Source organism: Eulemur rufifrons, chromosome 16 (genome assembly GCF_041146395.1).
Source record: "Eulemur rufifrons isolate Redbay chromosome 16, OSU_ERuf_1, whole genome shotgun sequence".
Taxonomy (NCBI): domain Eukaryota; kingdom Metazoa; phylum Chordata; class Mammalia; order Primates; family Lemuridae; genus Eulemur; species Eulemur rufifrons.
The window spans coordinates 4,213,195-4,355,272 of record NC_090998.1 but is presented as its reverse complement, the minus strand read 5'-3'; the positions used below and the strand labels follow the sequence as shown (position 1 = coordinate 4,355,272).

The window sequence follows — 142,078 nt, the reverse complement described above, 5'->3', positions numbered from 1 at the left end:
TGAGGTCAGAGACTGTTCCGCTGCTGCTGCCACCCCGGCTGGGGATGTGGGTCTCTTTCCTTCTGCAGCAGGATGACGTCCATGCCGGGCACTGCAGCTGCCTCTCCGCTCCCCATCCTGGTCGCACCTTGCTACCCCTATGCTCTCCCTCACTGTCCTGCATCAAGTTCTTGCCGCTCAGATTTGTCCCTCAGTGAACGCCCGCCACTCAATTTAATGACTGCATGCTGCCGGTCCCTCTTGAGAATCACATGAACTCCCCCATTGTTGCTTCTTCCTCCCCTTACTGGCCACATTCATTAGGCTAAATTTATTCTGATATATGTACTTTGAGGGTTGGAAGCTCTGCAAAGCATAATCACCAGCCAAGAAAAGCTGAAGTTATAAAAATGCAGGTTTTTAGTTGCTTTAGGGACATAGAAGGGGTCCATGTTCTGTTTGACCTGTTTTAGTTATTCTGTAAGAATTTCCATGGTTTCTGCCAACCCTAAAATGCTTCTCTAGATTAAAGGCATTGGACTTATTTAGCAGAGAGTATAAAAGGGAATAAATACCGGGAAGGATGCTTTCATGAAAAATGCCACTTAGCTGTTCCCCATCTCCATCAAGGACCAAGGGAAAAAACTGGCTTCAAGGGCAACAGGATAGATTTAGGTTAGGTCTCAAGACTATTCTGACGTGGAGATGGGAGACACAGATGGACTGTGGAATTTCCCTTGCTAGTGGTCTTGGTGAACGGGCAGCTCCCTCTGGACTGTTTAGTGTTCCTACGTGGAAACAGGGAGAGAGGAGATGTGCTCTGAAAGCCCCTCCCTGCCTGCAGAAGTGTGTAAGTGTGAATTAAGGAGCAGGAAAATGCTGATTTCGGCTTGAGGGCGGTAAGGGGTAGCAGTGACAGTTCCTGCCCTCTAGGCAGGGACAGCACGGTGCAGCCAGGAGCCAGCCTGGTGGTGGTGGCTGGTCCTCATTCCCCTCTGCTCCCCTTTCTTCTCAGCTGGAAGGCCAGTGCACAGCCCTGCACAGTGACAAGCATGAAACCAAGGCTGAGAACACCAAGCTGAAACTCACTAACCAGGAGCTCGCCCGCGAGCTGGAGCGGACGTCGCGGGAGCTGCGGGAGGCTCAGGAGCAGCTGGACAGCCTCCAGCAGGAGGCCTGCAGACTCCACCAGGAGAAGGAGACGTGAGTCCGGCCTCTGTCCTCTGCTGCTGTCCTCCAGCCCATCCCCACTGGAGGCATGTTCCCTCCCCTCTCAGGGACCCTGACCTTGCCTGTAAAATGGGATTTGGGTTCACTGCTCCCTGAGACCACTTCTAACCCTCTTCCGGGGGCCTGGTGCTATTAAGCAGACCAGTACTCTGCCAAGCATTGTCTGAGAGTAGCAGGAAATGTACAACCCTGTTCTTGGAAAATTTATTATGTGACTAGAAGGGCGTGTTATTCCACCAAGTGTGAGGCAGCCTGCAAGCAGATGCTGCGTGAGCAGACAGACTCTGAGTGACTGTCATGGGAGGCCAAGGTGGGCTAGAGGGAAGCAGGAGGGCTTCAGAGACCAGCATGTAATCTGATGGGGCGTGGGGCAGTGCCCTGGAATCTTTTCTGCAGCTGTGCCCATGTTTTTCACCAGTGTGCCTCAGATTAGACTGTGTGTGCCCAGTGGGGGGACCCCACATCCCACGGGACCTGCCTCCCCAGTGAACTGCCTTTGGTGTCCAGCCCCAAGCCCGGCGCACTGGGCAGAGGCTCGCCGGGGGAAGGATCCAGACTGGGTCTGGACCTTAAGCTGGAGGAGTCACTGAGGAATCAGTCGTTTATCTTGTCTTAGGCATCTTGGGTTTTGAGAACAAACACACCCTGAGGCTCGTGGCAGAATCTCACTTATTTATTTGTTTACTCATTTATCCGCATGTTCATTGACTTACTCATTTGGCAAACACTTATTGAAAATTTTTTTGTGCTACGTACTGTGTTGGGCATTCAAAGTATCTCACTTATGTCAGTAATTCAACATCATCTCATGTGACCTTTAAGGCATCCTGATACGGCACGTACTGTTACTATCAACGCTGAGTCACTCATGAGGAAACGGAGGTTCAGAGGTTTAAGTAACTGTCCCAAAAGGCCAGGTGCTGGGCACATCTTGCTGGCTCCATCCAGAGAATAACGAGCTAGTCAGAAGATGTTTTCCCAGCAGCAGGACTGGCCAGAACTCACTCACTCACTCATTCATTCTGCAAAAGGTAACTGTGTGTCCGGTCCCGAAAGGTGCCGGGCAGTGCTGCATGTCTGACTTCGGGGAAAGGGGCAGTGCTACTCACCAGCGCGATGTTGACAGATGTTAGCTCCCCTTGTTCAAAAGTGAAAGCCTAGCCGGCTCTGTCTGGTCACTGGACAGACTTTGGTCATGGGCCTAACTAACTAAACCTGTTCTGCCCGTCTGGCTCGCGTGCTGTTCAGGACTGATCGCCTGGTATGGAAGGGAGGGAATGTGTTTGGATTGGGAATTTTACCCTGGTAAGATATCTCCAGTTTAAAAAAAAAAAGTCTCCCAAGTAGCTGACTTAAAACAATTCCTGGACCACCAGTTGTGGAAGGAAGGACAGTGTATTTCATCGTAAACAAGCAAAATCAGTTCCTCTTCGCTGAGAACAGGTCAACAAGGTGTCAGCATTTAACTTTACAGACAGAATTAAAGATTCAGGCTCTTAAAATTCAATCAAGTTCTAAAAGCAATAAACATCTGAAGGCACTAGCATTAGAACAGCAAATGGAAATAAACACCCAGTGCTGGAGTGTCACATCACAGCGTGAGGATTCAAAGCGTTCTGAAGTCTTATCTTAATTAACCAAGCCAGAGACACAATCTCTGGAGGGTGGGAACTGAAAAACAGGGAAGGAAGGCGGGTTGGGAGGAAGAGAGAATATGACTGCAGAGCCTTCCTGGCTTGCTGTGGGACGCTTGCAGGAGCTTGCAGGATAGCGGCCGGCCAGAGAGCGCGTGCTGCCCAGCGAGGCCAGGAGGGAAATGCAACAGGAGCCTCAGCCTGTTCTCTGTAGAAGGGAATCGCTGACCAACACACTGAGAGGACCTTAATGCTCTGATCTACCTCCCTCATTTTGTACATGAACAAACTGAAGCTCAGAGAGGTGTGGCAAACAGCCCAAAGCCACACAGCTAGTTAGAGACAGAAAACAGGGATGAAGCCTAGTTCTGATTTTCCTGTGCTTCCCTGGCAATGCCTCACTCCACTGTGCTGCTCCAGAGCAGCTGGGAGGGGAAAGGGTGCATCTGGGAGATAAACAGACTGAGTCATTTATCAGCAAGAATTCTGAACGGGCAAAATTAATTTTTCTGTTCTTTGACGATGCACAAGGTAGGAGAACTAGATTTTAAAATGAGATGAAGAAAGAACTATCAATCAAGGAGATAACACAAAGATAAAAGTCAGTTGAGAAGCAGTACTTCTCTGTTTATTTTTAAATTAACTTTTATTTTGAGTAGGTAGAGATGACAAGGCACAAAATTCGAAAGGGACAAAAGGATAGATACTCAAAAAGTGGTCTGCCTCCCCAGCCTTTTCCCAGTCTCATCACCCAGAAGCCACCAGTCACGGTTTCTTGCAGATCCTTCCAGAATATGCCGTGTATATGCAAGCACATGCACACATGCACACACACACTCATACAAGCACACAGGCACGTAGACACACATGCACACACACTCACATACAAGCACACAGACACACACATGCACACACACTCACATACAACAAGCACACAGGCACATAGACACACACATACACACATACTCATACAAGCACACAGGCACATAGACACACGCATGCACACACACTATTTTCCTTGATAAAGCAGTAGCATACTAAGCATGCTGTTCTGCATTTCCTCGCATTTCTCACTTGACAATATATTAATGTCTTGCAGAGTGCTCCATAACTCATCCCTCTCCTAAAATCAAAGCCAACAGCAGTTCCCTAAAGGTAACCATAAACCCCTCACCAATTGCCACTCCAGGAAAACAGCAGGTTCTTTCCCTTTTGGTTTATATATTACTCATGTGTAGACTTGTAGAACCTCTAGGTTAGAAGGACTTTAGAGGACATTTAGTCAAATATCCAAGTGTTGTTTTTTCAGAAATGCCTTTCTCTTTGTTGACATAAAAATATATATCTCAATGTATATGCGTATGTGTGTATATATGTATATACAAATGTCCAAATAGATGTATGTTCACTGGACAAATAGACATAGTGCACATATTTGCATGTATCTGTGATACATACGGGGGGGTGTGTGTGTGTGTGTGTGTGTAGCTCCAACAGTCAGCTGTGTAGGCAAGGCCAGAGGGGACCTAGGATGTAGGGACTGGCTGCTCAGTGACACTGTGTGAGAACCTGGACCACAGGCCCCCAGCGAATGATTTTCCTTGGTAGAGGGAAATCTGTGCACTCTTGGCCCCCAGAGAGAAGTGAGATGCAGGGTGGGGTGGGCAGTCTGAGGCACGGCGCAGGGGACCTCCTGCTCCCAGGGCCGGAGCTGGGAGCGGCAGCCCTGCTCACGTAGCGCTCATCAGAGTAGAGTCTTAGACAGGGGCTTGGGGACCCAGTTTGGATAATGGGAAATACGTTGTTTTCCCTCAAGTTGAAATTAAATATAATTGGTAATAAAATGTTAAGAATTTGCAGCTCTGCAGGAGCCAGAGAAGTTTTGTTGCTTAATTAGGATTGTCTGAGGTGAACTTAGCATTTGATTCAGCCTGTTATTGCCATAAATTGACTTTACAATTATTCTATGAAGAGGGGAAAAAAGAAACACAGATACCATTTAAGGAATCAGGTTATTAGGAGCTTGGCAGGAGAGTCCCATGGACCCAGCATGCTGGTGCTGTTTTGGACAGCTCGGTGATGATGTCACTGGAGTGGCAGAGGGGTGGCTGCCCTTGCCCAGCCTGGGGTGTGCACAGCCAGGCAGCCCCGACAGCCTGTGGAAAATGATGCATTGATCAGGCTGCAAGATGCTCTCTGCACTAAAATCTACGCTGTGGTTTGGAAATGTGGAACTATGGACCCTTTACAGCAAGATCCAAGGGCGATTTTGAAATTTCTAAAGCATGGTGTGGCGCACAGAGGGAAAGACCAAGACAGAATTGTGAAGTTAAGCAAGTTTCCCAGTATCACTCAATTCTGCTTTATTTGTTTTCCTTGCATTTCTTTTCTGAGTGGTGCTGAAGACCTTCTCGACACATGCCTGCCTGCCTGCCTCCCCTCCTCCCTGCCTCCCCTCCTCCCTGCCTCCCTCCCTGCCTCCCTTTCTCCCTGCTTCCCTTCTCCTCACCTCTTTTACTCCCCCTCTCTTTTCTTTCTTCCTGCCACTGTTTGCTGACTGCACCTCTGTGCCAGGCACTATGTTGAGGACATAGCTGTAAAGAAACCAGGTACAACCCTGCGCCCCATCTGAGTTGCCCCCAGTCACCCTGTGCCACCACCTCTCTGCTTCTCTCTCCCCTTCCTCAAAACTCCTGATATGATTGACATGTTCACACCCTGATGTAAACGGCTGTTTCGAATCGATCCATCCTATCTCTGCATTACAGCCAGAGAGGAGGAGAAATACTAAGTCAAAGAAGTGAATGCCCAACAGTGGAAATTCCAGATGTCTGGAAATAGATTGGGGACTTCAGGGGGAAGGTGGGAAAGGGGAAATGATTCTTCCTGTGGGCGGGGGGGGGGGCGTAATGCAGGTTCTGTTCTCCCCCTCCAAGATCTGGCTGGAGAAAAATATCGATGCTAATTCCCTGAAGTCTGGGCAGGGCAGGATGGTTTGGAGGCTGGGAAAACAGTACAGCTCTCATCCAGCCGTATTCACAGGTGCCGCGGGAAGTGGCTGTAGCTTGAGCAGGGTTTGGGGGCAGGAGGTATAGATGAGGACCCTGGCTGGGTCACAGGTTGTCTGTGTGACCTGGGAAGACTTGTGGAACTTCTTTGGCTCCAGGGTCTACAACACGGGGATAATTTCACCTCTCGGGTAGGGTGTCTGCGATGACGGAAATAACGGCTGTAAGCACCTGCGCCCGGCAGGGGCTCTCTGGAGGAAGGCCACGTTCCTCCATTCCCTTCCGTCCCCTCGTGGGCCTCGCCTGCTGGCCTCCAGCGTGAGCGTCCCGGGCGTCCAGCCTCAGCACTGCGCCCATGCTGGGTGGCTGACCACACGCTTGCCTCCTCCCCAGGGAAGTGTACCGCGTGACGGAGAGCCTCCAGCGGGAGAAGGCCGGGCTCCTGAAGCAGCTGGACTTCCTAAGGTGCGTTGGACACTGGGGACACTGCCTCCCGGGAGCCTCGGGTTGGAAGGGCGAGTCCCAGAGCGTTGCCCACGCGCTGCTGCTGGGAAGCGTAGCTGCTGAGAGGGCCTTTATCCCCTGGTCCTCTCGGAGTGTGTGGGCCATGGAGTACCCACTCTGTTCTGGTCATTCACACACACGCCCACCTCCCTCTCCATTTCTCTTCACGGGGGCTGTGTGTCTCCAACGCAAGCAGGAGGAAAGTGCAGTTATTGGGCATCTAGTCTAGGCCGGACATGTCGTCTCTTTCATCTTCAACAAAACTGTTAGTAAGAAGGGCAGTTGTTCATACAGGGACGGACTGATCAGGAAGTTGACACTGGAGAAATGAGGTGATTTACCACACGTGACGCAGCCGCTCACTGGCGGAGCCGGAGTTGAAACTCGCATCTGGCTAACTCTTTCCACTTGGCCACATTCTGCTCATGTTTGTTGAGTGAGCAGAGGAATCACAGACAGAGTGCCAAGAATGGGGTTTGTTCAGCTTTCTAAAACTCACTGCAACAAATTCAAAGTGAGCTGGCCTGGAATGTGCCCAAGAAAACAAACCTGTGTGGGGAAAGGTGGCGTTTTCAATTTTGCCTGTGAAGCGTCTAAGAGCCTGTGCCTGCTGCCTGCTCAGCACCTCTCGGGGAACGGGGACGAAACAGAAGGCCTGTGGGTGCTGATTTCTAAAGGACAAGTGGTTTTGAATCACTTCCCAGGTGCCTTGTGAGGTTTTTTGTTTTTGTTTTTGTGAAAGCAGGGTAAGGGCACTGTGTCTGGCATCTCAGATGCTACCAGATTGAAAAGTACTCAACCCGAGTGCGTTTCCCACCAACCAAACTCCATCTACGGTGCGGTCAGGCCTCCGGAGGCAGGCGAGGTGCCGGGCTTCTTAGACAGCCCAGCTCTAATCCACTGGAGAGGAGGTCTTGATTCGTAGGAAGGCTTTAGTCAAAGGAAGAGAACAAGATGTACAAGGACAAGTTTTTCAGTCTTTTCCTTCTTTTGTTCTATTGTATTTAGAAAAAAATAAAAGGGCAGATTCAGGAGACTGAGCAGGGGAGAATGACCAGGCAGCTTTCTGCGAATACTCACTGGTCTCTTTAATGGAGACCAGCATCTGTGCAGAATCACGTGCCTACAGCCCTTCTGTGCCATCCATCGTGGGGTTACCAAGCTAAGCCCCTCCAGCTGACGAAAGCCGGGAGGTGGAGGGAGGCCCCAGGGCAGACCTTCCCTCCACGGCGAAACCACCAGCAATCAAGGGGGAGATGATGCGGGGTGGGCTGGGGAGGGTGGCAGGAATGTGGAGGGAGGAGTGGGGGAGGGTGGTGGGATCAGAACAGTGGCTGGGATGTGACCTGGGGACGAAGGCTGCCTTCCTAGTGCAAACAGAGGCAAACAGAAGCAATCTTAGGACACTCAGTTAGGAATGTGCGCTTTGAGCTGGACGTGGTTCGAGCCCCAGCACTGCCCCTCATTAGCTTATGCGACCTTGGGCAGTTGACCTAACCAGTTCAAGTCCTCATTTTCTCATGCCCAGCTCACAGGCTTCTGTTGAGAATTAGATGACATATGTGAATGGGAATGGCAGGGCAGTGGCATGAACCGAAGCAGATGCATTAAAGAGGATGACAGCATGTCTTTAAACACCGGAGCTGGCCACACAAAGCAGGACGCAGCACAGCGTGCCCTCCAATCAAGGTGGGACTTCCCAGGGCTCTCAAAGTCCTCACCCAGGTGCCAGGCTGTTAACTCACTGCCCACGCAAAGTGAGGGTGCGTCTGGCATGAGAAGCTCTCTTTGCCATTCTCAGGGCTTAGAAAACACCCTTCACATCCCTCCTGACTCGCCTGCAGGCCCTGGCTGTGTGCCGGCCTGCTTGCCACATGCAGGTGACTGAAAACAACCCTGCACGTTCCTGGTGTTTCTGCAAGACTGGGGGAGCTGGAGGCCAGGTGCCAGGTTGTTAGCCCTCAGGCCTGCAGTCTGTTCCTGTAGTGCACAACACGCTCAGCAGGGTGCCTGGCACTCAGTAAGTACCACGTCTGTGTCCCCCACTTCCCCTTCAAAAGTGTGGGTTCGTTCAGAGGCCCTGCCCAGAAGATTCATAGCGTCAACGCTGCAAAGCACTTGGAGGCCAGCGGGCCCGCCCTCTCCACCTCTTGTGTGAGCGGGTGACACTCCCAGCCCTTCACCTCAAGTGTGTTCTGCAGCCACACTGCGTCCCGGTCACTCACTTCTCCAGTCTGCTCCTTCTCTGGAAGCAAGAGGGGGTGGGAGCTCCTTCTAGAATACAAGCTGGGAATGGTGCAGAGGGGGTGGCCTCTGCCAGGAGCACAGGGAGGTCATCGCCACAGCAGAGAAGGCAGAGATGTGGGCACAGACGGGCACAGGAGGAAGCTCCCGTGAGTGGCCCCGGCTGTCTCTGAGACAGGCCAAGCACGAGGAAGGGAAAGGCGGGCTCTGCGCCCGCATCTCTGCCTGCTTCCTCGGGGGCTGTGCCAGCGTTGCTCTCTCTCCTCCTCTGTCAGTTTTGTCTCTTTTGGAGGGACCTACAGCTGTACCCTAACATTCCTTGTCTGACATCTCTGGTCCTCACCTCCTTTCCATCCACTTTGCAATTCTACAGTCCCTTTGCAGCAAAAACGCTTCAAAAGGGTTGTTCACACTCACTGTCTCCACTCCATTTCTTCACATGCTCAACCCTCCAGCCAGGCTTTTTTCTCCACTGTTCCCTGGAAACAGTTCTTGTCCAGGCTGCCGGTGACTTCCATGTTGGTAAAAATATTGGTGAAGTCTTGGGGCCCCGCCCTTGTCCCCAGCTGTGTATTCTGGGTACTTTGAAGACTGGACTCAGGTCTTGGCACCCCTCCACCATCCACCCCGAGCCCCTTGGATTCGTATTTCATTTGGAGTAAAAATCTAAGTTTGTACGGTGGCCCACAAGGGTGTGAAGGGTTAGGTCCTCACCCTCCCCCCAGTTTTTCTCTGACCTCATCCCTGCTCTCCCTTCGAGCACGAGCACTCTTCTGCCTCCTTTGCCTCTCATGCACGCCAGGTGAGTCCCAACTCAAGGATTTTCCCTTGCCGTCTCCTCTACCTGAAATGCTCCCCCAACACCTGGCCAGCTCCTCCCTCTCCAGGTCCGCTCAGATGCTGCCTGAGCAGCAGGGCCCTCTCAGCCACTCTGCTGGAAACAGCCCTGGGCCCTCTGGCTCTCCTCATTCCACTTTCCTGCTTTATTTTCTCAGCCATAATTATCCCCCCACTAACAGGCAAGTTCCCTGAGGCAAAGACTTTTTGTTCTGCTCATCGGTGTGACCTTGACAGCTAGAACACTAGAACAGTGCCTGGTCACAGTGGGAGGGAGGAAGAGGGAGCTCAACAGCAAGTTCACAGCAGAGCAGGAATTCCCAGCCGCCCCCTGGAGTAGGTGCCCCTAGTGAGAGGAGAGGCCATGCGTGATCCTGAAGGGCTGCGGGAGTCAGTGGGGGCTTCAGTCTGTCCCCAGCCTCTGAGCTGATTTACACACAAGCTACCCTCTGCCCTTAGTCACATCCCTAAGGAAAGAAATTCACACACTCCCTGGGCTTTCCACACCAGGCCTTTCCCTGCACCCATCGGACTAGCAAGTCGGGGGCTACTGGCTGTGTCCACTGCAAACCCGTGTTTGAATAGATTCCCCCTTGTCATCCACAGGGAAAGGAACAAGCACCTTCGGGACGAACGGGACATGTGTTTTCAGGTAATTGGCTGGTTCTCCCTTTCCTGGGGACGGGGAGGAGGGGGAAGACAAGGACTGTGGTCCAGGGGGCAGCCAGATGCATGCTGGGACTGGCCAAAGAATGTCCTAACACTTGGGATCAGTTTGGGCAGGACGATGGCATAAGGGTTTTTTTTTTTTTTTTTTTTTTGCAAATAATAAAAACCCAGGGTGGCCTCTGGGGTAACAGTGTGTTAATTTTCCATGAAGTAACATACTTTCCTCTTGGCACAACAAGACTTAAATATTTGGGAGGGTCACACGTTTCTTGGATGCGGAAATGATAGTTCTATCCATGAGATGGCGCAGTTGAAATGCCATTATCACGTTTAAACCCAAGTGCTCACAGTTTTCTTCTTCATTTAAATTGCTATCTCTTGACAATTTTGCATTTTTACACTGTCATAGAACAGATTAAAAATGTGTATTTCACTATTTACGTAGTTGATGTTATGAACAATTTTTTTCTACGCTGTAGGGAGCCCTAGTCTTCCAGACCTGAGCACCGTGTCTACGTACTTTCCAAATAGCATGAAATCCTGCAGTTAAAGGTCCTCACTGGGGGCCACATGAAACAAAACCTGGGATTCCACACTCCCCTACTCGCCTGCCCTTTTAGACAAGCCAGTGGTGCTCGGAAGGGAAGAGAAGTGGAGGCAGGATTACTGGATGCAACTTCCTAATTGTCAGGATTATCACGCCGTGAATTTCATGTGTGTCCCTGGGCAAGTCATTAGCCACCTGGACCAAGACCCCAGCTGTCACATGAGGAAAGGGAATTCCTAACTCTCTCTCTCTCTCTCTCTCACACACACACACACACACACACGTTATAGGGATTTTTGAGAAAAATTCCTGGAAAGCGGGTTATGTGCGCGGAACCCTTAGCTGAACAGTGATCTAAACATGGTCACAGAAGGGAGCTGGTTTGCCCTGAATTCGGTCCAACCTGGTTTATAACTGCAAAGCCCCGAGGGACCCTGTTACGCCAGCATCTCTTTCATATTCCCGCCTGGCAGCAAGCCTCTCTGCCACCCACCCATGTGTGCTATTAGAGCAAGACTTAAGCCTACACATGTTTGTTTGATGATGATAATGGTTATAATTATTTTAGAAGTAACACTGAATTTATTTTAAAACTCCCAACCAAATGTCACCCTAATCCCTTCACCTTGCCTCCCTTCACCTGCCAAACTCATGCTGCTTTGAAAGGAGGATGGAATTAAGAGCTCCAATGAGGAATCAAAGGAAGAGGAATAAGATCATAATTAAAGATTAATTTGAGTCTTTGCAGCCATACCTTCGGGGCTCTGGGAGCGCTGCAGCTCCTCCTCCTCTCGTCAGGGATCACTGGGAGTCAAGGGGTGGCTGATTAGTGAGAGATTCTTCCTGTGATCTGACTCCCTCTCATCTCCTAGAAAATACCTGTTAGGGAACACTGGCAAAGGGGGTGGTAAGTCCCCGAGCCCCAAGTTCTCTGATACAGATGTGTGAGCAATTTATCTATGCGCAGGCTACTTTGACAAGAGTTCCGAAATGCCTTGTGCTAGCTCAGCTCAGGAAAGGCACTGGGCGCTTGATCCTCTGGGGTGGCCCCTATCTCATTAGATCTGGGGCTTTGGCAATACAGAGGTATCACAGCCCCACAGAAGAGTGTGCATTAAAGATGCACAGACGTTTTATATGTCTGTAAATGTTTTTCCTATGTGGTAAGCATTTATCTCTTCTTCTTTATCCCCTTGCAAATTACCAGTGCTCCTATAGAGAAAAACATGGTGGAGCCCGGCACTGAACTGGGTGCTCATTTGATCACATTATTGGAAAGGAGAGGGGGCTTCTGGTGAGGGAAGATGGCAAAAGGGAAGTCGGTGAAGGCTGGCAGGTGAAGGCTGGCAGAATACTGTTGCCTACCTCAAAGTGTGGTTTACAGCCTGACCTATGAGGTGGGAACAACGAGCCCTCCTCTGCTCAAACGAGAGAGCGAATCAGCAGGCATGGATCTGAGGGCATTTTGTGTTTCCACAGAAAGATACGGCAGCCAAGGCAAACACAGCTGCTTCCAAGGCAAGCTGGAAAAGGAGATCTGGCTCTGTGATAGGCAAATATGTGGACGGCAGAGGGATTCTTAGAAGGTGAGTCCTCATCCACTTGTCCATGCATTCATGCGTCTCACGCGTGTTGGCTGGCTCAGTCAGTGTGTGCTGGTGGGGAAGCTGAGGTCAGTTGCACTCACTCCCCTTGAGTCTTGGAGGACTTGCCCCTCCTTGTTCTGATGTCCAAGCCAGAGGGGGACTGTGCAGAGCGAACCCAAGGATGGCCACTGTCTTCTGAGGCCACCTCCCCCTTGTGTGTGTCTGCAGAGAGGGACTACAGAGAGGTGCTGTGGGTCAGCAGAGGAGAGAGAGGAGGAGGAGCAGGGGTGGGGGGACAGAGAGGTGGAGGGCATGGCTGGGTGATGCTCTGTTGTCTGCAGAGCAGAATGGATGCACTTGGTTTCATAGGACCGTGACCGTATTGGCTACGAAGGCTAATTAAAGTGTCAAATGAAATCTCCAGTGATCGAACTCCTTTGACAGACAAGACTGGGGCCTGTGCTTGACAGATCGTTTCAATGATTCATATTTAATTAACTGAAAGATAACGTGTTTTGTTCCTGCTGGACAGCACATGATTGAGTTTGCATACCCAAAGGGTTGGCTCAGAGACAAGACCGTCCCCTGCCCCTCTTCATTTTGCTCCATTCACATAGACGGCCACCGAGAGAGACCCCTCAGTGCTAGGTTTGGGGAGAAAGTGTGTAAATTTGGTCACGAGGAGATTCTGAAGACTGTAAGCATGAAGTCGAAAGATATGTGGAGGGAAAGAGACTCCAGGGATGCAGATCAGCTCGTCAGTGAAATCTCTGGGCCTGATCATCACGAATTCCTTTTCCAAATAGCTGAGTAATGAGATACAATTTGAGAGCCAAATTTCTGCAATAGCACTTGGCCTGTTGTTTCCACAGAACTGAATGTATTCACTGATTGATCGATTCAACAGGCATTTACTGATTAGCTACTCTGTGCCCGACATTCTTCTGGGTTCTGTGAAGCCTCCAAAGATAAGTTAGACATGGATCCTACCATTAATATCCATTATTATCTGGGGGATGGACACGCTTGAAGCTCTGATTTGAGTGGGGCAAAGGCAATATACATAACCTAAACATTTGTACCCCCGTAATATGCTGAAATAAAAAAAAATTTAGAAAAAGGAAATTTTAAGGAAAATTTAAAAAAATCCATTATTAAATGCTCACTTAATAAGTATTCATTGCGTGTCCACTGCGTGTGATGACTGTGCTGTGTGCTGGATATACAGTGGTGAGCAGCACGGACCCATCTCTGTGTCCTGGGGCTTATGGCTGAGCAGAGGAAGCAGACACTAGCTGAGGAATCCACACATTGGGAACCCTGGATTCCAATACCGACTTTGGCAAAAGTAGCTGCTCTCTACCGCCGGTGGGGAGCACTGGGTGGTAAAACCAAAAGTGAACTTAGTCGTGCTAAGCCGAAGGTCTTACAGGATGTCAGTAGTGCTTGAGAATTTCCCAAATAAAAAGCTTTTTCCAGGAAATGCTTCTTTTTAAGGCCTATTTAAGTGACCATTTCTTTTCTGGTTGCAAAGCCTTTGAAAAAACATGCTGCACATGTGTGTGGGCAACAATATTCATCCTTGTGGATGTAAGTGGATGGGAATGCTAATTGTGTTTCAAAACAGATAAGCAGTTAATAGACTCCATATGATACATAGGAAGTTTGTTGGAAAGAAGACATTCAGCTTTTTTAAAAAACTGAATTTTATAAGTCAAGAGAAAGATGCTTGAATTATTACAAATCCTTCCTTTTATATCAAGGGATCCAAACTAATTCACCATTTTTGTGAGCAAGCATTGTATCTTAATTTGTCTTTCTTAATCTTTATTTACAGAATTGCAGTTAACTTCAGAATGGTGATACATGCATTTTCTTTTCTTTTTCCTTCCTACTATTGGTTTTTAGGAGTAATGAATATTAGAAGCCAGGAGGCAAGAGTGTTCTCTGGTCTGCGTAGCCCTTCCCTTACTTCTTGCCTCCTTTGGCCCCATCGCTCACTGCTTCATCCCTGGTCCGTTTTCTTTTCCAGTCTTTGTATGTGTGTGTGTGTGTGTGTGTGTGTGTGTGTTTCAATTTGGACTTAAGGTCCTCCCTGTCACACTCCACCCGTCTAAGACAATTCTCCTCCTTAATTGCTCACAAAGACCGAAGAGGAACGCCATGCTGGGAGGATCTGAGAGGCCTCTGCTCTCATCACCTTCTGACAGTGCAGCCTGTGCATTGGGCCTCCCTCCAGCTGCCCGGTTCCCTCAGCCTCCCACAGCTTCTCCTGGCCCTTGGTGCTCAAATGCTTCTAGAAGCAAATACGCACTTAGGCCTCTGAGGCCACTAATTCCTCCCCGCTTTGCAGGGATGTGGCAAGAGAAGGGGAGGGGGGAGTGGTGGTTGGAGATGCGCTGCCAGCGTCTCTGACCTGGAGCCGGAGCCGGTTCTCAGGGGGACGGCTGCCTGTGAGCCTGCGGGTCTGCTGTGGGGGGCTGGGGGTGGGTCCTCCCAGAGCGACAGAGCCCCGCACACCACCGAGGGGCGTTTCGCGAGCACGTCTGTTTTTGTGCATTGTCTTATTTGTGAACAGACAGGGCAGCTGGGCCTCATTTCATGGCGAGACTGAAATAGCTGAGGTGTCTGTCTTACCTAAGGACGCACAGTTGCTGGGGGCTGGTGCCGGGAGCAGAGCCGCGGCCGCCTGCTCGTTATTGCAGGTGCTTTAGTTCCGAGTCTGCGCTGCTTGCCTCACCTTGACCTCTTCACAGCACTCCCGCAATTTAGGGAAGTGCATTTATTCGTGCCATTAGTGCTTTTGTCCCCACTAAACCAGGCATTCCACGAGGCCAGGGACTGTGTCCATCTGTTCATGATGTCCCCAGTGAATGGCTGGGCCTCCTCCTCATCGTCACTGTCACCCGCAGCGGCGGGCACTTGGCGCAAGCGTGTCGGATGAATGCGGGTCTGGTCGCTCTCCCCTTTCCTGGGCTCTCCCCTCCAAAGGCACGATGCTGTCCAGTGATCTGTTTGTCGTGGATAACTGTGACAAAGCCATCGGACAGCCTCCAGCTGCCATGCTGATAGATTTTACAATATTCTCCACCCCTCTTCTTTCTTCCCCACCCCCGTAGCCAGTCAGAGGAGGAGGAGGACGTGTTTGGCATTCCGAGGAGGAGAAGCTCCCTGGGCCTGAGTGGATATCCTCTGACGGAAGAGGAGCCAGGGACTGCCGAGCCAGGGGCTGGGGGCCCGCACCCCCGGGCACTCCGCAGAATCATCTCCATTGAAGAAGACCCCCTGCCCCAGCTCCTGGATGGTGGCTTCAAGCAGCCACTGAGCAAATGCCCAGAAGAGGAGGTGGTCTCCGACCAGAGGGCAGAAAGACACTTCCAGGAGGTCCCGCCCTCGAAACTCACCCCCGTGTCCCCCCGAGGGCAGCCCGTCGGGAAAGAAGCCCTATCTAAGGTAAGGACACAGCCCACATTGTTTTGTCGATGTCACTCCTGTGATTTGTCCCTTGCCTTTGAGCCCAGGAGCCCCAAGACGCAGCTCAGGAGGTCAGATGCTGCAGGTCTTGTGAGTCACCAGGCTCATGTCTTCCAAATACCACCCGCCTTTGCTTAGCTGAGTGTCATGCGGGAGACTCAGGGGTCCTGACAAATTCTCCTTATGACCTCTGGTGTTTGCCCCGCTCACTCCCCTGTGCTTCTCTCCTGATTCAGATTCCAAAGCATTGATTGAGCACCTACTTAACACAGACTCTGTGCTGGGCTCTTAGCATAAAATATCAGGTACTTTTAAGGTTGCCCCTTTGTAACTGCCTTCGGCAGGGCCAGTCCTGCTCTAAAAGCTGGCATGCCATCGTTTTCTCTTGGTTCTTAACCAGCTAATCACCTTCATTCCCAAACTCCCCACCTCCTCCTCCCTTCAGCATGGCCCTGCACCCCCCACCAGGTCTTTCTGCCAAATTCTGCCCTTGGCTCATAGTAATGATGCTGCCACCTCATGTGTGACCCAGGCCTTGGCATAGTGTCCTCGAGCCCCCATCCTCTGCTTAGTGCTCTCAAAAAGCTTCAGAATGTCCACGGCAATGTGACAGAGGCTGCTCCCTGCACGCTGTGGCAGCCACCGAGAACTGAGCCATTGCCACCTTGAACTTTACCCAGTGGCTGTATTAGTGTGTGTGCCAGTACCCGGACTTCGCGGTGCAGGTTACCATTCTTGGGCCAGGATTAAGAGTCATGTCTACATACCATTCCTTGGAAGGTCCCTAGGACAAGGGAAAGTGGGGAACTGGGTGGCACCAGTGTGGTGGGCCCTCCCTCCTCTGTGCCCTCCCACATCCCCTGCAGTGCACAGACCTGCACCTGCTGGCAGTGGGCACAGATGGGGTCTCACATACTCCAGGATGCTCCTCTAAAACGTGAACGCATCCAGAGGTCAGGGTAAGAAAAAGGGCCGAGCATTCCCATCCACTAAGGCATTTTATCCTCACAGTTGTCGGATGGGGCACGCAGATATCTATTCTCCCACTGACAGGTGGGAAAGTCGTGGCCCAGAGGAGAGAGGCCTGGCCCAGGCCCCACAGTGACGCGGGCCCGGCCCTCTCACTGATCTCTCTCACTTCTGTGCTCCCTCCACGAGGTTGGCTGCCATTCTGCTGGGGACAGAAATTGCAGCAGAGAGCAAATACGATTTGCTAGCAGCCACACAACAGCCCCCAAAGAGGGTCTGCTCTCCCGCAGGCTACGTCGAGGCAGGCCCTCCCATGCAAGGCAGGCGAGGCATGAATTAGTGCAACCCTTCTGGAAAGTCACTGGATAACATGAATCCAGAATTTTAAAATACCATACTCTTTGAACCAGTACTTCCACTTCTAGCAACTTTTCCTGAGGAAATAACCAAAACGAGACAAAGATTTAACTCAAGAATGCAAGAGCTATTTATAACAGCAAACAGTTAAAAAAAGGTCCAACAGTAGGGCCATAAATCGTAGTATATTAATTCAATAGAACATTATACAGCTGTTAAAAATCACACTTTCAAAAAACTTTAGTGACTCATAAAAATATTTATAATTTAATAATACATATCCTACTTTAGTAGGATAAATCTCAAATCTCTATAAACAAAACATACACTCATATCTATGGAGAAAAAAAAGGCTGGAAGAAATACATCAAGATATGAAAAGTGACCATTTCAGGGTGATAGGGTAGATAGGTACTTTTCTGTATTTCCTAATTATAAAAATTAGCATATATTTTACTTTTTACAAGCTTATTTTTTAAACAGAAAAGTATGTGGGGAGGGAGAACAAGCAGAGATCTCCTTCTCCAGCCCCTGGCGGCAATCCAGCCGGGTCACTGCTCTGCAGCTGGTGGGCTGTGCTTCAGAGGGGACAGCAGGTCAAGTGCATGAACATAAGAGTTTGCTGCTCTCGGGAGCTGAGTCCCGCCAGAGCTGAGCCATCAATGTGTTTATGGGGTTTTGCCTGCAAAAAAAAAAAAATGCTCTGCTTTGGGGAGGGGGCAGTGGCCAAAGGGCCAAGGGTCAGGCAACACCTCTGCCACCAGGACCACGTCCTCCCATCCTGGGCTTCCTCTTCCCTGTGACTGAGGATGACAGATTGGTGCACTGAGTTTTAGTCTCAAACCAATGACAATTGAAGGTACAGAGACATGTGCGTTGCCCTGTGCATCGCCCAAATAAAGAAAATGGGGCAGGTGGCAGAGTTTTTTAGTGTGGGCTTGGGTTTTTTTTAATTTAGTTTAATTTCCTGTAGTTGACCTTGGATTCCCCGATAGGTACTGCATGGAATTGATTGCTCCCCAAAAGGCTGTTAATGGCTTTTCTCTGAAACTCAAGTACTGCTAATATGAGCTGCCACTCCATTATAGTATTTGCTCAATGAGAGGAGCTAATTCCCCCAAATCCACTTTTAAATAGATTCAAAAGAGCCTCCTCATTTGAGCAGGCAGCGCTGAGCCGGGCCTGCCGGCCAGATTCTGGGGAGCAGGCGGCCCGGGGAGGAACGGTCGCTCTGCGCAGAGGACCCCGTGCTGCACGGGTGCCTGCCTCGCCTGGGCTTGCATCGTGCCCTGAGGCGAGCTCACTCCCGCTGGGCGTTAGTGTCCCAGCCCAGTGGGCCCGGAGACAGATCAGCAGTGACTGGCCCACAGGGAAGCTCCGCCCCGTGGGCTGGCGTCACAGCGTGTCCCAACTTACTGAGTGGAGACCGTCTCGCCTCGGTGGCCCAAGGAAGATGGCGATGCCTGGGTGGAAGCTGATAGGCTGGGACAGAGAGCTCCTCTGTCCCGTCCAGGCTTCCAGTGATAGGGTAGAAATAAGAGGCTCCCTGTCCCAACCTGGGAGGTCTCTGGCCTGGGACACAGATAAGTCTTCTGTTTTCATTGTCTCCTGCTCACTGCCAAGCCCCAGCTTGTCCTTGCCCACGTGGGAGTGCCTGCCTCCTCCTGAGGCCCCACTTCAGAGTCCACTGTGGATCCTTGGCTCCTCCTCCGTGCCCTGTAGCACCTGGAACTCGGTACTGTCCCTGTTGTTCACATGCCTGCCTCCTCCCCCGCCAAACACCAGGCCCAACCTGGCCTCCTCAGCCCTGTGCTGCAGCAGGTGGGCAACAGATGCTGGCCGGGTGGCTGTTCCTCCCCGCTCCTGTGGGTGCCAGAAGGAGCCTCCACGCCTGGCCACGCTAACTGCATCCCGAGGCTGCCGCAGCCTCCCTGGTGCTGGTCGGGAGGCCCGTCCTCCGCCTCCCGTAGCCAGAGCAGGGCTAGCAACCGTGCCCAGCGGTTGCCAGACTGTCTGCCACCCACAGAAGGAGAGCTCTCCCTCCACCCCCGACCGGCTCTTCAAGATCGTGTTTGTTGGCAATTCTGCGGTGGGGAAGACGTCCTTCCTGAGGAGGTTCTGCGAGGACCGGTTCTCCCCTGGCATGGCAGCCACTGTGGGTAAGTCCTCGTCCCTGAGCTGGGAAGGGAAGGTGGAAAGAAGGAGGCCCAGGCTGGTAGGGACACTCGTGTCTGCTTTGTTCGCAGGGAGGCTGGGAGAGGCAGGAGAGCCCACTCCCCCGCACGCCGCTAGCTGCTGAGCTCACTCTGCGTGTGATGGCCCCTGACTGCTTTGTAAACCCAGCCCCGGGTGTGGAGCCAATGTTGGCAAAGGCAGATTTGAGGCCTTTCCCTCCAGGCCCTCCCCTCCCCTGCCCACTCGTCCCCACTGTCCACAGGGCCCTGGGTCTTCACGATCCCTGGGACCTCCTGAGGCCATGCCCGGCCACCACAGCCCCCTGCCTTCCCAATGGCTTGCTGGCCTCCCTCCCTGCACTGTGTGTGTGTGTGTGTGTGTGTGTGCACGCGTGTGTAGGCTGGAGGCTGAGAGGGACAGGGCCAGTGCTCTGGACGGCTTCTTGTACCCATCAAATCTTACCTGTCCCAGGCCTGCTGGGTGACAGCTGGATTTAGTCACGGAAGCTCGTCAGGATCAGCTATTAATGGATGATCATGGCTTAATGTGTTCCCGCTCTTGGAGAACATTTTATTTAAATGGAGGCCTTTGATCCCTTCACCCAAAGTCACACATTGCACTGGAATACGTGACAAGGCCCAAGGGCATATGGACCTTTCACTTCAAGCTGAATCACGTAACAAAAAATAATTATAGTGAGTGCCTATTTCCCCCAGCTGATAAATCAACTGTACTTGAAAATATGTGATCTGAGTATTTACCAAGAGCTTTTGTAGACATGGTTTCAGTCTATATTCATACCCCCGGGGAACGGGTATCATTATCTGCGCAATACACAGATCAGGAAGCTGAAGCCCAGAGAGGTTAAGGGGTTTGTCCACACTCTCATCAGCAGGTTGGTGCTGACACCTGCAGCCCCCTCACCTTCTAGTCCATTCCACGGTATCCCTGACAACACTGAGCTGTATGCACGTAGCACCCGATGGGTAGTGAGGACACTTTTCTGCCTCGGGAGGTGAGCAGAGGTGGGTGCAGGCGGGAGTGGCTGCCGAGGTGCAGTAAGTCGCCAGAGTCCTGGCCCCACCTCTGAGCAGCTGTGCGACCTCGAGAGGACATGACCTCTCTTTGGGCTTCAGTCTTCTCTCCTCTGAGAAATGAGAGGTTTGAACTGGGTACCCCAAGACTGCTTCCACACCCAGGTCATCTTCGACCTTTGGCTGTCTGCCAAGCTGGTCCTATAGGATAACTGTCTGTGCACAGAGCCCTGCCTGGGGAAACTCCATTTTCTTTCTTCTTTCTTTCTTTCTTTTTTTTTTCTGAGACAGAGTCTTGCTCTGTCGCCCAGGCTAGAGTGCTGTCGTGTCATCCTAGCTCATAGCAACCTCAAACTCCTGACCTCAAGTGATCCTCCCGCCTCGGCCTCCCAGAGTGCTCGGATTAGAGGCGTGAGCCACCACACCGGCCTCCATTTTCTTCCTCTGATCCTAAACTGGCCCTTCCAACCTTTCACCTATGGACGCATCTCTCCCCGCATGCTCGTGTCCCATCCTAACCGCCAGGCCTTTTCCTCTACTGTTACCACATCTGGAACATCCTCCCCACTCCACCCAGAGACTGAGAGCATCCCAAGATCCCAAGACAAGAAAATGGGCCCCTGATGGGAAGGACAGAGTCTACAAACCAAGCAGCAGCTGGGAGTGAGCTGGGCGAGGTGGCGCAGGAGGCAGCGCGGGCTGGAGGGACACTCGCTTCCCTGGAGGACATTCCCCGGGGTTGGGGGGGGGCGGTCATGGCTCTAGCACAGGCCTGTGGGAGGCAGTGGGAGGGACAGCCAGGCCTCGGGCCCGCAAAGGCATGTCCCCCGAGCAGTGTGCATGTGACGTGCCTCTCCTGACAATGAAATCAGGGTCCGTTTGCATTTCCAATTTGTGCCCCTGAGATGCAAGGCTCTGAAAGACAGAAAATCAGACTAATCTGCACTTCCCAGGAGACCAATTATGGAAACACCTACAATTTAGGAAGGAGGAAAAAAATTGAAGTTTCCAAATCAGGATGCCGTTCATCACACTGCTCAACACATGCTGGAGCAGCAGCTCAAATTGGTTTCCAGGCCACACAACTGGCCTTGCTCTGGGACACGTGTCGGCAAGCAGATGTGCACCAGCCACGTGCAGATCGCCCCTCTAAAGAGATGTAACAGCCTCAGAGTCACAGCGCCCTGAGGCCAAATCAGGCCAACCGCACAACAGGGCTCTGGCCAGTCCCCTGCAAGGGCAGCAGCCACTGCTCCAGCCAGTGACAGGGCTTTGACTGTCCTTTAAGGTCCACCTCCACCACCAGAGGGGTCCCACTGACTTCCTGGCTCCCACTGCCTCATGCAAGCATGGTCCGTGCCGGCCCCTTGGCCTGTGTGTGACGTGAGTTGCTGCACCGCAGCCGTGTGACTGGGGCATCCTGCCTCCGCTCCCTTGTGACCCGGCCTGCTCCTTCGGGAGCAGGTGTCTGGGTTCTGTGGGCATCCTGGAAACGGCAAATGATGGTTTTTGTAGAACACTAGAGCTGGGAGGAACCTCAGAAATAGTCTATTTCATTTTGTAAGTGTAATAGTCTCTCGTTTTGTAAGTGAGAAAATTGAGGTCTTTAATCAGACTGATTTTTAGAGTTAACTAAAGCTCTCTAGAACCCAGGACTCCAAGTCTGGCGTTCTTTTCACTGCTCCACGTTGGTTCACATCCCCTCCCCCCGCCCCCCGCCCCCTCTTTAAACCACAGGCAGAACCCAAGGTGTCTCTTCCAAAGGCTGTCCCCAACAGGATGGCCTCTGTCCTTTCTTGGCCACTAGTCTGATTTCTATACTACTGCTCATCTCTGCAGAGAGATCCCTACCCCAGAGCACTTTTCTCCGTGACAACTTGCTAGCACTCCCTACCCCCACATCCCTCCTGTCTTGTGACAGCTTGGGCCTGTCTTCTTGGGAAAGGTGAATGTCACCTTCCTGGGGGCCAGCAGCCCAGCTCTGAGCCATGCCATGGCCCCAGCACACTCCCCAGTGGCTCCTGGCTTCAGCCATCACTCAGGAACGTTTCCATGGCAAGCTGAGGGTCGCCTCCCTGTGATCTGTGGGTGCCACGGCGGAACTTAAAGAGAGAGTACCCAGCGTAGCCCCTGGAACCTCCGACTCACCTCAGTCTACAGATGAGGAGAGTGAACCCCCCAAAATAAGGCGAGGTAATGCCACCAAGGTCACACTGCTGATTGGTGGCAGAGCCGAGACAGGAACACAGAGCAGCAGCCTCCTGACCCCTGGGAGGTTAGAACTGGGCGTGGTCTTAAATCAGTCCCATCCAGGCCTCTGGTCCCACGTCACTCTGTGTTGCTGCGTCTGTGGGACCCTGGCATTCCTGACCTCACGTTTCCACGTGCTGCCTCCCCCTCGCCGCCTGCGTCCTCCTGGTGTCCTCACACCCAGCCCCCGGGGCCTGGCCGAGGCGCAGAGAGAAGTACCTCGCGTGTCCATCAGCAAGTCTCACCCCTCGCGTCCCAGCACGGGTGTGTGTTTCCAGCACTCCTCTGCCCGCTGCAGGCCGTGCAAGACGCAGCTCCCCGTCCTCCGGCAAAGCACCTCGCCAGCCAGCGAGGAAGAGCAAGAACGCTGAGGGCAGCGGAGACCCTGCCACCCCAGCAGCGCCACCTGCCCCTCTGTCTGCCTTGGCAGAAGCAGAGGGCTCTGTCCTCGGCGGGTCTGGCCCTGAGGGCATTGCCCATGCTGGGCTTCCTCCCGTGTTGCCAAGGAAGCAGGCAGTCCCTCCGCTCTTAGCAAGGAAGAAAACACCCTTAGATTCGGCTCCCAGCCTTTGTAACCTGTGTAGCTGGGAGCACTGAGCCCTGGCTTTCGGGTTAAATGAAGCCACGGTGTCCTGTGCCCGATGGGCTGCTGTGACGAGAGCGGGGAGCCCCAGAGCTGGTTTATAGAACCCCACAGCTGCTGACCACTTGGGCAAGGCACGGCCACCCTCAACTCCTGCCTCCTCGTCTCTCAGCGGTGTGTGTTTGTGCGTGTGCATGTGTGCACGCACGTGTGTGTGCAGATAACTCTCGTGTGGATGTCAGGGGGACACCACGGATGGAGCCACGGCACATGGAAACACTGGAAATGTAAAGCAGTCTACTAACGGGAGAGATCGCGCTGTCTCAGCCCAGACAGACCCATGCCTCTCTCTGTCCCTGTCTGTGAAGCAAAGGGCCCTAGACTCCCTGCTGGTCCTGACATTCTGGAAGGGGATGATCCTCCCACCTCCTCCACTCACAGGTCCTTAATGCACTAGCCTTTGCCTGGCGACAGTGGCTGGGATGACCTTTTCCGTTCTCTGCCTCTTTGTTATGTTTAGTCTCCTGTGTCTCTATCCGTCCAAGCTGCTGGTGCTGTTTTCTGTCCTGAGCCCTCCAGGGTAAGGACTCCAGAGGCCTTTCTGAAGGTTGGAGGAGATGCCCTAAAGCTCTAAGATCCAGTACCTTAAGGAGGGAGGATTTTTGATCATCTTTATGCATTTGTGAACATTCTTACAGGATGCCCGAGGAAGGAATGTCTGTATCAAAACACCTGTATTAAGGTCCCTCTCTCTGAGGACTGCTGTGGGGTACAGAGTGCATTTCACTGTTTCCTCTCTCTGGGGTTGAGGACTCCGGGTAGAGTCATGTCCCTGGAGAGATGACTGGGCAGCCCAGTGGAGGGATTAGGAGCTCTAAACCCATCTCAAGGGGGAACCAGGCCTTTGATTCCCTCGCTCCCCCTCCTCTTCTCTCCCTTCCTCTGCTGCCAGCCCCGCCCCTCCTCCTGCTCCACGTGCCTATGAATTGGCTGAGGTATTAAAGTATGACCCATCCCCCCCAGATATTTGAATTTAATTAGGGGCACTTTGAAAGGATTTTAGACAAAAAAAAAAAAAGAAAGAAAGAAAAAGAAAGACAGAGAAAGAAAGAGAAAGAAAGGAAGGAAGGAAGAAAAGAAGGAAAGAGTGAGGGAGAGAAGGAAGGAAGGAGGGAAATAAATTTGGGGACAGTCTTTCCTCCTCCTCCGTCTTCCCAGTGAGGAGTGAATTCCTGGGTAACGGCAGTCGCCTTTGCATCAGCATCCTGCTTGTGTGTGTGGTCTGACCCGATCCTTGCACAGTGCGCCTCGCATGGCACAGTGTAGGTATCGATGACGTCACAGTGAAGAGCCCGCTGCTCAGAGAGGCTAAATGGTTTGATCAAGGTCCCACAGCCCGTCAATGGCAGAGATGGGATCAGGACTCAGGCCAGATGCCTCCCTGTCCAGTGCTCTGTCCACGTCCCACGTTCCCTCCCAGGAGCCACACGGGGAGGGCTGTCACCCTGGGCCTGACGTGACTCCAGACACGTCGGAAGCACCATTTCCTGACTTGGAAGTGAGCTGCCTGTGGCCCAGGGCAGCCTGACAGGCCCGTTCCACCTCGCAGGCATCGATTACCACGTGAAGACGGTGAGCGTGGACGACTCTCAGGTGGCCCTGCAGCTGTGGGACACGGCCGGGCAGGAGAGGTGAGGCGCCGGCCCTGAAGCCTGGGCTCCAGAGGGAGGGCCGGGCGCCCCTGACCCAGGGCCCTTCCGCGGCAGGTATCGTTGCATCACCCAGCAGTTCTTCAGAAAGGTGGATGGCGTCATCGTCATGTACGACCTCACGGCCAAACAGTCGTTCCTGTCAGTGCGACAGTGGCTGAGCAGCGTGGAGGTGAGTTGGCGACCTTCCCAGGACACTTGTGCTCAACCGCCGCTTCCCCTTCTTCTCCGCCCGTCCCCACCCGCAGCCTCTGCACTCTGACTCAGAACTCTCCTTCTCCAAACCATCCCGTCCAGGCGTCTGTCTGTCCGTCCGCGTTCCCAGTACCTGGCCGGTTCCTGGGCATCCGGAAGTGAACAAGACAGACACTGTCCCTGCCCTCATGGAAAGAGGGGACACGAGAAATACAGACGACACTAGTAATTGTGTCACGACTGTGTGCTGTGAGTGGGATTGGATTGGGGGAGAAGGCGCGGAATGGAGTGTCAGGGAAGGTTCCCCTGAGAAATCAGCGTCTAAATTGAGTCACGACTGAATTCTTCCCTCATTCTCACCACCACCTCCCGGCGCGTGCGGCTGTCTGGCTCCCGTGGGCCAGCTGTGCCCTGCCTGGGAGCCACACAGGCGGTGTTCGGGGCTCCTGTCCCAGCCCTTCACACAGGGCGGGCTTGATCCGTAATGCGAGGGCTCCAGGCTCACCCAAAACCAAGGTCTCAGCAGGGCTGGAGAGCAGCTGTGTTCCCTTTGCCTTCAGAATTATCTGTCCAACCCTCCTTTGTTGACCCCTACTTGCAGCGTGTTGCTTTGTGCACGCTTTCTACTTCTGACCATCTGCCTGTTCTCCTGCCGCTCCAGTGTAGCTTCTCAAGGCCAAAGGCAGTGTGGACGAGCCACTTGCTGCTTTGACGGGGCCTCGGCTGATTCCTCCACAGAGCAGTGGAATAGGATGTCCCAACCCCCCTGCCAACAGGACTCATCATCTGTTCACATAAACACTGCCAGGCGCTATCCTAGGACCTGGGGGTTCTGGTGGTGAATGGAAGAGACAAAGTTCCTGCCTTTGTGGAGCTTGTGTTCAGCTCTCTGCTCCGGGGCCAGGAGACCTTGCGTCCCCTGTCCCTTCCTTACCACACTGTTGTAGATCACGTACTTGCCGGCCTGCATGCCCTGCTGGGCACTGTGCCCCCCGAGAACAGAAGCTGCGTCTTTGCCACAGTGACCCTGGTGCTGTGGATGGTACCATATTGCAGAACACTAGAGCTGTTAATTTCCTCGTCCCTTTTGCCCTAAGATCCGTGATCTCACCCCACGGAATCTGTTTCTCTCGTAGTTTCACCGCCGAGACCACTCGCTTTCTGCACTGTCAATCTCGTCCTTCTAGCCACCAAGAAAAACAAGGAACAGTACGGAAGCCAGATTCAAGGGTTTCTCAGAAATTTGTTTAATACAAATTAGTACACAAAATTGACTCGCCTGAAACACTTACAACTGAGAAAACACAAGTGTTGAAAGGTAGTGGATTGTCCGTACACCGAGCTGGTAATGGAAGCCAGTGGTGTGAGTAGAGCTGGCAGTAATTCCTGTTTAAACTTTGCAATTTATGACATGATTTTTTTCTTTATTTCCTTTCTGTTGTTGTTAGCAACAGGTTTCTTCCTCACAGAGGTCAAGGCCAGGAGAGACTGTAGGGATGACCTAATCCAGTGGTTTCCAGACTTCCTTCCTTGGAGCCTGGAACCAGACTGACAGGCCCCAGAGACTGGGGCAGGCCGGGGAGGTTTAGTGGTCACAGTCCTGGGCCCCTCACCCCTGTCTCAGCCAGAGCTGCCCTGCTCACTTCAGCTTGTAGATTGGAGGTCCAGCTACAATTTTGTTGGACAAAAGGGTTTGCCTTTGAAAATCACCCATCTAGTACAGCCATCTCACTCAGAAGTGGAGAAATTGAAGCCCTAACTTCTCGATGGTCACCTGTTTTTCCCCTGCCACAAACATTTAATTGCCCCCAAATATCCAAATTTTGGTATATCCCAGAGCTGGGCAGAGGCAGTCCGAGTGGTCTGGGATTAATGGGAATGGATGGAGACAAAGTTATGGAACCACACTCCCTGCCATCATTGGGGAGTGTAGTTTCTAAGGCTCCTGTTTTGCACAGACAGGCCGGGGTCTAGCAGGAGAGGGACAACGTGAGGTTGAATTTGGTGGCGGAGGTGAAGAAATCGCAGCAGGCCATGAGCACAGCGTGAAGTATGCGTTTAGTCACACTCCAGACATGTTCCTTGGTGGGACAGGGCTGAAAAGCATGTGGCTGCTAAGATGCCCATGGAAGCCCTGGTGCATCTGTGGGCTCGGAAAACCAGACTGAGGCGGCAAATCCATGCCTGGTTAACCCAGAATTGTCTATGTATAGATGGTGCTTTTCTATATAATTTGTAGTTTGAGTTTTTTTCTTTTTTACAACTTTAGCAGAAGATATAGTTAAACTCTAAATGATGACTTTAAACCTAGATAAATTTCAGGATCACCTGTCGAGCTTTTAAACAAAAACAGATGCCAGGGTCTTCTCTCCCAGATAGAATGATTCGAGGCCCAGAAAAAAAAAAAAAAATTTAACAGCTCCCCAGGGATTTTGATTCTCAGCCACTGGAGTCCCCAGACTAAATATTACTAAGCACTTCTTGAACTCTAACAGACGTGGCAGCCTCCTGGGGATCCTGCTAAATGCAGACTCTGACCCGCAGGTCTGGGCTGGGTGCTGATTCTGCGTTTCTAGCAAGTCCTCAGGGGAGGCTGATGCCGCGGGTCCAGGGACCACCCTTCAGTAACAAGGCTCCGAGTCAGTTTCAAGGATTCTCCCTCACGGAGGCTTTGCTGAGCACCGACAGCATGTCCAGCACTCACTAGGCAGGACTCGGTGCGCCAGCCCAGGAACCGCGTTCCGTTCAGTGGCACGGGGTTGCTGGAGCACGTGCCGAGGCTGTGTCGTGTGGCAGGTGTGGAACGGTGGCATCATAAATGCAATCATTCTCCGATTCTTGAAAAGCTAAGTCATTCTGCCTTGGCAACCAGCAATCAGGGGTGTCAGGTGATAGATTAAGACTTGACACCTAATTTGATCTGAGGGGAACTGAAAATAATAAGTGCTTTATATTTGTGGAGCGCCTTATTTTTCCAAAGAGCTCTGAGCACTTCACCAGCTCCCTCACCTGGAAGGGAGGGTGGAGGGCCTTTAATAATGGTCTTCAAGGTTCTGGAGCCTTTGTGTCAAGTGCACGGTGGCCAACGGCTGTCCGTGCCCTTCCTCCCCACACCTAAAAAGCAACACAAGACAAAAGGGCTTCCACTGCGTACATGCCGTACGTGGGAAAGGCGGACTCTTGGAAGAGCTTGTGTGGGACAGGAGCACGTGCTTGGGGGAGGTAGTGGAGCTCCCTGAAAAGGAGTTCCTGCCATGCCAGCCTGCCACTTCCTGGCAGCAAGCCTTTGGCCGATCGTTCAATGAGGGATGGGCCAATGCTCTGAAGGGCTCCTCCTGGCCCCCCAATTCAACAGTGTACGACATTTGACTCTCCCAGTGGGACCAGGCTGGAGCAGGAGTGTGTATGGAGGGAGGACCCTGGGGGATCCTTCTAGTCCAGAGGGAACCAAAACCCTTTGGTGTAAGAGAACACCCACCCTGCTTGATGTGGTGGGAAGGTCCTGCTGTCACCATTGCTCACCTACCCCTCCCCAGCTGCACAACTTGATGTCACCTGCAGGCCTTCTGCAGAAGAGGCCCACGCTGGGCCACACTCACTCTGTGCTGATTCTCCTGGGTACTGTATGAGAAGTCACCAAAGTTAGTCATTCCTGCCAACTCAGCATTCCCAACCCTCCCCCACCTCCTTGGCAGACCCTTTGGGTGGAACTGGCTTAACCATTCCAGCGTGGAGAAAAAACCAGTCAGGCTGTAAAGGCTCCGTGTTTGACCACGGGGCACACTGAACATCGGAAGACTTTGGGGCCTGTGTCAGGTAGAGAAAATAGATCTGGTACAAGCCTGTACGGGCTGGCATGTCCCCCAGATCCAGACTGTTGGTCCCCAGTGTCTGCGGTCCTGGGATGCTGTACTTCTTGTTTAGATCCTTTTGTCATCCTGATAGCACCATGTTGTTAGGCCTGTAAATCCAAAAAGTGAAGGAACTCTCTCTGCGCTGGAAAAAACTTGGAGATTAGTCTAATGCAACCTTTTGTTTTATAGGTAAGAAAAACTAAGACCTAAAAAGAGGAAATGACTTGTCTGAAGGAACCCACAGCTCGTCAGTAACCAGCCAGATCTAGAATCCAGGGCTTTGCCACCGCTCTGTGCTTGTCTCTTGTCCCGTGCTCCACGACTGGAACCTGCTACTGAAAAACAGGGGTTCATTTCTTTTCCAGTCCTTCTCGCTTCTGTCTCAAAGCAGAGCAGTCCTTCAGCTCAAGGGGGCCTGGCCCACTTCTCTCTCCCTCCCTGGGCTGCTAGCGAAATCTCTTTCTGTGATCTTTGTCATTGGTGACAAGGTACAGCATGGAGCAAAAAATAGCAGTTTGATTTTTTTCCCACGTTCCAAGTTGAGCTTGAAGTGCTGGCAGTTTAAAACGAACTACACAAATAAATCTTGTTTTGACTCATAGTCCAGGGGGTGGATAAATATGGAAACCCCCAAGATATAATTTTGCAGTCATTTTTTTCTTAGCATAACTGCATGCTTTAATGTGCTGAGAAATTTTTTGTTCTGGCTCCGGAGAAATAGCAGCACTATCTCAGCTAAGTGCTTTTTCATGCCTCCCAGCAAATAGATATTAAAACACACACACAACCAACCAAACCCAACAGCTGCACATTCTGAGCTGAATGCCAATCCTCTGCTCCAAGTTGACAGCTCTTGTTATTTAAAGTCAGAGATGGGTGATCTTTTGAATTTCAACAAGTCTGTCTTCCAACAAGCTCAAGTTCAGAGAAAGGCAGCTAAGATAATTGAAGGTGTAGGGAGGGTTCTCGGTTAGAGGGTCATAGAACAGAAACCGGCTTTAGAATAGAGACTCAGAAAGGAGACTTGTCCACGCTCAGACAAATGACGCGGAGAGATGGAGACAGAGCCAGGGCACAGCTCATAAAGAGAGACTGTGTGCCCAGCTAGGGAGCTGAGATGTCTTCACCCTGACCCGTCATGCCTGTGGGATTTGAACAATATCAAGGGAGGTTGGGCAGACCTGAGACTTGTTCTCCCCATCCCCAGTGGCTTGAAGGAGGCGCACTTTGGACTTTTAAAAGGAAGTGTTGCTTCATATAGTAGGTAATTATGAGCATCTTTGTGCCAAGCAGTACACAGGCTGAAAACCCAGTTAGGTATGATGAAGGGACAGGATTAGGCAGATGGTTGAAGACTTCTGGGGTCAAAGTCAGAAAGGACCATGAGACACCTATGCCAGCACGAGCTCCTCTCCACGCTCCGGCATCAGAGGCTGATCTCGGGCCAGGGTGGCGAGGACTGACTGCCCGTGATAGTTAGCACACTCTCTGGCCTCATGTGTGTTCTCTCTCTCTCTCTCTTTTTTTTTTTTTGGCCAAATCTTTGGAGATGGGCCTAATTCTCCTTTACCAGTGGCAGGCCAGGCCCATGCGAGGAAGTGGGCTGACCAGAGTGGCTGTGTGAGAGGAGCAATGCGAGAAACAGAAACCGCAGCTCCAGCTGGGTGCTTGGCTTTTTTTCTGCTCCTTCTAAGCTCCTTTATTTGTATATCCAGGAATTGCTTTGTTAAAAAAATAAGAAAGAAGAGGGCTGCCCTTTCTTCTCCCAGAGGCAGCACTGCAGCGCGGCGCGCAGGGCCCAGATGTTGGGCTTATGACTCATTTCCTAGCTCGTCCTGTCTGATCATCCAGTCTCCGTCACCCCCTTTGCAAGTGAGGAAACCAAAGCCATCACCCGTTCCAAATAACAACAAAATCCGGGTTAGGATTCTGCTCTGGGATCTCAAGTCTGATGCTCATATTTTCAGATTTTCCATGTCAAGAAATCCCACAAGCCTTAGTCATTCCTCACACATAAATCTACAAATATCTCTCTCTCCTGTGCTCTAAACAGCAAGCTGTTTGGCCCACTTCCCTGCTTCCTCCTCTTTTCCTCCTTTTCTGTGACAAACTCTCGCATAAGTATTCTGTGGCGGCGCAGAGAAGGGGGTGTTCCCATTAGCCCAGGCTGTGGCTGATGGGGCCGCGGACGCTGGCTGTGCCGTGCGTGCTCACGGTCGAGTAACTGGCACGCGACGCCGTCCACTCAGCGCCTCGCCTGCGGCGTCCCGAGTCTGGTCCACTTCTGATGGGTCGAGACACTGAGATCTTGTGGTGCCTCCAAGGCATTAGTGCAAACAGTAATGACCGTCTTGCCAGTGGGTTCCATCGTTAGAGAGTTCTAGTTAATAAGATACTGGGTAGCAGAGATTTCATTGGAAATAAGAATCGAGAGAAAAAGATTAGAAAACCGTGGACACAGACACTGAAGAGTCCTCATAATTCAGCGCCTTTGTTGTCGAATGTTCTTTTGGAGCCTCTAAGCCTTAACTTTCTCATTTAGTGAGAATTTTTCCCTCTATTGAACTGCAATAAAAGTGAATGTGCAGATTAAGGGAGCATGGAGGCTTAATTTCCAATGTCATTTCATCCGAACTTAAAGTAGGTGTTACTGCCAGAGGGACCCCGACATTCGAGAGGCTGAGGGAAAGCAGCTGAGTGTTGGCAAAACCAGAACTGCCTATTAGCCTCTGTTACCCCGCAGCCCCCTCTGCCTATAAAACATTTAGCTACAGTGAATAACTGTTTGTTACCAAATTATGGTTAAAAGGCCCTAATTAAATATTTGAAAAAGTGAAAATAAAAGCCGTCCTACATGTGAACATGTGCGTGTTTGCGGGCCGAATAGCTGCGCCGGCCCCTGTGCGCCCTGAGGGAGGCACTGTGCGGTGCCCCTTCCCGGGGAGCACGGGGACCCGGGGCGGGCCCGGGCTGGTGTGCCCCGGCCGTTGGAGGGAGAAATAGGGCGGCACCTTGAATGAGCCTTCGACTTGGCCCGAAACCACAGCCTCACAGAGGGCTTTGTCCGGAGCCGAAGCACCCGGTGACGGGTCTGTGGTGCCCGCCTCCGACGAGGCACACAGCAGTCACTGCGGAGCACTGTGGGCTCGGGATCGGGAAGGAGATTTGGCTCCAAGCCGCAGGGAGCCTCCAGCACAGCTCCAGAGCATGTGCGTTGACACCCTTGGTTCACCAGACTAAATGTGCTCACGTAGGGATGCCCTCAGCGTGCTGTGAGCCCTGGCGAAGGACACTGGTCCATCAGTGTCAACTGTGCCCTCCTCCTGCTGCCTGCTCCCCAGCACACCTGGGGACCTGCCGTTCCATCCCAGGACAGGGGTGAGGGGGGCAGTCATGGCTCAGAGGGGACTGGGAGACACCGGGGCAGGGGAAGGGGGGGCAGGCCTCCGGCACTTTGCGGAGCATGGGAACGGAGGCTCCTGGAGAAGGTGGCTGTCCCTTTCAGCTGTTGGGGTAACTCGGTTATGGCCTGGCCTGTTGTGGCAGCAGGGGATTCTCAGGCCCGGTGGCATCTGTCCAGCCATCACTGTACGCCTGCCCTTGGGGCTCCCCTGTGGGTGCGCTCAGTCGAGGACTGTCTGTTCTGCAGGAAGCCGTGGGAGACCAGGTTCCTGTTCTTCTGCTGGGCAATAAGCTTGACAATGAGAAGGAGCGGGAAGTCCCTCGGGGCCTTGGAGAGCAGCTGGCCAAGGTAAAGAGGGGCATCTCCGCCACTTGGGAGCAGAGAGCGGGGCAGGGAGGGCAGGGGGCGTGTGCCCCGAGCCGGGTGGGAACCTGCTCTGGAAGCTGCGTGGGGAGGAAGCAGCTGGGCAGGGTGGGTGTCTGGGCATCACGGGGGCGGCCCAGCGCCTGTGCAGGTGGGTCTTTCCACAGACTGCAAGGCGGAGTTGGTTAGGGACCAGTGGGGGGCAGGGATTATCCTAAACCCTCTTCTTTGGAACCCAGAATTACAAATTCTAAGATGGAGAGAGGTTATTTATTTCAATCCCCCTCTGACACTCGGATCCCACCAGCTATATTCACTTGGTCCCCTCTGAGGATGAAGAGCTCACTATCTGCAAGGCGGTGTGTCCTTCCTTGGACCACTCTGTTCGAGAATTATCCTTTCTGTCAAGAGTGAGCCTGCAAGCCTCGAACTCAGCACAAACACGGCAGAGGCTCTGTGAAACCGTTCACATAAGCATCAGCCTCTGGCCCAAGAATGGAGTCAGCGAGTCTTCTGGCAATCAGGCAACAGGACAGTGGCTCCTGGGCCTCCTTTATGGGCTCGGCACCTGGTTTTCAAGGAACCACGTGTCTCGGAGGACGGGGTGCCTACCAGCCCTGTTATTCTGTGATTCTTAATGTGCTGGCCCTAAACAGCCACTTACGAGCTCAGAGCCTGGGAAAATGAGCACAGATGGTAAGATTCAAGGAAAAAGGAGCAAGAAGGGCCCGTGTCTTTGTGGAAGGTCCCTGGACAATTCCATGTCCACAATTCCAAAATCCAACAAGCTCTGAAAACAGAAAGGTCTTTTGCATTATATCTGGCAGAAAAATCTGGCCAGAAATGACGTGAGGCTATTTATGGTCTTTACCTCACTTTGAGTGACTATTTAAATGTCTCACTGAAGAAATATGAATATGTTTGGTCATAAGATGCTGTCCTAAACCCACTGAGGGTATTATATAATCCATAGTAATACATGTATTGCCTTGCTAAAATGCAAAAATTCTGGATTCCGAAATACATCTGGATTCAGGAGTCAGATTCCAATGACCCCAGAGCTCATCGGTGGTGGGGCCAGAACTGGAAGCTGGAAGGCAGCCCTGTCTTCAGTTCTGGGTCCTGTGCCCTTCTCTCCATCCCCCCAGTGGGGCCTCTACTCTTTGACGGACTGACCTGGAGTCTGGTCCGACAGTGTGGACAGGGAGAGCTGGAGCCCGTGGGCCCGGTGGCGAGGGCAGAGGGTGGAGCCAGGCCTGTGGGGTGGGTGGGGACGCTCTGGCAGAGCCTCCTGAGCTGCGCCACCGAGGCCCCTCTCAGCTGGCCTGCGTCCCCACAGGGCATCGGCCTCCAGGAGAGGCCATCTAGAAGCGCGGGCTCCCTGCCGTCAGCACGTGGCAGGGAAGCAGTGGGCTGTGCACGGGAGTGATGAATGGAACACGGTGAGCCGAGCCGAGGGCACTCCCCCTGTGCACACAGCACGGCCGCATCCCATGGCGGGCTAGACAGTTGTCCCGCGCACTGGTGCTCACAGCCCCAGGTGCTGAAGCAGAACTCCTGCTGGAGTGCCTGCCGACATCTGCCCCAGGGCCCACGCAGTGCCAGTGTCTTGGGAAAAGCATACTGCTGGGAGCCCTGCCACTAACTAAACATATGATCCCAACGGGCCAGCCACGCACCTCAGTCTCCCTGCCTGTGAAGTGGGAATGATATTGCCTGCCCCAGCCTTTGTGTCTGCACCACAGGGCTGGCGTAAACGTGGAACGAGCACTCAGGAGTAATCTGGGGAAATACATAGCGGCACTCAGACAGCGTATGGTTTTGTTGTTTTACAGCTGTTACCGCTCACCTGGGAGGTGGTTACAGAACCTGCATTAGTAAGGGGGCCTGTGCAGACAGAAGCCAGCCGTGCACAGTGAGGAGGGCCACCAGCAGGACCAGGGGCCTGCAGGCAGATGCAGATAGGGTCTCCCACCACCCCCAACCCCCTTCGCTCCCCCTGTGCCCTTGTTGTATTCCCTCTGTTTTATGATTCTAGGAGAACAATCTGATCTTCTATGAATGCAGCGCCTTGTCGGGTCACAACACCAGAGAGTCCCTGCTCCATCTAGCCAGGTAAAGAGACACACTGACCAGGTAAAGTAACTGCCTGGGCCAGCTGGGCCAGCCTTGCAGGAGGCCCTGCATTTTCCTCCGCCCAGACCTCGCCTCTGGGCCCCCTTCCTCCCTGTCAGCCTGGCACTCTGAGTGCAGGCGAGGCGGGCCTAGGCCTTTGTACGGGATTTCAATGGTCAGGGGTGGCCTTCTGAAACACAGTGATGATGAAAAAGAAAGCCTCCCTGCCTGTCACCCCACTTCAGTCTTCTCCTAGTCGTAAAGGCAAGGCCGCCTTTTCCCAGGGATTCTCTTTGTAAATGCAAATCCTCCCGGGAAAGGTCAGATCACAGGGCCCTGACACTGGCTAATGTCCTAGCAGGGATTCGTTGGCAGCCAGCTGGGAGCAAGAAAGGTTATAATATGGATGGGGGTTGGAGGGGCAGGAAGCAGAGCAAGGAGGGGGAATCAATCAGAGGTAACCAAGGTAATGGTGTGAAAGGACCGGTCACAGGGACAGACTGACTCCTTAAGACTCTGCCCGCATCAGAAGCTAAGAATGCAGAACCACACTGGGAACCATTGTCAGTACTTAGGCATTCATTTCCTTCCATCCATCCGTCCATCAATCCAACAAATACTTAACAGTGCCCAGTTTGTGCTCAGCACTTGTTCTGGGGCATTTAAATATTTTTATTTGAGTAATGAAGAACCCAGAACAACTCCTCTATGCAGTAGAGAGGTTATGGGGTACCGTGAGGAAAAGTTCTAGGCTTTTCTCTGCCACTGACTCCCTGGGCAAGTCACCCTGCCTCTCTGCACTTTGTGGGTAACACAGGAACACCAGTCACACCTTCCTTCCCCGCCCACGCACAGGTGGCTGGAGAATGAAAGGGGACGCTTGAGGTGACAGCACTCTGCAAGTGTAAAGCCGAGGAGGGGCTTGCCATAATTTGTGTCCCTCACCTCCTACACTTAATCTGGGGCCGTGGCCACATGGCGCAGCCTTCTGTAGAGTTAACTGATACATTCTGGAGTCTCTCCTGTGTGCCAGTTACTGCACTAGGCTGCAGAGGCACAGAGACGAAAGACATAGTCTCTGTCTTCAAGCAGCTCGTTCTCTGATGAAGGTGACAGCCAAGGAAGCAATGTATTATGATGTTGGGTGATGGGGTTATGGCAGAGGAAGGGTCCGAGTATGTCAGGGGCACTTAGGCCAACCCAGAGTATCAGGGGAGGCTTCCTGGAGGAGGTGTCTGGAAGAATCCATGCTGACTAAGCTCTCTGGCTTTACAATCATAGTCATGCACCCGTCCTGCCCTGGGGGAGATGTTCAGTACTCTCTCGATGCCTTGGTGAGGTTGCTTTCTCTCCACATTGCCCAGATATTGCAAGCTGAGCGTGGCTGTTCCAGGCAGCCAGCTCCCGGTCTAGCAACTTCTCCACTACCGATACCATCCTTCCCACTCCCCCAGGTTTCTCAAGGAGCAAGAAGACACGGCGAGGAAGGACACCATTCAGGTCAGCCACGCTGCCAAGAAGAAGTCCTGCTGTGGCTGACAGGAGGCCTCCTGGGACTGTCCCCACCCAAGCCTGAGGTCACAGGGCGACAACCTGCACACAGGCTCCTGCGTGGATGCCACCCACCAAGGCCCACCGAGACCTTTGAACTTGTCAGTCACTCACCTCCCCGAAAGGAAGGAAAGCACATCCGGTCGGGAGAGCCGTGCTCGGAGCACCCTGGAGTCTTGTCTCCCCTCCTCTCTCTAGACCCCAGATGCCCAGCCCTTTGGTACTGTTTTTTCTCCAGCTTGGTTTCCTGGGGGAAAGAAACAGATGGATTTTTCTAGAAATGCCACCATGTGCCTTCTCCACCTCCCTTCTCCTCCCCTTGCCCTTAGGAGCCTCAGCACTGCCGTTGCCATGGCAACCGTGCAGGGCCCGACTTGCTGCTCCCTGCAGACCAAAGACACACCACTCAGGTGATGCCGGGGTAGTTTGTCCTGCTTTCCTCCGTTCTCCGAAGGCCGAAGGGATGCTCCTGATACACGTTTCATGGACCGGGACACCCCGGAGTTGTTGCGTGAAGCCACCCAGGCCATCCGCATCCCACTCCGCCCTCCCCAGTCCCAGCGTTGGCGCCCTCTCGGCAGCCCCCCACCGCGTCTGCCCCCTGGCTCTCTGCCACGTGCAGCCTTTCCTCCTCACCCCACCTCCAGCCCAGACTCCAGGGTGGACCGTGGGTGACAACTGTGCGCCTGGGGTGAGGGCGAGGCTCACTTCCTGCTTAACTTTGACTGAGAGATGAAAAGAAAACTGGTGGAAAAAACCATCTGCTGCTAAACAGAGCGACCATTTCTGGAGGGTATAAATAAGGTATATACAGCTCTATAAAAGCCATTTTCTAAATGTTTCTCAAAATAGCTCTTCGAAAAATCGTACATGATGATTAGCGGGGTAGATTGACACGCAGGCAGTGAGGCCCAACACGAGGTCCACAGTTACTGACTTCAGTTTATTTTATTTTACTTTATTCCAGAAGACAGTATTTAAAAAAAAAAAAAAGTGTGGCTGTGATGGTGCTGGTTTGAAAAGGGAGCAGAGAGTAGCCGCGGGCCTCAGCACCCCCGGGACTGCACCAGCACAGGCCACTTGGACCGAGGGAAGGATCTGGGCCCCGGGGATTCCTGCAGCCGGGGGTGGCGAGTGCCCGGCGAGCTCCGGCATGGCCGGCTGGCTGTCAGGGCATTCTTGCCCTGGGCGGGAAGGTGGATGCAAATACCACAAAGATCACTGCTAATTACAAATTCTAGGGCTGCAGACCCAGCCCCCCACAGGAAAGTGGGGTCCACACCCAAGTGGGGTACACAGAGAGGGAGGGGGGCAGAAAGTGTCCACTAGCCTCCAAGAAGATGGTTGAAGACAACCCACACATAGCCACATGGCCGGGGAGAAGCCACTGGCCGGAGTCCCCAGGAGTTTCCTCCTCCCAGACCTTAAAAAGAGTCGGAGCCCCCAGAGGCCACCAGACAAGTGCCCGCCTCCTGTTGCAGACTTCTCTCTCTCATCCAGCGCCTGCAGGGACCAGGGGGCCCATGGAGGCTGCTGAACAGAAACGAGGACTGGGCACCAGGAGGCGTGCAGTGCCCTTGGCGAGCCAGCTCCCGCCTGGGCTCCCACCTCAGTAAAGTGAACGGATGGGCTGCCCGATGCTTCGGGCTCTTCCCACTCATATGCGTAGGAGACATACTCACCTCCTAAAGGAGGCTGGCCCTGGACCCCAGTCCACAGTTAAGCAGAACTCACAGGAAACTCCTTTCCCCTAGGGAACCACAGTGGTGGCGGTCTCATTAGTAGGGTGTGGCAGGAAGAGGGGATGAGCAGGTCACCAGGGGTGGCCCTCCAATCTCCGTGTGTGTGTGAAGGGCAAGGAGGAAGGTAGGGATGGCCATGCAGAAAGTAAACCAGCTCTCCTGCTTCTGAGAAAAAAATAGAGATGGCAATTGGCCATCCCCGGGGCTCCCTAATCCCACAGGTGCCTTTAGCCCTAGTGCCTTGTCCCTGGCCTAGGGCTGCATTTTTCCACCTGGAAATAGGGCTTGCAGGGTTTAGGACGGGGCGGGGGGACCCTGATGCCTGGCTTCTGGCATGCGGGTATATGCCATTATTCTTCACAGGGCCCGACAGAGAGAGGGGATGGGGGGCCTTTGGGCCTCTGCTGCTCCCTTCTCCAACCCCACTTTAAAAAAGAGTAGAGGATGGGGACTGCTGAGGGCCCCTCCTCTTCCCTTTAAGCCGCCATGTTGATCAGAGCCACCCTGGTGGCTGTCACCCTGGCACCGAGGCTGGCGCAGCAACTGGCTCTGTCCCATTGACATTGCTGTGAAGACCTTGAGCAAGTCACTTAACCAGGTTTTACATTCACCTGGAGAATGGAGGTTTCGATGTCCACCTCAGAGGGACGTTGTAAGTATTAAGCAGGGCAATGTAGACAAAGCACTTAGCACAGTGCCAGCCCCTAAGAGGTGTTAATAAGTAGGGGTCATTTTTGTTGTTGACGTTGAGCTGCTGCCCAGGCCACTTGCCTTGTTTCAGTTTCATATTTAGAAACAACTAACATCTACTAAGCGTCTTCCCAGAACTGGGCACCTTGACAAACATGACCTGGTTTGTGCATCTGTTTGTCCCTCCATTTGCCTGGGTTCTGAGCTCATTTCTGGCTTTGCCTCTTGGCCTTGCTGTCCTTTGTCCTGGTTTCCTTACCGGTGCCTGCTTCCTTCCAGCGCCCATTGCTGGATCTCAGCCCCCCCATCCACTCTCCCTCCCTCTCTGTGGCTCTCCAGGACTCGGACAGCAGCTCAGACCTGGTGCCAGCTCCTGGGTATTCCCTGTGAGTGTGCTCATTGCTGTCCCTGGCCCCACACCTGCTCCCCTATTCTGACTCCTTCTGCTGCTTCTGGGGCCTGCTGCTGCCCTCATCCCTGAGCTGCCAAATCAGGAACCCCATCACCCAAGCAATCCCCCAGTTGCTTTGCTCCTCGTCTAGCATTTGTTTCCCTTCACAGTCTCTTTGGGGTCTTTTCTGTTCCCCTGTGATTCTCTCGCCTGTCCTCATCCTGTACTCCTCTATTCTTCATACCTCCACTCAGTGGTTGGACTCCCCACCTCTCTGCTTTCCTCCTGGGCCAGTCCAGGTCATACCTATACATTCTATCGAAAATGGCTCAACTCTTTGTCTCTGTCACTAGCAGTCACTGCTCCAAAGGAGCTTAAACCAATTTTGGCTAAAGTATTAACAGAAATGGTGGCTCTGGGGCCATATTTATACCTTAAAGAATTCTAAGGGAGGCAAGCCTTTAACCCACAGGAGTGATTCCCTAGTGGTTGGATATTAAGCACATAATGGGTCACGAGGATAAAATATTTAGGACAGAGCTGCCTTCTCCTCCACTACCCTCAGAGACCTCAGTTTGCTTCATGTATTTGGAAGCCTTATTACTAGGTTCAACTATATTTATAATTGTGATGTCTTCTGGATTGATGGACCTTTTATCACTATAAAGTGTCCTTTGTCTTTAGTAATAATTTTTGTCTTAAAGTCTATTTTGTCTGATATTAGTATAGCCACTTTGGCTCTCTTCTTGTTGCTATTTGCATTGTATATCTTTTGCATCCTTTTACTTTCAACCTATGTGTGCCTTTGAATCTAAAGTGAGTCTCTTGTAGACAGCATATAATTGGATCGTGTTTTTTAGACTATTCTTCCAATCTCTTTTAATTAGAAAGTTTAACTTGTTTACATTTAATGTAATTAATAAAGTAGGATTTGTGTGCTATTTTGCTATTTCCTTTCTATATAGCATGTCTTTTTTTTCCTGTATTCTTTCATTACTTCCTTCTTTTATGTTAAATATTTTATAGTGTACCATTTTAATTCTCTTATTTAATTTACTATATATATATATATATATTATTTTTGGTGGTTGCCCTGGGGATTACCATTAATATGTCAACTTATAACAATCTGTTTGGAGTAATACCAACTTAATTTCAATGGTATACAAAAACATTGCTCCTGTTTTCCATTCTCCCTTCCCTGATGTTGTTATTGTCACAAATTACATCTTTATACACTTTATTCCCATCAACATAGATTTATAATTATTGCTTTACACAGTTGTCTTTTAAATCATATATAACAAACAAAAAATAAATTTATACTGTCTTTTATATTTAACTATATAATTACTTTTACCAGTGCTCTTTATTTCTTCATTAATTCAGATTACTATCTTATGCCTTTTCATTTCAGCCTGCAGTACTTCCTTTAGTCTTTCTTATAAGGCAGGCCTGTTAGAGACAAACTCTCTCCATTTCTGTTTATCTGGATATGTCTTAATTTATCCTTCATTTTTAAAGGATAGTTTTACCAAGTATAGAATTTTTGGTTGACAGGTTTTTTTCTTTCACCACGTTGTCTGTTCTGCCTCACTGGCCTTCGTGGTTTCTAATGTGAAATCAGCTGTTTATCCTATTGAGGATCCCTGTATCTGTTGAATTGCTTCTCTCTTTGTGCTTTCAAAATTCTTTGTCTTTGTCTTTCAACAGTTTGATTTTGATGTGTCCAGCTAGGAATCTCTTTGAGTTTATCCTACTTGGACTTTGTTGAGCTTCTTGGATATATAGGTTAATAGTTTTCATCAAATTTGGGATTTAGGTAGACTGAACTTCTGGATGCCCCGCTGGAGATGAGCTGCCCAAAGAGATGTCCAGTACCTTGGGGCAGTGAAGAGAGGCTAGACATCCTCAGGCAATGCTCCCTGTTCTGCCAAGAACTCAGACCTCCTGCAAAGCTTCACTCAAAAGTGATGTCAGGGGAAAGACTGCAAATCAGGGCAAATCTGAAGCTTTTTTTTTTTAAAGGTAGTTTAAATACTTCAAAATAATGAAATTATAGCACACATGCTACAAAAAGGAAGCATTAAGTGGCCTTCTGCTGCTGGTTGTGATCAGAGCCCCCACTTGGTTCCTGGGGTTGGCCCTGGGAGTACCGCCACCTCTCCTCCCTTCATCAAGGGAACAGAAAGGCTGCACAAATTCCAACCGAGTTTCGTAAAATCCATAGGATTTTACTTTATTTGTTATTCCCTCCCTTCTTATCTGGCAGGGGGAGGGTGGGTAACAGGAGAGCACTTTCTAAACCTCCGCCCCCACTTCCTAACTCTGTTGATGTTTCTATTAATAGACGTATTAATTACCAGCAATAGCAGTGACAAAGAACACCATAATTCCACCTTTTACACAATTCAGTGGAGCCAATTTAATCAAAGTGCCCTACTTAGGGAGAACATTGCTGGAATTGATGGAGATTGTGAAACCATATGGCACTTGGCAGAGGACCTGAAATCAATGTGGAAACTGAGGAGCGTGGGCAAGGTGTGTCACTTATCATCCTCGGGCCAGGGCTGAGGCAGGGCCAAGGACTGACCCTCCACGGAGCTGAGCCTTCATCAGGCCTTTGGCTCTGATTCAGAAGTGGTACTTGCAGGCCCTCGTCACACCAGGACACTCCTTGCCCAACAGATGAGGACTCCTAGGACCAGCAAGGCCCATGCTATCATAATGAATTATGACTAGATCCAGCTGACCTATAAAAATAAATACCACCCCATAAACAACACTGCCATGCTAAGCAAAAGTGCCTAAAGAACATGACAGTGAGAATGAGATTTTTTTTTTAAATTGGAAACATGTGAAGCTCAAAATGAATTTGGGAAATGTGACAGGAACTGGGATTCACTGAGCCTATGTAGCCTCAGGTCAAGGGCAGAGTGCCAGGTGTGGCCCAACATCAGGTGCCTGGGCTTCCCTGGGCGACTCTGCAGGGATGCTAAGGGCACCGATCTGTGTGCTGCTTGTTCACACACAGTGCCCACAGGACGCTAGTGAGCTAAACGTACAGGGTGGAGCATTCATCTCCGCAGTTTGTGTTTGGCACAGTGTCTGGCAAACAATGTTTGCCTTGTTGGGGTGGTTGAGAGCAGAGCATCATTTCTCAAGAACAGGGCCCACCCCTGCTGAGCAGCTCCATTGGAGCCCCAGGTCCCAGAGGCTGGACAACTGGGCCCCTGTGGCCTAGCCAGACCCATAGGGTTTGCCTCGCTGGTTCAGACGAGGTGCTGCTTCTGGCCTTTAAAACAAAGTGCTGGTGTGTTCCAGCTGCTGCAATTCAATTGCCTTTCAGACAGCGTGATGCCCATCAAAGCATCCATCTGAGCACCCCGCGGCCTCCCCAGCTGTCGCTCGTAATCCATAACCTGCAGGCAGCTCAACAGCTCAATTTGACTTGGGCTCCAGGCCTCTGTGCATAAAAGATGCTTCCCTGTGCTGTGCTCCTTCCTGGTGTGAAATCAGCCGTCCTTACCCTTACCGGGCTGTCCTACCCAAAGCTTCCCTAGCCCCAAAGGCCTGCTCAGAATAAGAACCTGCACACAAGTCGTGTAGGCCTGGGCAAAGCCTGCAGCTGCTTGATGCTCTGAGCCTGATTCCAAATCTGTGAAACAGTCTCTCTGCCCTACGCCTCACAGCGAGTGTGAAGGTCAGATGAGAACTCCGCGGAAAGAGCTGAGGCAGCTGCAAGGCTCTAAACAAATGGTAGTTATCCCATCATCATCTGCCTTCCCGAGCAAGAGACCAAAACAAAGTAGAATAGGCAAGCACGAGCAAATCCCATACTTCCTGGCAACTGGAGAAGCTGGGGTCACCGGTAAGAGCACTCCCATTTCTCCAGGAAGGAGGCATAAGTGAAACTTGTGTTCCTCCAAGCTGCAGACTTTCTGCTTTGAAGTTGGAAGCGGGGGCAGCATTAGACTACAGGCTCTCACCAGCAGCCTTCTGGGCTCATTCATTCATCCACCTGGGTATTTACCACGGCCCGTACCTCACAGACACCAGGTGCGGGTGGATGAGCCCGTTGCCCAGTCAAGACTTCAGCGAGCTCGTTCCTGCGTGACCCACCTTCACACACGGGGTTTATAAAACACTGTCACACTGGGACGATGAGCACGTTCTGGAGACGGGTGGTGGTGACGGTTGTACAACACTGTGAATGTACTTAATGCCACTGAACCGTACATTTAAAAATGGTTACAATTGTAACTTTTACGTTATATACGTTTTACCATAATAAAAACTTTAAAAAGCTCACTTTCACAAACATTTATGTTCTGCGAATAAATGAAGAATGTGATTATCTTTGCTCCCCAACAGCTGAGGCTCCAAGATGCTCGGTGCTTGTGTCAGGCACTAGCGAGATGCGGGGGGTGAGAAGGCGGGGAGCTCACTTACGTACAGCCTTTGGGGCTTCAAGGTGCTTGAGTGAAAGAAACACCTGGAAATCCAGAAGCATAAATCAACATGCCATACTTCCTTCCACTGAGGCCCCCACCCCACCCGACCCCACCATGGACCCTGCAGGGAGAGGCGCTCGGGGCCCCCGCACCTCCGCCCTGCCTGGAAACACGCCTCCCTCTGTGCGTGCAGCTCCACCGCCTGCACACAAGCTTCCTGCGGTGGACCTCCATGTCCCGTATGGCAACGGGAGCACCTGGCCTGGCCCCAGATTCATAGTCAAATGGCATTTGGAATGACGACCACAACAAAAACAAACAACAAAAGTCTTGTTCCTGGAGTTTTGTTGCATTGACTATAGCAGGAGATACACTAATCGGCACCCAGGAATATTTGGGTTTTACAGAGATTTACACTGTGCTAAGGTACGGTAACGATTAGAAGGTAGCGTAGGAGGATTGGCGTAGGGGAGGGACCCCATCAGGGATGAAGGGCCAGCTTTGGCATGAGATTGTTCTGAGTGACTCGAGAGGGCAGGATTATAACTGGTGATGGCAGAGCACACGGATTTCCATTTATCCCAAGGGAGAAGTTTATTTCAGCACCATCAACCAAGGGAACGGCTGCCTGACAGGTAGTGAGCTCCCTGACACTCTGCCCTCAGGATTGCGGGTGAGCAACCGGGTACAGTGGCTTACAAGGCCCCCGTCTCCAGCATAACTGAGACCGAGAGTGGAGTGGGAGGACACAGATGTACAGGGAGTCAGGACGGGCTCATCTAGGAAGACTTCCTGGCCCGGGGAATTCATTTCTCTGGTTCAAATTCCTTCCTTTACTCTTTCTCCTTCACTTTCCCCTCTGCCCTCTTCTTCCTCCGCTTCCCCCACCACCCCTGTCCCTCCTCCTCTCTCAGCAATGCCACCCCCAATCAGGGAGCGGAACACCTGGCCTGAGAGTCTCGCAGGGAGAGATTGGTGCTTGCAGCTCCCTGGCACGGGGAGAGGTGCTGGATCCCGGCCAGGGCCCTGCCAGCTTCCCTATTGTGGCAAGTGAAATTACCAGCTTCACACTGCGGGGCTATTTAAATCAGCCTTTCATGTCTGATGGATTTAAAAATATGCTAGAAGTCGGCATCTTAAATACAGGAAACACAAACAAGCAGATGAAGCTGCATTTTTCCTTCCTCTGTGCCCTCCCCGCCCCCTCTCCCTTGTTCCCAACCCCCCCCAAGCAGCTTTCATTCATGAGGCCCCTCTCCCCTGCCCTGCCCGGCCCCCCACTCTTCTGCTCCCTCTGCCCTGTTCCTGGCCCCGGAGGCTGCAGCCTGAGCGGTGGCTGGGAGGGCTGGGGTCTGCGTTCCCTCCCCAACGCTGCGGAACAGTAAGCCCCCGGTGTGGATGCTGGCACCCTCACACCCCACCACTCCCCACTTGGCGGACACAGCGCCAGGCTGGCGTGCAGACTGGCTCACCGCACTCCCTTAGGTCACAGATAGGAGGGGACTATGGCCCAGGCAGGAGGAGAGACCCACCAGGGTCCACACTCTGTGGGCAGCCAGCTAGCTCCTGGCCCACCGCCCTGGCCGTCCACAGCCAGCCCCACACAGCTTCTGAAGTCTTTCCACTCAGGCTCTGGGAGGGGGGTTGCTGCCCCCAGAGCCCCGCAATTCCACTTAAGACAACTGTGCAAGTGTCACAGCCCTGATGCAGTGGGTTCCCAGCTGCCCCTCGTCACAAAGGACAGATGCGCACTAGGAGCCGTGTGCCCTTCCCCCACTGCCTTGGATCTAACCCGGTTTCCTCCCGCTGTAAGTGACGTCACATCCCTCCATCCCTGAGTGCTGTGCCTTCCAGGATTGAGAAGTGGCCCCGCAGCACGCCCTGCACCTGTGGGCAGGCGGCCAGCTGCCTGGCCGGCACTGCAGTCGTTGAAATCAGGACAGCTGCTTCCCTTGGAAATGGCACTATGGCCCCCACCCCCCCCAGACTGTCCCCTGCCCACCTGAGCCGACGTGATGGGCCGACTCTGGGTTTTCAACCTTGGATGCAGGTTCAGCCACCTGGGGAGTTTTTCTTTATTCTCACTAGCTTATTTATTTTACTTATAATTGATTGATTGATTTAATTTTTAAAAATATAATATCAAGCCTGTTCCCGCCCCCCCCACCGCTGCCAGAAATTCTGATTTAATTAGAAGGCTGGAAGAGGTTTTTGTCCCTGATTGTTCAACATTACCCTTACTAGCAATAACAGGAATGGAACAGAACAATAGAAAGTGAAAACACTCACGAGTGTGTGAACATGTTCTTGACCTTGGCCCTGCTCTCTGAGCCTCTGCATCTTTGCCCACGAAGCTCCCTCTGTCTGGATTCTTTAGGAGAATTTTGGTGACTTGCCTGTGGCCATGCAGGAGGTCACTGGCTGAGGCCTCCCAAGTCCTGCCAGGCCCTCTCAGAGGCCCAGCCTCGGACAGCGGGCAGCTTCCGATTGCCCACATTCGGGAGGGACGTGGGCTCAGGGCTGCCCCGAGTCACCCTGTGTCTGTGGTGCACACACACCTGCACACGCTGATGTGAGCACACCGCCCACTCCCGCTCATCCCAGACCCTCTCCCCGACCGTCCTACCATCCAGAGCCGCAGATACTTCCCACCCAAGTTTGAATATGTGCTGAGGTGCCAAGCTACCCTATGCCCTTGGAATATGAAAATAAAGAAAAGAAATCAAGGCTCAAGGAGCTTGAAGTCAGTGAAGGAGGGATTCCCGCAAACAGGTAGAAAACCACAAGAGGGAACACGCCCACTACAGGTGAGCATCCCTAACCTGAAAACCCGACAGCTGACATGCTCCAAAATCTGAAACTTTTTGAGCACCTTCATGATGCCACAAGTGGAAAATTCCACACCTTGACCTCCTGTGATGGGTCACTGTCAAAACTTTGTTTCATGCACAAAATTATTTAAAATATTGCATAAAATTGCTTCAGGCTATGTGTCTAGGAAACATAAATGAATTTGTGTTTAGACTTGGGTCCCATCCCCAAGATATCTCATTATGTATATGCAAATACTCCAAAATCCAGGAAAAAAATCCCAAATCTGAAACACTTCTGGTCCCAGGCATTCAGGGTAAGGGGACTCAGCCTGCCGTGTGGGCAGTGAGGAGAGAGCAGGGCTCGGCTGCCCCTGAGTGGGGAGGGGGCGAGGGCTGGAGGCAGCCTGGTTCCAGCAAAGGGAATATGGAGGAAAAGCCGGCAAGCAGGAGAGTGGAAGCTGATGGGGGCTCCACAAGTGCCGGACACGGGGCTCGTGCCCCTCACCCCAGCAGAGTGTGGGGGGAGGGCCCCAGGCAGGACGGAGCTGGGGCCTCAGGAGTGAATGGGAGACGGGAGACCGTTTAGAACCCAGGAGCCTCCCCTGGGCCAGGAGTTGCAACATCACTGTCGGTGACAAGGAGCCATTGGAGGGTTTTAAACAGGGGGGTGACAGGGTCACATTTGCAGTCATGCCTAAAGAAGGGAGAGTGGAAGGATGGGCCAGACAGAGGCAGGAGGCTGGCAGCAGCAAGGATGCGGCCCAGCGCGGTGAGCACGAAGGGAAAGCAGGAGCCTGGCAACCAACCAGCCTCCACCCTGCACGTGTCCCGTGTGTGTCTACGCGTGAGGGCACGTTGTCAGTCTCAGCCGCCCCCAGCCAGCCAGCCTGCCTGGTGGTACTCCCCCACCCCACGCTGCAAGTCCTTAAATCTCAAACAGTGGATTTTTAAAAACTAAATCCAGACAGCCTCAGAGAAGGGGATTTCTCAGAAGGACGAGGGGGCTCGGGGGCGATCCGATGCAAGCCCCAAGCCTAATTACAGTTTGTATCGTTCATTACTTTGAATGCTCCAGGCCATAGTTTCCTCCATGAACGTGGAGAATGGAAACCAGCTGTGGTTTGTGGACGGGAGGGATAATGACAAAGCCCACGTGCGACAGCACCGCAGCGTTTACAGTCACTTCCTCGACACTCTCTGTGGACACCCAGCCCAGCAACCGTGGGACCTCCCCCAGAGCAAGGCCCCGGGACCCTCTGCTCAGGCCGTGGTCACTGTGGTCCGACGTGCCACCTGGGTTGTCCTCAGCTTCCATCGGCTGGTCATGGCTCCCCAGGCCTCCCCTGACCCTGGACACCTCCAGCTCTGCTCCCCGCCCCTGTCGCCTCTCAAAGTCCCCAGAAGCCACATCTCCAGAGGCCCCTCAATGGAAACACTTTGCAGAGTGGAGATAATCAGTGGGCCACGTTAGCAGAGACAACTTAACTCCCCGCCTGGTCACCCATCCTGGCCAGCCTTCAGCCAGCATCCTTAATTCCGTTTCCTCGCAGTTATTAAAATGGTTTTCCCAGAGATAGCCCATCTCAGGCGAGTCACGGCTAATAGCCTGCAGTCACGTGTGGACAGGGCTCGCACCCGGGCTCCCCTTCCGGTCTCCTCCGGCTTCTCGTGGCAAAGCCTCGAGATGTCTTCCTGCAGCCCCGGCAGGAACTTCACTTCCTCCTTGAGCCTTTATTTCTCACCCCTCCGCTCAACCTCCCACCCACCACACCACCACCCCAAAAAAGCCCAAGCTGCCATTCTACTCCCCTCCACTAAAACGCTGGGGGCAGGATCTTCTTGGAAAGCTCTGAGCCCAGGGTCATCAGTAAGAGCTGTAGAGCTGTAGAATCAGAAAATCACATTCTTCAAGCTGGGCGGAGACCTGGGAGATGATTCTGGGCTAATACCCTCATCTCATAAATGAGAAAACTGAGGCCCAGAGAAGGGGAGTGAATACTCCAAGATGACACAACAAGGTTTGAGATTAGGAACAACAGGCACACTGGCAACAGCCATGGGCGTCATGGCAACGAGTCATCATCTCTCATTTGACAAATGTTTCTTGAACACCCATCAGGGACCAGGGACTGCGCTGGACACTGGAAAGCAGACACAGTGAGAGGCAGAGCCTGCCCCCAGGAGCTCACAGGCTGGTGGGACGGACACAAAATTGGACGCTGACAACGCAGCATGGTAAGTGTGCGCGCACAGGGTGGCCCAGAGAGCACGGGGACCCAAGAGGGGGAGCTCAGCAGGGGCCAGGGCCCGAGTGCTGGAGGCGTTCAAAGACGAGCATAAGTCGGAGTGGTTGCGTATCGCTGGAGTAACAGCCATTACATACACTGCTTCTCACATCCGGGCACGTTCTCATTCAATCCTTACCACCGTCCTGTGGGGTAGACACTATGATTACCACCAGTGTGCAGGAAAGGAAACTGAGGCAAAGAGAGGCTAAATGACTTGCTTGAGGTGACACAGCCAGAAGTGGGAGAACCCTCCAGCTCCAGGGTCCACACTGCGAACCACCGCCCTTGCTTCCTCTCTCTGGGTCCTTAGTCTGGGACGCCACCGGGAAGCTCTAGCTCCCGCTGATTCCGCACCAGGCAACAGGTCGCCCCAGGCCCTGAGTCATGGTTGATGACCGCAGACCCTGACAAGTCCTGGACCTGCTCTGAATTCTCGTGGCATCTCTAATCTAGGCACCTGCAAGGCCACCTGTAGAACCATTTCCAAACCACAGAGGACCGTGTGCCTTCTCCCTCTGGCCACACAAAGCCGCCACTCTGACCCACGGTGGAGAGGGACTGTGCTGGGAGACGTTTCTCCCTCTCTCCCTGGGAGAGCCCAGAGTCACCTGCACATTCCTGTCTGGGGTCCCATCCCAAGAACAGGGAGAGCTACCATGTCTAAGCAGCTGCCTGTGCCCTAGGGTGGTTACCGCAATCTCACATGATCTCTTCTGACACTGGCGGCAGCCCCAGGAGAAAAGTTATCACCATCCCCAGCCACCGGGAGAGAATTAGCTGAGGAGCAGACAATTCAAGTAACTCGCTGCAGGTCTCGCGGCGATTCACTGGGGGAGCCAGGCGTCAACCCAGGCCTGTTTATCTCCAAGGCTGGCAGGAACACGGCGTCTTCCGTGATCATGACACCGAGCCGTGAGTCAGGGAGGCCTGTGTTTTTGGCTTCAAGAACAGTGCTTTATCCAGCTGAGCTAACCAACCACGGCCAGAAAGCAATTGCCATAATATCAGAAACCCATTACAACCCACGGAGCCTCAGAAAGATGCTTCCAGAATACGTTTTGCGGGTTGAAAGTGATGCCAAGCAGTATGTCCCCCTGGAAACAGCCGCCCGGGGCTTGAAGACAACAGAACAATCCCAAAGCACAGATCCAGCCTTGCGCAGACCCGACCAGCTGCCTTGTGCCCCCTCAGATGATGCCGTCCTCTGCTGAGAGTAAGCCGTCCTTGTGGGAGGAACAGCATGACATGACACCAGAGAGGACAATGCAAATGGTCCCAGAGTTGCACAAATTGGCCCAGTACAGATTCCCTGTGGGTGAACGAGGCAACCGTTAAAACGAAGCAATCTGTATTCAAGCCGTTTTCAGTAAATGCAACCAAGAGAAGCCTCGATCCACACCCTCCACTAGTGGTTCCCGCAGGTTCCGCAGGTTCTACAGCGACCTGCTCTGTGGTTGGTTTTCTGAAGCAGGCAATGGGTTAAGTCTATCACCATCTTCCAGGGGAAACGACTGCCAAATTGAGCTCGTTAGACGGTGAGCATGTGTGGCATGCAAATCTTGTCCTGTCACTCTCCTGATTAAAATCCTTCAGTGTCTTCTCATTGCCTAAGGAAAAAGTGTCCCTGACGTGGTTTGCAAGGCCCTGGACCACAGAGCCCCGACGGCATCTCGAGCCCCCCTTCTCGCTGCGTCCCCTGGCTCTCTGCTGCTCCTCCTTTTCCCAAACGTGCTGAGCTCTCGGGACTCCTCGTGATGGGCCCTGGTACTTCTTCCGGATGCCTCGTCCATCTCCCCCGACCCTCCCACCCCTCCCCTCTGCTTTCCATTTTTCAGGTTTCTGTTTAAAGTCATATCTTCAGGGACGCTGTCTCGATTGCACACTCTAAATAACGGTCTCTTCCTCCCTCGGCTTCTGCACTTCCTCTTTCCTAATATTTACCACTCCTGTTGTGTCTTCTCCGGCTGCCTGTCAATTCCAAGCGGGCAGGCTGGTGTCGCCTGTGTTCGGTGCTGTGTTCCCAGTGCCTAATACACTCTGTATTAGGGTGGTTACTGCAATCTCACATGATCTCTTCTGACACTGGCGGCAGCTCCAGGAGAAAAGTTATCACCATTCCCAGCCACCGGGAAAGAATTAGCTGAGGAGCAGACAATGTCCCGCATCGGAGGGACGCAAGAAATATTTATTGAATGGACCATCCACGTAGCTCTCCTGGTTCCAACTGGGGCTGGGGCAACTGTGCTGAAAATGCACCCCACGCCTTAGCTGCTGGCCGTGCCCAGCATGCAGGTAGCAGGCAGTGTGTCTCCCCCGCCTCCAGACACATCTCCCACGTTGCGTGGTGGCACGCTATTCCCAGAACAAATAGCTGTGTGTGCAGCACACTGTTTCCAGAACTCTAGATTTTGTTTCTCTTTCCTGCATAGATGTTCTCTTGGAGGCCCAATCCTTCCCTGGGCCCAGAGAAGGATACTTACAGTTCTGTTCTTCTAGGGCCTTCTGCTTCACAGTGCCATGGTGGCACACGCCTCCGACATATCAACGATAATTTATGACAGCGGAGAGTTGGCTGGTTATTTCCTACTAAATGTAGCCAGAGGTCTCAAGCTATTGCCACCAAGATCAGGTTCTGAGCTTGGGCCCCACCCTGTTCCCCTTGCACCAACTTCCCAGAATGTGCTTCCGAGCCACCAACTCTGACCATCAAAGAGAATGGGTACTCCGGGTATACAAATTCCATATATTAGTTTTCTAAATATGAGCAGAGGCGTAATTCTCCTGGGAAAAGCAGCATGTGTTGAATTCCACTAGACCCAGTCTCAAGGTCACCAGGAAGTCTTGGGATTAGAAACGGATGTGGAGACAGCCGAAGGGGAGGCCTTGTCCGAGCCCCCCAGGTGGGCCTGTGGCATCTCTGTAATTGAAGATCTTTTCATTCTAATGGAGGGACACATGGCTATTGGTGCCATTTAGTCACTGCCTGCCAGAGGGGGCTGGGAGATGGATTTTAAGATCGCCACAAGCCACTTTTGAAGCCTTGAAAGAGCGAATGAACCAGAGGAATGAAGCAGGCCACTTTTGCCTGGGGCTTTTGGAAAACTGCACGTGTCACCCGAGGTGCTGCCCCCCAGCTCTGGGCCAAAGCCTGCAGCCCTGAGGCGTGGCCCGCAGGGGCCTCAGCCCTGGCATCCAGCTGCACTTCTCAACAGCGGAATGGGAACGCCGGGCAGGATGCTACCAAAGCAGCAGTTACCACCGGAATTTCCACCGTGCACGGCAGTTCCCAGTGTGTCATATTCATTCCATGTCATCCTGAGTTACCACCCTTGTGGCAGATGAAGATACTGAGTCTCAGGGGGGCCTAGTGACCTGCCCAAAGTCACCTCATTAGTAAGCAGCAGTTCTGGGATTCGACTAGGTCCTTTGGTTCCAAACGCATGTCCCGTGGCAGAGCTGTCCAGTGACTGACTGCTGCCTTTGGAAATGGGGACGGCAGGGGCCCGGGTCTAGTGACCCAGCACCCTGGAGTTCCCTGTACTGACTGCTCCGGCTGCCCTTGCCGCTTGGGTGTTAGCTCATGGCTGGAAAAGTCTCTTTGGTGCTTCTGTTGAGAGAGATGACCCATCGCCATTTGACAAGGGTTTGGGGCCTCCTGGAGCATTGTCACTGTGAAGATGACAGGCGGGCCCTCCCAAGGAACTGTAGGGAATTCGATATGTTCTCTTTCTGTTTCCAGGGCTCAGTGACAGAGACGTGCTACGGAGCAACACACCTCGCCACCTCCCCTGACAGAGGTCACGTTGCAAAGCTGGGCTGAGAACACACGGTAGGCTGGCTAAAGCTGGAGCTGGTTATGGAGGCAGAGGGACCTTATTTCTCAGGATTTGGGCAAAAGTAGGCCCAGCCTACTCGGGGACTAACAACCAGCGAGTTCCAGGAAGGCGGGATGGTGTCTGCTGACTCCGCTGTATTGCTGCTGCCTTGTTCAGTTCCTGGAGCCTGTTGAGAACCCAGTACTGACCTCCCAATCACTGAATATGTCAGATCTGAGCCTTTGGTGAATGTGGGCTGATTGCTTCCGATGAGATGGGGACATTGGAGGCTCCAGACCTGGAGCCCGGCACATCCACTGGGGTTAGACAGGCACTGAGATCACCCACCCTCAGGAAGTGAGGCTTCTCCTGGAAGTTACCAGACAACAGACCAAGGGTTCAGGTATGACATGCAACAGCCCAAGGGTCTAAGGCCAGCTAGGGTTCCCCACAGGAGGGCTGTACTCAGAAACAAGATATCCAAGGAGGTGACGTTCAGGACCCCAGGCAGATAGGAGGGATCCAGGAAAACGTGTCTTCAGGAAAAGGGTCCCAGAAACCAGGCTGCAGACCCTCGGTGTGGTGGGGAAGAACAAGACAGAGCTCTCATACTGTATGGGACCTGGAGGGGTGTGGCTTAAGATAGGAGATCACCACAGGGCAGATACCAGTGATCAGAACTGCCACTGGGCCAGTGACAGATTCCAGGCAAGGAGAACACAGCACACTGAAATGTCTGCCTTAACTTCATGACACTACTGAGATCTGGAGCCAGGCTGAGCCCACAGGTGGGGTGCCAGGTATGGTGCCAAGAAGAGAGGAAGGCTTCAGATGTGGGGGCCGGGAGGGCCTGGCTAAGGCTTCATTTCTACCCGTAGAATCTATGAGCTTGTGTCTACGTAGGGGAGACAGCCTCCATGGGTGGCTTTTAGGGAAGTCGGGAAAAATGTTGGCATCTTTTGAGGAGCACAGATAGAAGGGGCTGGAGCCTGCCAGTCAGGGGCCTCATGGGCACATTCCATGAGAGTCGAGCTAGTGCTGGGGTCAGCTGTGGCCCTGTCACTGGCCACCTGCACCCCACTCTGTTCAGGCAGGTCCCTGACCCCGGAGCTTGGGGTCTAGCAGGGGACAGAAAGCATGCCTGCAAAGGACATCAGAACAAGTAGAGTGGCCCATGGACAAACAAGCCCAAATACAATCACAAAAGAGGCACCACAGCTGCTCGTATGGGCAGAATGAATTGGGAATGGAAGAGGGAAGTTCCCAGAGCAGGAGCAGAGTGACAGGAGAGAAAGTCTCTAATGGGTTTTGTGCAGTCCCCAAAAGGAGAAAAAAAAAAAGCCAAGAGTCAGGGAAAAAACCAGTTTTCATCAGTGAAGTCACACCAAGACCTCCTCTCGTACACCGACTTCCATTCATAGCCTACTTAAAGCAGATATTGCTTATTTTCCACTGAATCAGAGGGAAATTACAATTCCCACCGGAGCATTCCCCGAGCAGGAGGGAGGAGCTGCGGTGCCATTGCTCCTTCATGCCTCAGGCTTCCCTCTGCAGCCCAGGAGCGGAGGGGGTGGAGGGCAGGGCAGGGGCTGGGCAGGCCCCTGGGTGACCCCCTTCTCCTCCGATGGCTGGAGGGGACTGGCGGGCTGCTGGGCCTTTGCTCAGTCCAGCCCTCCCCAGTCCCCCTCCCCAGCCCCCCTCCCCAGCCCCCTCCCTGTGTCCTGGGGTGTCAGGGATGCCTGTGGGCACCAAATGCCTGAAGCACCCAGAACGTTGTCACATTACTGCTCCACTGGGCTCCCAGCAATGTGGGACTTTGCCCACTGACGTGGATGGACTCCTCCATGGGCTGGATGGGCTCCCGCCCGGCTTCCCAACTCCCCCCACCACAGAAACTCGCACAGGAGCTCCCCTCGAATGCCCTCTGAGGGGGCCCCCACTCCAATGTCCTTCTCCACCCCCCCCTTTGTCTTCTAATACACTTGCTTTGATCCCCTCTTAAGTTTCTCCAATTTTCTTACCTGACACGTATGCACAAAAGGCATTAAATTATTTTCACTGTTTTTCTCTAGGTATAAAAAGACTCTCACCCTCCGGGCCTGAGGCCCAAAAGCGTCAGCGCAGGGCAGGCTGAGCTGGGGCTTGAGGTCTTGGTTCTGCTCACCGCAGCTACCAAGTGGCTGGGGTAAGGCCTCTGTGGCCCCTCCCTGGGCTTTGGGGAAGTTGACAAAGGACACAGACGTCAGAGGGCTACGGAGGTGAAGCGACCCCCATCTCAGCCACTGCCGGGGCCAACACTGTCCCCCATGCACAGCCAGGCCCAAGGTGCCCTCTGCATCCTCCCCTTCCTGGGCCCTGTCAGCTCCACTAACCACCTCTAAATGGCCCCAAGGCCTTCCTAGCACCTGGAACATCTGTCTCTTCCAGGGGAGGTGACATAGATGGACTTGGAAACTAAAGAATAACCTAAGACCAAACCAAACCAAAACACCCACCAAGCCTGGCATGGTCCATTGTATTTCCATCCCATCGAGACCATTACCACGCTCGGACCAAGGCTAGACATTCTCCCGACAGCTCTCTAGGCTACATGTAGCTCACAGGCAATGCATGGCCTCCCATTCCAGAACATTTTTGGTTAGCTCCTGTCCCTCACCCCAGCTCCAGGACCCTCTTCTCACCCCACCGAGGGCAGCACCCCTGCAAGACTGCAGCGGAGATGCTCTTAGACCAGCCCTGACTTCTCAGCTGCCTCTACCAAGGCACTTACCTCTGGGGAGCAAGCGTGAATACAAGCGGGTGCTGTGCCCCCCAAGTTCCTGTTCCGTTGTGGCCTCCAACTTCCACCCCCAGCCCTCCCACTTTGGAGCACCAGGAATGCAGACGTCCCGGTAGCTTTGTTCTCAGGTGTGTTTATTGAGCACCCACGGAGTCTGTGGTGCTATGCTCAGGGTTCAGAGCCACGGTCTAGTCAAAAGGAGACCAGAGCTAATACAGAGGATGTTTCATAGCTGCTTAACATCTGGTAAGGGACGGGAAGGGGCGAACTAATCACAAAACAAATTCCTATTCGAAAGCAACAGAATCTCCTCTGAGAGCAATATATATTCTACGCACACACGCGCGCGCCCACACACACGCACGCCGCTCTGAGTGATCACGCAGGTGTACCCACTCGGTTGTATATGCATGCATATACAGGCGCTTGTGGGTGAAGAAACTAATATCTATGCCGTACGCACGCACACGCACGCACACACCACCGCACAGACAGGTAATCTGGCTTATGCTATCAAAGACACTATGTCTCCAGGTTCTAGTGGGAGCAATCTGTCCTAGACGCCTGCGGCATGCAAAACTTGGAAGATCCGGAGAGTCACAGTTAGGGAGGACGACGGGAGACACGGGTACTTTTCCCTCCTCGGGGCCCCAGCCACAGCACGCGAGGTTGCTCTTTGTTGGCGACGACAAAGCCTTCGTGAAGGGCTCCCAGGGACAGCGGAGGAGCTGGAGGCCCTCTGTCCAGTGCAGGGCCCACGGGGGCCCTGGTGAGTCCACCCATTTTCAAGGCCGAGTCGGAAACTGGTTTTCAAGTGTGTAGTCCTGCAAACAGTGTTCTTTGGGATGGCGCGGCAGATCGAGGTGAGAGTTCCTCTTCTCGCTCGCTCTCTGCGGCTTCCCACATGTGCTAACGCATTTTGTAGTCATTAGATACAGATGTTTCACACAGCTGTCCCTTAAAATCCAAGTCTACTGTGAAATCGAGGTCCCGCTGCAGAGAGGGAGCAGAGGACGCAGCGTTAGTCTGGTGGGAGCTGCAGCCCGCTCCCCTGGCGCCGCAGGGAAAGGGTGGCTGAGGTCTCGGGGCTAAGGGGCTCCCGTGCACAGCCTTCAGGGGACCGTTCTCTGCCTCCTTATCCTCACAGAACGTTCTTTGATCTCTAAACTAAATCCTTCCTGTTCTAATATAAAAATGTTCCTCTGCTTTCATCCCTGGGGGAAACAGAGTAGGGTGGTTGGGTCCTCTGTGGCCCGATGCCCAGGGCATTCTGCAGACTCAGCGCATGCGCCCACGCCCGGGGCTGCCAAGGGCCAGCCGGCCTCCAACCCACCAGGCCAGCTGAAGAAGTGCCCACACACATTCTCCAGGCCACCAGAAGCCTCTGTCTCCTGGCCTGGCTCATGCTATCTGAGGTAGAACCCATTTATTCTACAGCCTCTGTTCTTGAAAACCCTCACAGGAAGAGCTGGAAGCTGTCCTAAAAGCTGAGAGAGTCCACAGGGGGACCCAGGGAAGTCTCTACCTGCTAAGTTTTGAGGGGCCTGGGCTGGAGTCCTTCAATTACGCCTGGTCACATCCAAGCGTGGCTCCTCCCTGGTGCCTCCCTCAAGAACCCCTCTGACTGCACAGGACACCCAGGAACACAGGTGAGTGGGTCCCAGGGGGTCACTGGGAGCTGCTCCATGGATCCCTTCTCCTCCGTGACCCTGGCCACAGAGATGTGGCCTCGGCACTCACCACATTTTTGGCATTTGGCTTCATGGATATGGTCCCGTAGATTTCTTCCCCCCTCCGGACAGTGAGGTAATCTTCCAAGTAGAAGACAGTCTGCTTCCAGTGGGTGTAGGGGGCGTCAGGGGCTGAGGAGGTACAGGACATGGGAGAGGGAGACAGAGTCAGAGATGTCTCCAGAAGGCAGAGGCTGGGACCCTGCCTAGAAGTGGCTGAACTTCCCGTGGGACTCTCCGCACCCACCCAACACAACACTGTCGTGGGTCAGGTGCCCAGTCCTTGTAGCCTGCCCCAGCCCAGCCCAGCCTGGCCCTCTGGCTCAGCCCCAGCGGCCTCTCCTCCCATCACGCCCCAGGCCCCACTGCTGACTGCTGACCTGTGCTGGGGTCAGAGGGAAGCCAGCTGATATTACAGTTTTATACCAAGAAGTGGGTGGTGAATGCCCTCCCACCAGAGAAACTCATCAGCGCAAATGAATCTCAAAATGTGACTATTTTTCATTAGTTCAACAGAGAGCAGACCTGCAGACAGTGTGGGGGAGAGATCTGTAGGGTAGGTCCTCTTACCTCCCCTTGAATGACATCATTTATGCAAACTCCAGGCTAAACCAGTTTCCCCAGTTCCACTGATGTTGCAGGTACTTACTCCTTGGCCCTACCAATAGCTTTCCCTGCCTGCTCCTCTGTGCCGGGAGCTGCACCCAGCACCCTGGCCCAGGCCTGCTGTGGGGTGTCAGCTGTGCCTTCCTAACTGGACCAGGAAGAAACGAGGGATATTCTCGTTCGGCAGCCCCAACACGGATCCACAGCTTGCTTGTCTGGAATGTTCAAAGCCACAGTGATGCTTGCCCCTCCCCTGTCTTTGCCACTGAATCCCAGCCATCCACTCTTGGCATGTGACATTGCTCTCCAGCTGAATCAAGGGTCCTGCCTTGTGGGCCATGGTCCTCACCAGCCTTTTTCTTCCTCATCCTTCCTCTGAGAAGCCTCACCTGACCACCCAATGCTGGACCGAGGGCTGCCACGGCACCCTGAGCTTCTGCTACCATGGTGTTCGTCACACCACATGTAAATGCCTTTCCCCTGCCTGTGTGTGTCCTCCACGGGACTGCAGTCACTGTGAGCACAGGCCACCCCAGCCTCGCCACTGTCGCCATCCCTGTGCCTGATAGATCTGTAAGCACTGAATGCACAAGTGACAGTAAGATCCCAAAGAGCAGACATCTCGTGATGCTCCAGCGTACCCACAGATGTCCAATTACATTGCACCTGCGGAATCTGTGGGTTGTAGAAGAACCCGTTTTATACCACATTCCTCTTGGCTCAGGCTCTCGCCTTCCCCCACCAGAGTTTCCCCCTGTGCTTAGGGCCAGTGCTGGAGAGGAGAAGACTGGGGAGAAGATGATAAAGGCCTTTCAAACACTTCAAAAGCTGTCACAGGGAAAGACTTATATGTAGCCTTATATATAGCTTTAGGGGCAGAACAAAGGCTTATCACTGGGGATTACTAGAAGGCAGACTTTTAATTCACGAGGAAGAATAAGGACTGACCCATAATCATATGAGCCACCTGAGGTCCACCTTTGCCGGTGTCCCCATACCACCGACTGCAAGTTTATCACACACCAACTCTAGAGATCAGGTGACCTCTGAGATCTTTCAAAACCCCAAGATCTATTTTAATGCTGGTGAAGAGTCTGTCTTTCTCTGCCCTTTGCAACGACCCAGCCTGATCAAATGTCAGTGGTTTGGGCAGAGACTCAAGTAACCTTCAGTGTGTGCATTTGGGAAATCAATGCAAACTCAAGGTCATGGGGAGAAAGCACGGCCTGCACACTTGGACGGGGAAGGAGGACGTGAATGTGCTGTTCAGATTCTGGGTCCCCGACACACCCAGCCTCCCCGGCCTCCCCGGCACGCTGCTGTCTGCAGACAAGGTCCGCCTGCTCCCAACGCCTTCCCTGCCAACCACGTCTAAATAAATCGTCAAAAGACAGTTTCTGGTTGTGTGTGGAGAATGTCAGCGTGTGCCTGACAGCACTCTCGCCCCCACTGCCACCTACACAGCTCAGACAGGTATCTCCTTTCCTGCAGACCCTCAGGCAAGGCGACCCAAGCAGCCTGGTCTGTCATCTAATCAGGTGCCCTATGAGAACCCCAGAGGCTTCACTGGCTCAAATTTGTTGGCCCAGGATTCCTCTTTCAGTTGAAGGAAAATGATTTTTTCCCTTGACATCAACATCAAAAGGTTAAGAATTTCCGCAAACATCTCATTTCCACGACAGGTCCATTAGCCGGGGACTAATTATCTAAACCAGTTTTCTCAATCCAGTTCTCCACCAAAGTGCCCAGGAGAATTGATCAAAATCCAGTGTGTTGACTCTACTCCAAGAGATTTGAATTCAGTAATTCTGGGGGACGGGGAAGGGCCAGGCCTGCCAGGACTTGAAGTCTCCCCCAGCGAGGCAGACGTACAGCCACCGCTGCCATCGCTGTGTGTCTCACCACATGCCGTGGGGAGATATCGTGGGAAGGACATTTAAATGGGCAGCAACAGGCCCAGTGTGCTCTCCACCTGTGCTGTGACCCGGGGCTCATTTCTCCCTCCGTAGAATATGGGTCATGGTGTTTATCTCAGGAGGTATTTTGGGGATAAGATGAGATGAAGGGGTGAGCCTATCATATACGGAGGGTGACCAAGCCTCCTGATGTGCCCGGGACAGTGCCAGTTCACATCTGTCTTCCTGGTGTAATTATCGATAGTACTCCCTCTCACAGAAGTGTCCTTAATGGAAAGATAAATTATATGGTCACCCTACCTGTAACACACTAGGTCCATGTTTGGGTATCACTAAACCACTGCATCAGGAAGGCCTTTAGTCATTATATTACTATAAAGTGGTGTATGGTTTTATTTATCCCTAAACTATGGCTCCGGCCTGCAAAGGTACTCTAGTAGTCTAGAATGTCCTGGGGGAGCTTCCGGAATGTTCCTGTGCCCAAGGGCTGTGGACAGCATCCAGAGTCTTCCTTGTCAGTGAACAAGTCTTTCCCTCCTCTGCCCAATCTGAGCATCAAGACTGTCCAGCCGGCTCTCAGCTGTCCCTGTCGTGAAGAGGCTTCCTGTCCCCACCGTGCCTGCCTCCCCTGCCTGCCTCCCCTCTGAAGCCCCCTCCCCATCCCAGTGCCGCTGGCTCTAGATTATAGACGGCTTCTGCTCCATATTTGGAAGTGAGCATGCCCAGTACTGCCCACAGCATTCCAAGTGCAGGTGCATTCATTCATCCATCCATCCATCCAACAGACTTCTATTTAGGATGCCTGTCATGTACCATGTATGGCTCTAAAATTGGGGAACAGGGATCAGGATGAACACAGCTTTGTGTCCCCCTCCCCCAGATCCTACAGCCGCAATGAGAAGACACACAGGTAAATAATGACAAAGCATAGTGTGAGCTGTGACCAAGGATGGGTTGGGGAACACAGGGGGCTGTGGGAGCAGAGGGCAGGGGACTCTCCCAGGATCATTTTTCCCGGTGCTTTGGAAAGGGATGGAATCCTGCTTCCTGTTTCATTCCCCAGTGGCCAAACGGCTGGTGGTTCTTTCTGGGATATAACAATTTGTCCAGCTGTAAATTTGGAATTATATTCCCTAGGGGGTTCACAAGCTTTCTGGAGAATTGAAGACTAGGCACCAAGAAGTTTCTTTAACCTGAGAAAATGACTCGCTGTCACAGGATGGCAAAGCTGGAGAGAGGCTGCCCAAGCCCAAGGCCCAGAAAGTAACTTGCTCAAGGTTGTCACTAATGTCTGGTCACATGACCTGCTGATGCCCAGAAAAACTAGGACTTGCACCCAGTCCTGTTCCCCCCAGGCCTCCTGTCCTTCCACTCACTCACTGGCTTTCCTGCATTCAGCAGCAACTCCAGGGGACCCACTTTATACCCCAACCCCACGGAGGATGTCCAAGGTGTGGGGGCAGCTATGCCCACTGGCTGGCACAGCCTGGAACCCTGGGTGTCTGTGGCTTTATGTGACAGCTTCTGCCTGGAGCTGCAGAGACGTCAAAGCCATTAACAGGGATCATTCTCAAGTTGCACTAGCATGGGGTGTGCTTTTCAGTGGACCCCAGAGCCAGCTGCCACTGGGCTGGGATGGAAGACTCGATTGAGGGTCGTTGGGGAGGGGCCACATGCAGTAGAATACACCTTGTAGAAAGTTCAAAAACAGCTGAGACCAAACAATACCTTGTTTAGACACACATATACATGTGATAAAAAAATTTTAAAAATAGCGAGGAAATAAGAAACACAAAATTCGGGGTAATGCTCATCTAGAGGTGATGTGTGGGGATGGGGTGGGGTGGAGCATCCAGGCGAGTGCAAAGGCATTGGTATTTTAGTCATTGAGTTAGGTGGTTGGCTCATGGGGATTTACTATATGGATGTGAATTAGTTTATATTTATTAATTATAATCATATTACATTTATTAACAATGCATTTCTAGTTAATATTTATATTCTAATTCATAACATTTTATTTTTAATATTAACTAATGTGTTTATATTCCAATAATAATATAATAAATTTATTTCTAGCTGCTATTTACATTCTAGTTAATGCTAACTTATTTACACTCTGGTTTTTGAATTAGGTGGTTAGTTCATGGATATCCGTTATGTTAATATATAAATAAGTAAGAAGTAAATCATGCATGGCCCAATGATGACAGTATGTCATGAACCAAGAATTCGGATTAATCTTAGTGCATCCGAGATGCGTAAAAACAATCACTCTGTTGGTGGTCAGAGTGTAGACAGTCTGAGCAGAGCCTATTGCCAAACCCACTTGAACCAGCAATGTCATCAGCTACTGGCTGGAAACAAAGCCCCAGGCTGACGCCCTCCCAGCCGTGCCTACCTGGAGCGGAGTGCGGCAGGCAACGAGGGCAGTGCGTCAGCCAGAAGGTCTTGGTGCACCCAGAGGGTATGGTCGGTGAGGAATGGAATTGCCTCTCCGGAAGGGAGTCAACATTGGTCAAATTCTCAACCCACTGGCCCAGGGCAGTCTTGCATGATGGTGGTGGTTCATGACCCGGAGGTCTTGTTAAGACACAGAGCGCTGGGCGCCACCCCCAGAGGTTCCCATTCGGTAGGTCTGGGGTGAGGCCCAAGAATCTGCAACACTAACAAGCTCCCAGGTGGTGTCGCTGCCACTGGTGGGAGCACACGCTGAGAGCCGCCGGACCCAGGCTCGGAAGCAGGGGGCTGCAGGACCCCCGAACATCCGTTCAGAACCTAAGTTTGCGAGTTCTGTGCAAAGGGGTGTGGGACATAACACGTAACTGCCAAAAGGCAGGGAGCAGGCTCACCTGGATGTGGCCCCGTGGTGTCTGAGCTGTGTGGGACTGTGGGGCCAGGGGTGGGGTGGGGGAAATAGTGACCAAAGACTAGGATGGAAACAAGTCCACCCCTGGGCTGGAGGCGCCAGCACTGAGGGCAGACCCTCCCGTTTCTCAGGCAGCCCAGAGCCGATGTTTTGATTCTGGACTTGAGCTTAACCAAGCCTCCTCCACCTGGAGCCATCAGGAACACCATCCCTGCCACCACAGAGCCGGGAGCCATCTCCAGACACGGCTCCAGCAGGCTGTCTGCTTGGCCTCGGGGACTGGAGATAGATCATCTCAAAGAAAAGCAAGCCCGTGGCTGAGAGCTGTGGGGCGGGAGCCCAGGCTTTGGAAACCCGGAACTTTGTCCAGAGCACCCTTGCCCACTAACTTCCTCATCACCGGCAGCAGGGCAGGCCCTGGGTTAGACCCCATCCTGTGGCTCCATCCCCAGCTTCTGGTGGAGCAGGCCCCTCCTCAGCTCCCTCGCTACCCCAATTCTCGCCATCGCTGGGTCTTACCCATCCTTCAAGGTCAAAGTGAAATCTCCCTTCCCCTCCTGGCTGTTCTTGCCCACGGGAAGAGGAGATCACCTCCGACCCTCTAAGGTGGGCAGCAGCCGATAGCCACCCAGATCAGGGCTCCCAGATCCTGCCCAGGGCAGGGAGGCACCGGAACGGGCCTGGCTGTTGGAGACCAGAGGCCCCTGGTCTTAGGGGTCAGGGACACTGGCTCTGGAAAGGGCCTTTCTGTGAGAGGTTAGATAAGTCCCAGGAAGACTCAACACGAACATAGTCCCAGGGGCGGGCGTCACAGGATCGTGTGCTTGTTTAACAGTGACTTGTTTAGAAGTCTGTTTTGGAAGCCAGGGATGCAGACATTAATGAGATGGGATCCCTACTCACGGAGGAAACTGTGGCTGCTAAAAGGAGTGGAAACGTTGAATAAGCAACAGCAGACCCTACATCGAATCCTGTGCAGTTGTTTAAAAACAGGAAGGTAGGTATCTCTGGAAGGCTGTGAAAGTATCTCCAAGACATGTCATTAAATAAAGAAAAGGTAGCAGAGGCCAGTGTGGATAGCATGATCCAAACTATGTGTTTTAGAAAGTTTTGATACTGTACAATTATGTAAGATGCCACCAATGGGGAAGCTGGGCCAAAGGTTCATGGAACTCTGTACACTATTTTTGCAACTTCTTGTGAATCTATAATTATTTCAAGAAAAGAAAAAAGAGTTGTGTATGGATATGTACGTGCTTGTGTGCCCAGTGAAATTTTCTGGAAACGCACAAAAGAAATTACTACTAATATTAATACTTATCTCTGAGGAGTGCGACTGGGATGGATTGGGGGAGAGAAGTTCTTCCATGACTTTTTTATACCATTTTGTACCGATTTCTTCTTGTCTTGTGCATACGTCACTCCAAACATCCCCATGACAGACACATGCACAGGACGTGAGGGAGCCCTGAGAAGGACACCTGACCTTGACCCAGAAGGGAAGAGCTGAGAGAGGGAGCCTGGTCTGGCGCTGGCCAGGTGAGGAATCGTGTCTCCCAAATTCTTGTTGAAGTCCTAATCCCCAGTTCCCCAGGAGGGGACTGTATTGGGAGATGGGGCCTCACGAGAGGGGAGGAAGTTGAAATTAGGTGTGACTGGCTGGCGTCCTTATAAGAAGAGGAGATCAGGACACATGGAGAGACGCCGGGGCACAAGAGCACAGGGGAAGGCCACGTGAGGGCATGGTGAGAAGGTGGCCATCTGCAAGCCAAGGAGAGAGGCCTCAGGAGAAACCTAATCTGCTGACACCTTGATCTTGGTCTCTGGCCTCCAGGACTGTGAGAAAATAAATTTCTGTTGTCAAGGCGCCCAGCCTGTGGCACTCTGTTCTGGCAGCCCTGGCAGACGGACAGAGCAGGAAAGGGAATGATCAGAGTCGCTGACAAAGGCCCCTCCTGCCTGCGGCGCTCCTGGACAGAGCGGGCTGGTGTGTGCGGAGGGTGTGGCCTGGAGACCGAGGAAGCCTCACTGAGTTCAGGGGCTGCAAGGGGCTTGGGGTAGCCGGGCTGTGCAAGGGGCAGCAGCGACGGGACGGGGTCGGGAAGGCCCAGCCAGGAGGGTGGTGAGGACCGAGGCTGGACAGGTGGGGGCTGGGCCAGCCTGCGGAGCCGCCGTTCACCAGGCTTGGGCTTAGCTGCCTCCATGAGGCACCTGGGCACAGAGCCAGGAGCCGGAAGCGGGCTGATCTCTGGGGAACCGTCAGGGACTTAATGAAGGAGGGTTGGGTGGAAGTAGGGAACACAGAGACCAGACTGGCTCCGGGAGGAGGCTGAGTCCTGTCGGGAGGCGTGCCGTAGGGACACAGAGGACTCACTCAACTCCATCCTTACCCCATTGCACAGAGTGTGCTCGGAAAACGCTACTGGAACAAACACGCACTGGAAGGGCCTGGGGGCCCCTCCGTGGGCCCCACCGCCAGCCTCTGTCACCCGACACTCAGCCCTGCGGTTTGTCCACAGCCGGAGGAGGCTGACGAGGTGTCGAGCAAGGGCCCTGGCACCTTCTCCCCAAGGCAAGACCAGGCGCTTGCTGTCACTTTGCACAAAGCCCCGAGACAGGACAGGAGGGGAGGCTCTGGGAACCCCACACACGGCTCACCTGTGGAAAACCCCATCTTCTTGTGGCACTTGGTAAATTCAATATTGAAATAGGTGACCAGGGCGTGCACGTAGTCATTGCGCTGTATCTGCAGGCAGAAGGCCGATGTGAACGACAGCTCCTCCGTCTTCACCGTGTAAATGTCCACCTCCTGCGGCCGGAGAAGAGAGAATGCGGACTCAGCGCCTCGGCGAGGGCCCAGCCTGGTCGGAGGCCTGGTTCTGGGAGAGACTGTGGTCGGTAGGCTCTCTGGGGGTATCACCGCACTTGGGGTGCCTTCCCAGACCTACCCACCACCCCCCATTACCTCCTCCATCCTCTCTAGGGTGGAGTATGTTCAGGCAACGGTGCATCCCCCCCTGGATCAAAACCGGAGGGGAAGAGAATTAGGAAGGTCAATCTGCCAGGGCCGGGGGCTGAGAGGTGGGAAGGGAAGAGAAGAGGGGGGTTGCAGCCGGAACAGCCTCAGGGTGGCCCCTAGGCGTGGCTGCCTTCGTCTAGTGGCTCTCCAAGTGTGGTCCCTGGACAGCCAGCACTGACGTCCCCTGGGGCAGACTCGGGGGCACAGACCTGAATCAAACCGCCATCTGCTCTTGTCAGGCCCTCCCAGGGATTTGGATGAACCAGACTACTCCTTTACTTTTTCTGGTTTTTTGTTTTTTCTTTTGACATTTAAGTTCCTAGCAATAGGAGGCATCAGGCTCTACCTCAGGGGTAAGGGCCTGAGGCCACAAAGTCACAGCCTGAGCTGAGGGGAATTCTGCTGGCCATTTATAACAGGGCTGGACAGTTCTTAAAAATAAATAAAAGGGGAAAATACGAGTGAGAATTTTCAGTTCTGGCTGGGGAATGTAGACGACAAAGAGCTAATAACTAACAACTTCAGCTGGGAAGTGGCTGCAAATCAATCTTGCATGGGAGTAAGTGTAACTGCAACGTGCTATTCCTTTCTGTGTGAAGCGTGTCAACCTGCTCTTTGCTGTTCTCGCGAGACATCCCCCGCGTTCCAGGGAGGCCCCAGGAAGAACTTCCCACTTGTCAGGGTTGTGCAGCAAGGACCTCTGTCCTGAAAACTCTGCAAGAGCCAGACAGAGGCTTGTGTGCCTGGATGGTCCCAGAGGGTCCTCAGGAGGCTTGGAAGATGGACTGTGTCAGGAGGAATTAGGAGGAGGGGCGTGAGGGCAGGGAAACAAGACCAGCAGAGAAACAACGTGGCATGGCAGAAACAGCCTTCATCTCTATACAGTCCTAGGATAAATAAAGGGAAAACAGATGCGAAGTGTCCTGGGGCCTTCAAAGAGAAGTCCTGATTCCACAGGGGCGCACGGAGGAGGAGCGGTCAAGGCAGCCGTCAGATCAGAGTCCTGCGGGGTCTGGGGTTAGCAGCCGTCACATGCTCCGGGGATGCTGAAGCTCTCTGACCGCTGGTTGGGAAGAGGGTGGGACTGCAGGTTTAGGGGCCTGTGGGAGCCCCTCAGTGAGGTCACTTGCAAATGCCAGTTATGCTGTGTTTCTAGAGCCAAAGATGGGGAACGAGAACTGATCAAACGGTGAGCAGCCTTGGGTCAAGCATGCAGAAGGTGACGGCATTATCAAATTCCCCTCGAGCTGAGCCTTTTATCCAAGGCCAGAACCACCCCCGTAGCGGCCAGCTAGCACCTGCCTGCTGAACAGCTTCAGGGACGGCGAATTCACTACACCAGGCAGCTCCGTCCATGTGCCGGCAGCTCCAATCACTAGGTCCGTCTTCAGAACTAACGGAAGAGCCCACGCCCATCTCTCCGTCACTCCCACCACAGGAGCAGCCGAATGTCCGTCCCAACCCACGCTGCTCCCCTGAACCTTTTCTTCTCCAGCGTAAACCGCCTCTGGCTTTTCATGCCTCATGAGTCACGATTTCTGACCTCTCATCAACCTGGCCCTTCTCTCGGGGGGTTCTGCCACCGTCAGAGCTGGGCGTGACGCTGACCACGCCAGGTCCTTCACCCTCCTGACTGTCCCCGCCGTTAGACGGAGCCCCCCCTCCCTGGTTGTGTGTTCTCGGTGTGTAACACAGCACCTGACACACGGCAGTGTGTGTCTGACTCATCCGTGTCCTCGGAGCGGGTCTACCTGCTTGCAGATTTACTTCTGTCCCCAGGCCTTTCCTTCGCAGCCGCCACCTGACTAATCTCCTTAAGATCCATCCAGACTGTGTCACTCCCTGGATCTACAACCTCCAATGACTCCAGTGGCCTGACATCCGGACCTGGTGCCTTTCTCCTGTCACTGCCCTCCCTGCTTCGCCACCTCCAGCACATGTGTGCGCAGCACACACGCCCACCCCGTCTAGCAGGAATTCCATTTTTAGAGGGTCTTGCTCTCAGATGTCCTTCAACCAAACGTCAGCTAACAACTCATGTGTTGGCTGACAGTGTTCAATAGGTCCTCGAGACATTTGCAGCTTAATAGGGGCCGCTGACCAAACAAAAGCCATACATTATAATGCAACAATGGAGGCAGCTGGTCTTTTGGAGTGGGGTCCAGGGCCATCTGTGAGGGTGGGATCAGCTGCGGCTAGGCTTGGGAGACACAAAGGCCCTGTGGGCTCAGCTCCCCGCCTCCCAGACCCAAAGTCTACAGATCAGCCCCAGCTATCCTGATGCCCCAGAGGCCAGACCCCTTTTCTGGAAGGCTTCTTTCTGCTGCAGCAGCAGCTCTGGGACCTCCAGGTGACCTACTGGCTTGGCCTCAGGCGACCAGAGGGTTCTGCTGCTGCCTGCACACATTACTCAGAAGAGCCCCTGGCCGCTGCCATCCCTACCACTAAATAATGTTACAAATGGATGTCTCTGAGCAGAAGTCTGGTCAAAACAGAGTCTTAATTATAATAAAGTGTCACACTCTGCAACGTTAATAGCAATGAAAATAGCAATTAAGTGTGTGAAGAAGGGCAAGTGTTTTCCCAACAGGCTCGGCAAGACACCGCTGAGCACATTAGCGAGAGAGAGCTGCTGGAAAGGCTCTCCTGGCTGCAGAAGCAAACACAGACGATCCTCATCCTTCTCAGAAACGCAGCGAGGAGAAAGGGTACGGGCACAGGGAGGGACAGGCCTTCAGCACAGATTGCTTGCCCGGAGACACAATCAAAGCCCTTGGGAGTTCTCATAAGGAGGGGCGTATACACATGTCCCCGCCCCTCCGTGATAAGCGGGGCTGCTTTGCCCCTGATGTATCCAGGTATAGCCAAGGGAAAGGCCTCTGCTGGCTCCTGCGTGGGAGTGGGGAGAGGAAGGAGACCAGCGCGACCTGGGAGGACAGAGCAAGGCCAGCCCCTGACGGTCCAGCAGTATAGACAAGCAGAAGCACAATGGCCGTACCTGCAGATTGGGGCTGGGGTCAGGGCAGAAAGTGACCTGGGGTCCAAGAACACTGAAGGAATTTTACCCGCAAGCAGAAGCTATTACCTGGAGATGTCTAGCGATCTATATCACTGCAATGTGTCATTTCGGCAAATTCGATTGCACCAATTGGACTTCTGCCTATTTTACAGTATTTACAGAGTGTTTTGCACTATGGGTGAGATTCTTGTTGGGGGGTACACTTTCCTTCCTCTCGTTTGGGATACCAGAAGGGAGAGGCTTCAGGGATAGAGGCCTGGTAGGAAGAAACCCATCCTGTCTGGACCCAGCATAAGCTGAATAAGGCAGTGAGAACCTCGTGAACCAGGAGTCTGCCGGTCAGACTCAAAGACAAACCTCCTAGGCAGGATGTCACCAAAGAGAGGGAACGTCTGATGAGACCTCTGTGAGATTCATCTAGTTCAGTTGCCCTGTGGGGTCCCTGCTAGAGGCCACAGTGAAACTCTGCGCCGGTGGTTGCTGTTCGTCTTAGCAAGGCCGTGTCCAGGGACGGACAGGTCTCACAGGAGCAAAGCAGCAGTTCCTTTCAGTCTTTCAGGAACTTCCCCTCATCCCTGGTGGCCCTGGACTCTTCCCCCTTTAGCCTACTGTAAATACTCCAGCCCCCTACCCCAGCACTTCTGGGGAAAAAGTGATCTGTACAGGACCAGAGTAGGCAAGTGTGTTTTAGCAAGATGAGAGATGGGTGGGCTGATGAATACTTACATAATGAGCCCACATTTTTAAATTAAAAAATTAGCTTGAACCATATGACATTGATGTCTTTCTACATTGAAAAAAAGGTCAAATAGCAGTTTTATATGGTTCGACATAATGTATTAGCATATATAAATGCAAATGCACAGAAAAGGGACTGGAAGGAACAGTCCAACCGTGAACAGGGGCTCTGTCTGCAAGGGGACGGCGTTGGGAGGGGCACTGTGCCTCATCAGTCTAACTGGGCGTGCTTGAATGTTTAATGGTAAGAATGCGTCAGGGGTCGGTGTGGCAAGGCTGCTGACCGGCGGCCCGTCATCTTCACGGAAGAAATCCTTGGATGAAAAGGTGTTTAGAGCCCGTGTAAACAAGGACGCTCAGGGAGGGGTCGCTGGGAGCTCAGTCTGCCGGGTCAGGTGCCTGCTTGGAGGCGGGAGTGCAATGATGGATGATTACACAGCATATTGAGGGATGAGATTTCTTTCCTAAGAGGGACTGCGACCTCTGAATGCACTAGCTTCCCCGAGCCTGAGCACACCCTTGTTCTGCCTGCAGGTGTTTTCTCCTCCAATGCCCCTCCCTGCCCCTCCGCCCCCACCCCCCTCACACCACCAGCGGCCCTGCTCTGGGCCCCCTGCCCTCAGCTGTGCCACTGTGGAGTCGTTCTCTCAGCAGCTCTGCCCAGTGGCAGCGCCAGCGTTTGACTTGTCACCATGGAGCAGCACAGGCTCTGGCCAAGGCGGCCTTGCCCCACTAGACTCCAGACCCCCAGCCTGGCCGTCCAAGGTGGCACAGCTGGGTTCCCGGCATGCCCAGGCCCGACCAGGGTGAGTCTCCAGACCTTTATTAAACAGGCATTGGTCACCACTTGCTTTGGATCCACGATATCCACCAGGGGCTCCTTCATGGCAACGTCCCGGATACAGGTCATGTCAAAGCCATAGACATTCTCCCACCCTGCAGGAACAGAGCGAGGCTTGAAGGCAGGCAGCAGGACCCCAGAGGCTCCCGCCCCTCCTACCTGAGAGAGGGAGGAGCGTGTTCCTTTGCACGAGAGTGGGGTAAGAGTTGCTCACCTGGGTGGGGAGCTTGGCAGTGTGCCAAATTCTCATCCACTCTTTCCATTTGTACTTCTACAAAAGGTAGGTCCCACTTTATGATTAGTGAATTAGAGTTCAGAGAGGCTGAGAAACTTCTCCATGTTCACACAGCTAGAGTACAGCGGGGCTGGGACTAGAACCCAAACTGCCTGACTCGTTCCAGGCTCTGCCTTCCTGTCTGTTCTCCAAGCCAGCAGGGTCTCATGTGAACTCCCGTAAGTTCCTCTTTCTACACCTTTGCTCAAGCTGTTCCCCACACCTGGAAGGCCCGTCTCTCTCCTGCCCCCATCCCACCCACTGAACCTTTCACACACGGGTTGGTAAAGTGACAGGGACTATGGTTTGAATCCCAGTACCACATCTTGCTAGTCAGGACCTCGTACAAATGACCTGACCTCTCTGAAGCTCAGGTTTTCACTTGGGTGGGCCCAGGAGAGTCCTTGCCTTTCTCCCATGCCGTGATACACTCACTATGTATCCATTTCATAAGAAATAAACCCCAGGTGGGCACAACCCACCCCAGCTGTGCTCTTTGGCCTCTTGCTACACATAAGGCACTTTGTTTGGGAGGGAGAAAGATTTAGGAGTTGGTGAGCAAATGAATTCAAATCTGATAGCCCAAGATTACCCTTAGATGATGGTAGTAATTGCTGTCATTGATTGATCACCTAGTCCAGGCTGGACTCTATTTCATCTACCCAGCAACTTCATGAGGACATCTCTATACTACAGACAAGAAAACCGTGGCTGGGAGAAGCTGGCGTCTGGCTCACACACAATATCTGGCCCATAATCACACATCAGATGAACAGTGGAGCCAGGGCCCAAACCCAGCTCAAACCCCTAACCCCTCATCTCACCTTCACTGACCCAGCTGTGACAGCAACCAGGAATGCAATCTTTCAGTCCCCACAGTACGGAGAGGATGCCTTAGCAGAGTTTTAGTTACTGGGCAGCTGAATCTTACTTATTTGTTTATTCAGATGGGTTTATAAATGCCTGAAAGTAGAAATGCTTTTCTCTAAAATCTTATGGGGTTAAATTTTCTTTTAAAAAGTTCACCAAACAAATGATTCCTTAGGGAACTTATGTTCCTCTGTGTGTTTAGGAGAGCAGATGTATGAGGAGGGAGGCGTGAACAGTCAGTGAAAGCTTTGCTCCTTTAGCTCAGATTCTTTTCTAAGGTACACGAAGACCTTCCTTGGAAATAGAAGGCAAAAAGAAAGTAATCATCTCCCAGAGGACGAGTGCTTGTGAAAGTCTGGCTTGAGGATAAGATGCCCATTATGTCCTATTAAATCACCTGAGGCTGGTGCCAAACTCCCAATCAAAACCTACACTGGGGAGAGGAAGCTGCTCTGTTGGCAGTAGGATAGGCTTCAGAGAAGACTTCCTTCTAGAATCTGGAAATAGGTATCCATCCTCTCCCCAGATAAAACATACATCCTAACACACATTGCCTTCAGTTTAGAATCCTTCATTAAGAGACCTGAAGCTATGCAGCTGATCTTCCCCACTCCTGGACCCCACCTTAGGTTCAAGTTCAATGCAAGTGTTAGGCAAAAATCTGAGAGCCAATGTGTATAATGATTAAAGGCCTGGGATTTGGAGTTCAAATCTGAGCTCTGCCATTTATTTGCTGAGTAACCTTAGGCAAGAATATAACCTTTCTAAGCCTTGGTTTCTAAGAGTTCTTTAGAATGGAGCTGATGATAATGATGGCTATCCCATAGGGTTGTTATGAGGATTAAGTGTGATATGTATGTAAAGTGCGTAAGACAGTGCCTGACGCATAGAAAGCACTTGATGCATAGTAGTTGTTATCATTATGCGGTTTGAGCTCTGGCTTTACTGACATTCAAGCTATGTGACCATGTGCAGATCAATCTCCTTCTCTGAGCTTATTTGTAAAATGGGGAATTTGGTTCAGTGGTTCTGTGTTCCAGAATCATCTGGGACACTTAAAAACGCTCCTGGACCCAAGCCAGACCCACTGAATCAGAATATACAGATCTGGCACCTAGGAAGCTGGATTTTCACAAATCTGTATAGGAAATTTCAATCAGAGTTTAGAAAGCTTTGGGTATATGATCTTTAAAAGTCCTAAAATGGTGAACTTAAAGTTTCATGGCCTTTGTGAAACCTTCTCCAGCTACTCCTGACCATAGGACTTCTGCTTCTATATCCTCAGCACCTGTAGCACAATATTTTACACAGTGTAGGTCCACAGATAAGTCTTTTTAAATTGGAATTCATTCCCGCACATTTAATGCCTGTACTGCTTTGCAATGCCTGCTGTTTCAGTTACCTGTATAGGGGTTAATTCAGGTCTTACTGCCTCAGCTAGACTACCCCACCTTCAGTTATACAGGGGACAGATCCTTCAGGGCATTCGAGTTCTTTTCTCCTTTCTGCTGACCATTCATTTCCCACTAGACCCTTTTACCAGAAGTGGAGCAGAGATGAGAGAGGATACAAATCAAACACATAATTTTTTTGTTACAATCATGTATTGTCTATTAAAGGAGTAAATGTGGGGTAAAGATCATTGGCCATCAAGAAATATTATTATTAAGTATCTAGAGATTTAAAAAATAACATCAGAAGGGCCTGTGACTCTTTTGTTTATGGATTAAAACAAATTCCTGGAAAAGACTGTACTACGGTGCGAGTGAAACTAATGCAAGAACAAAGGCCAAACCTTCCATAACCATGGACTCCATGGACTGGATTGACTCAAACCCCCATTCAATAGCCTAGAAAAGGAAAAGGCTCTTTTCTGGGCATAAATATTATTCACCTGTCTCTACTGTTCTTTTACTCACAATGTCCAGCATTAATGAAAAATTACAAGACACATGAAAAAGGAAAAAAGTATGACCTACCATAAAAGGAAAGAAGTCATAGAACCAGACTCAGAGATAGCTCAAATGTTGGAATTAGCCAACAGAAACCTTAAAGTACCTGTAATGAATATGTTAAGGAATCTAGTGGAAAAGGTGGACAACATGCATGAACGGGTGGAGAATTTCATTAGTGAAATTGTAATCAAAATTACAATATTAAAAAAGGAGGATTTTTAAATGAGCTCATTAGCAGAATGGATATATCAGAGGAAATAATCAATAAACTTGAAAACAAGTCAGTAAAAATGATCCAAACTTAAACACAAAGAAAAAAAATGTATTGGGAAAAAAAGAGTATTATTCAAGATCCATGGGACAATATCTTACACAGGTGCAATGGGAGTCCTTGAAGGGCAAAAGAAAGAAGATCAGGCTGAGAAAAATATTCGTAGAGATAATAGTTGAAAATTTTCCTAAACTAATCAACTCACGGACCCAATAATTCCATATAACCCCAAGTAGGATAAATAAAAAGACAAACACACCTAGAAGCATCAGAGTCAAACTCCTGAAAATCAAAATAAAGAAAAAAATCTCAAAAACAGCTTGAGGAAAAAGAAATATTAAGTACCAGAAAAGGAATTTGACTTTTTATTAGAGAGAGCTGTAGCTATGTCCTCCCTGCCACCCCGGTCCCAACGGTCTGAGTTTCTGTGCTAGGGCTAACGGGGCTGCCTCAGAATGCGAGTGGAGGAAAATAACAAGTACTGCCAGAGGCACTTACAGTTTCTCCTCTGTGACAAGGGAAGGTGTTTATAGTAGTGCTGTACATTTTAGGCTCTCAGGAGCAAAGTTTTTTGTTTGTTTGTTTGTTTTTAATTTTTTTTTTGAGACAGAGTCTCACTCTGTTGCCCGGGCTAGAGTGAGTGCCGTGGCGTCAGCCTAGCTCACAGCAACCTCAAACTCCTGGGCTCAAGTGATCCTCCTGCCTCAGCCTCCTTGAGTAGCTGGGACTACAGGCATGCATCACCATGCCCGGCTAATTTTTTCTATATATATTTTTAGTTGTCCAGATAATTTCTTTCTATTTTTAGTAAAGATGGGGGTCTCGCACTTGCTCAGGCTGGTCTCAAACTCCTGAGCTCAAACAATCCACCCGCCTCAGCCTTCCAGAGTGCTAGGATTACAGGCATGAGCCACCATGCCCGGCCATCAGGAGCAAAGTTGACTCCTTGCATAAAATGGGCTAGAGCCAGAGAGTGGCTCTGGCTGTGGGAGTGCAGGTGAGGGAGAAGCCCGTGGACAGCACCTGCGCAGTCCAGGAGGCAGCCCTTCCGCGCAGCTGTGGGCAGGCTGCCTCTGCATGAGCCCTTCCTTTCACTCTTCTCCTCAGCCAGGAGGCTGGCGCCACCCGCTGACTCTCAGCAGGCTGTAGATGCATGTATTGTGTATGACGTTGAACAGCACACCCACCAAGTTTCCTTCCATTTTTGAAATTCTAGAACTCTCCTCTAGAGTAGAAAATTTTTTAAATGATTGCTCCTCTCTCAGAGTGAAACACTGCGCCTGCACCTTCCATTGCTGGCTTGCTTTTATTTCTTCATTCATTTATTCATTGAATCATTCAACAAATATATTTCCTGTGAGCCTTGTATGTGCTAGTCATTTCTCTCTCTTGCCATGGTCTCCATTAGCTGGTGAGAAAATGGAGGGCAGGTTCTGCGTTTCACGCGTTCTCATACTCTCACGTTGCCTGGGCTGGAGAAAGAAAAGGGGAGGAAAGGAGAGGGGAGAAAGAAAGGCAGGAAAAGAGGGGAGAGAGAGGAGAGGGGAGGGGAGGGGAAGAGAAGAAGTCTTTCCCCTAACAATTCACTTTCTGAAGGGGCTTGCCCTGTCTCACTCTCCTGCCCCACTTTAAAATTTTTCCTTCTTAGCTGGTTCTTAAGCCAAGAGAAATTTGCTTACAATTGTTCCCTTAGCAACCAGCAACCTTTGTGCTTTACTTTTGGTTTAGAACTCATAGTAACCAAAATCTCCGTTTATTTCAACGGATGTCACTTGATCTTAGCCAAAAGGCCAAGAATCGATATTTGACACAGATTTCTAAATGGATTTGCTTCCTTAACTAAAAAAAAAGAGAGAGAGAGAGAAATTATTTTTAAAAATTTAAATAGAAAACTTAGCAGCATTTTTTTAAGTGTTTGGGGTTTTTTTTATTTGTTTGTTTATTTTTTTATTTCATCTTATTATGGGGGATACAGAATTTCAGGTTACATACGTTGCCCATGTACCGCTTGTCCCCCCAAGTCAAAGCTCCAGGTGTATCACCTAAATTCACATCTGGGAACGACACCAATCGGATATCAGACTGAGGTGGGGGTGGGGGGAGGGGATGGGTGTATGCCTACATGATGAGTGCATTGCGCACCGTTTGGGGAATGGTCACGCTTGAAGGTGCTGACTCGGGGAGGAGGGGGTGTGAGGAGGGGATGGGTATATACCTACATGATGAGTGTTTGGGGTTTTTTTGTTTTGTTTTGGGTTTGTTTGTTGACGGAGACTCCAGAGCAAACATACCATGCAAGAAAAAAATGAGACTGACAAAAAATTTTTTTCTGTACCGAAAGCTGTGAAATTGCAGTAGGAATCACAAGAATAAATGACATGATCTCCAGTCCTGGGCTAGTGGCTGAGTGACAGCAAAGACCACCCCACCCCTTGCTCTGCTGGCCCCAGTCTGGCTCAATGCAATGTGCATACCTCCAGAGGGTCCCAGGTACAAGGTATGTTTGTTCTGGAAACCATGAGGAAGTTTCTAAAGAGCTGTGTCTAGGTCGGAGCTCAGTCAATATGTAAGTGGACATGAGAATGCAGAATGTACCCAGAAGTTCTCCTCAATACATTATTCATTACAACTACATGGCAAGAACTCCAAAATGCAGCTCCAGGGCAAAGCATGTCCTATTTACACATGCATTTGATCAATGTTCACTGTTGGGTCCTGTCTGCAATCTCCTGTGAGAGTAGAGCTGTCCTAGATTCTGGGCCACCAGGGGCTTAGCAATCTGGCCCCCTTGCCAGACTCATGGGCAGAAAAGGGCTTAGTTACGTGGTCAGAGACCAGATCCCATCTAGTCCCATTATAGCACCCAGACTGCTGTGCTCTTAACACACGTCAGCTCACTTAATCCTCATGACAAGTCTGTGGGATTGAGGAGATGATCCCTTAACTCAGGCTCAAAGATGTCGGATAATTTGCTCAAGGTTACCCAGTTGAGAAGTGGCAGAGCCAGGATTTAAAGCCAGGGCTAGCAGACTGCAAGGCATTTCACTGAGGCCACCCTACCTCTCATTACCCTCACTTGGAAGTTTGCCTCCTTCCCCCAGAAGTCACATGGTAGAAATCACACCAGATTGGCTGGAGGCAGACAGCGCTCAGAGAGGGTTTCCAGGGCACAGAGCCTCAAACAACTGTCCCATTTCTGTTTTCTTCTGAACCCGGCTCTGAACTTCACACTCTCATATTCCCAGAAGCGTGAACACATATACACAACTACACACTTTCCATAGCATCGCCCAGTCGAGGTGTCATCACTGCCACCAATGGCAACTGGAAGGCGATTGTTTGAATCAATGCAACAACAGTTTGTTGAGCTGTGGCCGAGTCCTCGCCCCTCAAGGCAGGAGGCGATTATTCCCCGATGCACTCTGCCAACCCCCACAGTAGTCTGACCCAGGAGGACTTGACAACCCTGTCGGGGCAGGACCCCCAGATGTGCAGAGCCTGTGGACAGTGTGGAGCGTCTGCCTCTTGCTTTTGTTTTGTTTGTGTGCTTGCTGGTTTGGGGGGTTCTTTTCTTTGTCATATTTAGTTCTGATTAGGGAGACACGGCCATGTCCGACCTTATGAAAAGACTTTTGGTATCATCTCATTAATTTCCAGGCCTGTGTCACAGAGAAGTGGAAACCTTTATGTGAAATAGAACAAAACAGCCCTTTTCGGACCAGGTAAAACATGGGAGTTGTTTTCAGCTTTATTTTTTCTCGGAGAGCCACTGATCTTGGCTGACGAGCCATGATGAACGCACGCTTAGCCATGGCCCCGCCTCACCCGGCGCCGGCCAGTGGCTCCATTGTTCAAAGCGAAGTCCCCACTGCTGCCCACCCCGCTGCTATCCATCCCCCCACAGAACCTCAGGAAACACATATTTTACTTAGTGTGAAGGAGAATCAATATTATTTCGATAAGTTTGAGTGGCATGAAGGCAGGATTCAAAATTATTGGCCTGGCTAGAGACCAGCATCTCTGACCCCTGGTGTGGACTTTTGGGGTAAGTGAACCTTGGCAGGATTCTAGACACTTGTCCCACTTTTTTCTGCAAAATCTCAGCTTCTGCTGCTTCCATTTATTTTTTTATTCACATTGCATTTGTTCTCTCACCCCAGGACATTCACCTTATACAAACAATTTTGCTCATTTTCTTTCTGTAAACCCCCCCACCCTTGGGAGTAGAGACAAACAGAAAGGGTCACAGATAATCTCCTCCACAGGGACAGCTCCTGTGCTCACGACACTGCCTGCCCATCCCAGGCCCATCCACACCCCTCCCACCCCGAATGTGCGATAGAAGTGCAGCGGAGAATCAAAAGGGCACTTACAGTGGATCTTGAAGTCCTTGTACTGTCTGTCTTCAATTGCTACCACGTACAAAGCTGCCCGGTCTGGAAACATAAGCCCTCCAGGTTTCTGTTGATGAATTGTGGGGAAATGGGTCTCGTAATCTATTCACCTGACAAAGACATCACATTTTGAACTGCACATAGAGTCACCAGACAAGCACCCCCTTGCCAACATTTTTCATCAGGGGACTGTCACTTTAGGGCTCTGGTAGCAATGCTCAATTTTTATTCTGGAGCAAAGAGAATTTGAGGGACCTAGGTGGAGTCAGTAAAACAAATGAAGTGGTATGAAGTTAAGTCCAATGAAGAGCAGTGAAATATGTTAGGATCTCTTAGCCTGGAGAAGCCAAGGTGGGCAGCACACTCGGCTCCTGAGTACTTGTTGACCAGAATGGACTTTTATGTTGACAAGAGAGGGGTGTCAACTCTTGCAGAAGAGGCTAAGGTCAGACCACAGAGGTACATTCTGACAGTTAGACATGTTGGACCCATGGATGACCATTCTGTTCCCCAGAGCAGATCTGCTTTAAAGACAGGGGCCTGGGAGAGGTGACCTCCTAGCCCAAGTCCTCTCTGAAGTCCTCATATTCTTCCTAGGCTGTAGGGTGGAGCAGCAAGACAGCCAGCAGACCAACGCAAGGACAGCACGCAGGACACTTACCAGCCACTTGTCCCTGGCAAAGATCACCGTGTTGAGCATTGACTCATAGAACAGACAGTAGCCCATCCACTCGCTGATGATGATGTCTACCTTCTCCACAGGCAGCTCCACCTCTTCCACTTTACCCTTAAATATGGTGATGACTGGAAAATAAGAACCCCAAGCCCATACTTTGCATGGACCCCACCCAGGAACCACAAGCACCCCACATCTGGGCCAGATCTCCAGGTTTTAGCTCTATTCTGACTCTACTTTTAGGTTATGACACAGCTCACCCTTCACCAAGCTAGTTTACACTAAAATGATTGAAAACTACTTGCATTTTCCCCCCTAGAATATATTCAGCCATTCCTATGTGCCTGGCACTACGCTAAGCCTGTCACACGAACTGTATCATGTAATCCTTCTGACAACCCTATGAAGTAAGCACATTACAGCTAACCCTTGAACAACACGAGCTTGAATTGCCCGGGTCCACTTATGTGCAGATTTTCTTCAATAAAATTACACCTAGTGTGCCTGCCTCTCCTGCCTCCCCTTGTTGAGCCTAAGAATACTGAGTTACAGAAATGCCCCCTGTATTTCTGGAGACCAGATTTGATTTCAGAAGTCAAATAAGGCTTTGCCTTAAGGAAAAAATAAATGTGTTAGTTCAAAAGCTGCCTCGTCTCAGGAGGTCTTGCTGGTCAGTAGAAGCTGCACTTACTTCAAAGAGACAGCTGTAAACTGGGCCTTTGGTTCTCACCTGTTTTGAAAGACAAGGCGGGCCTCCCTTAGAACCAAAGGTTGCCGGAGCTGACAAGTGGACCCCCGGAGATGAGAGCTAATCAGATAGACATGCTAATGCCCGAGCTGACAAGTGGACCCCCGGAGATGAGAGCTAATCAGATAGATATGCTAATGCCCAAGCCAGGCCCAGATGGAACCATGCGGTTAAAGTAATTAACACAAAGCACAGCCCATGTTGACTTCTGGGATCATCTCTGTCTCCAAGAACACAATTAGTGGAGCCAAGATGTCTCTGTTTGTTGCTAAAGTAATAGCCTTATCATAAAACTTAGAAGTTTGCCCCAAGACGATTTTATAACTCATTGTTCCCCTAGTTAGAGTTAGTCAAAGGATCTGTAGTAGCCTTTTAGGAGACTTTGACCCTAAAGCAAACTGCCTGTTAGTATGAAAATCCCATTGCCCTTGGCAACCGGAGCCTGTATGTACCCTATATAATACCTGTGTGGCGTTTCAGTCGGGGAGATATTTTATGTGGGTAAAATATTTCCATCCGGATACCCTCCTTTATCTATTTTCATAAACTTTTACTTTATACTCTATATCTTTGGTTCTGTGTATTATTATTGCCATTACTTTATCTTTTATTTCTGTTTCCTACTATATTTTTCATCCTTTGCAATGACCCCTGCCTGAGAGACCTGATCAGAAGAAAAAACCTCTTTGCAGGGAGCATAGCTAACTCCCTGCAAACTGGCGTAGTCAACTTAGAGACCATGATCGGAACAAAGAGAAAAGGACCTCTTTGCGGGGATCGTAGCTAACTCCCTGCATCCCCTCCCCCTCCTCTGCCTCTGCCACCGGTGAGACAGCAAGCCGAGCTCCTCCCCTTCTTCCTCCTCCTCCTCCTCAGCCTACTCAACTTGACGACAGTGAGAACAAAGACTTTTACAATGACCCACTTCCATTTAATGAACAGTAAATACATTTTCTATTCCTTATAATTTTCTTAATAACATTTTCGCTACTTCACTGTAAGAGTATAGTATATAATACAGATAACATACAACATATGTGTTAATTGCCTATTTATGTTATTGGTAAGGCTTCTGGTCAACAGTAGGCTATTCGTAGCTAAGTTTTTGAGGAGTCAAAAGTTCTACATGGATTTTTGATTGTGTACGGGGTCAGCACCTGTAACCTCCACATTGTTCAAGGGTCAACTGTGTTATTATTTTCATTTACAACTAAGGAAACTGAGGTTTAAAGAGGTTAAATAGTGGCCATAGGACAGAGCCCAGATCTGATATGATATGACTCTAACACTCCTATCATGGTTCCCCACCCTATGTTAGGTTACCATGGTGATTCCAACCCAAAGAAAGCAGAGATGCCTCCTCTGCTGCTCTTGCATCTGTTCACAGCCAGGGCTCAGCACCCAGTGGGTGCCCCTCTAGCGTTTCTGAAGGAGGCAAATTGGTGTTCTCACAAGAGCATGAGTTCTGCAATCAGAGAAACCTGGGTTTAGGTTCTGGGTTTTCTAATCATGACTGCTATATGTCTTTACACAAGTTATTTGACCTAACTAAACTCTAATCCTCCAGAGAACAGCCATGGAAAGTAATATCTCCTTAGAGGATGGTCATATTGATAAAATGAAATAACACATGTGAAGTGCCAGGCCCATAGCTGAGGCTCAGCAGAAGGTAGACATCATCTGACATACTCCTCCTTGACAGATGGAGAGGGGAGGGAGACAGGGCAGGGACAAAGCCCCTGAGCCAGGTGGCCCTGCTCACGAGTCACTTCCAAGACCTTCAGGTCCCCCTGGGGCAGGTGAAACTTCTTAGTTGACTTTTTGATCAATTAACATAGATGTGCACATAAATTTGAAGTCTCTTTCTGCATTGGTGGCTGTAAAGATCAGAACAAAAGCTATCCGAGCCACTGCCGTTAAACTGACAGGGTGATGTATTGGTTGGCTGGTTCCTTCTGAACATTTCTCCTGAAAGGTTACATATATTCATGCTCTGAAACTCTCATTCTGTAACATCCTCTGAAAATTCACACAATGCCTGAGCTTTGCTGGGAAAATTGAACAATGGCCTCTACTTAGGAGGAAAAAAACAAAAAAAATTCCACATCTGTCTTGAATCTGAGTTTCATGAAAATAAATTTGGACCAGAGCTCCTGGATGGCAAAGGGCACACCATTCGCCGGCTTCACTTGGTGTTTGCACACTGGATAATGCGGGTGAGAGACGCCCATCAGCAGCTCTAATGGTGGCTGAGTCTCCACCGTCTGGTATTTAATCCAGGTTTAATCAGACAGAGCCTCCTCTACAGGGGGTCAGACACTTGTACACATGCACTGAGCCCTTCCACTCTGGGGCGAGCCCCAGGCTTGTGTGGTCCCCCTGGTTGCTGTTCATGAGCCCCTGCCTCTAGAAAGTAAAAGCAGGAAGGGCTGATCTCCAAAAGATTTGGCGGGGTGGAGTGGTGGGTGCTAAAGCTCTATGTCTCTGGGGCTCAGAGACCCCAGAGCAGGAATTCAACCAAGAGCAGGGCCCAGGGCACACCAAGAGAATTCATAAGGGGACAAAGCAAAGGATTTTTAAAAATGCAAACATAGCTCCTAATTTATTTCTTATTCTGAAAAAGAACTGACAAACATATTCCGACACACCTGCCTAATCATTTGCATACTACGCCTGGCTTGTCTTACTTCTGTAAACTTTTGAAAAGTATTTCCAATGGCCTCACTTTCCTTTTTCTTTGCACATGTCTTGAAGGCTCTCCCCTTAAGTCCACATGCATCTGTGCAGCTGTGGGTCAGTTCCTCTTCCAGCATTATGTCATGACCTCCCTGCAGCCCTCTTTTGCCCCTGAGTCCCACGACTCCACCCTGGGTGTTCAGGACAAGTCTCCACCCATGAGGATTCGTGGACAGGAGTCCATCAGGAGCTGCAGGAAACAGATAGATATTATCAAGTCTGACAAACAGACTTGATGTGTTTGCCTGCTCTTGTTACGTATGGGATGTTCCTCAGGTGCCGCGCAGAGTGAGTGACTGCTGCCCCTGTGCTCTGTGCCAGCTGTCTTATCTATGAGCTGCTACATCCTGTTCAATATGGAATATGATAGTGACACATACATACATACATACACAGGGTCACAGAACAGCAAATATCACACCGTTTCTGCTTCCAAAAAGGCAGAAGGAATCAGTTAACCCTATAAAATGCTTAACAGTCTGGACTTCTGTTCACTTAACAACACCCTTCTATATCTATTCACGTGTGAACATAACTCAGAGCAGATGTGGCCCCACAGTTGGCTTGGTGAGTATAAGAGCCCTTTGTGAAAGGAAAAAGACACACGTCCCTTCAGTCCAATGGTGGACTGGATTTCAGACCCATTCATCCTCTTGCCCAGCTGCTTTTGTTCAGTGCCCGACCTGCACAACTTTATGCTGGGGTCCTCAAGCAACTTATGCTCTTGTTCCAGCTTACAACTAACCTTGACCAAATAGATCCTCTCCTTTGGGACCTCAGTTTCCTTATTTAAAAAAAAGGGGTGGGGGAGGTTGAGTCTGAAATCCTTTGTGCACCAGAATGCTGAGATTCTTCAAACATGTACTGAGTACTTGCTATGTGTAAGGCATTCTGCAAGGTTTACTGGTAGGGACAGCTGACACCAATAAAGAAGTGGTGCCTGCACTGTCCACTTTGACCCTAATTTGCAACAATTCTTGGAGCCTGTTTTCTTTTTTAAGAGGCCATATATTTTTTCCTGTGGACCCAAATACAACTGTTCAGCTGAGTCTCCAGGGTTAGACTTCCTGTGGTCTGTAGTCACCACCAGCAACCACTTAAACTCCCAGCTTCAATATCCCAACCTGCAAAATGCCACCTCTCATGGTGGAGTTTATGCCAATTCATTAGGGCTATTGGCCAACGTGGTATTAGGCTGGCTCAAGGACCTGTGTGGGCATGCACAGCTGCGGTCCTCCCTTCTCATGCACGTCGAGGTTTGCAAAGGGGTCTGAGCCACTGACGTTACGTTCTGGGCAGCTACGGGCTGCAGAACTCCATGCCCAGTCTGGACCCCACATCCCTAAATCTGCATCTGCTCAAGGGCGCACTGAGGTCGCTGTCTGGAGCAGTGTTTTTATTCCATAAGGAGGGTGGAAAGTTTGTTCAACTAACTATGACAGGACCCTGGCTCATACATTTTAGAATAATTAATCATAACTAAATGTACCACAGGGAGCAATAAACTCTAAATCGGGAAATTTTCCCCTGTAGCTTGAAGTTTGCAAATGAGACATCCAGATTTTATTCATTGTTTTTAGCGTGATTTTTTTTCCTTTTGGTTTGAGTTTTGAGTGGATATTATGGAAATACAGTCACATGATTAATGGCCATTCGGTTGGCTTTTTTATTTTTTAGCAAATCAGGCCTGCTCAACCTCATCTGGGCCTCCAGCTCGTCCATCAGAGTCAGCTGACCTCACGTGGTCTGAAGTTAGCGGTTTCCCCACGTGAGTTCTCACCGTTCGGAGAGCAGACCCTGTCCCACAGAAGAGTGGGCAGGAGGGTAACGAGCATGGGGACAGGGGCACACGCTGAGCCAGCGAGGCCCCTGATGCCACCCCCACCACAGCAAAGCCCCTCCCTCGCCTCCCTCCATTCCCTCCACACTTTGCTCAGGCACCAGCTTTTGGTGACACCCACACCAGCTGCCACACACCTTCTGAGGACCCAATTCACCTCCGGCCCATGAACTCTGCCTCTTAGTTGTCTATTTCAGCTTCCCCATCTAGGACCTGGCAGAGCACTCAGCTCCTCGCAAACATTCAGAAGTCATTAGTGAATGAATGGGTGGATGAATAAGCAATTTTGGAGAAAAGAGCATTAGGTTAAGAGACAAAAGATCTTCAAACCAGTCCTAATTATGGTAGTAAAAAATTACTAGCATTTGAATAGGAGCTTGCAGAGTGATTTTACATATATTAGCTCAATAATCCTTCTAGGGCCTGGTGTGGTTGACTTATTATTCATTTTGCCCAACGAGAGAACTGGTTTTAGAGAAGTTAAATTGCAGAGCCCAAACTGAGGCCTGTCGTGTAACCTTGTGCAAGTCACTCAGCCTCCCTGAGGTTCCTGTCCTCCACCTGGCGAACAGATATCGTAATACCCAACCTTCCTACCACCTGGGATTGGTGTGGACATGAGCAACTGCTTGGATATTGGGAGAAAAAAAAATCAAAGAAGGCAAAGGACAAAACCTTCCTTCTCCTGAAGGCTGGTCAGGTTGGTTGGCAGACTGAGGAGAGACAGAACCATTGAGAGTGGCCAGGGTGGGACCAGAACCTGTCAATCGTCCGTGATGTCAGCCCCTCCCTCTGCTCCCTGCTCTCATCTTTTCCAGGCTGGGATATGTGGATAAACCTCTCTCACAAGGTCAGACTCAGCCCATTCTGGGATGAGCAGTGATGGGAGAAAGAGAATATTAATATCTCTACCCTCAGTATCCAAGGGGACTGGGAATATGTCCTACAGCAAATGGACCCCATTACTGGCATGGCACAGGGGAGCCCTGGGTGCCATGGTGCCTCAATATAGAAGGTTCTTCTATATTGTCCCCTCTCTCTGCCCAAATCGCCTATTCACCCTAGAACAGCAAGCTTGAGGGTCTGCCTTATCCCCAGCGCATAATCTGCCTGGCTTCGTGCCCCAGCCTGCTCCGGTTCCCTTGATGGCTCCGGTCCCAGTCTGCTTAGCTGGGGCTCTGAAGCCCTGCCAGCTTTGCCAGAGCCCTTCCCTGGCCTCTCTCCTCCCCTGGGCACTGGCTAGACTAATGCTCGGCTGATCAGAGCCGTACGAGGACTCTCCCCACCCCAAATCATCACCCACCACATAGAACCCCCTTCATGGTCCAGCCTGGCAAACACACGACACCGTGGCCACAGGCAGACGATTGTGTAGGCTCAGCCAAGGCGGGCAGGGGTTACAAAGAAGGGGGAGGTACCTGGTGGAATGGTCGAAATCCGTGGAAATGTTGAAAGCAACAAAGCTTCCCCTGGGCTCAGGTACTCGGATCATTCCAGGTTCTCACTCACCCACTGCTTGTAGCAGCTTACGTGGGACAGTGTCTCCCGCCTCCGGGGATTTGTACAGGTGGGTAAAACGCTTTCAGGTCTCAGTGTCAGTGCCTCTCTTCAGAAAAGCGTCCTCTCACTTCCCGGCACCAGTGCTGTGCTGTGAGACGTTTAACACCAGCTCCAGAAAGAAAAAACTCTGCCCTTAGCGTTTGCTGATGTAACGTAAATACTTCCAGCACGGCCGACTTCAAGCTCATGACACACACAATGTCACTCAGGCAGGGTTGAGAAGAGACACGTGTGCGGAACGGGCCCTTGGGAAGCGGTGAGAGCCGGGTCCCGCACACCGCCCGGCCACGCGGTCAGACGTGGACCCCGGGCTTTCACACCTTCTCCGGCGTGTCGCTTTCTAAGCGGTGTCACAACTTACGGTGGAATGTGACTCTGTTAGCTCACTTGCCTTTATGCCTGTCTTCCCCATGAGCCTGTAAGCGTTACGAGAGCAAAGGTTCCGTCTGCGCCAGTCACCCCACTGACTCGACCACAGCTGGCACAGGGCCTAGCGTGTGGCACAATAATACTGGAAGGAAGCAATAAATGAAACTCAGTTCTGAGATTTTTTTTTTTTTTTTTGAGACAGAGTCTCACTCTGTTGCCCGGGCTAGACTGCTGTGGCGTCAGCCTAGCTCACAGCAACCTCAAACTCCTGGGCTCAAGCAATCCTCCTGCCTCAGCCTCCCCAGTAGCTGGGACTACAGGCATGTGCCACCATGCCCGGCTAATTTTTTCTATATATATTTTAGTTGGCCAGATAATTTCTTTCTATTTTTAGTAGAGACGGAGTCTCACTCTTGCTCAGGCTGGTCTCGAACTCCTGACCTTGAGCGATCCACCCGCCTCAGCCTCCCAGAGTGCTAGGATTACAGGCGTGAGCCACCATGCCCGGCCTAGTTCTGAGATTATTAATGGGTTGTCTCACGAGCAGTTAGGAAAAGAAGTGGCAATCGCCAGGAGTCACTAGTACAGGCTCATTAAAAACAATTATATATAATTAGTCTCAGTTCTTCTTTTGACATGGTCATTAGCCAAGTTAATAAATCAAATAATAATAATAACAATAGCTAACATTTATCAGCTGCTTACTGCGCACTGGATACTGTTGTGTTTTACGTGGTGGTGTGCTGTAGGTACTAAACAACAGGCTCTCCTGGGGACGCACGCCCTGGTCAGTAGCATTTCCTGATTTCCACCATGGTCAGTCTCGAGCCGCCAAAGTGACAGCATCTACTGCACAAACTTGCTGAAAATTTCATGATCAGCTCTCAGGATCCTGGCAGGAGCCCCAGCCAGAACACCACACTTCCATGTTCGGTAGCTGCGTAATCCCCACAGTGGCCCTGTGAGTATAAGCCAGTATTATTCCCATCTCACAGATGAGGAAACTAAGGCACGTGAAGTAAGTTATCCAAGATCACAAGCCAAATCTGGCAGAGCAGGGTGTGAACAAGAACGTGTGGCCGCAGAGCTAGTGCACGCGGGGACGTCAACAAGGCCCCACCTCCGCGGCCTCCTAACGGAGATGACAAGTCGTGTGGATTCGTGACTGGCATGACCGTATTCTAGGAAGCTGATTAACAGCTGAATGTAGACCAGCCGACTGGAGCTGCCACACTCACTACAGGGCACTTATCAAAGGTGTAGATAACACAAAGCCAGAAACAATGACCCCAGGAGAGTGATGAGCAAGAAAGGAATGGAGGACCAAATCTGACAACATGATGTTGAATACGAATAGAAAATATGACGCTCAGTTTGGATGCAAAACACCCGCCAGCCAGATACAGGTTAGGAGGTGTAGCTTGGCAGCAGCATGGGGTAGATGACAGGCTGTGGTTGGTCTCCAGCTAGGATCGCTGCGACACGGTGTTTTCCCCAACTGCCAGTGGAAACCAGAGCTGCACTGTCAGAACAGCAGCATCTGGCCCCTCCATCGACTGTGCTGTGTTTATTTCTTAGCCTAGCTTTCCAGGGGGAGACAGATGCTAAAACGTGAACAGAAGAGAAGGCTCAAACCAGAGCCCTCCTGAGCAAAGGGGAAGGAACTGGGGTGTGTAGCCCAAGACGAGGGAGAGGAGAGCCTCCTCACTCTGCAGGAACACTGGGAAGGCTGCAGGGAGGCGGGGTCCACCTCGGTGGGAGGGAAGTGCCTTCTGACAATCCCAGCTCCCAGGTGGCTGTCTGGGGTCCCCCCTGGGAGCAGCTTGCCAGGACCGGTGGCTGCAGGGCATGGAGAAATGCTGGAGCAGCACACGGCCAGGAATCATCAAGGAATTGACCATGACAGCTGAAACAACCTGTAGCTAACTCGTTGAGCACCTACTGCATGCGAGGCTCTGTGTTAGGCACTTGACCTACATTTCTCTAATCCCCCAACAACCCTGCAAGCTGCTCACCGGCTTATCTCCTCTCCAGGAGAGCGCAGAGCGGCTCAGAAAGGTGAGGTGATCTGACACAGTCCTCTCACCCTTATGTCACAGGGGCCCCCGTCCCTTGTCACTGCCTTGTGTCGTGCAATTCTAAGGTCTCCTCCATCCACCATATTTATGCTTTAGGTCGTGCACAAGTAGGACAGAAAGGAAGGGCACACTTTTTTCCTTTAGTTTTCCGAGAAGAAAATGGGTTATAATTTCTTGTTTCTAGAAATACAAAAATTCTATCAATCTCTGAGCTCCTATGTCAACTTTAACAAACGAACCCACCTTTTTAAGCATCTCAGCAGCCTACTAGTTTCCTCGTCAGGAGAGGAAATAATAGTTGTTAGTGCTTAAGTCAAAGAAGAGTCCTTGAAGCATGTGTGTGGGCCACGCGCGTGGAAGGAGCCACGTGAAGGCCGCATGTCTGTGTGGGTGCTCCCGTGGGTGTGCGTCTGCATGCAGATACCGCCGGCCCGGAGCCGCACGGAGGCGGAGAGGAAGAGAGAGCGACTGATTCTGGGAAGCAGGTATTTGATGCCCGTGTTGTTATTTATGTCGCCACACCTACACTCCCAAGCCCCACACAATTGGCTGCTGCAGCATTTCAAAAGCATTTCCATGGAAGCATCTGTGTAGCCAAGCTGTCCTCTTTCGAGTACACGTGCCAAGGCTGAGGGGACTGGGGCAGCAGTCAGGGCCCAGGGTGGCCTCACCAGCCTCACCAGCTCCACCCACCTGCTTCGACCCCCAGGGAGGAAGAAAGAAAGAAAGTCAGCTTTGCTTCACAGAGCCCCAGCCTGGAGCCTCCCCCGCCGCCCACCCCCGGGGACAGTGTGTGTGAGGGGAGGAACAGGCTTGGGGCACAGGACGGCTATTCTCTGGGGGACAATGGTTTGGCCCTTTTGGGCCTGTGTCTCGGTAGCACAGAAGCAAGTCTGAGCTGTCAGCATCCGGAGCACGTGCTGTCAGCAGGGAGTGCTGAAGCCGAGCAGGGGCAGCCTGGCCCAGCGCGTGAGAGTCCAGGTGGGGGGGGGGGGGTGGGGCAGCCCGGTGCGGGACAGTGGTGTCACGGGTGCGGGGTGGGTCTCCACAACAGAGGGCAGCAGGCTCGGCAGAGGCAGCCACATGGGAGGCTGCCCAGCAAGGCTGCCGGAGCCCAGCACGGGCTGACAGGGCATCCGTGCGGGGCACGAGTCGGCGACCATGGGAGATGGATTTCACACGGGGGTACGTAAACACATACAAGTGCGTAGTAGGTAAACACAGTACAAAGAGGGGGCCTGGTTTTCCAGAGCCAGAGAACGGAGGCACAAGCCTGGGGAAGGAGAAAGCTAGAGGGAAGCCTGTGGCATTGGTTAGCAGTGGAGGTGCCACGTGAGCTCCCACTGGACGATACGTAGATACAGAATTAACTTTGTGTAAGTGTGTGCACAAAGAGAGACGCACACACTCCCCAGCTCTCTCCAACAAAACAGCCTGGGAGCATCAACACCCTAAAATTAATGGGCACCTGTGGCTCAATCTTGGTTTCTAAGTGCCGCTGTCCATGAAATGGAATAGGGAGAAGCAGCCGATTCCAGAACAGGCATGGAAAGCTCAGGACGGGCCTGGAACGTCTCATGCCAGAAAGTCAGAAAGTTCGCAGAAAGGGGAGAGGGACATCAAAGGGACACAGAAGCCAGGGGCTCCCAGCCACCAAATCAGGCACAATCTGAGTATCAAAGTAAGCAGCGGTAACGGGTGTAACCTATTAAATAGAATAGGAATCCACAGTGAAATGAGTAAGTGAATAGGTGGACAGATAGGTGGAAATTTGATGGAGTCTGAAGGTCAGGACTCCTCAGCAGGCGTTAGCCACCCCTGCCCTGCGCCCAGCCCATACTCTGCTGTGAACGGCTGCTGGGCCGTGGCCTCTGCCAGCCAGGGGAGGACGGAGAGAGAGCCCCAAACACTCTCTGCGATTTTTCTCTCTCTACTGTGCCATTGAATCATACACACCTTTTAATAGCCCATATCCTTAAAGAAAAACCTCCCTCCCTTCATCCTACATCCCGCATAGCTACCGTTCCATCGCCCTGGTCCCATCACAGTGAAAAGAGTTATGGTCCTTGCCTCAGTCTCTCCTGAACCTACTCTAACCGGACTTCCGTCCTCACCCCTACATTGAGTCTGCTCTTGTTAGGCCGCCAGTGACCTCCATGTGGCAACACTCAAGGGCCACTTCTCTATTCTCACCGTGCTTGGGTTCCCTGCAGCCGGCCACGGCCCCCTTCCCCGGCTTCAGGGCAGTCACGCTTCTGAATGGCCACCGACCTCGCTGACTGTGTGTGCTCAGCCCTTCGCTGGCCCTTGACCTGGGCTTGACCTCTGAGTGTTGAAATGCCCTTCCCTCCTGCTCCTTCCTTGCCACTGTTCAGAACTCTGCAGTGAGCTGTCTTCCAGAAATAATGCTTCCCAGGCCCACGGCTCTAGGCTACTTCAGTCCCCTGCCTCTGCCACCCGGTCTGGGCTCCAGCTCACTCCCTGCACTGCAACTTCTGTCCACTGTCCCTCTCCTGGCCTCACTGCAGCAGCCCCAGCGCAGGGGGATGCAATGTCCCCGTGAAGTTCTCCCCAGCGCCGAGCACAGGGGCTGGGGCCTGCATTGATCCTGCTGACGGACGCAAGCTACAGGAGCTCTCCTGGTCCAGGTCTGCGGTCTGGGTGGTTCAAGGCAGGCTCCAGATCGCAGGGGCTGGGAACGGAGCGAGGGGAGGAAGGTACGGGACACACCTCGCTGTAATCAGACTCCAGCCTGAGGAGGGCCCCGCTCTCAAGAGCAGCCTTATTGCCAGGACAGCCCGTCAGCGATGTGGCTTGTGGGCAGGGGAGGACCACATCCTGGGGTCTGCCAGGATGCCACTGGGTGGCAGGGAGAGGTAGGGCCGGCGCTTGTGGAGAGGGAAGAGGAGGAGGAGGAGGAATGTGGCCATTTTGCAGAACTCAACAGGCTGCCTACAGCTGGGGCCAAGCAGAGGTTATGGCAGCTAAGGATTTGGCCACAGGCAGGGCTTGCTGAAAGCTAAGAGGGGACAAATGTACCCCTCGGCTGGCATGTTGGGGGTGGGAACCTCAGCACCCAGGGCCACAGTCCCACCAACAGGGGCCCCAGCTGAGTGCTCCACCTCCCCAAGCCTGAGTGCTCCGCACTCTACCCTCTATGTCACCCAACAAGAAAGCGCAAGCCCCTCACCCCCTCCATCCACGGGAAAATACTCGGAGTATGTCTTACTGTTGTCCAAGTGGTTGGCCTTAATGATCTTCTCTGAGTAGTCAGAAATACTGGAGCATTCAATCTAGAAAGGGCACACAACAAAGGAGCAAGGTATCAAAAAAAAAAAAAAAAAAATCACAGCACGTCCAACGCCAACTTAATGGATGGAGACACAGAGGCCCAAAGAGGTGCGGTGACTTGCCTGTGGCCCCATAGAAAATGTGTGGCAGACTCAAAACTAAAACTTGGCCCTCCCGACTCCAGGCCAGTGGCCTTCCACCGAGTTGGCTGCCTCTGCCAGGAGACGGAGCCCCGGCTGCCACCCCATGATGGACTCAATCTCTGTGCTGTAGAGTCAGGAGGGGCTGGCAGGCCTCGCCCTCCTGGCTAGGACAGAGCGTAAGAGGCGGCCCAACCACTGTCCTCCCCGGGAGGATGTGGGAAGGCAGAGCCAGGCCAGAGAGGCGTGCGACAGGGTCCTGCCCACCCCCGCCCTCCCAGGGTAAACTGGGCACATTGCAGGATGAGGACCCTCTGGGAAATGCCAGGCCAGGCCCCCAGGGCTGGTCTTAATATCCTCTCCCCTCCCCCACCCCACATGTAAGGTAGCTGTCACTGCTTCTAGAGCTCCACCTTTGAACGAGCTTATTCCTTTTAATCTGGAAGTTTTCCCAGGCTCCCAAAATCTCCTAAGCGAAAGGCCAAGGTATTTGAGAGATCAGCTGGCTGTTGCTAAGAGCAGGTCCTCATGGGACTGGTTGGAGCCCAAGCCCCGCCCCAGGGCTTGGAGGTCTAGTGGGTGCTGCCAGGGGACGGCCAAGGGAGGCTGGAGGTGAGGGGGACAGCTGCCAGGAGCCATCCTTGCCCCCACAGCCGGCCTTCTACAGAGACTGGCCCATGCTAGGGCCCTGGGCTCCACTCACCCCCAGTCTCCGGAGCACCCCCAGACTCCCCTGGGACCTGGAGACAGGAGCGTTTCCGGGAGAAGTAGTCATGTAGGGGGACTGAGGGAGTTGCTGATGACCCCCGGCAAGGCCTTAAGGAAGGGTGAGGGCTCCTCCAGGGTCGGAAGGGGTCACTAAGGAGGCAGACCATGGCCAGGGTGCAGGTCCCAGGAGGACCAACCCTTTCCTGGGCTACCGGCTCCTTTGTCTTTGGGTCCTACTGACTGTGGGGCTGCGTCTCCTCCTCTCCCCGTCTTGCCACGTTGTCACCCCATCTGCAGAGGCCACAGGGCAGCCTGGATTCCCACCTGGCCTCTGCCCTGTCTCACTGTGGCTCAGGGGCCCCTCGAGTGAAGCCGGAGTCCCCATTCCCTGAGGCTGTGCTGGGTGAACGGGGTCCCTGCGTGTTGGACACCCCGAGCACTGACCACCCAGGCTGCGGGCGACGCCATGCCCTGCTGTCCTTTCTCCCGTCCTCTCCTCTCCATTTCTTCCCCACTCTCCACTTCCCCCCTTTTTCCTTTGTGCTTTCTACTTTATCTTCATTCTTTTTCCTATATCCCTGTCTCATTTCTCTAGCTTTTCTGAGAGCCTTTCTTTCTGCCTCTTTCTCTGTTTTGACCTCCAGGTTCTGTCTCCAGTGATGGTCCTCCTCTCCCTCCCTCGCGCCACCCATCTCCCCACCCGAGGACGGCAGTGGGTGGAGGGGCCCTGTGAAAACAGCCACCCAGAAAGGCGCCGGCCAAATGTGGTGGAGCCACTTATAAAAGAGCTGTTAGGGAAAAGGGCGAGAGGCAGACGGATCGCCAAGTCACTGCAGCTGGAAGGCGCCGAGTGGGAGCTCCCGACAGCTCCTTGGCGGAAGCCCCTGGACGACTGGGGCGCCAGGGACCCCGAGCGCAGCACCGGGAGAGAAAGCATGCAGTCACCAGATGGCCTCAAGTCCAGCTCTGCTGCCCTGTGACCTCACAGAACGCTGTCTGCCCTTTGCCCAAGGCCTCCATCCCTGGGGCCGAGCAGTCAGACCAGTGACGATGACGCAACTGCCCTTGGGTGTCCAATGGGCTCCTACCCTCAATAGTGCCTCAGCCGAGAAGGTCACAGCACTTCCCAGCAGGGCCGTGCCTGAGGCAGCTGGAGAACAGCCCAGGCCTCCAGAAGACCCTCCCCAGCCACAGCCAAGTGCTGCTCAAGTCAGACGTGGAGGAGGAATGCTGTCCCTTTTAGGCGACTTAGGGGCAAGCCCATGGAGGCAGGGGGTGGCCCCAGGGATTTGGAGGGCTCCAGCCAACCGGGAGCCCGGGGCTCCTCATGGCAGGCTACAGGATGGCCCAGCCAAATGCACAGAGAACGAAGGGCCCTGAGTGCTGCCCAGCTTGCCACGTGGTCTCTGCGAACGAGCCGGCTCGTGTACACGCTGGGCGTCTGACTGCAGTTTGCCTTTCATCTGGACCGAGCAAGACTCATACCCGTTATCCAGCCCCAGACCCACCGCATTTTTCAAACGTCAGCCAGCAGCCCAGAGCTCTTCTTTTTTCACAGTTTCTTTCCAGCTCCAGACACCCCCAGGCCCCCTGTCAGCAGGCTGCACACAGCTGCCCGTGAGAGCCAGGGGACAACTGGGAGGCTTCCCGGAGGGTCATCCTCCACGTCCAGCCTGGAGAGGCTGCAGCAGTCAAAGCAGCAGAATGTAAGTCTACCAACTTTTCCGTTGCAGAAAAGGGAAGGGGATTTTCCTGTTACCTCTTAGTAGCCCCATCTTGACTGCAATAATAGATGCTGAGCATTTGCCATGTGCTGGGCACTGTTTTAGGCACTTTGCCTGTGTATTAAACTTGTCCAATCCTCACAATCACCTTATGGGCAAGGTACTGTTATTATGCCCATTATATAGATGAGGAAATTGAGGTAGAGAGGAGCAAATTGCCCAAGGTCACCATCTAGTGAGTGGACGAGCTCCCACGTGTAACCACACTGCACTGCCTCTCGAGCTGACAGTGGCACCGTAAGGTAACGATGTCATTGGAATGATCTCAGAAAAGCCAAAAATCCCCCGCAAATGTTAGCAGTTGCCCAGGCAGGGATCCAGGAGCAATGCCTAGGTGACGGGGAGCCTGCCCTGCCTCCTAAGAGACACTCTTGATTTTCTCTGCTCCTCCTCAAAAGGTCTGACCCAAGCAAAGGAGACGGGCTGGGTTTTACTTCCACGAGGGGCTGGGGAAGACAGAGGGTGAGGGGCCAGCTCTGCAGAAGCCAGCGTAAGGGGGCGAGTGACATGCTCACCCCGAACACCTTCTTGGCCCCTGCTTTGGCAGCAAACATGGAAAGGATTCCAGTACCACTCCCAACATCCAACACCACTTTGTCCTTGAACACGTGCTTGTTGTGGTACATGGAGTTCCGGTAGGTGAGCGTTCGCACCTCGTCCTTCAGCATTTCCTGTGATGGAAGGAAAGGAAAGGGAATGTCAGTGTATTCAAGGCACCTGGGAGCACGACAGGGTCACAGGCCCCTGGGCCACACTAGCAAATTTTCCAAGAATCCCAACAATATCATCAAGCAGAGCCACAGAGAAGACCATGGCGCAGCTGGGGCTACCCGCATCATTCCAAAGTGCCCCGGCCTTAAAACTCTGCCCAGAAAAATAACTACGTACTATCAGAAGAGGAACTCAAGTCCAGTCCTGGGAAAGCTCCAATTTACCAAAGAACCAAAGGAAAGATCAGCAAAGATTTAAGTTATACCTGAAGCAGAACTTTCTGTCATGGTGAGAGAATTGCCATTGAATAGGTTATTAAAGGAGGTTTTTATGAGTGTACTTTTTGTTTTGTTGGTTGGTTGTTAAGACTAGAAAACATATTCCTCTGTTCAGCACGAGTGCTTGTGGTGAGAGAGAACCCTGATTATCTGTTACAATCGTCTCCAGCCCAAGGAGAGCATGATTAATCTGTGTATGGCAGTGAGGTAGGGATCTTTCTTAAGGTATTGGCAAACACTTTTGACTAACTTATCACCAAAAGTATTGGGGTGATTTTTCTTTAGAAATCAATTTTATTTAAGTATAATTTGCATACAACAAAACCCACAGATATTAAGTGTATGGTTCAGTGCAGTGTAAGGGTTTTGACAAATGTACACTTGCATAACCACCACCATAACCAAGATATGGAACTTTTCGTCACCCCAGAAGGTCCTTCGGGCTCCTTTAAAGTCAATCCTCAGCCCCACCCCAGACAACAAATGATCTGATTTCTATCACCAAAGCTTTCTTCTGCCTGTTCTAGAACTTTATATGAATTTAATCATACAGTATGAATGCTTGTGAGTCTGGCTTCTTCTGTGCAACACAAAGGTTTTGAGATTCATTCATGTTATTGCATGTATCCAGGGTTTGTTCCATTTTGTTTTTCTTGTTGAACGGTATCCCACGGTATGAACACACCGCAATGCGTTTATCCATTCACTTGCTGGTGGGTATTAGTATTGTTTCCAGTTTTTTGGTATTATGAATAAGTCTGCCATAAACATTTTTGTATAAATATTTTTGAGGATATAGGTTTTCCTTTCTCTTGGGTAATGCCTAGAATTAAGTTTGCTGGGTCCTGGGGTAGGTGTATATTTAACATCATAAGAAATTGCCAAAAAGTTTTCCAAAAAAGTTGCACCATTTTGTGGACCAACCAGCAATGTATGAGTTCAAATTATTTCACATCCTGGCAACTTAGCATTACCCATCTTTTTAATTGTAGCCATCCTAGTGGATATGAACTGGTATCTCATTATAGTTTTAATTGCATTTCTCTGATTATTTATATAATTTTTTCATAGGCTTATTGACTATTCATATATATCTTCTTTTGTGAAGTGTCTATTCAAGTCCTTAGCCCATGTTTTTCTTGAGCTATTTGTCTTTATTGAATTATAAGAGTTTATTCATTCCAGAAAAAAAGTCTTTTGTCAGACATACAGTGTGTGTATGTGTGTGTGTGTGTGTGTGTGTGTGGTGAATATCTTCTCTGGTGGTTTGCCTCTTCATTTTCTTAATGTTGTCTTTTGAAAAGCAGTTCTAATTTTGAAAAAGACCAATTTTTCAGTTTCTTTTTATGATTAGTGCTTTTTGGGTCCTGTGTAATCTTTGTCTGCCCTAGGTTCACAAAGATATTCTCCTATGTTTCCGTTTAGAAGTTTTATAGCTGTGGCTTTTACATGTCAAGTTAATTTTTGTGTATGATGTAAGTTAGGAGTTTGAGCTCATTTTTTTCATAAAAATAAATAGTTCAAGCACCATTTGCTAAATAGACTAACATTCTCCCATTGAATTACCTTGCCACCTCTATCAAAAATCAATTGTACACATGTGGCTTCTCTGATCTGTTCCATTGATACACAAATTCAACACTTACTTGATAACTATAGCTTGATATTAACTTTGAAACAAAGTAGTGAGTCTTCCAACATAGTTTTTCTTTAACAAGATTATTTTGGTTATTTCAGGTCCTTTGCACTTCCATATACATTTTAAATTAACTTATTAATTCACACAGAATAGCCTCCTGAGGTTGATTGGAATTGCATTGAACCTATAGATCAATTTGGGGAGAACTGACATCTTAGCAGTATTGGGTATAATAATCCAAGAACATGATACAGCTCTCTATTTAGGTCCCCTTTAATTTCTCTCTGAAATGTTTTATAGATTCAGTATGAAGGTCTTGCATGTCCTTCGTTAAATTTATTTTTAACTATTTTATTTTATGGTACTATATGTGGCATTTAAAAAATTTTATTTTACAGTGTGTTGGTATTTATACTGACCTTGTAGCTTGCAGCCTTGCTCACTTCACATATTAATTCTAGTAGGGGTTTTTTCTTTTTGCAGATTCTTTTATTTTTCTATGTACAAAACCTTGTCACTTGTGAATAAAGACCATTTTATTTCTTTTTTTCCTATCTTTATGCCTTTTATTTTTTTTTCTTTCCTCTTGCTTTATTGTACAGGCAAAGACTGCCAGTGAAATGTTGAATAGAATTGCAGAGGGCAGACATCCTTCCTTTGCTCCGATAATATATCCATTAAATATAATTTAGGCTTTCTATAAATCTTTTATCAGCCTGAAGAAGTTCCCTTCTATTTTTAACTTGGAAAGAGCTTTTATCATGAATTGGTATTTAATTTTGTCACATGATTTTTGTACATTTATTGAGATGATACATGACTTTTCTCCTTTATTTTGTTAATGTGTTGAACTCCAAAGGTTGCTTTTAAATGTTGAACCAATACTTTGTCATGATGTACAATATTTTTTAAACATTACTGGATTTTATTTATTAATATTTTGTTGCAGATATCTGTACTTATATTCATGAAGAATGTTGATCTGTAACTGTCTCTTACCTTCTCTGGTAATCAAGGTTATGCCGGGCTCATCACAAAAGTTTGGAAGTATTTTCTCCTCACATATTTTCTGCAGAAGTTTGGGTGAGATTGGCATTTTCCTTCTTTAAGTGTTTATGATAATTCACCAGTAAAACTATATGGGCCTAGAATTCTTTTTATGGGAAGGCTTTTAACTATGAATTCCATTTATTTAATCAATAAAGAGCTATTTTAGTTTTTATGCATTTTATGTCAGTTTTGACAAGGTATTTTTTCAAAGAATTTTTCCACTTTATGTAAGGGGTTAAATTTAGTGGCATAACATTGTCATAATATTCTCTCATTACCTGTTAATGTCTGCACAATCTGTAATGATGTCCCTGCCTCCATTTATAATATTTCAGTTTGTGTTTACTCTGTTTTCTTTCTCTCCTCCATCAGTCTAGCTAGGTGTTATCAATTTAGTCAGTCTTTTCAAAAACCAACTTTTGACTTTGTTGATTTGATTTCTACTTCATTGACTTCTGCTTTCATCTTTATTATTTCCTTTCTTCAACTTAGGTTTTATTTGCTCTTCTTTCTCTAGCTTCATCAGGTAGAAGCTTTCATCATTGATTTTATGCCTCATGTAAGTATTTAAGGCTATAAATTTCCCTCTGAATATTGCTTTAACTGCATCCCACAAATTTTAATATGCTGTGTTTTCACTATCATTTAGCTTGGCATATTTTCTTATTCCTCTTGTGATTTCTTCTCCGGCCCATGGGTTATTTGAAAAAGTGCTGCTTACTTTCCAATTATTTGGAGACTTTTTGAATAACTTATTGCTTTCATTTCTAATTTAATTCATTATGAACAAAAAAACATAATCTGCAAGATTTTAACCTTTTAAAGTTGATTGAGGTTTGTTTTGTGACCCAGCTCAAGATCTGGTCTTAGTGAATGTTTCCACATGCACACGAAAAGAACATGTCATCTGTGATTTGGGGATGCAAACCATGTTCTATAAATGTCAATTAGCTCAGGTTGTTTGGTTATATTGTTCAAAATTTTTACATTCTTATTGATTTTTTTTGTGTGTGTATTTAATCGATTACCAAGAGACAAGTGTTTAAAATGTATCATTATGCTTCTCCCTTTAGTTCTGTAGATTTTACTCCATGTTCTTTGGAGTTCTGTGCACGTATGTTGTGATGGCTTTGTAACTTGGCCAGACTGGGCTACATTTCTCAGAATTCTCTCTCTTATGTTTCCAGTTAAGGTGGATCACAAGGAAGATTCCGGTGAAATATGGTAGATGAATTGGAGGCAGGAGCCATTTTGAAGCCCAGCCACAACTTTCTGTGCTGCCCGGGGGCTGACAGTTTTGATCTTATTAGAAGTTGAATAAGGTGGGAGTTTGGTTAGATTGAGTTCAATTCTGGCTCTAAATATTTTGAAGGTGAGTTTAAGTCTTTCCCTCCAGGAGATCTCTGGGACCAAACCCCACAAGACTACAAGATCCCCAGAACCAGGCACAAGGCATGGCGCATAGTAGGTGCTCAGTAAAAAGGAAGACAGCACAGCATAGGGGTTAAACATGCAGTTTCCAGAGCAGCCAAATCCTCAGACCATCTTTTCACCTTCTGTGCCTCCATTTCCTCATCTGGAAAATGGGGTTTGTTGTGATGAGTACATAAGTGTAGTAAGTTTCACAAAAATGTTACCTCTGGTTCTTTGTGATAACTTCAACCCTTTTCTTCATCCATACAAGGAAATAGTTGAGCGTGAGCAGGGAATGGAGGCAAAATAATGACAATGGTTTCGGAAATCGCTTAATCATAACCTCAGTTAAAAGTCCTAAGTGCCTTTCCTGGGTACAATTGCATTGACCGAGCACCTCTGGGAATCAAACTGTTGCTGATCGGGAGCTTCCCCAGTACAAAGGGCTTGCCTTTCCTTCATTGCCTTTCGTTGCTTCTTTAGCCAATTCCTCGTTTCCTTAAGGCCCCAGCCCCCGGGAGTTAGGTCAGAGGTACAAGTTCTGGGAGAACAGAAGTTGTGACTTTGCAAGACTTCCCCTACCCGGCCTGCCCAAAGACAAGGCTCTCTCTCCCTTTCCTCCACTCCTGCTTTAACCATTCCTGGAATAATAGCACAAAGAAGTCTCAAGACATTTCAGACGTGAACGTGCCACTGTTGAAAACAACTCCCAGCCCCTAGCCGTGGACAGCTTGGTCTCCCAGTTTTCCTGCCTATTAAACACATGACAGCATGTTGACTAATAGCTGGGAAATGAGGCCCCGAAGAATCTATTTCAAAAGAACCTGCAGCAAGTTAATCAGAGAAGGGAGCCGGCACAGTGGTGCTGGCACCAGGGCTCAGGGCCGGGAGCACAGACACCTTGGCAGGGATTCTTCTAGCAGCTGAGGCGCCAAGCCCGGTGCCGACTGTCAAAGATGCTGAGAAGTCGGAGCTGGGATCCAGGGGTCATGGAGCCTACCCCTCCTCCCGGGGTGGAGGCCTCCGGAAGCACACGCCCATCACTTAGGCTCCTGTCCAAGATCCCATCTCCAGGGAGAGGCCTGGATTGAAGGCCACGGTCTTCCTCTCCCCAGCCCCACCCTTCGTACGCAGCAGTCTCCGAGTGAGGTGCAGGCTGGGAAGAACGGAGGTGTCCAGAATCATCTCCTGCTGTGCTCTCCAGCCCCCAACACTTCCCTCCCCCTACTCAGCACTTGTTTGTATTTACAGACCAATCAACCCAATCCATCCTCACGGTGTTTCCTCAACACCCCCTGATTGCCATTGATCAGCAAGCTGGCGAGCTGCTGCCTGCCCGTGTGAGCATCTTGTCAATGCTGGGAGAAGACTGCCAAATGGCCGGCTCGGCTCCTCCGGATGGTGAGACATGGTGTCGCCCAGACCAGGGAGGCAAAGGCATGGCTGTGAGCCGCCTGGCAGGGCACAGAGACCCCTGGTGCTCAGTAACGAGGAGAGAGCAAGCCCTTCCTCTGCAAAGAACCGTGTTGAGGGTCCATCCACGTGCTCCTACCTTCGCTCACACCAGGTGGCCTGTGGAGTGAGACCTCAGGGGTGAAGGAAGCTTACCTAGCTGCCCCGGTATTAAAGGACCTATGAGATGGCCTATAGCAGCAGCAGGAAGGATGTAAGCTAGGTGTCCAGAAGTACCTCCTGATGAGAAGGTTGCTAAGGACTCTCCTACGACAGGAATGTCATGTATGACTCACAGATCTTTTACTCTAAGTCTCCTGCTCAGTCTGCCCAGTGTATATAGTTCATGCACAAGTTCTACTGTTACATCAATACACAAAATTGAGGGAACCTGGCCTCGTATTTATTTGGTGGTCCTTGGTGTCCTCTCCCAAGTGGAAATCATCCCTTCTGGGTGCTGGGTCCTGGTGCTGAGCGGGTATCACCTGAGTGACTAGACTAGCAGCTGTGTCAACAAGCCTTTGCAAACCAGACAACGTGCCAAGGCTGGGGACACCAAGTCCTGAAGGAATTATAGAGATCAATGACAGCACAGGAGAACACATTCTAAATGCCAAAGGGGCAGCTCAGCGAGATCTTAGCAGCTCAGAGGGATGTACAGTGTCTGAGAAGCCGATCTGTGGGTGGGGGGGGGGGGGACCTGAAGGCTAGGGAAGGCCAGGCTTGAAGTGCATATCATGGTTGGGTGGTTCCTGAAGGGATAGTTTTCATGCAGGCCCAAGGAGAGGCATTTGGGGGTCCCTGGAACTGCTCTCTCTTCCCAGGAATCTTCCTTGAAATGGGTACCCAAAGCCATAGGCCCATTAGAACTTGTCACATGGAGAACATGCCCTTTAATTAGGGATAGGGTTTTGAGGAGGAGGAGCTCTCGGGGTCTCTTCTGCCTCCTAGAGCACCTCGCAGGCCAAGGACAGGACTCCGTGCACCATCCCTGGCCCCACCCCAGTGGGGAGCCGGGGCAAGGAGGGTACAAGAGCACACCTACCTTCCCCACGATGGCATTTGGTCTCCCAAGAGCTGCAAGCTCATCTGCCCAAGCCCTCCTAGGCCAGAACCCTTAGAAGGAAGCACAGGCCCCAGGCCCAGTGGTTTTAGGCAGAGAGCAGTTCTCGGGGAGCCAAACCTTGAGCCTCCCTGGATTAAATGAGGCTGAGCCCCTGAGTCTAGAAGTAACAGAGGGTCCCCTCCTCCACCCTCTACCTGCATGTGAGGCTACCTAGGAAACAGCAGGAACAAATAGGGAAACCTGATTCTTAAGGTTCCTAGAAAGAATAAAAGGAAACTTGTTTTAAAGGCTGTATGTTATGATAGTTAGGAACGAGGGCCCTGGAGCCAAACAGCGAAGAAGTTTAATTTCCAGCTCTGCTCTCTACTGGCGCATGGCCTTGTGCAAAGGAAACAGCAAGAATCTGATTCTTAAGGGCCCAGATCATCTGTAAAATGGGGACAAACAATAATACCAACTTCACGAGGTTGACCTGAATAACAATAACATTGAGCCAATAACACAGAACGCTTGTAACAACATCCAGCAGGTAGTAATCACTAAAAAAAAGCTGGCTGTTGCTATTAAACACCCTTCAGCAATGGCTGTACCGTCATTTCAACAGAGGAAGAGTTTATAGAAGCATCTAATTGGAAGGAAGAGCTGGGAGACTTGTTTTGAAAATGCATTTGTGTACCAAACTTTTCCTTTTTCAGTATTTTCTTCACACTATAAGGGGATTGTGGAACTATTTTCTTCTTCTTTTTTTTTTTTTTTTTGAGACAGAGTCTCACTCTGTTGCCCGGGCTACAGTGAGTGCCGTGGCGTCAGTCTAGCTCACAGCAACCTCAAACTCCTGGGCTTAAGCAATCCTACTGCCTCAGCCTCCCGAGTAGCTGGGACTACAGGCATGCGCCACCATGCCCGGCTAAATTTTTGTATATATATATTTTAGTTGTCCATATAATTTCTTTCTATTTTTAGTAGAGACGGGGTCTCACTCTTGCTCAGGCTGGTCTCGAACTCCTGACCTCGAGCGATCCACCCGCCTCGGCCTCCCAGAGTGCTAGGATTACAGGCGTGAGCCACCGCGCCCGGCCTATTTTCTTCTTATTTCCTGTTCTTCTTAGTTCTCATTAGGATTAAGCGAAATGATACATATAATGTGCTTAGTGCTATGCCTGGCACTTATTAAGTATTCAGTAAGTGCTACTTCTTTGTTTGGGGCGGCTTGAGAGTGCTGGAGACTATTATGGCCCCACCATAGCTAGGAAGCCTCTGTTCTGTTCTGTAGCTAACAAAAGTCTTCCCTCCTATGATGCAAGACAGGCATTTAGACAGAAGACTTTCCAGAAATCAATCCGGGTGTCAGACCTAGGCCGGGCTCCCAAGGAAGCGTCCTGCAGATAGAACACCTCTGGAGGTGTTCACTGGTCTAAAGAATGGACATCGGGACCTGCCGAAGGTCCTTGCAGCCTCAACACTCTGGCCACAGCGTTGGAGCGCCGAGTGCAAGGACCCGCTCCATCTCGCCCACACTGGATGAGCTGGGTTTGCGGTCAGGGACAGACACAGGTGCCGGAATACAAAACAAACAAACCCTAAGCACCCCTTGTTCTCTCTCTGGCTGTGGTGCATACAGACACGCATTTCCACCTGCTCACCTGCTCCAGGACTGGCCTGAGCCCTCCAGAGGGGCCCATGGGTTGGAGGAAGGGTCAGGGACCTCGGGGGCACTGGGAGAATTCACATGATGGTGATAAGGAGTTGAACACACTATGCAACCTCTGAAACAACAAAACAGGGTCAACCTCGCCCCGTGTGGCCCCCTGCTCCAGACGCCTTACCTCATGGATCCCGAAGTGGGCGTAGGAGTCGAAGTAGTAATCTCTCGAGGTCATCTCCTCTGGGTTCAGCAGCTTGGACATCTTGCCCCGCCCTGGGCAGCTGGGTTGAGTGGACACGTGGTGGACGCATTGCACAGGCTTGGGTGGGATGACCGGCTGAGGGGGGTGGGAGGGGGGGCTGCTCACCTGAGGGGAAGAGAAGGGGCCCCGTGTTAGCAGAGGTCCCGTCCACAGAGATTTCGCTCCCTGAGCCCTGCCCTGGCCAGTGCGGCAGCCCTTCCTGCAGGGCAGGGGAGGCCTTTAACCTCCGGCAGTCAGGTGGACAGCTGTGACTTGTGGAGAGGCGGCAGGCTCCTTGGAGCCAAGCGGACCTGCATTTCCCCCGGTTCCAGCTCTTACCGCCTGGATGACCTGAGCCGACCTAGGCCTCTGTTTCCGTAGCTGTTAAATGGGGAAGGTAACGTCTTCCTTTGGAGGTGAGCAGGAAGCACTCACTAAAGGGCAAGATGCACGGCACAGTGTGGGGCCTGAGATTCCAGAGCCAGTCTCCCGAGCCTTGAACCCCAGCTCTGCCCTTTACTAGCTGTACAGCCTTGGGCAAAGTTATTAACTCCTTGGTGCCTCAGTTTCCCCATCTCTAAAATGGGAATAAAGGCCAGGCATGGTGGCTCATGTCTGTAATCCCAGCACTTTGGAAGGCCAAGGTGGGAGGATCACTTGAGCCCAGGAGCTGGAGGTTGGAGCTATGATCACACCACGGCACTCTAGCCAGGCAACAGAGCCAGACTCTGTCTCAAAAAAAGAAAAAAAAAAATACGGAATAAAACAGTCCCTATCTCCTAGAACTCCTAAATCCCGAGTTCTAGACAAGTTAGTATTTTTAAAGTGCGTGGAAAAGGGCTGGGCACATAGTGTGGGTGAAGCTAAACTAAGTCCCACCTGCATCTTAGGAAAGTTAAGCCCATAGGCTTCTCTTTACTCAACAGGTAGCATCAAGCTAAAATAGAACTTGGCCTCCAAAACACAGGTGTCTCAGGTTCTGGTGTCTCCCACCTGTTGTCTTGCCTGCCTGGTTCTCACTCACAGTTTTACCCTGAACTTGAGCACTGTGGATACCCGCACTGACGGCTGCCGTCCTGCCTCCTCACCGCCAGCTACGACTCTCTCTGCGCACTTCAGTCCTGACACCCGGCCCGGCTCTACGCTCCGTGGCCACAGCCCCTCACTGTCTGCCCCTGCTCCTTCACAGGCTAGGGGGAGGGGGAGGAGGGGGTGGGGGCCCCGAAGGTTGAACACCACTACAGAAGCACAGTTATGCCAGAGAGGAGTCTCTCTGGAGTGCAGAGACCCAAATGAGCAAGGCACAGGAAAGGCCTCAAAGCAGGGCGGAATTTTAAAAATCAAAGGAGTATTATCTAGTCATTGGTCCTCTGGGGCTGGAAATCAGGGTTCCTGGATCCTGTCCCAACTCTAGTAAAATTAAAAATAGATACGGAGAGGCAGACAGCAAAGCGATTGAGAGTGCTAGCCCTGAGGCCTCGCTGCCGGACTCCGAACTCAGCTCTGCCACCAGCTGGCTGCGCGACCCTGGGGAGTCCTTTGGCATGACAGGTTTCTCCTCTATAAAATACAGATCAAAATATTGATAAAACCTACTGGAAAGAATTGTCAAGAAATTTGGATGAATTAATATATGGAAAAACTTTAGAACACTGGCACATAGTAAGTACTTTATATTATGAATATTATTATTACATAAATCATGGTGTTATTCTACATTTCAGTTTTCTCATCTGTAAATTGGGACAGCTTAGACTTACTATCTCCTTTCCAGTGAGGGAAACAGGGATCCTAGGATGGAGCAAGATCAAGAAATCCCAGAGAACCCATCGTTCGTCACGCTGTGGCACAGCCCCGAGACTGTCCTGTGCCCAGGGCTGGAGAAGAGTGAGGTGAGGGGAGCATGATGGTCCCATTTTCCCAGCGTATCTAGGCTACCGCCCCAGGGAAATAAGCAGACTTCCCAGTTTAGCAACATCAGATTTCAGGTCGGCAAGAGCCCGGGCGGGCTGGCAGAGGGATGTCTCATTAGAATGCAGCAGGTGTGCCCACCCTCAGCTTGGGATGTTGGTCACGGTTTCTGGGAGGCTAAAAATAGATTGTGTCAATTGCACACTCCCATGCAGGCTGCAGAATCACCTCTAAAGCCGAGGACGGCTCTCTGCATGAAGCTGACCCCAATATTGACTCTATTTAAATATATTAAGGAGAGGAAAATGTCCTACCTCGTCCAGGCATTATGCATGGTCAAGGTCCCAAGGGTCTCCAGCACCCCTTAGCTGTCTTATTCTCTGAGGTCCCCTTTTCCATGGGGCTCCCTAAGACTCTTCCCCAGCAGCCAACTTACCACGTGTCTGCCCTGTGCCATGCATTGCATGAGGCAAAGGGATGAATGGATTTGGGGGCCATTCACATCAATAGCCATGGGTCATGGGGACAAAGAGGTGACTGTGGCACAGTTCCCTGGTCCTGAAGGCTGCCAGGCTAGCTCCACCTCCTACAGACAGGGCTTGCACTCTGCCCATCGGCTGGCAGGTGTGCTCTCTCCCAGGAGGCTGGGAGTGGGTGGGAGGCAGCAGTGTCCCGAGATCCCTAAACATTGAGTTACGTGGGGTGTTGCTTTTAATTCCACAGCTACCTACTCAACATCTATGCCAGCAAGGTACCATGTGGGTCCTGTGGAAGAAATAGAGACATATGGGAACTGTGCCTTCCAAGGACTCTGCTTTCTAGACCCTTTGACCCTCAACAGCTCCACTAGATGCTCGATTAATGTTTATTCCACAAGAGAAGTTCGAGCAAATTGTTCTGGGGGTTCAAAGGAGAGAGAATTCAATTCAAAGAGTCAGGAAGCCCCAGGATAGCTGGCAGTGGGGTAAGGTTTCGAATGGCTTTTGGTAGGTGGAGATGGCAGCAGGGAATTCTACCAGGAGAGGATGGCTTGAGCAACAAGGGAAAGAGGCGGGGAAGCAGTGTTTGGGAGCAGCCTGGCTGGGACAGTGGAAGATTCAGCTGCAAAGAAGTTATGGCCAGGCTAGGAGGTTGTAATTAAATACGAGAGACGAGGGGGAGCTATTGCCAGGTTGTAACCAGGGAGTTTGGTGCTTGCGCTCTGCTTCAGGAGGACGAACGTGGTCCAGGAGGGCCAGGGCGGAGAAAGGAGTGCAGGGACGAGGCTGGGGGAGGCAAGGCATGAAATTCAGAGTGTGCTTTCAAAGTCCAGTCAAGAAACAACGACAGCCTGAATTCCCGGGGTGCCAGAGAGGCTGCCTGCCAGAGAAATTGCAGAGACAGAATCTATAGGCATTGGCAACTGATGAGACACAGGGGAAGGGAGAGGAGCTGGAATCTCAGATGACTGCAACATCTCAAGCCTGGGTGACTAGGGAAATGGTGGTGACATTAACAGCAATAAGCAAGTCAGCAGGAAGCGCAGGTTGGGGTGGGGGGAAATAATGAATTTCAATTTGGATCTTTGGAGTCTGAAATGTCATTGAGTCATATATGAAAAGATGTCTAGCAAGCAGACATTACCGCAGTTCCAGTCAATAAACATCATAAACAAAAGTGAAAGGTAACGGAAAAACCAAGAAGTCCACTCTAACGTATATGGCAGACAGAGACTAATAGCCTTAATACAGAGAGAGCCTTTGCAAATCAGTAAGAGAAAGAGCAGCCCCAGTGTGACACTGGGCAAAGGGTCTTATTTATAGTCTATTCGCATGAGAATAAATACAATTGGCAAATTAACATGCAGCAAAAATGTTTAACCTCACTAGAAATCGGGTAAATTGAAACTAAAACAAAAAATCCTTATCATTATTAAATACCAGATAACCTCTCCTCTTCCCCAAACTACCAAATCTCTGCATTTGTAAAAGCTGCAGAGAAATAGGTACTTTCATACACTTCTAATGGGAATGTAAACAGGTCAAGACTTTTTGAAAGGCGGTTTGGTAAAACACACTGTTAGTGTTAAAGAGCACAAATCCTTTAACCCAGTAAAGTTTTTTGGAATTTACCATAAGGAAAGAATCATGGATAATCATAAATATGTAGCTATAAGAATCTTGTGACAACACTGTTCATAATGACAAAAAAAAAACAGTAGGTGTTAACTTAGATGTTCCACAAAACAAAACCAATTAAAGAAGCTATGGTATATCCACACGATAGAAAACTATGCAGCCATTTAAAATGTTACAGAAAGAGTGTTGAATAACATGAAGACATGATCGTGATAAAAGAAAGGTTGGTTGGGGAAGACAAGTGGGAGAAGAATAGACAGTGGGATCACATTTTTAGAATGAAACCTGCTCGTGCCTGTGTGTGAAGGGGGAAGCTCGGGGAAGGCACCTGAATTACCAGTGATTGTTGTGGGAGGTGGGCTGTGAAGAATTCATTCTTTTCTTTCTTGTGCTTGTTCATATTTTCTAAAATTCATGCCATTAACAGGTACTGCTTTTGTAAATAACAAGTGTAATCCCAGACGTCTGGAGAGAAGCCGAGGCTGGTGCGCCGGTTTGGAAGCCATGTGAGGAGGTGGGGCGGCTGTCGGGGCTCAGCGGGGGAGACCCCAAGGGAAGGAGAGAGAGGGGAGTGAGGCTGGGCATGGAAGAGAAGCCAGAGACATCCTCCTCTGAGGACCTTGTGGCACCAGGGAACCAGGGAGAGATGCTTGGGGAAAGGGAGACAAACCTCGGAGGGGTGTGACTGCCCCTCTTCGGAGGACGTGTGACCCAAGCCTGGGCTCCAGAACAGGGCCGACCTCCATGCAGCTCGGCCAGGGCCTTCTGAGCCTCAGCTACCCACGAGGACACTGGGCTGGAGAAGTTGTGCAGAGTCACCTCTAGGGCTGAAGAAGGCTTTGTGCTTCAAGCTGATCTCAGTATTCATTCTATTTAAATATATTAAGGAGAGAAGAGTCCTACCTGGTCCAGGCATTATGCATGGTCAAGGTCCCAAGGGTCTCCAGCACCCCTTAGCTGTCTTATTCTCTGAGGTCCCCCTTTCCATGGAGCTCCCTAAGACTCTTTCCTCAATAGCCAACTTACCACGTGTCTGCCTTGTACCATGCATTGCATGAGGCAAAGGGATGAATGGATTTGGGGGCCATTCACATCAATAGCTATGGGTCATGGGGACAAAGAGGTGACTGTGGCCCAGTCCCTGTTCCTGAAGGCTGCCAGGCCAGCTCCGCCTCCTACAGACAGGGCTTGCACTCTGCCCATCGGCTGGCAGGTGTGCCCTCTCCCAGGAGGCTGGGAGTGGGTGGGAGGCAGCAGTGGCCTGCGATCCCTAAACATTGAATTACGTGGAGTGTTGCTTTTAATTCCACAGCTACCTACTCAACATCTATGCCAACAAGGCACCATGCAGGCACTGCAGAAGAAACAGAGATATATAGAAACTCTATAGGTTCCCATCCAGGCAAACAGGAACTCTTACAGGAATCCCATGTGTCTCTGAGAGCTATAAAAGATGGCTCAGCCACCGCTGAGGGGGGCTCTGAACACTTGGCCTTTGGTTCGTCGGCCTCGCACCCACGGCCCCGGAGGGACTTGAGAGCATCGGGGATGGGTCTCGGGGGAGTGGTCTCCTCTGTAAAGTGAGAAGGCCGGACTCCTCCCTGGGCCACACTGGGCAACCAGGGCTCTACGTGAAGGCAGCCTTCCATCGCCAGTCTTGCAGAGATGGGCTGGGACTCACCTGGAGTGGACAGCCAGCCTGACCCCGACTCCAGCGCCTTGGTCTCGCCACGGCTGCAGCTGTGGCAGCTCCAGTTTTCTCCCTGTGCCTGAGTCCCTTCCTACTGGACATTTCAGTCCCTGCAAGCCCTGCCCCTACGTGGGATCGTGCCCGCGTCACCCTGGAGCTCTAGCCCTGCCTGCTGTGCCCTGGAGTCCAGTTCTGGTTCTCGTTTCAGCACCCCGGGCCACAGTCGTGTCCTGTGGGGGCGCCTGGGGCCCCAACGCAGAGAATGGGCCTCGCCTTGCTCTTTCCCACCTCTGCCCAGGGCGCAGGCTCAGGGTGCTGCGACTTGCTGGGGTCTCCCGATGCTGTCTGCTTCCCTGGTCTGCTGAGAATCCCCGTCCACCATCAGGACTTGTGGTTTGTCTTCCACTCTGAGTGGCCCCTGCTGACCAGGACACTTCCGACACTGTGTCCTGACTCCAGGCTAGCCTTTCCTAGGGCATCTTCAGCACAGTTTTTCTCTCCAATAATTTATGGTCCTCCTAGCCTAGCCACTCTGCTGGGGTGAGCAGGCCAAGGCCCCACGAAGGCTGAGGTGATGGGCGGTAGAAGCACCAGAGCAGGAGGCCAGGAGGGAGCGTGGCTTCCCGGAGAAGGGGCATGTGCACGGGTCCCCAGAGGGTAGGACTTCCACAGGCAGGTGGGGCTTCGGGAAAGCGTGTGTGCCCCACCCACCTGTACCTGAGAATGGGGGTGGCTGACAGATGTTGATAGCGACGAGATCTAACGCTGACGGAGGGCCCACTGTGCTCCAGGCCACCAAGTGCCATCTCATAAAGTCCTCATAACAACCCAATGAGGCGCTGAAATTTACAGGTGAGGAAACTAAAACTCAAGGGAGTCCAGTCACTTGCCATAGCCCAGAGCTAGCTATTAACACAGCCAGGATGTCAAACACCATCGGTATCTGTTTGACGCCAAAGCCCGTGCTCTTAATATTGATGCTGTGTTGGCTCCGTTCAGACCAACGAGCCTCCCTGAGCCACTGCCAGGAGCCAGGCCCTGTGCTCAGAACGGGTGGCAAGCCAGCCCAGGCAGGAAGCCCAGTCTTGGGGACAGAAAGAGGGTCAACAGGCAGCGACTGGACGGAGGAAAGTGCTTCAGTGGAGGCAGGCACAGGCAGGCACCTCCCCAAGGCCTCTGAGCTTAAAGGGGAGCAGACGACAGGCTCCAGGCTGCAGATGGAGAAACTGAGGACAGCAGAAGAAAGGAATTTGTCTAAGATCACACAAGCAAGCCAGAAGTGGATCTAGAATCGGAGCCTCCAAGGAAACAGGAACGGGTGGTGGGGAGAGGAGGAAGAGGCTTTGAGGAAGGACGGTGAAGGTGCCGAAGGTGCAGGTGCCGGACGCAGGAAGGGGGAGGCCGGCCGGCCGCCGGGGGAGGGAGAAGCGGCACTTTCTGCACCAGGCAGCTGAAGCTAACCCAGGCCCTTTGGGCTATAAATGGCTCCTGCTGGCACCAGCCCAAGCTTTAAAACCATTTTCCTGAGAACAAGAGGCTCCACTAGAGGAGCCAAATCCTGCTCTGTTCTCCAAATGTCAAGAGAGCTTTTTCTAACCTGAGTCGTCTGTCCTCAGCAGCTGCCTGCCTGGCCTGGAGGCCCAGGGAGGGAAGAAAGAGGAATGCAGGGGGAGGGGACACCACAGGGGAGGGGTGGCTTCCAGCCCAGGCCTCACCATGTCCCTCCCCGCCCCCCCCCCCCCCCCCCCCCCCCGCTGCCTTCACCTCCGTCCCACCATACCCAGCTTCACGCTGGCCCTCCGCCCAGGGTCACCGTTAGACACTCACCACACCTTTCTCCGTCCTGTCTGTGATCTGGACCATGGCCCATGTCGCTGATAACCACACAAAGTATCAGCTCTTCTAGCACCACCTGTCTGCCTTTAGACAGGGCCCCGAGTTTTACACAAATAGAGAACGTTCCCATGTGCAGTGTCAGGTGGCAACGGGGCAAGCAAGGCCCTGCTGGGCATCTGGACCTCTCTTGTCACCTAAGATCACACTGTGCCTGTCCAGCTTTCATGTCTGCCTTTGGCCGAAGACGGCCCTAGGTGCACCCATGTGTCTCATCACCTGGGCAAACGACCCAGCCTCCGCAGAAGGAAGTCCTGTGCTGGGGCAGGAGGCCCTGGCTCATTGCTTCTCAGCCTGCTGGCCAGAAGCCCAGAGTCGGGGGCACAGGGAAGGAGGATGTAGACGCTGCTGGTCTTGCAGGGCAGGGTCGGCTTCTTGTGCACAGCCCCGGGGCTCCCTGGCCCGCTCTGCCTCCTGCATCAGAAGTCAGCCTCATGCCCCTCACAAGAGCTGGCTTCTTGGGCACAGATGCCGTCTGGATCTGCCTTTTCTGGCCCCAAATGTGGGGCACAAGGCCAGCCACTGACGCCTGTCACAGAGTGTCTGCTGGTCCCCATGGGGACCTCCCGTTTTATAGCATCTCTGACTGTCACAGTGGGAACGGGGCAGAGGCCAGCCTCACCTGCAGTGCTGCTGCCTGCAAGGCTGTACTTCCTGGACACCCTTCCCTGGCCGCTGCCACCCACCACGGCCAGTCCCCGCCCTCCCCTGTCTTCGGTGTGCTGCACAGGGTCCGCTGCCAGGGATGCTGACCAGGCCCCTCAGCTGAGCTGGAGCTCGTGACGGGGTCTAGGGCAGGGGTTCTCAAAGTGCAGCCCTCAGACCACCAGCATCAGTGTCACTTGGGGGCTTGTGGGAAATGCAGATTCCCAGGCCTCCCAGAAGCCACTGAACCAGAGACCCTGGGCTGGGCCCAGCAGGTGATTCTGATACACCATAAATTTTGAAAACCACTGGCCTAAAGTTGCACTTTTTCATATTGTCTTCCACAGAATTGGCACTCCTAGAAAAAAGTTCCATGGTCAATTAAGTTTGGGCAGATAAGCTAAAGAGATTTCTGAATTGCAATACTTTAAGCCTTTAATATGCTAAAGTAAATTGGGAATCTCCGAAAGAGACTTAGGGTGTCTAGTGCTACCAAATTTAGGGCTGTGGCACCCTTTTTCCTGGGAGATCTATAAACATCTCTAGAAATTAATGCTCTGAGGGAAACAATCTGGGCTCTGATTTTTTATAGAACACTGTTTCTGTTTTATAATCTGTGTCAGCCGTCGTTGGGTGGGTCTCAGGCCCCCCTCAGACCAACAGAATCAGGACTTGTGGGGTGAGACCCAATTTGCATGTTCAGCAAGCTCCCAGCTCATGCCTGGGACCCTGGCTGTGACAGTGCTAAGGACAACTACTGCCTTCTCCATTCTGCTCTGACCCCCAAGCTGCGACACGGCCCCTACGCACCAGCCTGGTGCTGCCTGGTGCTGCTGAGACTCCCAGAGCCAGGCCAGGGTCACCTGGCTGAGAGACAGCCGAAGGTCACAGGGGACACCTCAGCTCTGACTGTGGAAGAGCTGGGATTGGGTGTGGGTGCCCCCACCTTCAGGCTTTGTGACCCTGGGCCGGTCCCTGACTCCAGTCACTACCAGGTCCCTGTGTGGCCCAACTGGAGGCGGCCCTTGGTGGCCGGAACACCATGCACTGGAGCTGCCCGCAGCCCCGGCTGTCTCTGTGGTGCAGCGGCGGTGCCTGCTTCAAATCGAATGGCATTGCACCCACACAGCACTCCTGTCTCCCGGATCAGTAACTGCCGGGAAGGAATCTATTGGATTTGTTGGGCCTGACCTATTTTTTAAATAAACTAGGGCTGTTTTCTACTATTAGTCACTTGTCTCCCAAGCCTCCACATATTAAATTCTCTTCTTATATCCTCAGATATTTTGGCTACGAGAGATGTCAGATTAATTGGATGCTTAGCTCCTAGCTCTTCCTCTTTAATGGGCTTAAAAGCAGACTTCCCTGTGCGTTATTCTCCTCTTCCTCCCTCTTCCCTCCTGGAGGCAAGGGAGCCTCTTTCCCGCTTCTGTCTTGAAGGAATGACTGAGCCCTCGGCTTCCCTGTCTGTGCTCCTTTACGGGCAGATGTGCAGAAAGACACAGCCGGCATCCTTGCACACCCTCGCCTGGCCCGGAGTTAGACTACACTTGCAGTGCCAGATTGGGGTCAAATCATCCCTGTGGGATCTGCGCTAAGTCCATGACTCTCTTCACCCCAGGCCGGGGTCACCAGCAGAGGAGCCTCCCTGGCACCCCCTTCCTGGCCGCACAGACAGAGCACCTGTAGGCTCTGGGCTGGCTTCTTTCCTCCCCATTCACAAGACCGTGCAAAAGGCATTGAACCTTCCCTACCTCGGTTTCCTCTTCTACAAATGGCAGTAATCTTGTGTCCCGCCTCTTCTATGGGGCTACTGTGATGACTAAAAGACAGTGAGTGTGTAAACATTCACAGGAGATCCTACACTGCAATATGGGAGCACAAGCCGTCCAGCACCCGCCATCGGACTGTGGCAGGATGCTGTCTGTGGATGCTCCCTGCACCTGTGCCGGCACTGGACACGGTGGCTTTGGCTGCCCTTCGACTTCTGTTCTGCTAACAGCTTGACCCTGGCCCTCCACCTTGCACATTGTCCACTCTCTAGGCTTTGCTTCTGCCCCTCCTCCTCTGAGCTTCCTGAGTGTGACAGGATTAATATCTTCAGGAAGGTGGCCATCACTGGAAATCAGTCACTTTCTCCAGCGCCTGACACCTGGGTCTCTTCTGCTCCTGTTTTGACCTCCTGTGACATCTGCTGGCCTAAAACTACTGGTTATGTTCTATTTTGTGTTGTTGGCACACTGTCTCATGCAATTTTTTTTTTTTTTTTTTTTTTTTGAGACAGAGTCTCGCTCTGTCACCCAGCTACAGTGCCGTGGCATCAACCTAACTCACAGCAACCTCGAACTCCTGGGCTCAAGCAATCCTACTGCCTCAGCCTCCTAAGTAGCTGGGACTACAGGCATGCACCACCACACCTGGCTAATTTTTCTATTTTTAGTAGGGCTGGAGTCTCGCTCTTGCTCAGGCTGGTCTCAAACCCCTGAGCTCAAGTGATCCTCCCTCCTCGGCCTCCCAGAGTGCTAGGTCTCATACAGACGGTCTCACAATTGCAGGTGTTACTTCTACAACAAGAAGTAAACTCCTTCAGACTAGTAATCAGATCATCTGTGTCTTTGTTTCCCCCCAATACTTGGTATAAAGCTGAGTACTCAGTAAAGATGTGCTGATTACAGTATCCTCACCCTTCAACCAGATCAACATTGCCCTTCATAAATACCATGAAAGTGGAGTGGGGGCGGCTCCCTGCCACCATGCCACCGGGGAACCTTCACTCCCCTTGAGAGGGTAGAGAGGTGGCAACAAGAGGAAGCCTCAGAATCCCAGTAATGCTGAACTCCCTTTGGAGGGGTCAATGGTACTCCAAATGTCCTTACTGAGAAGTGTCTTATCTCCTGGGAGATAAGGAGATTTCTAGGAGAAGAAAATATCTTGCAATTATAGAACACATTTACTAAGCACAATAATTCCATTCATGTAGACTACGAGTGGCTTCAAGTACAGATTCAAGTGTATTTGTTAGACATTTTCCAACAATCTCTTTATACCCAGGTAGTACAAGGCCTCTCTGCAGGTGATGATGCCACGGCTCAGAGAAGCCCACTGACTGATTCGGCCCATACAGCATAACTGGTGAGGAGCTAGGAGCTGACCTTTCATAGAGCCTCAGCCCAGCAACTGGCCACTAAGCTGATGGCTGGAGAAAAACAAGCTATAAAGTTGTGTTATAAGACAGAAAGAAAATCACAAGTTGCTGATCAAGGCCACAGCCATACCAACCTCATCTAGAGCGTCACCTGGTTTCCATGGACTCCTCTAGATACTTTCCACCCAGTTATAGGAAACCCAATTACCCCAGATATATATATTTCCACTCAGATTCTTAGCAGAAGTCACTGACTTCTTTAATCAGAATTCCAATGCAAATACTCACTGAAAACATCAGCATTTCAGCTAGAAAGGGAATAACAGCCAGGTCTACTCCAAAGGTGGCCTCTTATTAGCCAATACAGATTCTAAGAATCTGGATTTTTTAAGCACTCTCAGGCAACTCCAACAATCAGTTAAAAAGCCAGACAAAATATAAGAAATAACAGTTTTTGAGACATTGAACATCAGGCAATAAAAAACCATGATCCCTGAGAGAGGAACAAGGTGAGCCCTGAGATTGTCCCAGCTCGTTACCTGGAGAGAGGACCAGGCTGCCACACAGAGAGTGGGAACCCAGGGAGACCCAGTCACCTCTCTCAGTGGAAAAGTGGAGGTGGGAATCTGGGGACAGCAAGGCAGCAAAAGTCTGCAAGTCAGAGTCCTGGAGATTAGAACGCTACACAGAGAGGAGCCTTTGGAGATCTTCAGAGAGCTCCCTTTAAGTTTTTAGCTGAGAGTGATCAAACCATGAATGTGAAAAAGCTACTCAAAGCCAAGAAAAGAACTACTGAAAGGATAGAGGAAAGATGAGCACCTGGTGCTCATAGGGCCAGGAACAGCTCTTGTCCCCCCCAGGCCAGCATGGAAAACTTCACAATTTGTGAATACTCAGAAGAATGCTTTGTTATTGTTGTATATTGTTGTATATTTGTAAATATACTTTTTCCTCAATAGTGGAAAGTTATCTGTAGACCAAAGATAGCTCTGATACCACCAAACGGAGCTTAAAAGCAAGACCTAAAAGGATTAAACTGTCCAAGTAGTTTAAGTACATCCCAGAACAAAGCTTAGAAATACAAAATACCTAAAAATACCTAGCAACCAACAAGGTAAAGTTCAAAATGCCTGGCATCCAGTCAAAAATTACTAGGCTTGCAAATAAGCTGGCAAATACTACCTCTAAGGGGGAGAAAAATTGATCACTCAAAACTGAACCCAGAAATGGCACAGATGATGAAATTAGTAGACAAGGACATTAAAATAGTTATTATAACTGTATTTCATGTGTCCAGAAAGCTAGAGGAAAGACTGAGCATATTAAGTGGAGACACAGAAGACATAAAAATGACCCAAATTGAACTTCTAGAGGTAAAAGCCATATGATATTTTTAAAAATACACTGAATGAGGTTAACAGCAGATTAGATATTATAGAAGGAAAGGTTAGTGAACTCAACACAAGACAATAAAGACTATCCAAAATAAAACCCAGAAGGAAAAAAAATACTGACCAAAAGTTAAACAGAATATCAGTGAGCTGTGGGACAACTTCCAGTAGCCTAGTCTACATGTAATTGTAGTATGCAAAGGAATAGGAGACAGAAAAATACTTTAAGAAATATTGAAATGATGGCTGAAATCTTCCAAATTGATGAAAATCATAAACCCACAGAGTCAAAAACCTCAACAAACTCTGAGCACAAGAAACATGAAGGGGGAAAAAGGACAGCACCAAGGTACATGATGATCAAATTGCTTAAAACCACTGATAAATAGAAAATCTTAAAAGTGGCAGGAGGTGGGGGGATGGGGAAGACATTTTACATACAAAGGAACTAAGATAAGAATGACAGTCAAATTCCTCTAAGAAACCACACAAGTCAGAAGACAAAGTAACAACATCTTTAGGTACCCGAAAGGAAAAAGAAAAAATTGTTAACTTAAATTCTATACCCAGTGAAAATATCTTTCGAAAATAAAGACAAAGTAAAGACGTTTTGAGACATACAAAAACTGAAAGATTTCATCATTCATCACTACAGAAGGAAGATGGAAATCTGGTTCTACACCAAGAATGAAGTGCTCTGCAAATGGTAACTATGTGCTAAATACAAAAGACCTTTTTCTTGTTATTTAAATCTCTTTAGAAGATCATTAACTATTTAAATTTTAAAACATCTTAGAGGATTTATAACATATGTAGGAATAAAATGTATGACAGCAATAGCACAAAGACCAGGAGAGGAATGGAAATACACTGTTGTAAGATTCTTATACAGTAGTCCCCCTTTATCCATGGTTTTGCTTTCCATGGTTTCAGTCACCTCAGGTCAACTATGGTCTGAAAATATTAAAGGGAAAATGCAGAAATAAACAATTCATAGCTTTAAATTGCACACTGTGTAGTAAGAAGTTCTTAGTAGTAAGATGAAATCTTGCATCATCCCACTTTCCATCCTACCCAGGAAATGAATCTTCCCTCTGTCCAGTGTATCCATGCTATATATGTGTTAACTAAAATAAAATTTTAAGGCTCACCCCCCACCGGCTGACTGAATGGACCCCCTCGTGGCCAAAGGAATATCCTAAAACTAAATTGCCTGCCAGGAGGAGGGAGGTCAGACATGCCTCATCATGCCCCTCTCCCTTCTTGGGGACATCCTTTGTACCCCATTAACAAGCCTAAGGGTATGCAAGACAAACTACAGGCCCTCAGTTTACACAAATCTACGTCCAGTGGCTTATCTCTGATAAACAGCAACTATGTTAAAACATTTCAAGCCTTTAGACAAACCTTCATGTCTTTAACCAATTACAAGCCAAAGAATCTTTATACCTACCTATAACCTGCAAGCCCCTGCTTTGAGATGGCCCACCTTTTCAGGCCAAACCAATGTATGTGTCCCACGTATTGATTTGTGACTTTACCTGTGATCCCTGACTCCCTGAAATGTATAAAACCAAACTATAACCCAGCCACAGCGAGTCCACTTGCTCAAGGCCTCTTGGGCGTGGCTCTGGGTCATGATCCTCAAATTTGGCTCAGAATAAATCTCTTTAAAATTATTTTACAGAGTTTGGCTTTTTTTCCATTGACATAAGCCACCTGCCCATCAGTCACTTAGTAGCTGTCTTGGTTATATCAAAAAAAATGTAGTATATATAGAGTTCAGTACTATTCTTGGTTTTAGGCATCCACTGGAGGTCTTGAAATGTATCTGTTGGCAATATGGGGGAACTATTCTACGTGAGGTGCTATAATATCACTTGAAGGTAGACTATGATATAGGTTCAAAATATATACTATAAACCCTAACTAAAGTGGCTACTTTATAAAAGCAAAAAAAGTTGTAGATTGCCCCCAAAAGACAGAACAATACTATAAAGGAAAAAAAGAAGACGTAAGTAATAGAGAAACAAATAGCAAGATGGTAGGTTTGTACCCAGCTGCATCAATAATTACATTAAATGTAAATGGTCTAAATACCTCAATTAAAATGCAGACCTTGTCATATTAGATTTAAAAAACAAACATGTGACACCCTATTTGAAACTTACTTTTAATATAAAAAAAGTTTAAATGTAAAAAAATGAGAAAAGATATACCATGTTAATTCTAATTAATGAAAGAAAAGCTAGAGTAACTATATTAATATCAAACAATGTATATTTCAGAGCAAATAATATTATCAGGAAAAGGAGGATCATTTCATAATGATAAAGGGGTCACTTAAGAGGAAAGAACAATTCTAAATGTTTATTTACCTAATAAAAGAGATACAAAACAGATGAAGCAAAAACTGATAGAACCCATCATTAGGAAAATGCAAATCAAAACTACCATGAGACACCACCTCACACCCAGAGGAGGGCTAATATATATTTTTAAAAAGAAAGAAAGAAAAGAATAAGTGTTGACAAGAACGTGGAGAAATTGAAACCCTTCTGCACTGTTGATGGGAACGTAAGATGATACAGTTGTTGTGGAAAACAGTATGGTGGTTCCTCAAAAATTAAAAATAGAATTACTGTAGGATCCAGTAATTCCATTTCTAGGTATATGCTCTAAATAACTGAAAGCAGTTCTCAAAGGGATATCTGTACAACCAGATTCACAGCAGCATTTTTCACAGCAGCTAAAACATGGAAGCAAACTAGGCCTCCCTTGATGGGTGAAGGGAAACAAAATATGGCATATACATAAAATGAAACATTATTCAGCCTTACAAAAGAAGGACATTCTGGCCTGTGCTACAACGTGGAAGAGCCTTAAGGACATCTTGCTAGGTGAAATAAGCCAGTCACAGAAAGACAGGCTGCATGATTACACCTATATGAGGAAGAGTAGTCAAAAGCATAAAACTCAGCCAGGAACGGAGAGGAGTGGGGAATAAGATATAACTGTTTAATGGGGACAGAGTTTCAGTTTTGCAAGAGGAAGGGTTCTGGAGATAGGTGGTGGTGATGGTTGCAATATGAATGTACTTAATACCACTGAACTGTACACCTAAAAATAGTTAAGAAAGTAAATTTTATGTGTATTTTACCAAAATTTTAAAAAGAAGAAAAAATCTGATAGAATCACAGTGAAATAGACAAATCCTATCATTTTGGTGGTTGAAAACACTAAAATAAGCAATCCTTGGACTTAAAGCCTACAAACTCTGGACACAGTATCTCCCTTTCTGTCTTTTCCATCACTTCCAAAACTCCCAAGTCAAAGACTTTTAAGCATTTACTTGTCAAATTAACACCTTGGTGTGAACTCATTTATCAGGTCCCTTCACTCCTAAAAGGAAGGGTAAAGTATATTTTAATAATGATGGGAGAGAGAGAGAAAAAAGGTAAGCCCAAAAGGCCATTTTCCCAAGGAATGTCTGTGGGTCCTGAAGCCTGGGAAAGGTAGTGTCTAGAAGGAAAGCCATGTGCACAAAGAGACGTAGGAAGTTCCATCTGCCATCCCTCGGTGTTCCGGGGTTCTAAACTTTAATCCCCAAACTCCTGCATCCTCTACAACTCTGTAAAACCCTGCGCCCTTTCCAACCCCCTCCTGCTCTGTCACCCTGCCCTATTCAGCCTCTGTCACCTTCGCCTGCATTCTGCTTCCTTTACACCCCAAACTAGGGTTCCCACCTGGGGACTGTGCACCAGCTGTTTCCGCTTATATTCGAATAGTTCGCTCTTTCACTTGGTTCTTCGCACAAATGTCACCTTTTCCGAGCGCCCTCTCCAGATTACCCTCTCTGCAAACACCCCCACCTCCACCACATTCTGTTCCCTTACTTGCTTTATTTTGCTTCAGAACTCTCTTCAGTGCCTGACACTATTTCATATATTTGTTTATTGTCTGCCTCCCCCATAAAATGAAAGCTCTGCAGATGCTGGCAGGATCGGGCCTCGCCGCTGTGATCCCAGCTTGCAGAACTGCGCCTCGCACCGAGCGGTATTCAGTAAGTATTTGTTCAGTGCATGAATGAGCAAGAGAATGAATGGATGGATGAGTCCCTTAAGAAATTGCCAAGGTGGGGGACCATACCGAGAAAAGGACTGAGAAGCACAGTGATGAACAGCTGGGGGCCAATCCCAGAGACCCACTCTCAGCCTCATACCAGGCAACTCCGTGCCAGAGAGCCCCGAGGGCCCACGGTGAAGCGAGGTGTTTCCTCAACGGCCCAAGCGTGGCTCTGGCCCTGAGTGCTGCTCTAAGATGCTCCCCTACGCGAGTGCCCGCCCCGCCTTGCTTTCTCTCAGAAGGAGGCTGGGCACTGCAGAGCCAGGAAAGCCAGGCCAGCTACTGGCAGACGCTTCATCCATGAGGCCAAAGCATAAGCTGGAGCTACCAGGGTCCTTCCAGATAAAGTCCAATTTGTCAGCAAGACTTACTGAAAGTCCTCCACTCCCCGCCCCGCTCCTCGGGTCCTTCGCAGGTGTCACTCCCGGGGCAAGTCTACTTCGATCACCTTCCCCCACAAGCCACGCGCACTCATGAAGAAATCAGTCACAGCACGTGTGTTCTGCCGTTTAGAGCAGGGTGGGTCCCAACAGAATCACCGGTCCTCGTGTGTTGCCAGTCTCCTTTCTGAGGAGGCTAATCCGCCTTCTGCAGTGGCTGATCAGAAGGCCCCAAGATCTCTTATTAGATACCAAGGGCTTTCTCCTTCCGCGAGCACCACAGTCCCCTCCCCGCAGGGAGCACCGTGAAATTCCCTCTCCCTAGCTGACCACAGGCAGTTCTGCAGTTTATCTCTGTATAAAAGAAAGCTGTGGTTTTGACACGTTAAGAAATGTTAAGGAATTGAAGCTTGCAGCCTTCGGGGGTGGGTCTTTGCCTGCATTGCAGTTCCTAGTAAATGCTGAAGACTTATTTTCAGTTCTGAGTCTTGCCACTTCCCCCCAACGGCCTCCTTCTGTAGTCCTCCCTCGGAGTCCCTCCCCCACACCTGTCACTGCTAGTGCCCTTGTCCAACTCCCCTGCTAGGGCATGAGCGCCTCCAAAGCACGGACTGTTTCCCACCCTCCAGGCACCCCCAGGGCCTGCCCGAGTGCACATGTGGGCCGGTGCACAACACGTGCTCAGCGCGTGTTTGCTGAAGGAACAGATTAAATGGATAGATGGATGGAGGGGCAAACAGCCTGCAGAGGAGACTGAGACTCAGAGCGTTTAAGCAGCTTCCCTTCAAGTCCCTGATGTCAGTAAATGGCAGCGCTCAGCGTCTCGCTGCGGCGTTGGCGCTGGGCGGGATTGCGGACGCTCCGAGTCCAGCTTCCCTTCCATGCCCCAGGGGCCTTCCCGGATGACCAGGGCCCACGAGCTGCTCTCTGCTCTCTTTGGGCTTAACTTTAACAGGCAAACCAGGTGTGCTATTCTGAATTCATTGCAAACGGGTGAGCATTAGCAATCCCAGGCAGCAGTCACCGTCACAGACAAAACGCCAGTCACCGTGTGTAGCCCAGGCCCTGTGCCGAGTGCACTTTGACTACTATTTCATTTGATCTTCATGCTAGTCTTTTGAAGAAAGAAAATATGATTCCCACTTTATAGATAAGAAAAGTGAGGCCCAGGTAAAACAGGTAACTGGTTCAAGGTCACAGAGTTAGAAATTAGAAGAATCTGGACTCGAGCCTGGAGGAAACTGCCTCTTGTATTTAACACACACTCATGAGACGCAGTGTTGGTCAGAGGTCGCAGCCTTGAGGTGTGAGTGGCCAGTGATAGCAGCCCCTGCCTGCAATATTTTCCAGTTAAAGTCCTCCCTTTCAGGCCCTGTGGTGCAGTGTTCTGAACCCTCTCTTAAGTACCTCGTCATTTCCCCAAACATTTGGCCCTAGTCATGAACCACCCCACGCTGGAGCCCACCTCCGGCAAACTAGACAGAGCCTTTCCTTATCTGGACTTATACAAAGATCTTGAAGAAGAAAGCTAACAGGGCAGTCTGTGAAGGCTCTGAGGTATGCAGAGATCTTCAGCCTCAGACAAAGGACCACATGATGAGAAGAGGCCACACATGCACCCAGGAGCTCTTATTTCTATTCCCAGCTTCGCCATTAACTTGTTGTGTGCCCTTGAGTCAACCTTCACCCTCTCTGGACTTGGACTGCTACGTGTAGAAAGAAGAGAGATTGGATTAGACGCTATTGAGCCCAAGGATCAAGCCAGCATGTCTAAGGGGACCACGTAGGTGCTATGAGCCCATGGAGTGAGCAGATGCAGGTGATGACATCTGCCATAGGCCAGCAGGCCAGGGTGGCTGTGGCGGGTGGAGTGACCCCTCCTCTAAGAGGGGGCTGAGGTCCCCTGCCGCTGTCTGATTGGGCGTCTCCTGATTTTTAATGTTGGCCTCTGTGAGGCCAGATGGAGCGTCCCCATGGGCAGGTCTGGCCCAGGCCCTCCCGCTGTTTATTGCCCCCATGCTCACAACTAGGGGGCTGAGGCCCAGAGAGAGAAGAAGGTCAGTGACAGGCAGAGCCGGGAAAAACAGGTACACAGACCCGAGAAAGCACCAGGGAGAACCTGTCGCTTCTGGCTGGTCACGATCACCAGAAAGCAGGAAATAGGGACGCCAAAGCCAAGGCAACGCCTGGGGGCAGAGTGGGCTGGAGAACAGACCCCACGCGGCTCGGCGGGCACAGACTTCACACGGCAGGGGTGGAGGTTCGCTGTGGTGTGGGGGCTCAGGCCAGTGTCCGGCAGAATCACCTGGACAACAGATTTTTGGCCCCACCCCCAGAGCTTCTGCTTCAGCAGGTCTGGGGTGGGGCGAGGATTTGCATTTCCAGCAAGTTCCCAAGTGATGCTGGTGCTACTGGTCCAGGGACCGCACTGGTGGCCGGGGGAGGGTGAGTTCTGGAACGGGGCTGCTTGCATTTGAAACCACCTGTGTGACCCATGACCTTGGGGAACTTACTGAGCCTGTCTGTGTCTCAGCTTCCTCATTTATAAATCGGGGATATTGCTAGTATCTGCTCGGAGGACTGTTTAAGACTTAAATGAGATAATCCACACCAAAAGCTTTGGAAGGAGCTCGGCGCACAGCAAGTGCTCAGTGAATGACATGAATCATTTCTGTTCGTCCGAGTAGCTCAATGGAAGCTGCAGCTGCAGTCGCCAGGATCAGTAGCAGAGGAGCTCCCCAGTGACCACTAGGTACAAGGGGGCAAGAGGAGAGAAGTTCCTGGAACCCGGGGACAGTGAGGGCTGGGTGGGGAGGGCTGGACGTGAAAGCTTCAATTCAGGGAAGAAGCCAGTTGACAGTGACTCTGTGGGAAAGGAGCTGGAGAAATAAACATTCTGACTTCATTCTCCTTTTCCCTTCTCCCCTCTCTGACCTCCTGCTGATGCACCTGTTGGCACTTCTCACAGGGGGACTCAATCAACCAGAAATGTCACCTTTCCAAGGGAAGCTCCACAAAGCAGGATGTGGAAGGGCAGAGAGCAAATTGAGGGTGCAAATGTGAGGCACCAGCATGCTTAGAAAAGGCTCTACGTGTCATTCGGCCTGCCCTACCTGGAGGCAGCGTGACCCCTGACCATTTATTTTGGTGACCTTCAATGAAACTACAGGTAGATTCAGAAAGGCTCGCTGGGCGTGGGTGAGCAGCCCCTCTTCAAGCCACATCCTGAGGCCTGAAGTGCCAGCCACGCCCCAGCAGTCTGGTCCTGGCCTCCCCAGCAAGGTGAGCCGGAGGGTCCTGGTGCCAGACTCCAGGGCTCCACCATCAAGCCAAACAGGCACCAACCCTGGAGGAAATGGAACAGCTCCACGTTCTGTAGGGGACAAAAGAGCGCCTTGCCGGGGCCAGAAAAGCAGGATGAACTACCAGGAACTGGAAAATCCACACAGCAGCCTAAGACACAGGATGATCAGGGCTTAGGGCCTGGCCTTGGCCCCGAAGCCAGCTCTCTGATCCCGACAGAGTCCCCTCCCCAGAGCGTCCCTCTCCGAAGGACAGTCATGATCACTCCTGCCCCTCCCTCTGCCTGGACCCTCTCGACCCTTCAGGACTTGGGGGCTGGAGAAGGATTCCAAGATGTGCTAAGTCACCTTCAGCTCCTTGGAGGAAATAACTAGAGCAACACCTGTATAATTGTTATTACTCATTATCTAAAATTGGACAGGATAGAGTACTGCAAAATTATATACTGTGGGGAATGGATCCGCTGAGGCAATGAACTGAACTAAAATAGTTGCTATTAAACATTTTTCCACGACTGCTAACTTCCTTCCGATGCTGTTTTTACTCATATACTGGCTCTCATCTCCAGAACCCTTGAAAGGGACTGAGGACGGGAAAGGAAGAGACACATAGCTGGCTTTCCAAAATGATCCATGTCCAATGGAGTGTAGAAGTTATGACAGGGAGTTTACCATGGAAAGAGAAGTCTGCATCATCACAGAACACACCTGTACTCGCTAAAAGCTACAATTGGGAGAGACGAATTGACAGAAGGAAATGCAGAAAGGACCCCAAGGACTCATGTGGCTCTTGCCCCATCTCCAGGTAAGGTGTCATTAAGCAGGCCCAAAGAGTCCAAGGGACTTGCTGGGGGTCACCCTGTTGGCTAACTCAACCGAAATATAAAATCTCTATCAAGCCAAAATATAAGGGAAAGTGAAATAGGAGTTGTCTGTTCAGCAGGTACACACTCCCTTTGGTTTAGGTGTCAGGGCTTTGCAAAGGGGCTTCCAGAACCCCTAAGACCAAGCCCACTTTGTCCTGGGGAAAAGGGGAACAGAGGGGCATGGAAGCCCATGTTAGAACTTTCTAATCCATAAGGAGGTATCCATAAGGAGGGGGGTGGTGCTGGGGGATCGAACAATGTTTTGCATCAGACACTGCCAAGATACCTACCTCCTTATGGATTCAGCCACTTCTGCAGGTTCTCGGTCATCATCTTTGTCCCCAAGGAGAACACTGCACAGTAGATGCAGAGTGACTGAGCTCCACAAACTCCTTGGTCCCTGGTTTTGCAGTGCTCTCAGGCACAGAAATAGTCTCAGAAAGGAACTGTCACATAGTAAACAAGTTGTGGAGCCTGGACTATAACCTCAGTCTCCTGAATCCCATGAATCTCATCCTAAAATGATTTTATACCCAAGCACTGCCACTAAGGCCAAAGGAGATGGAGAATGGGGACCCCTGACGGTAACTCACAATGCCAGCGGCTGCAGAACAACCCCCGGCATCACTGCTCTGAGCGCCACCCATCGCTCACTCGCTTACGCCTCCGTTCACTCGACCCGCGTCTACCGAGTCCCCCTGCAGCACAGGCCAACTGCAGCAGCCCAGACACGAGGGCTGGTCTAAGGCAGTGTGGGCAGAGAGAAGGAGGCGGAAGTAAATGATGTTAAGAAGGTAGAATGAGCAGGATTTGGGTATAGATGGTCTGGGACGGGGGAGGGGAGGGAAGAGTAGGGGAGGCCTCTGGTCTGAGTGCTGACCCTGGCCAGGCTAACGGGAGAATGGCAGTGCCCTTCGCAGACAGGCGGACAGCGAGAGAAGCCCGTGAGCAAACTGGGAGGAAAGGTGAGGAGCTCAGCCCGGGGCACGTGGGATTGGAGGGGCCTGCAGAGCACTGAGGAGGAGAAATCCAGCCAGAAGTGTCCCAGGATGTGGAAGAGCATGAGCTCACCCGGGGACAGTGAGTGGAGGCAGCATCGCTGGGCGAGGAGGAGGCCCACGTGAGAGCTGGACGGGGCAGTCAGAGCCGCAGGAAGGCGGGAGAAAGCAGGGCTTAGAAGCCCAAAGAGCAGAGGGAATCAAGTCAAAGGCAACAACCACCATGTCTAATGCTGTCCACTGGCCAGATGGGATGAACCAAGCAGAGTCCATTGCTGTGGGCCACATGGGGTCCCCAAGGCTGGTGGCAAGGGCCATGTCAGAGGAGGGCAGCTGCAGGGGTGGCCGTAGGATCACCACCACCACCGCTACCACCCCCAGCGTGGAGCTCAGCTGCCGACACCAGCCATGGGACCCAGAAGAATAGAACATCCTATGTCCTGGGCGGGAAGCCAGGCCCGAGCACTTCAGAAAGAATGATCCAGCACGCTGAGAAAGGCCAGAGAAGAATGGCTCTAACAGGTTTGAAACTCAAATCTTCCTTCCCCGCCCCTTAGCCTTTTCACATTCAGAGCAGGCGAGATCCTTGACACCTGTATAAGGTTAGGCACCCGCGGCCCAGCCAGACAGGCGCCAGAGGAGCGGCGGCCTGAGACAGCTGCTCTCCTGCACCCAGGCTCGCAGCCCAGAGCAGAGGTGCTGGGGCTGCCTCTGGACAGTGAGCCCTTCAGAGTCTCTCCTGCCTGAGAAAAGTGCTCTTGCTCTTAGAAGCACAGATGCCAGGCCTGGGGACGGGAGAGAGGAAGGAGAAGACTGAGCCGGCAGGTGGGAAGCAAACATGAAGGCAGAGATTTCTGGAGCAACTTCTTTCTTCCCCAGACAAGTAACTGCCTTCCACCCCTTGTCCAGGTCAGGGACAGAAGGGGTCAGCTCCCCGCTGAGCTGGAGCCCAGATTAACCGCACCTTTCTGCTTTTCCCCAAACCTCTGCTTTCTACGCCATTTGCCACCTACGGGGGAACATCTCACCATTTCAACAGCACGAATTTAGGACACGTGGGCTTGTGAGGAAGGGGCAGCCGCGTGGAGCTGGCCTCCACCCCACGGACAACGCGGCCGGGAGGCACTCGAGATGGCGACAGTGACAGCAGGGCTGAGACTTGCACAGCACCTGCTGCCTGCCCCAGCTGTCCTCGTGCCCACGGTCTCCATTTATTTAAGGGGCAGCCCCACAGAGCGGGGTGCATGGGGGTCATCTCATCCCTTTCCCAGGTGGGGAACTGTCTGGCGCCATGTGGCGGTGGCAGCACCAGGTCCTGGGCTCCGGCTCTCGGTGCTCTCCTGTCGCTGTGTTGCCCGGCGTCAGCTGAGGGCCTGAGGAACTGCAGTGAATGACCAAGGAGACTTGAGGAGGTTCCTCCCTGGGGCTCCAAAGGCGTCCCCACTGTCTTGACCGGGCCCTGCTCGCTCCAGAGGCGCAGGCTAACCCTGAGGAGCCCTCAGACTCCCGTCTCCGGCGCTGAAACGAAGCTGGAAGAAGAAGGGGCTTGGCAGAGCTTCGGTTACGCCTCCAGGAAAAGCCACCGGAGCCGGCCTTGTGGACAAAGCCCCAGGGCCCTGTGCTACTGGCAGCCCAAGCCAACGGTTTGATTTTCTTTACCACCTGGAGCAGGGAGCATCCTGTTTTCGTATTTTTTAAAATTTTATTTTATTTTTTCTCTTTTTAGTTGATAAATAATAAGTGTATATATTTATAGGATACATGATGATGTTTCAATACATATAATGTACGGTGATCAGATCGAGGTAATTAGCATACCCATCATCTCAAACATTTATCATTTCTTTGTGTTGGGAACATTCAACATCCTCCTTCTAGCTAATTGAAACCACATAATATATTCTTGCTAATTCTAGTCATCCTACAGTGGTAAAGAACACTCGAACTTGGGCGAAACCTTATAAATAGAAGAGTGCACGACGGTGCTGGACCCAGAGCACACGTGGGCGAAGGAGGCCTGGGCTCGGCAGAGCCTGCCCCAAAGCCGAGCCCCGGGCCCTGCCTGGCTGCCTGTAGGGGCACAGCATCAGGGCAGTTCAGATCCCTGCTCCTGGCCTGGGGACATCCCCCACTGTACCTCTTGCTCAGACCAGCCAGTGATGATGGATCAGGTCAAGGGGGGAAATACATTGTTTGATCCAAACGCTAACACCCCTGCCTCAAGCAAAGTTTTTCGGAGACGCCTCTATGATGTCTCTGCTGCCTCTTGCCACTGCCGAAGTGCAGGGACTTCCCAACTGCCCCAGGCACAGCCCTGACTTTCCAGTCCTTTCTAAGACTTACATCGTGCCAGTTACCCTTGTCTATCTGAGAATTCTCCCTTGCTCAGTTTGCACTATGAGCCTCCCTTCTGCAGCTCCGACTTGGTTCTTCAGCAGCAAACATCTAACTGGGACAGCTTAACGACAGCCGTGCTTCAGGTCAGAGCATGACGGCTGCGACCTCAGAGACTGACTCTTCTAGCGGGAAGAGTATGTGACCAATATGGCCTCAGCCGGTGTGTTGGGAAGGGGACCAGTCAGTAGACATTCACGTAATTACTAGCATCCGTAGAACACTTTTCATGTAGGAAAGCAAAGATTATTCATTGCAGAAATGGTTTTAAGCCTGTATTAGGCCCCTGACACAGAGGTAGATGCAGGAGATTCAATGGTCAACGACACAGACAGGCTGGGAATGGGAGAAAGAAAGGAGAAGGGATACAGTTGGCTCACAGAAAATGGGGAAATAAATGCAGTGTGGTATGCACTGTCACCAAGACAGCACCGGGGGAAAAACTAAGCCAGACTTGCATTAAGGAAGTGGTGTCAGGGAGGCTTCCTCGAAGAAGTGACATCTCGGCTGAGACCTGAAGAAAGAGTAGGAGCCACCTGGCGAGGAGGGAAGGTGAGCAGCTGAGTATGGCTGGAGCAGAAGGGAAGGCCTCGTGAGAAATGAAGATGCAGAAGTATCCGGGGCCATGATTTCGCAGGGCCTCGTGAGCTATGGTAAGGAGGTGGGTCGTTACCCTGAGAATAATGGAAAAGCCACTAACGGGGTCTAAGGAGGGGAGAAGTATAACCAGATTTTCATTTTAGAATGTTTGCTCCTGATGCTCTGAGAACAGATCAGAGCAGACGAAGGGAGGGTGTGGGGACAACACCTGGAAGGTCACTGCAGAGATCAGGGCAAGAGGTGAAGAGACACAAACCAGGACGACCAGAGCGGGCAGGGCACGAGGACAGTCAGGACAAAGAGAAGAAATACTTAAGATGTGGTGTCAACAGGCCTTGTTGTGGAGAAAGGAGAAAGAAAGTCCAAGTTTGTGACTTTGGGGACTTACTACTAAGCAAGATGAGGCTGGCAGGAGGAGGGAAGAGGTGAGGACTCCAGAGGGGACCTGGAGGACCCTGAGGTGCCCATGAGACATGCAGGTGGTGACATCCCGTAGGCAGTCAGATGTGGGGGGCCGAGCCTAGAGAGAGTACGCAGAGAGGAGCAAGGCGACACAGGACGCAGCCCCAAGGAAGACCACGGCACCGGGAGAACGGTAGTACCTGACACCTGTCAGCTGCAAAGTCAGGGCTGCACAACCCTCTGATCCTGAAACGTGGATCTGTCTCCATGAGACTGTCCCTCAACTACTCCCACACTGGCCCCACCCTAGCGTTGTCCCACACGCACATGCTCCCTCGTGGTGAGACATCAGACCCTGTGTGTAGCCCAGAAGTTCCAGGCCTGTAGTTCAATTTGCGCCTTAAGTATCCCATGCTATGAATAGCAAACCACATAGACTAAGTATGTAAGTGTACAAGCGTGTGCTTCTGTACAAGGTACCTCCTGACTCTGACGTGTGTGCACACCCCCACGCCGGGCAGTCAGTCTGCCCAGCCTGGGTCGTTGATATCTGCTCTCCTCGACACCCGAAGCAGCTGTTTCCACTTCGAACTATAACTGTTCCCCTGAAAGCAAAACAAAGGCTGGGCAAATAAAGTTCTAGTAGGAAGAAAAAGAAGAAAACACATGTCAAGCTTCTTTCTATCTTATTCCATTATCACATTTAATCCTTGTGGCTATCCTGCAAAATGAGTTGTATAATCCCACAGGGAGGAAAACGGGTTCAAACTCAGAGGTGACTCCAAAACTCTCCCCGACACCATACTGGCTCGACAGCTTTAATTTGGGGGGAAGGAGGAGTAGAAAGAGAGTCTAATGAAAGGGGGTTGGCATGGTCTATGCAACATACTGGTTTATTTCCTGTATTCACTCAGTCAATAGTTACCAAGTGTGTACCGTGTGTCTATACGCAAAAGTTGCACTAATGCATGTTAATAGAGGACGTGCCTTAGTGAGGGCCCATCTGCACTCCTGATGCCCATAATCGTCTGTAGAACTCTCACATTGATCCTCCCCCGAGCATTGCTGTCATAACTGCTTGTCAGGGAGAGATGAAGTCCTTGAATATAATGCGTCTGTGGGAATTACAGTCTTTCATTTGCTGGGAGGCCCAGCTTTGAAAGGCCACCACTTTACTTCAGCTGACAAGAGATTATCCTTCACAATAGAGCGACAAATGGGGCCCTAATTGATGAATTTGCTAATAGCCGTTCCCTTTATAGTGGCATTAGCCCAATTCGGTCTCGGTGTACCACTCATACAGTGCATATTCTGTGGGATTTAGGGCCAAGAGGACAGGGAGTTTAACTTGGTAATTAAACACCCAATTTGTCACGTCAGCCTGGGCATATCTCTCTTCTCTCTCTCTCCTTCCCCCATGCCTCAGTTTCTCTCAGTGGGAACGTGGGGAAAAGTCACCAATCAATCCAATAATCAACAAGTAGGACTTGGGCTCTCTCTAGGATCGAGGACCGGGGTGGGAGGGGCGCGGAGCCTGCACTTGGCAAGTCTGCTGTCCAGCGTGACCGCCCTCGCCACGCCCAGGTCTCGCACGTCTGTAGGGACTCGTGAGGTTTCACTTTCGTTCTACAGATGTTGCCAGACACCTGCGTTCTAGACCCCGGAGCAGAGTGTGAGCTGGGGTAGGCAGCCCATGGGCCACGGAGAATCCCGGTTCCTCCTGTAACCGGGGCACTTCACCTGGGGGCCAGTGCACTCTGGGAAGGGGTGCCAAACAGCCCTGTCGCCAGCTGTGTTCCCGGCTCTGTCTGGCTGACTGAGAATGAATTGCCTGAATCAAAGGGGCCTTCCTTCAACTGCTCCACTTTCGCCTTTTCTAGTGACATTACAGCACCAAAAAGGCCCTTCATTTATCTGTTCTCCCTGTGGGACGCCGCCAGGTAAGCCCAGGTTATTAATAATAGCTAATCTTTCGTAAGTATTTACCATGGGCCAGCTGTGCACTTAGTGTGAAATAACCTGCTTAATCCTCACAATATCCTTATGGGACAATGCACTCTTACCCGTATCACAGATGGTAAAACCCAGGCACAGAGAGCTTCAGCACCTGGTGCAAGCTCGTAAGCAGCACAGTTGAGCTACAGCACGGGCACGGCAGCCCCGGAGCCTGCACACTTACCTGCACGCACAACCGCCTCAGCCACCAAGTCAGCAGCCCACATGGTTTAATTGTGCATCACCCCTGCTGTCCTCCAGGGTAGCTCTTCAGATAAGCTGGTGATAGGCTCACAATTCTCCCACTAAAATAATTCCTCTGACGACCACAAAGCAAATCCTCTGGGAGGATGAGGGGATTGAACCCAGGGAGCCCGCTACAGGGCCACCAACTCCAGTCGGTTACAGGCCATGTCCCATGTACGGAGGTTCATCAGTGCCTTCCCAGATCTCCAGGCGGGAAGGAGCTGGCATGGGGCAAAGGGAAGGACGAGCTTGAGGTTGGAGATGTGGGAAAAAGAGAGGAGAGAGCCACGTCCACAGCAGAGAACATTCCAACTCTGCCACTCACTATCTTGGTCAAGATAATTAACCCTGCAAGTTTAGCTTCCTCAACTGCAAAATGGAATTAATAAGAGTTGCTTTGTAATGTTGTCGTGTAAATTAAATAAGGCAATGTTTAGAAAGTACCTAACACGGTGCCCAACACAGAATATGGACATTAAAATGGTAACTCCTGTTACAATTATTGCTACTGATTAAGGAAAAAGCCATGCTAAAGACCCTGGGAAGCCAGGGGCCAGGTGCCCAGCAGAGGGAGCAGCAGGAGAGCCGAAGGGAGACAGAGACGACCTTCGCCAACGACACGCGATTCTGGGGCCTATTCACGCGCTCCTTCGGTCCTGGATCCGCCATTTCCGACAGAGCGGGCCCTGCGGTGGGTGATGTTGCGCATTGAATTGTGTCGCCCGAAAAAACGTGTTGAAGTCCTAATCCCCGGTTCCCGTGAACGTGACCTCATTTGGAAATAGGGTCTTTGCAGGTGCAATCAAGTTAAGGAGAAGTCATACTGGATTAGAGTGGGCCCTAACCCCACACGGCGTTGTCCTTATAAGACGAGGAGAAGAGATACAGACACACAAGGAGAAGAGATACAGACACACACGGGGAAGAATGCCACGGGAAGACGAAGGCAGATATCAGGGCAGTGTGTCTACAAGCCACGGAATGCGGAGCATAACTGGCCACCACCCAAAGCTGGGAGAAAGGCAAGGAACAGATTCTCCCTCAGAACCCCCAGAAGGAACCAACCCTGCTGACACCTGGATTTCAGACTTCCGGCTTCCGGAATTGTGAAAGATTAAATTTCTGTTGTTTTAAGTCACGTAGTTTGTGGTAATTTATGACAACACCCCTAGGAAAGTAACACAGCTGATAAAACTAAAAGTACATTCACAAAACAAAGTGCCCATCCGGAAGTCTTTGGTGTTCGGTTTAAAGTCCAAGCTTAATACCGATGGCCTAGGGTCAAGCGTCCACACAGGTGTACTTGGGAGACAAGAGTTTTTTCCCTGGCCCTCCAGCTAGGACTCCAGGCCTAGGGATATCTTAGAGGCAGAGGGGGAGTGGAGTGATAATCGTCCCTGCCACAGTTACGCCAAGTTCCTGTCATCCACAGGGCGCAAGGACTGAGGACCGTGGAAGTGAAGATGGCAAGATTGCGGTGGAAGCCTGGAAAAGGAAGGTGGGGCTGGGGTCTCTTCTGAGGTTGCTTCCAGATTCACCCTCCCCACATTTCTCCTGTTCGTTTCTCCATCCTTTCTTTTCACGTTTTAAGTTTCTACTCTGGTCCTTCTCATGCCTTCACAGCCTGGTGGACTGGAAAAAGAAGGGGCTTCAGTGTCTAGAAAACCAGCGTCTGCATCCCAGCTCCACCGCTTACTAGCAGTAGCATCTTGAGCAAGTAGCACTGACTCTCTGTGCTCCAGTTACTTAACCTGTACGGTGGGGATAATATGTAACTCAGGGTGTTACATACGATGAAATATATTAAACGAGCATTTTAAGTGCTATAAAAAAAAAGAGGGAGCTCTCGATACACAGTTCCTAGCTCTTATGTAGAGAAACAATGGTTTTAGATAGTACAGATCAGGATATACCAGAAAGTTAGCACAAAAAATGAAAACAATAAATCAGTTTCCTCGTGTAAAGGAGGGCCTCCTCTTTACATGTAAATAGCATGGGCCTAGGAGTCCACAGGGTCTCAGCACCAACACCGAGGAGCTCTGTGATGTTGCACAAGGGTTCCTATCTCCTGGTTTAAATGATTTGAGTTTCCACCCAGCCCTAAGATTCTATGAGTTTATGAAAATATGCATATCAAGCTGTTTGCTCTTATAAAATTACACTCTAAAACGAGATCTTTACTTATGGGTTACCCATTACAAATCTGGGATGAGCTGTGATGCTTGAGGGAATTCTCATAACAAGTGAAGGAGGAAAAGACATTTGATGTGTGAAATATCCCAGTGGGTATTTTGTATATTTTTGGCTGAATAATATTCAAGAGGCAAATTTTCTCAAATACTCTTCTCTTAAGTATTCCTATTAGAAGGATAATACCAGGATATCAGAGAAAGAGATTGAGATCATTTGGAACAAAAACTAACCAGGAGAGCGATAGCCTAACACAACCCAAAACAGAAAGGTAACCAGCCCGTTTTCATCTCCTTTTAGAATAACATAAACAAAAGCGACTCCAATTGCAGTAGAAGAGATTGTACTCAGACTTCAAGAAGAACTTCCTGACAACTGAAATTCTTAAGGAGGTTGGGGAACTTGCCTTCTCTGAAGCTGTTTGACAAGAGACCAAGTGGCCAACTACACATCCTGGGTTAAGTGTGCTGGGAGGCAGAAGCATGGACAGAAGGACCACCTCTTGGAGGCTCCTTCTTTCCTGTGCTCACTCTACCTTGTGGCCAAGCCAGTTCGCAACGGCACCACCTGCCTGCTTCTCACACACGCAATAGCTGCTTGCAGTTACCTTGGCAGTTCACATATTTTCATGCTGCCCATTTTTCCCCTGCTAGCAGCATCAACTCCAAGGTGTAAGGACTGTTTTTACAGATTTTTGCATATTCCATACTGGTATGTGATAATCACTTCACATTGCAGTTAGCAAAGAAGAGGAAATGAAACCCACTCCTGAATTGGAGATGGGAGTGTTGTGTTTCACCCTTTTTGACAGCCAAAAGCCAATTTAGGACTCTCGGAAAAGCCAAATTTGCCAGGGGGAAAAAATGTGGGTATCTTCTTAATTCTCCTGAGCTCACTTAAGGACAGAAATTAGTGTTTGCTGAGGGAGGAAAAAGTGACGCAGACTATGGTTTCATGGATCATTTCTGCTGGAGAAATGAGGAAGTGGGAGAATTCATCCAGTTTGCACTTTTTTGGCAAGACTCCTAAAAGCTAGCAGGATAATGATCATAAACACTTATTGAGTGCCCATCATGTACAAGGCAATGCTCTAATCCCTTTGCATGAATTAATCCATTGAACCATCACAACAATTTTATGAGGCTCAGAGAGGTTAAGCAACTTGTTCAACATAGCAACACATCTACTAAGTCCAGAGCTGGATTTACAACTGGGCAGTCTGGCACCGGAGCCTATGTGGTTAGTTAGTGCCCGCACTCTTCAGAAAGAGACGCAGAAGCAGACCATCCTCAGAGAAGTGGGCCTGAGTCCTGCCTCTGCTTGCCCCACTTCCTCAAGTCTCTGACCTCGGTATAATCAGACCACACACTCCAGCTGAAAGTAACTTTCCCAAGAAGGATCCATTAGCCCAAACCACAAAGACACACCACGCCAGAAGTCAGCTCAGTTATCCCCATAACTCACTGCAACCCCTAATCCCACTGTCATACTGAAGGATTTTTTCCAACCCATAATTATTCTCTCTGCCTGGGCAAACAAGTGAACAGAACTTTTAAAAAACAGTCTCCCCAAAACTCTTTTCTAAAACTGTTTCCCCAGCTCTGGGGGCTCTCCTTTGAGGTGATAAAACCTCAATCAGAGAGTCATCACCATAAATAATGCATTTCACCAAGAATCAGTAAAGCAAGCAAGAGTGGAGAAGGCACCATTATACCCCCTGGTTCATAACTGGACATTGTGATTAATCCATTACACTGCTATCCAGATGAACACCACATAGCAAGAGTCAGGAATTACTGAATGAATATTGAATAGGTACACGAATTGCCAAAAGGTACCCATGCTTTCAGTGGCCGTAGCAACTTGATTCCCAGAATCTTTACCCATTTTGAGTTTTAAAGGTTCACAATAACCTAAGTACAGCAGAGGGGTGGGGGATAGAAATCCAAATTTTCAGAAAGCTATGAGGGACTAAAACCTAGAAGGCACAAGAGCTTATTCACAATCGCATGAATCAATTCAGTCAACATTTATTAACATTTATTATTTACTGTGTGTCAGACACATTGCTAAGAATAGGAAATACCAAAAAAGAGTTCATTATCTAACTGGAGAAATAGACATATAAAAAGCCAATTATCTTGCAACTGGAAAAGTGAGGGATGGGCATTAGAAACATCTAAGAAAGGTCAGTCACTCTCCCTGGGAAGAGAGGCTAAGTGGCAGATCTGGGAAGGCCGCCCAGAGGAAGGGATATTTGAGTTGGGTCTTGCAGGTTGAGGAAGATTTTTTTTCCAGAAAGAAGTCGGGGAAAAGAGCAGCACAGTCAGAGAGAAGAGTGTGCACAAAGACATTCAGGTATGCAGTCAGTGATCTTTTCAGAGAATTGCATGGGGCAGGTATCAAAGGGCCTTGTATGATATCGTAGGGAAATTGGGCTTTATCCAGTATCCTATAGGCAATAGGGCAACATCCCAAGTTTTTAGAGATGTCTGAACATGAGCAGATTTGTGCTTCTGAAAGCCAGTCAAGTACAGTAGTGATGATGAGGCTGGAGTGGAGAGGAAGACCAACAGTTCAGAGACCAGAGCCGCAGCGAGGGCAGAGGTGAGATGACTGGCCTCAGGCCTGGAATGGGCTGGAAGGAAGAGTGGGACCGGAGGCTTGCAGACATCTCAGGGCCACATGAGGAGGTTTCTGATGATACCTGGTGAGCAGGGGAGAAGAAGGGGCTGACCGTGGGCTGAGGTGGGGTAGGGGTAATGTCCTTAGCTGAGGAAGAGAAGCATATCCGGAGAAAGCATACATAGAATTAACACCATTATGTGTTTGCCATGTGCCAGGGGCTGTCCTGGCATTTCTGATACCCCACACAGTCAAAGAAGGGGACTGAGGTCAAAGTGGTTAAAGAGTGCACCCAGGACCATCCAATGCCAACTCTGCCCACCAAGCCTGTGACCTAAATGTCCCTACACCCTAGCTCGGTACTGCACTTTGTGGAAGGAAGCTTTGGTCACAATAAAAGTACTTTTATTCCTCACTTTCTCCATCCTGCCCAACGGTTGGAATATCTTTCCCTATCTTTACCTTGTGAAAGAACACCTCCTCCACCCTCCTGCCTACCCCATCACTGCACCGCTCCCTTCCAAAGTATTCCTCTCCTCCCACTCCTCATCTACTCCCATTCACACATGGCATCTTTTTAGAAATAGCAAGGGTAGGGCAAAGAGCAATGAATCAGAGTGGGGGTAATCTGTGTTCCAAGGCAGACTTAACCCATCAGATGACTTTCAGACGTTGCTTGACCTCAGCCTCAGCCTCGGCCTTGGTGTAGGACAAATATAAAGTGATGATAAGAAATGAATACTGACCTTTTCTTATCTCATAGCATTATCATGAGGATGAAATGAGACACAGAGCTTACAAAGGACACCAACAGAAGGCAGGAAAAGGTGGCTACAGGGTTATCCAGCACAATTGTCCACCGCACTAGGAGTCCCTTGAGGGCAGGGACCAGTTGCCCCCCTGTTTGGATCTTGGGTACCTAGTTATTCCCAGTACAGAGTCAGTGCTTGATAAAGACATGTTGAATTAAGAACATTACCATTACCACCATCACCACCACCCACCCACACATACTCAGAGGTGGGCTCTCACCTCTCTCTCCCACCATAAATGCAGGCAAACCCACAATACCCCACTTTTGAAAGTACTGCCCTAGTCCTGGCTTATTCCAAAAACAGCCAGTTCCTGGAGGAAAACCAAGTGATTGTCACGCTGCCTGGATGCCTCTGCTGCGCACGTTTGACCAAGTCTGGGTTCCACCCCTTTTCAAAGGAAGTTGCTAAGAACTGAACCCCCCACTAGTCACTCCCCTCCAAGGATCCCCAGCTGGGTTTGTTCCCCACCCCCCTTTTGTGCCGTGCCCGAGGTTTTTTTGCTTGCAGAAGCTGGGCCGCCTCTACTGCTGTTTTCATTGATGCCTTGAGCAGAGCTGGCATGTGCAACTGCTGAGAAGGGGGAGCGCGGAGCGGCGGGGGAAGCAAGTAAAAATAGCCCGGCGCTCGTCGCTCTGCCTGCTCCGGACGCCTTTAACCCTCGCTGAGATTGGGAGCCCAGCAGCCGCCGCTGCACACTGCGGAACCTGGCAGGGGTCTGCACCAGACCCCGCACAATGGCGGGGGTATGGTTGAAAAGGACCCACAAAAACTTTTTTTTTTTTTTTTTTTTTTTATAAAACCAAGCCGAGGTGGGGGGAGGCGGATGGTGGAGGAAGCGCCTTGTCGCTTCCAGGGCTCCAGCCACCTGGCTGCAGGGACTGCTGCGTGCCTCTCGCCCAACACTTTGCACAAGCGCGGCCTTGAGACTCTGAGCTATTTTTAGAAATCTTTTCCACCAGTGGGTGATCCGAGGGTGGAGGGCGAGGGGATCGGTAAGGCTGGCTCTCTGCTGGGAGGCTGAGCTGCCTTGCACTGCACATCACCCTAATGTCTGCTCTCGGGTAGGGGGTGGGGAAGAGGAAGTGGTCGGGGACGCCGGCTCTGGCTTTGCCCTAACTCAAGGAGACAGCATTAGCTACTGAATGCCCCACTGCTTTCAAGTCCCAGAGCGTGTTTCTTTCAAATCGACAGTTGCCAGATGCATGCTGCTTCTAGTCTCTCAGAGAAGGGAGATTTTTAAAGCTTTGCTGCTACCGCTGTGGAGCAGGGTTAGCTGCAGAGTTAAGACCTCCAGGGAAGAAGATCGGGAAGGGTCTCTGCACCTTCTTGCATTCTGGCAAGACAGAGGGACAATCCCCGCGCCACACCCCCATCCCCGCCCCCCGCTGCATATGGGTAACCATATGTGAACTGTACGGCAGCCCCACCAGACACCCCGCTATTAATAGAGCCCGGGAGTTTGCTCTGTGTCTTTTTCCTGCCACCGAATAAGGGACGATCTTCACACACATACCCCTCTCCGCCCCCACCTCTGCGCACCGTATCTCCGAGAAGGTAAGGGGGCTGCCCACGCTGATCCCCTTCGTGACTACAGGTGCCCAGAGCCTACGGAACAGACCACTTGTAATGACAGCAGGGTCAGTGCGAGGCGAGGAAACACAGCCTCGAGTCTCGGGACGCCAAGCCCAGCAGGGCTGTCTGAAGATCAGGGCAGCTAGAGAGTACGGAAAGGGCATCTACTGGGCTGCCGAAGGCGAAGGGGCAAGAGCACAGTCGGCGGAGCCCGAGCGACCCCCTCTCCTGCGGGACAGGTGGCTGCAGACCCGTTTCTCCGCAGCCGGCGGCGCGCGGCCCCCGCCACCCGCGCAGGCTCGGCTGCGGCAGGAGCGGGCGCTGTCCCTGGTGCTGAAAGTGGCCGCGGCCCGCGCGCCCTCCGCAGGTTTAGCGCCCCCGAGGCGGCTCTAGATCCGAAGATCGCAGACTTCTCCCAGCCCACAGCTGGGCCAGGGGGTCTTTTGGAGGTGCCCAGGTACTGCCATCGGCTCGGCCCCCGCGGCCGGGAGCCCTCCGCGCTGCCGCGGGGACGGAGGGCTCGGGCTGCCTCCAGCTTGAAGGGTAAAGCTGAGGAGGCAGCAGGGGATGGCCAGGGCGCTGCGGGGAGCAGACCTGGCCCCAGGATCACCCACCAGGCTCCGCACAAAGCCTGGACCGGCCAGCCCTAACGGAGCCCGGAGGAGAGGGCAGGGGAGCGCGGCTACCGGGGGTTGGGACTTGGGGGATGGAGAAGGGAGCAGCGGGTGGCAGGAGAGGGTGGTGGGGGTGAGAGCGACTCTTTTGCATTTTCAAGAGGGAGGGGACCTGAGACATGAACTTCCCCCCCAACCACCGCCACCGCCACGTACACACACACACACACACAGACACACACACACTCGGCCGGCTGGAGCGAGCGGGATGGAGCTGGGGAAAGTTTGGCACGGCGCTGAGCGGCGGCGGTGGCGGCGGCGGCGACAGCGGCGGCGCGGGGTCCAGGCGGGCGGCGGGCGCGGGGGCCCGGGCTGTCGCCTGCTTACCTCGGTGCTCTCGGCGGCGTTCTCCGCCATTTTCCTCCGTAGGAGCAGGCAGCGGGAGGAGTGTTTCATGCCCATAAGAGCCAGCAAGGGTTTGGTGGCAGAGATAGTGGAGAAAGAGAGAGAGCTGGTGTCGCTTTAAAAGAGAGAGCGAGAGAATGGGAGAGAAAAATCCAACCCAGCCCCTCCGCTGGAGCGTCAGCCGACACGATCCACCACGGTTGAGTCTTTTCTGCAGTCTCCACTTTCTTTTATTTTTCTCCCTTCTCATCTGCTCCAGATTCCTTCACACAGTTGCAAGTTCTCCTGGCGCGCCCCGACCCCCGCCCCTGTCCACCCGCGCTGCGGGCTAAGCGGGAGGAGCAGCCCCGAAGGCTCCACGGCGGCGGCGGCCTCCGGGCGGCTCGCGAAGTCCGGCCGGCCGCAGGCAGCCAACTCCTCTCAACTTGTGCGGGCCGCCGGGCGAAGCCGCTCGCTCCCTGCGCGCCGCTCCCCGGGCTGAGCCGGGCGAGTGGGGGCGGGGGCGGAGGCTCGGCTCGGCGGGCGGCGGCTGGGCGCAGACCGCGGGCCCCCAGCGCCCCGGGCCCGCCCCTCCACCCGCCGCCGAGGGTCCCTCGGCCGCCTCCACCCCCCGGCGCCACGCACAGCCCGCGCGGGGGCAAGCGCTGCGCCGACGCTGCGGGCCGCGCGGAGGCTCAGAGGAAGCAGGTGCCCGGGAGAGGCTCTTGCAGGTTTAGACCCAGTTCGCGTCCACCTACCGAGGGCAAGCTCTGGGCAAGACTGGGCCACCGTTACCTCGCTCTCACCCCACCCCTCCCCGCCCCAACTCTCCTGCTCCTCGCCAATTCCTGGATCCTTCCTGGGCGAATTATGGTTTCGGGAACGAAGGGGTAGGTGTCTGGATGGGGGAGGGTCCTTAACTCCTTCAACTCTAGGGTTAAGGATGGTATCATTATGGATCCTTTTCTCCCACTCTCCCTGTCCAAGGCTCTTGGGACTCCAAGCCCCTTTCGGGTTGAGAGGGTGGGACGAAGGTGGCAGCCAGAGGTGGCTTGGGAAAGACGGTGGGAGAAAGTCAAATGGATGAGACTGAAGCCGTGCTCCCCCTACCCCAGTCTTCCCGCAGCCCCCTGCCCACACATTTCTCTCTCCTCGCCCCTCCCCCACCATCGCCAGATTTCGAAGTCCCTTTTATGGGAGAAAGGGAGGATGTCACATACCCATTAAGATTCTCTTGATCCTTTTTTAAGGGAGTTTGGGCGGCAGCAGGGGGTGTGAATTTTTATACAATGCATTCCTGTCTTCACTTTGAAAGCTGCTTTTTCTCTGTCTTACTGGCCATCTGTCAGGCTGTGGGAGACAGAACAAAGTGGGGACCCCTCTCTGCCTCTCCTGTTGCAACAGGACACTCAGGCTCACTCCTTAAAACAGCTGCATTTTCAAGCTTTCAGACTACAAGTCAAGGACAGGGGCCTAAAAGACGCTCCTTGAGCATCTGGCTCTATTCAGTTCATGTCTGTACCTACTTGGGGAGATCAGTCCCAATGCCCTCTTTGCTTTTATCATCACCTTTGACAGCCAGGAAGTGTGAGCCTGACTGTCCTCAACTAACCCCAGAGTCCATTGAGGAAAAGGGCTAGCAGCATTGTGCTGGGTACTAAAGATGTGTCCCGGTCCCCAGGCAAAGAGAAGATACATTGCACTAAGTAGAGGTGTGAAGTGAAGGGTAGGGAGAGAAGAGGAGAGGATGAAAAAAAGATGTAGCAAGAAGATTCAAGAATGACTTTTACCCTCTTGAAGCCCCTTTTCTATAAGCATCTTCTCAGAGGCAAAAGACTCGGAGTGACATCTGATCCCCTACCAAAAGGGTCTCAGTACCTGCACAAAGAAAATCAGAAAAGAAGGAATCCTCACAGGTCTCTGGTTCAATCCTCCCATTTTACAGATAAGGACCCCAAAATCAGAGAGAGGAGGACATTTGTTGGTGGTCCTACCGCAAGCTGAAGACCCAGCTCCCCAGCCTCCCGACTTTCAGCCCAGCACTCTGCCCCCACCCCACGCTGCTGCTGCGTGTGCAGCCGCTCAGTGACTAACCAGGGAGGAGGGGAGCTGAGACGAGCTCCCACCGAAATAGGCTGCTGCCTGTGCGTGATTATGTTGCTATGAGAACCTCAGTGGGTGTGTTTCCTCCGTTCGCTGTCGAAATCTTTTGCTTGGCTTGGCTTCTCCCCAAGCACAGACACCACGGCTCCCCTTGGAATGGGGAGTGGAGAGGCTGAGTTGGAGAACTACATTTTCACGACAAGAGTTTCCTAGCCCAGCCCATCCAACCAGAGCCAGCCTGGGGCTGAGACTAAGGAGCCCAGGCCACCGTGGTGGTTCCATAAAGGCTGGAGGAGCAGAGTGAACCATCTTGACAGTGGATACTTCATCCCCCTTTTGAGCCATCTTGGAACACAGAGGTGCTGTCCCTACTGTGCAACCACCTAATTACAAATTCACAGGCAAAATAATCGTTACTTTAAGAGACTAAGTGTGAAGTGATTTGTTTTACAACAAGGGATCACCTGAATACCCACCTCCTATGACTGCGAAAATTCAGGATGCAT

General features: G+C 51.1%; 2 protein-coding genes across 2 annotated transcripts in view; one reads left to right on the top strand and one right to left on the bottom strand.

Moving 5' to 3' along the window:
- Positions 1-36,258, top strand: part of CRACR2A (calcium release activated channel regulator 2A) — a 69,438-nt gene extending 33,180 nt beyond the window's left edge. The window contains exons 7-17 of the mRNA XM_069490425.1: positions 995-1,182; positions 6,245-6,316; positions 10,043-10,088; positions 12,132-12,238; positions 15,358-15,691; positions 19,065-19,197; positions 24,690-24,771; positions 24,847-24,961; positions 32,488-32,589; positions 34,643-34,719; positions 36,174-36,258. Coding sequence (XP_069346526.1) covers positions 995-1,182; positions 6,245-6,316; positions 10,043-10,088; positions 12,132-12,238; positions 15,358-15,691; positions 19,065-19,197; positions 24,690-24,771; positions 24,847-24,961; positions 32,488-32,589; positions 34,643-34,719; positions 36,174-36,258 — 1,341 coding nt within the window. The remainder of the gene's footprint in view (positions 1-994; positions 1,183-6,244; positions 6,317-10,042; positions 10,089-12,131; positions 12,239-15,357; positions 15,692-19,064; positions 19,198-24,689; positions 24,772-24,846; positions 24,962-32,487; positions 32,590-34,642; positions 34,720-36,173) is intronic.
- A 19,101-nt stretch (positions 36,259-55,359) lies between these two features.
- PRMT8 (protein arginine methyltransferase 8) lies at positions 55,360-139,938 on the bottom strand. The gene is made up of 10 exons (XM_069489600.1): positions 139,473-139,938; positions 103,110-103,295; positions 94,190-94,345; positions 90,981-91,044; positions 78,406-78,548; positions 77,724-77,811; positions 69,960-70,075; positions 65,022-65,172; positions 56,983-57,104; positions 55,360-56,235 (listed from the first exon to the last, which is right to left on the bottom strand). The coding sequence occupies exons 1-10, from the start codon at positions 139,545-139,547 to the stop codon at positions 56,152-56,154; spliced, it is 1,185 nt and encodes a 394-aa protein (XP_069345701.1). The 5' UTR covers positions 139,548-139,938; the 3' UTR covers positions 55,360-56,151.
- Positions 139,939-142,078: the final 2,140 nt, after the last annotated feature.

Excerpts from the sequence above, each read along its gene's own strand:
- PRMT8 (XM_069489600.1), bottom strand. The coding sequence starts at position 139,547 with ATGGGCATGAAACACTCCTCCCGCTGCCTGCTCCTACGGAGGAAAATG. Across the intron at positions 103,296-139,472 it reads ACGCCGCCGAGAGCACCGAG|GTGAGCAGCCCCCCCTCCCA; the intron begins GTAAGCAGGCGA and ends TCTTCCCCTCAG. Across the intron at positions 78,549-90,980 it reads GGCCAACCACTTGGACAACA|TCATCACCATATTTAAGGGT; the intron begins GTAAGACATACT and ends CTTATTTTCCAG.